We start from the raw sequence: 110,000 nt of genomic DNA, 5'->3' as shown, positions 1-110,000 counted from the left end.
ATACTGGTGCTTTGATGAAAATGCAACGTTAGCGTGCGCTGATCATGCTATTTTGACTACCACCAAATCGTCACCGAAACGCTTAGCTATCGCATTTGAGAAATGGGTGACGAAGCGAAATCTATTCTTTATGGATAAATTTGAAATTTCACCACATATGCAGAAAGTCAGCGTGTGGCAGAGATTGATTCAGAAAGTGCGCAGTGTATCAAGTCCAACACCAGCCATCGATGATATGGATCGATCCTATCATAAGTTCTTTGATCGCGTTCAATCTATTCGTATATCCGACACCAAAAAACACTACATAGAATATGTGAAATATCTTTTGCTCGAATTCTGCAAAAGTTATTCTTCTTCTACGTTAATGAATGTCAATGGTCTGTTTTTGAAAAAGAATTTTTATCATAGTGCCCAATATGGCTACGTACCACCAAAGAACGGTTTCACTATCTGCAGTGATGGCGGTGTCAGCGGTGGCCCAAAACAAAAAAAAGCAGCGACAGCAACATTACCAGCAGCAGCTAGTATGTCCAAATTCGTCCTGCGCAAACCTGATATTCCAGCACCACCTCTTCCTCTTTCTCTTCCATCACCACAGCCTGCAGCATCCACATCTGCACCACAGCCACAACCAAAGCCAAAAAAGGCACAAGAGCAGACCGTAGTTATACCATCACCCGACCTTATTTGTTTCATTTGTGGACAGCACGAATTTCCTAAAGAAAAATGGGACGCGTTTGATTTTGACCCAGGCTATGTCGATCATTTAGAAGCAACGGCGTACCAAAGAAAGGTTGGCCACACAGGTTCTGGTAATTCTTGGGATCCACGCGTCTTTATTCAGTGTGCCGAGTGTAACCTCAAAGTACATTGCGGGTGTCCTACGCCACCCATTAAAAAATATCCCCAAAAGTAAGTTTTTTTTTTCTTCTTCTCTTTTCTATATGCTGATGCTCACATCTTTATACAGATTTCAATCGTTTGTGTGTATTCAATGTGATACAAAAGGTGAAGACTTATCGCTTAAAAATGATTTTCATCGACGTAGAGGCACTACTGGTATAAACTATAAAGTCTGACCTATTTTTTTAAATCACCGACCCCAAATTTATAAAAATAAAGGAAAGTTCTCCCCAAACCTATTTTTCTTTCCTTTCTAAATAATAATAATAAAAAAAAAGAAACACCTACAGAATGGATATTGGAAATTTACCTATTTACAACAACGATAATAAGCAAAAGTCCAGAACTTTTGGTGAAGCACCCGAACCAAAGAGTGCTTGGGATCAAATTGGTGATTATGAGCAGGGACCTGCTACTACCACGACTACAAACGACGATGATGAAGATGATAAAAGACCAGAACAATTTGATAACCCAGTCAAAACACCCACTGCCAAAGAAAGACAAGAGTCCGATGAGGCTGCATCCAACGCTTCCAAAGCCGCTGTAAAGGAATCTCGCAAAAACCAAGCATTATAAATTCTACACTAGTTTCTCGAGCGGGACAAGACCCGACGATTTTTAGTGTGTAAAAAATGAATTTACTTTTTTTTTTTATATATATATACATATAAATAAACGGTACATATATTGAAGCCTATTAAAAGAAGCGTGTGCGACAAGAGTTATGACCACTGACCCTGAGTCTTTACGTGAGCATGACACAAATCACTCGGTATGTTTGTTTTATAAAGAAAAACGCGTATTGTCATGTTCGAATTCCAAGCACCGAATGATATATTTATTTGTTTGCAGCCTCTTTTTTTTTTTCCCTCCCAACCAAGCCCAATCAAATGATCGGGAATACACAATTATTGTAGACTAGTTAAATTTTAGTTATTTATTTATACGGTATAAAAAAGAAAGAATAGAATGTAATGATGATGTATATGTACAAATGAAAAAAAAAATAATGAGAGAGAGAGAGAGAGAGTTTTAAAGATTATAATGAGAAATCGGCGCGATGTAATTGGACAAAATTATTTAAAGTCTGGTCGTCCACCCAACAGTTGTATTGAATAAGTTTAAGGAAAGCGCGTTCTAATTGACACACATCCTCCAGCGAGAATAGTCCACCGCAGATTTCATAAATGCGTCTGTTGGATAGTGTATTTGTGGTGGTGGTCCAGGCACTGTTTTTGAGGAATTTAGATGCTAACAGTAAAGCACCGAGAAACATGCGGTGATTGGTGTCATCACCTCCCGCTGCTCGTTTAGGCAAGTTGGATTTGGCTCGTTGTAAATAAATAAGTGCCACTAATAAAGTGCGTGCATTGATTTGTGCTAAATGTGTGATCTTTTGAACAAAGAATACTAATTCTGGTAATGAACGGCGGCGTGTCACTGGGCGAGCTGGCATTAAGTCACACAGTGTCATTGCTGTAAAATCTGATGAGGATATATATATTTAGTTTATTGCTTGTTATGCCAATATGTACTCTTTTGTTTTTACCTATTAAAATGGATGGTAATGTGGCTGTGTGTAATTTGGTTTGTGTAGGTACATTATGTGAACGAGTGACAGTGAAATTATAGGACGGGGTTGGCTGTTGAATCATTTTTTAATATAAGAGAGAGAGAGAGAGTGAGGTGAAAAAAAGGCAAGGTAAAAGTGTGAAATTCCAATGGGTCTTTTTATATGAAAAAAGAATCCCCATGTGTTACTATCAAGCCCCTTTTTTCTTTGTTCTCCTTTGTTATTCTTTTACACCAAACAAAACAATTCCCCTCTCTCCCTCCTATATTTGTATTAACACTCTTTTTTTTTTCTGTCTGTCTATCCTCCTTTGTCCTTTAGGCATGTATATTGACAACATTAATATCTCCTTATTATCGTCTCAACCATCAAGAAGAAAAGAAACAAGCCATTGACATGTTTCAAGAAGAGTTCGGAATGCCCTAATTAATGATTCTCGTGAAACCCTCGCAAGGAAAGCATGAGGTTTTGTTTTGATGTTTTTTAATTATACTCTTTTGTACCGATTATTTCTTTACTCCATTTAGTTCACCCGAAAAGCCCTACGTTAAGAAATAAATTAATTTTGCTACATTTAGATTTTGTTGTCGCCATTGTTATTAAACTCTCCCTTGAGGTGAAAGGACGTTTTTCTTTTTTTTTTCACAATTAATGCGTGTTACTCAGATTTACTTTTTATCTGAATTATTTAAAATATCCTGTCCAGAACAAGCCTCACCTGTCAATGATTAACCGGATTTGCCAAAGCGGGAAATATTTTACATGCACTGAGGTCGGATCAAAAAAAAAAAAACCTTTGGGCTCTTATCAAATTATATATATATTCAATGCATGCAATTGCATCAAAATAAAGAAGCATAGTATGGTTGAACAATGCTGTTTAAACAAAAAGGTCATGCATATTGATAAGTGACGGACAAAAAAAAAAGATTTTTTTTACTCTTTTTTGTTCCGATCTTTAGGTGACACCATGACAATCGGCCATATTGCTTCCGAAGGTACTAATAATGACGCTTTTCATCACAAATGGATTACGCTTTCATTACAAAGTATTACAGATAGTTCAGTCAAACACTATCAGCAAAGAATTTATGTTCATCAGCAGACACTATCTCCTCCTTCAAAGAGATGGACAGTTTGGGTGTCAGCATGCTTCTTTTCAAGAAAAAAGCTTGATAAATTCAGGTGTAAGTGCATTCCTAAAGAGTTTTTTTTTTTTTTTTTTTTTTTTTGCTCTCCCTAAATTTTTATTGTTGAGGGGAATCATTAGAGTACCTCAAAAATCCCAAGGCATGCGGCTTTCTTGGTTATCAATCTCAAGATGCCTAGCTTATTGTTTACAACTTTTTAAACCATGACCTAGAAATGTGTTTGCAAGCAGAAACACACAAAGGGAACAGAAGATATACTAACGTTATTTACTATGGTCACCAATTAAATCCGTAAACCAGCAATTTCTGTTATGGGTAAAAAGCCTTGACAACCAAAGGATCAGCAAAGATTAGGAGGGCAAGCAAACACAAGCAAACACACCCAATTAGAACACTTGGGTGATATCATAATTACATTTCTCATCCATAGTCCCAGAGATCACACGAGTATTTAACGGGCTATCACAAGAGATTGTAACTGTTAAAAAAAAAAGTTCTATTTGTATAACTGCAATTCTTGAAACGCTATCTCCAGAAAAGAAAAACAGCTATTAGCAAGAGAAAGAAAAAAAGATACTTCAATTCCTTAACATGTGTCATTTAAACATCAGAAAGAGCTCGTGTTATATCATGTATAGTTTACTTTTGCTTGGATCCAAATCGTGGATCTAATTGGTCACTTTCCAAAATCAGTAGCTTTCTGCGACTGCACTTCCCTTTGTCTCATTTCTTGGAAAAAAATATAGTGTCACACGGCCTCAGTAGTGAGTTTCACTTGCTTAAGAAAAATATAGCTCTAGACTCCGGGTTAAATTATATAACCGTATAGGCTTGAGAGAATAAAACTCATTGTTCAAGAGGACTAGAAAGGCCAGCCCATATGAACAAGATCCCAAACCTGCAAGTTACATAACCCATCACTATGAGGCTCTTTTTGTGTCAATCACACCGAGAAGAGTGAACCAAATAAAATCAGATTATAGCGGCGAGGGGAGCAATAACAATAGCAGATGTTAATAGCTTATTTTTTTTGCAAAAGACAAAAGACCAAACAATGCAATCAACAATAAATATGATCCTGCGGATCTTTTTTTTTGCGCAGTTTGTGCGTTTTTTAAGATACATGATTAAGTATCTTATTTATTAATAAGGAATACCGTTGGTAACCTTTTGAAAGTAATCATATAGCACCGTTCTCTGGTTTTCAAAAGATTCTTTTACTCTTTGAATCATAAAATCAGCAGCAATTCTATCTGATTTATCAGTTTGGAAACGAGTTCGCATTCGTTTGATCGTTTCTCCTCTAAAGCAAGGCAGACCAGACTGGAGCATGAGTGTCACCAGTTGCATGATTAACTCGGCATAAGGACGACATGCCAAATAACCCTTGATGACCAGCTCCGAAAACTGTTTGAAAGCTTGTCCTTCTGAATTACCTCCCATGACTTGGACCATTTCTGTCGTTAATTTGAAGGGCGAACTTTCAAATCCAATACCACCAGGTGCGATATCAAAAATAAAGCCAAAATCGATATGAATAATGTGGCCATCATCGTCCAGCATAATGTTACCGTTATGACGATCTTTAAACTGAAGGAGATAGGAAATAAGAGAGTAAGCAGCTACACTTTGCACGAAATTTGTTCTCGCTCTTTGGAAATCAATTGAGCTGGGACCACCGTATTTGGCCACAAAATAATCATACATGCTATTCACTTTCTCGCGGCCTAATTGATCACGAGAAATGGATCTGGGAATCACATCAATCACACCGCGTCCTGGAGCAGTAGCAACAACACGGTAGGGGTACACATACAAATCGAGACCAATACTGGTAAAGATGTTCTTGAAGACGGCAATCAACTGAAGCGCAAGTACATCCTGTCGGCAATCATCACCTACTTTAAAAATAGCGCTTTGCCAAAGCGTCATAACCGATGTATCTTCATCAGATCCTTGAATGATATTTTCATCAGCCATATCGTCTTCTTCCTTTTCTTTTTCGATCTTGAAGGTGGCCATAAATGGTGCTTTGGCGTGACTTTGAAGAGGTCGGCCTGAAGTTCGATTGATATCAACAACGTGGCCATCGGGATTACTAGGAAGATACACACCAACGTCAACTTTAATTTTAGCCAGCTCTTCATCAAGACGTTTCTAAAGTAAAACATTTCGTTAAATAATAATAACAATAATAAAAAAAAAAAAGCTTAAATGTTTATGTATTTACCTTTTGCATTGGTTTCTTCTCGGTTTGACCATATTTGATGTATTCCTTTAAATACCCAGAAATAGCAGTAACATCACCAAAGAATTTAAACTCTCTCTCGTAAAACTCCCGATCAGCCCCAGTAAATGAGGCAACAAGGTTGTCGATAATTTTTTCAAGAAGAGGCTTCAATGGATCAGGCTATATGCATAAAGAAAATAAAGATAGTTAATATTCACATCTTATATTATACAACTCCCACCCAAAGGTATGTGTATTACCTTGATGCAGTCTTTATCTGCATCTACAAAAAAGTTTGCTTGCATGTTCCAGATAAGTTGATGGGCAAACAATTGCGATACTTGACCAGCTTCCATAATGTACCTCTCCACATATCCATACTCATCATAGCGGAGCGCTTGTACAATCTGCGGAATATAAAAAAACACGGTATCGACAGGATAATATTCCAAACTTCTCATTGCATATTGCAGAATGAGAGGATGATTACCGTATTCTGGCATAAAATAATTAGCTGCGGTGATAGCAGGCACAGGAGCCCAATATTTCAAATAGCGAAGATCCAATTTGGCATTGGGTTGAACTTTATCACCCAACAATATTTCCAACGCCTCTGGTACATCTACCACATCCAGTGTATTATTAGCAATGAGTGTATGGAGCTCTCTTTGGACTGCAGGCTGAACAAATCGAGCAGCCATTTGAACTGCCACCTTGGGCGAGGTTTCCCAAGCAAAACGAACCATTTCCTTCCAATTTTCATCAGTCGTTAAAGATTTTTCGGTGTTACCGATATAATTAGCAGGATAACCTGGTCCCAACGCATTCAAAGGGTTACACCAAACGGAAAGACGTGATAATTCGCTATCCATCAATAATAGAAGTAACCGCTTCGTCAATTTTTGATCACGCATAACATCGTCCTTTGTCTTGTTGTGCAAAAACATGTAGAGCCCAGAAGCAATCTTGGAGCTCGAGTTGCGAATCGATGAACTCGTAACAAGGTCTGTTAAACGAGGTATATCATTAATCACCACCGTGTAAAAATCAGTCAAAATCTTTTGTTCAACAAGCGCATAACTTTTGCGGGAGCCATAATGCCACTTGGGAGGCAAAGAGAACCAATTGAAAGCAGAAGTGTATATGAGAGATCTGAACCGATATTCAGCAAGCACTTCCATTTGTGCCGAGTGAAGGATTTTCATGCCCAAAAATAAGAGCTGAAATCTTGGAAGACGAGCAAATGAGTGAGAACTCATCAGATGAGAATTTTGGAAAGTGCACTGTAGAAGACGAATCAGCATGTTGATCAAGTGTTTGCTACGATGGCGAATCGCATAAAAACGGCTTGTCAAGAACTTGATCCAAGTGACGTGGGGGGTAAACAAGCGGGTCATGCGTTCATTGTTTTTGTCAATAATAGCTCTTTCGGAAGGCGCATAGGTCATCTTGCTGACAAAAGGATGCTTTGCATTTAATTTGGGAGAGAACAGGCCTTTTCTATAACGTTGGGCCCAACTCCACATATTCAAAATTTCAACCATCAGACGTTTTTCGATATCAGGACGCTCAACAAGAACCCAGTTCCAGACATCTGTACCAATTTCCAGTGACTCCGGCGTAAATATGTGAACAGGAATACGGACAATGAGAGTGACTAGATCAGGATGTATTGTGGGTAGAGATATAATAAAACTAGCTGCCTGTAACATGGTACGACGCAATCTATCTACTGGTACAATCCTTTTTTGTTTCACGTCGTCGAGTAACGCATGCAAAGTTGTTATGACAATCGGCACTTGTTCACTTAAACCAGCTCCAGTATGACTATCGGGTAATTTATCTGCTCCATGACGCATGCCTGCCAAAAATTCAATCCCACTGACTTCACCAATATAGTAACGTCTTGATGTAAATCCGTCCACAAAATCCGACGAGTCATCCAATTGAATCCCCCGAATACGGGGTACAAAATCAACCGTCATTTCATTCTTGGCTGCAGATTTTCCGACATCCAAAGCCAACGTTCTGCCTAAATGTGCTACGTCAATGGGCGCACCAGACTCAAATTTTTTATATTCTGCCAAATAGTCTTGTAAAAGACCATTGATCTCCATAGGTGCACGGTCCATCGATATCTGAAGCCATTTTTTGCCATTTTCATACATGTGAGCACAGATTTCCTGACGATACGTAAATGAATCCCCGAGCTCGATCGTGACATCAATTCTGGGAGAAAAGAATTTGAAGGTAGGGCAGTATTCTTCTCTGTATTCCGCTTCACAACTTAACCAGAGCAATTGCACGAGTTCCAAAAGCAGTGTGATGAGGGATTTCTCTGCAAAAACTTGAGGAAACGAAGTGACAATACGTTCTGTCATCTTGACGGCTAAAGTGTGTACCTTGACGAGACGATGACAACACAGTTTGAGCAGATTGGTCATCTGTTCTCTCAGTTCCCCGTCTAAATTTTGAGAAGCGGCTTTATACGAAGCATCCTTGATGTAAGTTGTCACGACACGATCCGCAATGGTTTCGAGACAATTGGACATGGTGCTATTACTTACACCATCATTCATAAAATAGCGTAGGATAAAGCTACAATCCCCTGTTTTACTTCTCATCATTTCAATGTGATATACGGTTAAAGCAAAAATGATTTGTGCAAACGAGAAATTTTTAGTATCGTATGCAAGGTTGGGTAGGAACGTTATTAACTTTTGTCTCATCAAGCCGATATCACGATCCATATTATTTCCACCACGAAGTACTGAGTTGTATTCCAAATCACTTTCCAAATAATTGGTGGCACTTTCGATCACTAGAACTGGGGTTTTCTTAGCAATGAGTAACATGGAATCATACCATTCACGGATCCAAATAGATTCAGTCACATAGCCAAATAAGACACAATGGAACCAAGTATTTCGGAAATGAGAAACGGTATCTTCACTAGGATTTAAATGTGGGTTGAAATCGTCATGTTCCAGAAGAGTACGAATCACGGGCAAAAGTTTTCCTAACTTTGAGATCCAAGGAAGTTCGGATTCCTTCTTGTTTTTAGACATCATGCGCTGAATCGTATTTCCGTTCTCGACAAAGAGGGATAGTAAATTGCTCAGATATTGGTCGTAATATTCAGGTCGGGCCGATAATCTTTGAGCCAGCAAGGTCTGTGCATTCAAGATAGAGGTGGTTAATTGCTTATTATCGACCATCAAGGATTCTCGGCTCAAAATAGCAAACAAATTGATGATGTCCCTGAAAACCGTGGATGGGCTGACAAGTGCTAAGTCCACAAAACTATTGGTCAAAGTGGCAATGGCTGAAATTGAAAAGGACTTTCGGCGTAAAGATAACATGGAATAAGCTTGAACAATGATCTGATAAATCAGATTTTGTCAATTTTCTATAGTTTTCATGCACTCTTCCCCCCCCCCAAAAAAAAAAAAAAAAAGTGATACAACTTACAGTTTCATCAGCTAGATACACAGCGACATTGACAATAGCCGAAAGCGCATTTACACACACTTGCTCCTTTTGTGATTCATTTAATAGTTCAGCACTTGGGACACCAATGATACTATTCGGATCCACAAATGCAGATGGCTGATCTTGGGTTTCATCATCAGAGTATCGAGTGATTTCATTCAAGAGGGCATACAATGTCGAAACAGCTGCTTGGCGCATTTGAGTCACAGGCTTAGTCTATAAAAACACCCGCACATGTTTTTTTTAGCTCTTGCAAGTTACGTGTGAATCCATATCCTTCTTACCTGGACACACTGCGCTAAGCGCACAATTGCAAACTTTTGCATGGTGACAGTCTCATGTTCTTGCTCTACCTTCAATTCAAATACAGGCGAAGGTGTTGCTAAAAATCGACATATAGCGTTGGTCATTCTATTATTCAAACTTGGAAAACTAAAGCAAAAATAGGGTTAAGTGGCTTAAATTGAATTGGGTGGATTAAACTTACTTGATTGCTAATAATACAGCAGTGTCCAGGGAAGCCACATGTACCCAAGGGTCCGTATAATGCGAACTTTCAAAAACACATTGATGGATGTAATTAATCAAAACATCGTCTACTTCATGGAGATAGACAGATGATAAACCTGCCACTTGCTAAAAAAAAAAAAAAAAAAAAAAAGTTCGTATACACATAAAAACAAAAAACAAAAAATATAAAACTGCTATAAAAGATGGTTCTCACTTACCAAGCTAGTGCCCATAATTTCCTTCATGTAAGAATCCAAAGCCCACCTTTTACCCTCGTTCTCTCTTTTTTCAGCGTACTTTCGAATATCATCGAAATAGCCAAGACTCATGACATAAACACCTCTCAAATGTTTGCTGAGTTTTTTATCCATCTCGCTCAGCTCTTGATCCACGGGTGTCACACCCTCCGCTACTTTTTTCATCAAAATGGACCAAGCATCTTCGATATTCGTAGTCAAATGCAATTTCTTCAGTTCGTTTTGGTTGATATGTTCCGCTGAATTTGATGGTGTAGACAACGCAATGACTCTGGCGGTCACATTTCGCAAGATGATGAGTAAATCATGAATAATCCGATTTGAGCTCAAGGGCATCCCAGTTTCCCAATAATTTGCTAATACACGTCTACTGTACGATTCTTCATCATCTGTTTGAAGACATGCAGCGATTGCATTCCTGATTGTATCCAGAGTTTCATCAACAATCAGTGGTTGCATATTTTCACATATCGTTTGAAGTTGTGCTGGTTTGAAAAGATAAGGTGATACTTGTAAAGCTCGAGCAAGACCAGCTAATGAGGGTAAAATAAACGATACAGTGTAATCGGCTTTTTTTTTGGGGGGGGGGGTTTAAACGGTTAGATACCCTCTCTCTCTTTCTCTTTTTTTCTTTTAACATTAAGTTGTGTGTTTTAGCGCTTACTATTGCTGGTATTTATCAAATCTATGATACACCGTCCATAATTCCACAAGGTTTTATAAATGATTTCTTCTAATTCCGGTTGCTGAAAAGCCAAGTCTAAAAGACCAGAAATCAAAGTGTAGGTAGTACTATCTGGCGTTGTGTAGCCTACTTCAATGTGTTAAAATATAGATCACTGTTTTGTAAAAAAAAACACACACACGGAACCTTTAGGTAAAATAATATCGTCCCATTCATAGACGGGTAAATGTTTTAGATAACTTAAAATACGTGGAACAAGCTCAACTTGTTTTGAATCTTCAGCATGCACTGTATACTTGACTAATGCATCTAACGTTTGTTGATAACGGTAGGTCTATGAAATAGTTTGAAGATTAAAATAAAATACTTTTGTGTTACCACCGTCGGTTACATTACCATACGGCCTATGCTAACTTCGGAGGAAGTGAATACGGTAATATCTTCCATTGGTACTATAGGAACAGTGATACATTTTGAAATAAGCCTTTCAACTTCATCCACAGTTGTTTTTGCTCGTGAATCAGCTAAAACACCAGCAAGGCTTACGAGAATGCGTGAATGGAGGTCATAATCAAGCCTATGACAGAGGGAATGAATTTCGTGTTTCTTTATTTCACTTTAACTTGCTCCCATATAAACCGCAATAGAAAAATTTACCCTTTCATTTTAGTTGATAATAAGAGAGAGAGAGAGAGTAAAAAAAAGGGATACAAAATATATATATATAAAAAAAAAAAAATAACCCTGAGTTGGTGTTTTTATGCTTATGACGTTTTGGGTGTTTTCCATTAAAGCGGCGCATAAATGATTTAAAGGAACTCTTCAGGCAATGGAGCCAAATCCAATCTTTCAAACCTTCCATTATCAAAAAATGACGCCGTTACTATCCTACCACCAAAGAATCGACCGTTCAAATCTGTAATAGCTCTTCTAGCTGCCTCAATCTCTGAGAATTTGACAAATATACGCACTGCTTTATCAGCATGAATTTTACCTCTGGGCACCTATTATTTTCCATTTTTTAATTAAAAAAGCATTGACTCCCCCCCCCACGCAAAAAAAAAGCCTTTTCTTTTTTTTTTTTGCATAATTTACCTCAAAAATAAGACATCGCTCTACTTTCCCATATTTAGAACATTCATCTGCTGTTTCTTCCTGTAACATATCGTCCACTTCTCCAGGACCCACCATATTTGTCAGTAAAATCACGGGTGAAGGATTTTCTGTCACTTCGACAGGTTTTTGTTCCATCATGATGTTGTTACCACGATGGATGGGTGGAGAATAAACTGGTTCATTCATCTCTTCGCGTCCTTCCTGTAAGTTATACTTGGCAAGTATTTTTGCTGCAATATCTAATGCTGGATTCGCCTCTTCAATTCTGCGTGAAAAGAAATGATTACCACATTATATATACATGCGTGCTCTCCCCCCCAAAAAAATAATAATAATTCATATGAGTATTTACCTTGAATTAGGTTGTTCAACGGGTTTTTGTTGACTCATCATTATTCTACGATGATAAGCTTCTTCTGCCGATTCTCTAACATTAATTTTAGGAGGTTCATTTCTAACTGATGGACGTATAGCTTTATATGAAAATATATTTTTTCAGTACTTTCTCATAATAAAAAGCATATAGACGAAGGTTTACTTACGTTCAGGGCTTGGAGAACGTGAATAATAAGAATAAGGTGAGCGCGAACGCGAACGCGAACGTGAATACGAACGTGATCTCGATCTTGATCTAGATCTAGATCTCGATCTGGATGGCGATTGCTGCTGACGTTTTTCCCATTCTCTCTTTTTTCGTTGTTGTTCACGTAATTCCCTGCGTTCCTCTTTGTATTGTTCGTAATCGTTGGGTCTATGAGGATCGTAGTCTTCCAGCATGTTGAATACGGTAGGTAAAGGCTGCGTATTTGTTGCGAGTTTTCCTTTTTTTCCCTTCTTCTATACGCAATGTAAGTAAAAAACCAGTTTCTGATTTTTTTTTTTTTTTTTTTTTTCGCTTCATATACGATTATACCTTGGACTTTTGGTTTGCTCGAAAACCATTGACGTCGTCCGCTGTCGTTAGAAACGGAATGGCACCAAGGTCAAGATTGTCTTTAGGTTCAGTTGGTTTTGTAGTGGAGAATTTGGAGTCCTGGACTGATTGTTCATTGGCTTTTTCTTCTCGTGTGATGGTTTTCGTAGAGACGATGGTTGCACCTGCTGGAATGAAGGGTTTATTTAATTTGGGTTTTGCCTGAATAGTGGGTCGACGTATAACAGGCCTGAATTTATTGAATGCGGACCAGCCTAAATAAGAGGAAAGGAAGACATTAGAAGTGAGAAGAAGATAATAGCACCTTCTATACCTGTTGGTTGAGCCGGTGTTGGTGCTGGTGCTGCTGGTGTTTCTATAACTGGAGTTTTCTCATTGACGTCTTTTTGAAAAGTAGTTGATCCTGAATCAGGTGCAGGTAATGAGGAGTAGAGACCACTTATATTGGTTGATGTTGGTGTGGTATTGGTTGCATGAGAATCTACTTTCTCTGAATCTTTTCCTGTCTTAGATGGAGGGAGCGTTCCATATAAGGAGAATGACATTATAAGAAGAAGCGGTTTGAAAGAAAAAGCTAAAAAAAAAAAAAAACTTTGCCTATTTGAACAGCGGCTACACAAATTGTTTGTGTATGTACGTTTAGATTCAGCTATGCAATAAACAATCGCATCAAGATCAATGCATAGTCTACGAAATAGACGAAAGAAATAAGCATCAATTACATGGATTTGCTGTTGAAAAAAAGGCTGAACCCCATCGTCAAAGTCTCTTTATCAAAAAGACTTACCCGCTCGAACTTGCTCTCAAAATTTAGACAAAACTATTCGACTTGATTTAAACCAGATTATTATTGTCTTCCTTTTTTACCTCGTATATCACAGACAAGACTTGCAACAAAGCTGATATCATCTTTATCTATCTATAGGGGGGATTATAATAGCCCATTATATTAATTCTTGTTTACACCCTGGTTGTGATGGGCCATTATGAGTATATTAAGTACCTCTGCCTCGTCACCGAAAAAGCGTCTATCTACAACAAAAATATAAAAGAGAAAGCAATATCTGAAAGACAAAGGAAATAGATGTATAAGACTTCCTTCCTATTTACTTGACACCTTTATAAGACGGTCTGATGATTTCTTCTACCTAACCCAACCCCCCAAAGATGACTAACAACCAAAAGATAAAAAACGCCCAGACAAGTAACATGTATAGTTAAAATTGTTAATACTCTTGAAATAAAGCTTTACTTCATTATAGTTTTTTAACCATGTGTGTAGAATTTACATGATGATCCGTTTGTTTTTTCATAAAATACGATTTAATATTGGTACTTTATCATGCTACTTCTGAAACACTGATAGATAATTGCCAAGTCCCAGCATTCATGTGAAAATTTCCATTATGAGTAAAGGCTCAAACATAAAATATTTGATTAAATAAACAATTATCTCATCCTGACATAAGCCAGCTCTCCTTCATCCTCCTCGTTATAAATAGAAGCTGTTCACCCGTTTTTCTTTTTTCTTCTTTTAAACGTTCTTTATTGAAAAGTCAAGTTCAAGTAAAAGGTTAGTTATACAAAAAAAGTTTCTATCAGGCAGATACCAAAATATGACAAAGCTCGGAACTATTAAAGCTATTCCATAGCTTACACGCAAACAAACGGGCGCTCAAAAATATTCTTGCGTTGTATGCAATAAGGAGGACCTGAAACTAATAAGCAACAATGTCAACATTCTAAAAAACTGCACAGACAAAGGCAAAAACATGGTTTGATAATTATCACGTAAGTTTAACTAATCTCGTATAACGGGGGAGATACAATAACATACATTTAAATCGTAGAAGATATGCAAGACCTGTAGCACAAGTTTAAACCCCCCCCCCCCTCAAGTACCAGTATTGTACGCCCGCATTTAATTACGTGTATTATTGAAAACTTTATTAATTTACCTTTTGATTTCTTTGGTAGTTCAACACTGATACTGCTAATCAAATCACTATAAACCAGAACGTTGAACAAGGCCCTTCTTATTCAGGTACAGAGTTAATGGCTTGTGCTCTCAGCGCGTAAATAGTACTAACTTTTAAGATTAGATGTTCGTAATAAAAAAAAGGAGACTTGATGAAGTAGGTTTCAACAACAATATGGTTACTTAAATACTAACTCATTCCCTTGTTTTTTTTTAAAATAATAGACTGCAGTGCTGGAACTATAACAAAAAGTATCTGCTACTGTTGTGGAGCCATCACACAGTATCGTATACCCAAAGTTATATCAAACTTGGTAAAAAAAATACAAAACTTGCGGCACCAAACACATCGATCATGTTACAATTATGCTCCAATCATGTTAAAAAAAAGTGATGAAATCACTCTGATTCTATCAACATTTCAAATTTTATCAATTCCAAAATCTTCCGTCTCTTTTGGGTAACAGCTCTGCTTTGTCTATGTACAGTCATATATTGGCTTTCTCGTCTGTTCTTTCACAGAACCCACATCAATGCCGTGCTAAAATTCTCGAATGTTATGCCGTTGAAGAGTTAAAGAATTCTGAGGCACAATGTTCTTTCTAAATTGGCTGGTACAGACTATGAGGATATTGAATTTGATCAAGATATTTTCATCCAAGTCCGTAAAATCATTAAGGTAGTAATATCAATCATATTATTTCAGTTTACTTATATTCTCTCAAGGTATTCACCGCTACCAAAGCCCTGGCACTATTGCTGGATTTAAACCATAAATTCGAGTCCAAAATAATTTATCAATAAATAAATTGTTTAATAAATAAATCATGAAATAAAGACATTCTTTAAAAAGGAATAAATCAGCATGCACACGTATACTGCTATACGACTTCTCACACTGCGAGGACATCGGTCTAGACAAAATATTGCATGATTAGCTAATGGAATCATATCACTGCTGAGTTTATGTCTTGATTCACCCTGAAACTTTTTACCAGTCTTAACATATTTTCGACCGACACCGTCTGTCCTTTTAAGAAATTTTACCTAAACCGATTTTTAAAAAAATGAAAACCACTGCAAAATCAAGATTTGTAGTTCAAAAACATATGTTACAATATCTATATAACTTATATGATCAAAAAAAAATTATTAAGTTAATACGGTGAACGTAACAGGAGGTCCAAAAAGTGTATCTTGTTCTATTATAAATTGGTTGTTGGTTTAAAGTGGTTTAAGTAGGAGTTTGTAAAGTTTATAGTGAGCACCAAATCAAGTTATTAGGTTTGATTACGCCTTTTTATGTGTAGTAGATTAAAGTAGACTTTAGGAAAGTAGTAATACTGTTTGAACTTTTACGTCAAATTGAGTATGAGTATAAGAAATCAATAGTTTTGATTTAGGAGGATAGATAAATTATGTCTTCAAAAGTAGAAGAATAATATATAAGAGTTAAGGGATGGTTTACTTAGACTGTTTGAAGTATGTATGTTTCTTTTTTCAGATGTCTACTATACAAGGTCTAATAATTTATAGAACGTTTCTTTTGACAGAGGTTTTCTTATAAATTAGAATAAACAAAATAGATGGGGGAACTTAATCTCGACTGTTTAAAGTATGTAGGTTTCTTATTACAGAGGTTTACTATACAAGATCGTGCTATATATTGAAGGTTTCTTGTTAAAGATGTTTTCTAATATATAAATAAAAGAGAAGAAAAAAAGAAGAAAATAAAAAAAGGAAAAGAATATAAAAAAATAAAGAGCGATAAACGACTCTGAAGGAAATAAGTATTAAATTGAGATAAGAGAAGTCTGAGGATTTATTTATGAAAAAAGTAAGGGATATTTATATTGGTAGGAAGGACTTGTGTCACCACATGGTTGAAATAGATAAGGGTTGTTGCTGTGGCACGAGACCGCAGGCTGGATCTTTACAGTTCATAAAGCGTTTGGTGTTACACGATTAGGCTTTTTTTGTATCGTGCTTTCAATTGACTTTTTTTTTTTTTTTACAACGGCAATAAACTTCAATTCTTTGCTGGTTTTAACAGATGAATGACTATCAAAAATATGCAATTTTTGAATTTCTTTATGACAAAGTATTAAAAGTTTTATTAACATATTTATATTACAAATAAAATGTTTTCAGTACTAAAGAATTTTTAAAATTTCACTAAACTTTTCGTTATTTTTGTGTCACCACTTCCATTTTAATCACTTGTCGTGTAACAAAATAAAAAGCATTACGAAATTATTGTTCAATAAATTCGCAATTAGTGTATTTATCAATTTCGACCCATAATATTGTCCTTTCTTTTTTATTCTTCTAAACATTTTAAATGAACTCAAAGAAAGAAGCCAATAACAACAAAAACAATCAAGTAACACTCTCCTTTGTTGATGCCGACCCAAAAAAAGAAACACAGACGGCAGAAAACGTAGAAGAACAGAAGGAAAGAAAGAACAGGAAGAGGATAAAAAATAAATCTCTGATAAAGGAACAAAGAAGAGAGGGATATGGACCAAAAAACGTGAAATGGCCGTTTTGACATCATATGTAACCCATAGGCCATTTGCTGTTCCGTATATAACCAGAGGATTATATTGGGAACGAATTTTGAAAGAGGTCAATGAACAGGATGAAAGTGAAACTCCTTTGAAAAGAGTGGCAATGATTGGCAAACTCCATGATTTACTTAACCAGTATAAGCATTTGTTTTCAGAGAATGTAGTTAATGGATGACTTCCAAAATGCAAAATAGAATTAAATAGAATAGACTTAATTTTTTGGGTTGTGTAACGTGGAATTAACCTTAAATTTCACTGCTTAAATTTTTGAAGTTAATTCGACCCCCCTACCCCCCCGAATTAAAATAGAATTAACTCCAAAAAAAAAAAAAAAAACATTTCTATTAAATACTTTGTTTCTGATAAACGCTAATAATATGCAGATAATAGATATGAGATGTATGGATAATATTTGTCAAAAACGTTTATTTATTCGGCTCTTTTACGCTTCTGGGAACGGGTGCCTTTGCCCTTTTCAGAAGTAGGAATAGGTTGCTAATGTGCATATAAAGATTATGGTTTTTAGTACGAATAAAAAAAACATGATTTATAATAGTTAAACTACCTTAGCTACCGATGTCTTGATATATTCAAACATCGCTGACATCTGATAATGTAGTCGGTTAGATAGAGTTTATATATATGATACGAATCAACATATTGATTAAATTTACCGTCTCCTTCAACTCGTTGAACTCCTTTTTGACATCATTGAGTTCACTTTTGAGGCCATTTTTCACACCATCCAGGCGAATGTTGACCTCCTCAAATTGATTGTCAACAGCTCCAAGACGATTTTCAATCATTTCCAAATTGACATCGGTCACGTTGGTCATTTCGGAACGTGTGGTTGGGACCGATGGTTTTGGTTCATTTTCTCCCCGAAGAGACAACGCAATTGCCTCAGCCAGGACACCAAAATGGTTGTTGAAGTCCTCCATATGCTGGTGGGTATTTTTGGACTTCTTTGGCATTGGCACCGTTCTACCAACTGCACGAGGAGATGCCTCACTCTTGTCACTGTCTGTTAAACTCTGCTCTACCAGATCATCAATTGAGCGAAAGCCGCTACCTCCATGATGCATGCGGCTTGCTTTCTCTTCATCCTCGGAATCCGTGTGACCATGAAGCTGTGATAAGCAGCCTTTGATTGCAATTTGGTCCTCAATTGTTTTTGCATCAGTAATCAAAGTAGTTGGGGTTGAGTTGCCTAATAGATTTTTTTTGTTTGTATCATTGTTAGCAAGATTTCTTTCATTACACCTCGAATTATATGATAATTTACCTGTTGGTGCTTTTGCCGTTCTCAATGTACGATAAGCCGCCTTCAAAGAGTTGCCGCTACGCTCATAGGCAACCTTCGTTCCCTTGGTTCCTGTTTCCAACCTGATGGCCTCGTTTTCTTGTTCGACAATTTTTTTTTGTCCAGCCATATATATTTGGCTTACACGGGACCATTCGTCCGCTCCACTTGGCAAAACCTTCTTTACTATTTTCAGTAAATAGGTTTTTTCATCTTTAGTCATTCTGACAGATCCTGTTACGTTGCCCATTGTTATTTTTATTAAGTTATATGAAAAGAAAGAAAAAAGGCTTTTTTAAAAAGCGAAAATTATGGTTTTTATAACACGTTGTTTAATAAAGCACGCTATTATGTCAGACTTGTTTGAATCAATCATCTTGTTGGGATAATATGGCGTGACTTATGAGATTCGATGTTGTGGAACCCAATTGTTGTCACTTTTGTATTGGTAACGAAATACAAGTTAATCTCTCTTTTATCATCCATTTCCTTTTTCTTTATCCCCTTTATATTTTTGATACAAAATGCCCCCTATAACAAAGCGTAAATTAGCATTATTATCGCATATTACTTTGCTTTCTGCTGCTGCCTATCAGTACATGAATTATCTTGAATCTCAACGCCGTATTTCTAAACGATTCTACACAACGTCAAAAAGTCTGCATTCACCTACTAAATCGGCTGCTAAAAGGTTGCTTGATGGTCGTCAGGATGATGCCTTTATGTGTCATTTTGGTTTGACGACTGGAGCATTCGATCAATTACACGAAGAATTCCAAAAAGAATATCCAACCGAATGCACGGCTGGACGTAAAAGAGTACTTGACACGGTGATGACACTTGCTTTGGTTCTGATGTGGTTGCATAACACCATGAAGCAGGAGACACTCTGTATAATATTTGGTGTCCCTGCTGCAACACTCAGTAGATTTAAAACTATGGGTATTCAAACCCTCTTAAACGTTTTTGAAAAAAACAAAAAAGACCCTCGTTGGAAAATTGGTTGGCCCACTACAGATGAAATGACAACGTTTAACGATATGGTGCTTACGAACACCACAAATGACTTTGAGAAACAGGTGTTAGAAGGAGTGTTTGGCTTTGTTGACGGTCTTAACCTTAGAATACAACATCCTGAAGACCCATTCGAGCAAAATGCGTACTATAACGGATGGAAAGGTGATTGCTATGCCTCACAAGTTTTAGTATATACCCCGGATGGCTGTATCGCCTATGTGAGGTAGGATTGACATACTTGTTTGATTCTCTAAACAAACAAAACTAAATTGACTCTTTTTCTTATAGATATAACTGTCCTGGTTCTTGGCATGATGCCGAAATAGCAATTCCACTTTACGAAAGGTTTCTTGCTTACAAATGTCCAAGCCCTTTCAAGCTTCTTGCGGATTCTGCTTTCCCTTGTAAGCGAGAGTTTGAAAACAAAGTGCTAAGTGTACCAAGAGAAAACGCAATTGGCATTGAAAGAGCCAACGTGCAGACACAAAAGAAACATGCTATCATTACCAAGCATAGACAGGCAGTGGAATGGGGTATGAGAGCCATACAAGGGTCTTTTGGAAGACTTCATACCAAGCTTCCTTCGGATAAAATTAAGCGTTATGAAATCTTGACCCTTGTATGGAGACTACACAACTTCAGTGTAAGAACGGTTGGCGTCAACCAAATTAATACTGTTTACTATGCTAATTGGAAGGCGAGAGAGCAAGAAATTTTGAATTATGAAAATTAATAAAATTTATTGAAAGTTAATTCTATTTTATGGTTTTGGAACAAAAAAAAATTAACTCGGAAAATCAAATTCCCGGAGTTAATTCTATTCTATTTAATTCTATTTTGCATTTTGGAAGTCATCCAATAAGTCGTCTGGAATCAATCGTTTTAATTCGGATATCGAGCGAGCTGCTTATAGTGCTTGGAATCAGGTATTTATCTTTACTGAATTACTGATCAGTGATATGACATATTAATAATTTACCTTGTAAAACCAAGAAGATATCAAGTGTTCTGCCGACGAGAAAATAAAGAAACGAGAGGTTATAGAGAAAACGGAAAAAAGGGATAAACGTATGCAAGGACTGGCAAAGGAAGGCAAATATTTTCATAAGAACAGTGGGAAGGAGAGAGACGATGGCCCTTCTACTGCCATAACAGGATCAGCAACTAATCCTGTAGAAGCAACCACTACTGTAGAACCTATTCGAATGATAGAAGACGAACCGGAGTCTATACTCGAAAGATCAAATGGTCTCCGTAGTAAAGAGCATTCAGAAATAATGAGTGCTCTTCAAACATTGCATGAGGATAATCAAAAGCTTCAACAAATGTTTATGATGTTTTTAAAAAAATAACCTTTTAATTATTCAACAATATCAAATTGGCTTCTTTCTCTCATCAATCCTTGTATGTATTCCTCGAGAGATAGAAGTTGTAAATCAAACATCGAAGATACAGTAGATCCATTTATTTACAGATGTGAAAATTCTTGAAAACTGTACTGAGCATATACTTTGTCGCTGGTCCTGTCTGCGAAACAATATTTCCATGCTTCCATTTGCATGCTTTAAACAACTGAGAGACTTTGCCGAATTCCATCTCAATTGCTACTCGAACTTTTGACATGGAAAGATTCACTTCGCCTTCGAACTCATTTCTTAGTGGGTTACGATACGGTTGGGTGACATGCATTGTGGACCAGTAAGCCTCGTCTCCATAAATCCAATACTCGTATTCCGAAGAAATATGCCCAAAGTGCGCTTGAAGACGTTGAAGCATTTGACTTTCGTTCAACATACCTCTGTCATTTCGTCGACCAACGTAAGGACCGGATAAACTGCTGGTAATTCCGTCAGGGGTAGAGATTGCTTGGAACTTGATACAGTGTGGATGCTTCCAACCATTAAATAATGCCGTTTGGTCTTCGTTGATTTTTGGACGGCATGTTTGTTGCATGTTTCCATCGATAAAACCAACAATGTTTGGATAATATACCCGTTTCTCTAGAATAGCTCTTGAAAACTTTTCGCAATTGGATTTGGAAAACTGTCTCTCGTCAAACTCGAGGCCATACCTGAACTTCTGAAGTAAAATATCTGACAGTCCATTGACAGTTCTTCCAATGTTATCTTCAGCCATACCAAAGATGTCAACCATATCTGATAAGCGACGTGGAAATGAGAGTCGATAAAGAAGCAGAGCCATAGCAAACTCCCTGGTTACCTTGATGCTATTAAATCTTAATTTATTATCCAAACCGGTGATGTGGCGAATTTGACAAATCTCTTTGTAGGTAAAACGAAACATTTTATAGCACTTTTCTTCTGTCCATGACTTTAAATCAGGTCGCTGATACTTTTCTCTGGTTTTTCTACTGTTGCGCTCCTCAATACGTCGTCTATTAAACATGTACATAGCTATATCATCCATAAAAGTACGAGAGTTCATTTTTAAAGTTTACAAAGAACAGATAAATAATTTGGAGTAGCAAAAAAGGACTTAAGGTCGTTATTCTTGTTATGCATTTATGAAATACTAACCAAAAAAATATTGCAGTAAAAAAAAAAAAATTCAGACTGACGTAAATATATGCATATATTCAGATAGAATAAGAAAAAAATTTAGAGAAATCCTCAATCGATCTAAGTATCTACCTTCGCTATGACAAAATTGAATATGAGAAGATTACTTATAAATTATTCGTTTCAAACCGGTTTTTTTCTTCTGTTTATTTTATTTTACGATCATACACGAGTAAGAATCTTGAACCAGAGGGCTGAAAACAAAGATAGTTTGTTGTTAACAAGCTTTAAACATACTGTCACATTATTAATCTTATAAAGCATCAATTTTAGATCATGTTTTAATGCCCAGTCTTTCCAAAATAAAAGTTGTCTACTATTTACAAACACTTTGACCCAATTTTTGGTCAAAACAATTATGACTCTTTTATTCAAGTATCTAGGGAAGATATTTATGGAACACTGTAAATGTTCAATAGGAACATCTCTACTTCTTTCATTACAGTCAACAAAATTAGATTGCGCCAATAAAAAAAAATTGCAGGACACAAACACAAATGTGGGAATAATACCAAACAGATTCAAAGGTGAGTTGTTTTTAGTGATGTAGGTCAGCATCGCAATTTAAAATTTCTATCAGGTTTAAGCTTTGTGGCACGTTGTTTTGAACTTGATTGAAAAAAGTTGTCTTGAACTCTTTTTACTTCTTTTTCAATTAACTAATGTCACGTACACCTATTTACACCGAGGTGGAGAAATTAATTATCCTCCAGAAATGTGTAAAGCTGGAAAAGGTCAAATCTGATAGTGCAAAAGAAAGCTCAACCACTCAAACCCCTACGAGGACATGTAAGAGAAAAGAAAAACTTTATACATTTCCAAGGTATCACAAGCTAATTTTTGTATATAAAGCTACCAAGAGAAAAGACTCTCCTAATGTAATAATAGCAAAAAAGAGTACAAAGAGAAGTCGCCAAGTTAGCACTTCAGCAGCATCATACTCCCGCAGTAAATGTAGCTCCTACCAAGAGGAGGGGGATGATTCTGCGAGAAGTCGTCAATGTAAAAATATAATCTTAAGCTAAATCATAACTTTTACAAATCAAACTTAGACCAAACTATCAAAGAAATACTCTGTCTGTCCCATTTGACACTTTCGTTCAAAGCCCATCTATTTGTTAACTTTTTTTCTGAAACACCCAACCAAGTTGACAAATGACTTCTTTGAAGGGTCGTATTGAAAATTCGAAGACAGAATGGGAATCAGTAGCAACGGGAACTATAGCAAGTTGGCTGAAGAAAATAATGGATTCAGCAGGGATAGATACGGAGAAGTACACAGTTCATTCTATTCGTGCAGCAGCAAGTACACAGGCAGTAGATCTAGGGATGTCTTTCGAAGCAGTCAAGGACCATGCAAATTGGAGTTAAAACTCTTCAACTTTTGAAAATTACTACTATAGACCAAGAGACCAACATGCTCAAGGCAGGGAAATTACACAGAAACTTTTTGGCGACGTTACCGAGAACAGAACCACATCTGGAGTCGGAGTCGAGCCAACCAAGATTGTCATAATAGGCACGATTGACAATAGTACTGTTGGTGAGACAGAGATAACAGATGTGGTGGACACCCACCCATGGTTACCTCAATGGCTTCACATTCCCTCCCTTTTGTCCACAAGTCGCAAAAAGATATAACATTACACGCCTCAAAAGGTATAAAGAGATAGGATTATATTTTTTATTATTATTTACATATTACTGAGAATAAAAGCGCGGCATGAAGGCCTATAACCACATCTGTTATCTCCGTCTCACCAACAGTACTAATTTAAAGAGAACCTGTATATACCACCTGAGCTATACTATATACCAGCTGCCGGATTATACCCGGACAATCGGTGCACGGTAGGTGGTAGATAGCCCATTATACGTGTAGATATGGATTAATAAAATGGCATTTTTTAGGCTCATAACGTTAATTACCACCTGCCCCCTCCCCCTTTTTTTAAGGTGTAGAGCTGGATCAATAAATTATTATTTTTTGGCTTACGGTAAACGTAAATAGATAATAGGAACACATTAACACTTATAAGCATGGATATGCTCGTAAGACTACTATTGAGATCGTTGAAGAAAAAGAGAACAAACGATCAAGCTGAAAGAATAAATATCCAATCCAATTAAAAATTAAGCATTGAAAGCTTGTACGGTTACAAGCATTAGACCAAACTGTTAAGATTAAGCAAGAACACTTGCACGGCCATTTCTTGTTTACGGAAAGTATGAAGGAAAAGACGTTACTAGACAGAGTACTGTTGATCTTGTAAAGAAATGGTGGTAGGAGGGTTCTGCCTATTTAACACCTGCCAGACTTCACATAACAGACAGGTGGTAATTGACTATATGAGCCTAAAAAATGCCGTTTTATTAATATATATCTACACGTATAATGGGCTATCTACCACCTACCGGGCACCGATTGTCCGGGTATAATCCGGCAGGTGGTATATAGTATAGCTCAGGTGGTATATACATATTTTCAATTTAAAGTGTGAAGGCCCGAGTGCCCCACCCAGGCCAAGTAAATCAATAACAGCCACATGTGTACGTCATTCTTGAAATAAAATCAATTATTTTCTTCAATTCTTTCTACAGATGCGGAAACATTTTGAAAAGAAAAGAAAGCGTAACAGCGTATTGATTGGTTACGCTTGATAAATAAAACCTTTGTACGTGTCAAGAAAGGTACCCGAAACTCATTTCATTGTCAACAGCAATATGTTATTCATAATTGTTAAATTCCTAGTTTATTAAAGCATCTCAAGCAACAAGAGGCACATAATTAATACCAATTATCTGAAACTACTTGTGTCTAAAGTACGTCGTGGTGTGTTATCCTTTGACAGCTGACCGCTCCATATTGTTTGGACTATAGTTGTTGAATATCGTCTTTTAAGAGATGACCAACTAGTAAATGGTTTACGTGATGCATTTCTGGTGTTAGTCATGGGCTGTATCATCCGAGGCACTGAGTTTAGCTTTTGATGAATGGTAACCACTGTCTCGTAGCCGGCCGCATCGTCACTTGTTGAAAAGAACGGCCACCGATGAGTTGAATGTACCCTTATCGGCATACTATACCTTGAGATCAGTGTATAAGGGAGATGCGTACTTTTAGGGAATCAACTTGTCTTTTCAGATAATTGGAACTTGGTTCGAAACTACCAAACATTTAGGGTAAGATTGTTTTGTTAATTGTCAAATGACGAACTCAATCGTTTCTGTTTTTTTTTGTTTAGTTCGGCTTGGTTTGCTTGATGGAAGAACACAATTTATTGACCTGATTCCAAGGGAAGTACCGGCTTATCAACAGGCTTGTGTACGGCATACAACCGAATACCAATTATCTGAAACTACTTGTGTCTAAAGTGCGTCGTGGTGTGTTATCCTTTGACAGCTGACCGCTCCATATTGTTTGGACTATAGTTGTTGAATGTCGTCTTTTAATAGACGACCAACTAGTAAATGGTTTACGTGATGCATTTCTGGTGTTAATCATGGGCTGTATCATCCGAGGCACTGAGTTTAGCTTTTGATGAATGGTAACCACTGTCTCGTAGCCGGCCGCATCGTCACTTGTTGAAAAGAACGGCCACCGATGGGTTGAATATACCCTTATCGGCATACTATACCTTGAGATCAGTGTATAAGGGAGATGCGTACTTTTAGGGAATCAACTTGTCTTTTCAGATTTTTGGAACTTTGGTTGGATTGTACAATTTAGAATAGTTGAGAAGGAAGGTTAATTGGGATCCAAGAATTTATGGAAATAACGCAGTATTGGGCAAGATCAATAACAAGCGTACTGGTTTCAAGCAAAAAAAAATCACTCAACTCCATATGCCAGCGCAAGAAGAACGTCAAGATAAATATATTTGCTCGCCTTTTCCGAAGACTGCAATGGAGACAACGGTGCAATTGTATCGCTTGACAAGGATTGCGGAAAAAGTTATTTCGGTATATGCCACTTGACTGGATAAAAAAAGATCTCCAGGAGCTCCGATGATTTGTGATAACCAATCTTTCACTTATAATATCCCAACCCTTCTTGTTTTAAAATTTCTGACTCCAAGAAAATTGAGCGATTCCCTTTAACAAATGAAGCAATCTATCACTGAAGGTGGTTTGGCTGTAATCAATCCTTGGTGTCAATACCAAGCCTTACAGCTTCACTGGTCGATTCATTCCATTGGTTACATGTACGGGTAGCGGTACATCATCATCAAGTCTCGCGATTTCATTATCTTGGATACAGTAGAACATTATTCAGATAGTAGATAACTCAAACTGTTAGCTCGATCTTCATTCAGCCTTGACATCGCCCACATAACAACAGAAGATCTTGATTGTTTGTCAGATTTTTCACCAATTTGCGCGATCATGATGTACATCGCCATATTGCCGGATCTACCTACCGATATGACCTTTGCGGTTACACTCGAATTTTCCCTGCTTTTCGACTGGATCAGAAGGATACTCCATTTAAGACAGGTCGTACACTGCCCTGCAAGTAAAAGACATTTTTCAATATGAACAGACGTCTCAAAGCTTGGTTTTTCGACCGTCAAATGATCCAACTTGTCAATTTCCACTATTACGTACACGATTTCAAACATCGAGTGCTATTGGCTCCATCAAAATAGAATATTGTACGATGGTTTTATGCTTATTGTTTGTGCCCCCCCCCCTCTTCCCAGAGCACTCCCACCCTCAAACAAACATCGGTCCCCATTTTTACACACACACACATTTCAACTTGGATGAAAACAATAGGGGTCCTCAGTCGTCGAAGTTTTAAAAAAATATTATTTTCGAATAAAAATTGGCCAATCATAATTTTTTACTTTGCATTAAATTCATGCCTGAGTGACATTTTCCCTATAAAATACCGGCTAAACAATTGTCCGATTATTACAACATTTTCCCCCACCACCGAAAGACATCAAGGCGCCCCGCTCCCTTACAAAATAAAATCCATCTACTAAAATAAGCATGCCCCCTATTCATTGACATGGGACAATTTTAATTGAAATTGTAGTATTTGATGCCTGTAGGACAATAATTTCAAGCAAATATAAAATAATCCTTTATTAAATGCTTAATTTGCTGTTGTATATATATTACAGACGTTCTTGTGTGCTAAGTCAGTGATTCTATACGTTTTGTATTGACATTAAAGTTGTTGTTACTATGGTGGGACAGTCTTGTGATACAAAGGAAATCGATTCAAACGAGCAAATTTTATTCAACAAAAGTCGGGAGACAGTGTATATATTCACTTCAAAACAAGAAGGGTTGGGATGTTATAAGTGAAAGATCGGTTTTCACAAAACATCGGAGCTCCCGGAGATCTTTTTTTATCCAGTGAAGTGGGATATACCGAAATGATTTTTTCCGCAATCCTTGTCATGCGATACAATTGCACCGTTGTCTCCATTGCAGTCTTTGGAAAAGGCGAGCAAATATATTTATCTTGACGTTCTTCTTGCGTTGGGCATATGGAGTTGAGTGATTTTTTTTTGCTTGAAACCAGTACGCTTGTTATTGATCTTGCCCAATACTGCGTTATTTCCATAAATTCTTGGATCCCAATTAACCTTCCTTCTCAACTATTCTAAATTGTACAATCCAACCAAAGTTCCAAAAATCTGAAAATACAAGCTGATTCCCTAAAAGTACGCATCTCCCTTATACACTGATCTCAAGGTATAGTATGCCGATAAGGGTATATTCAACTCATCGGTGGCCGTTCTTTTCAACAAGTGACGATGCGGCCGACTACGAGACAGTGGTTACCATTCATCAAAAGCTAAACTCAGTGCCTCGGATGATACAGCCCATGACTAACACCAGAAATGCATCACATAAACCATTTACTAGTTGGTCGTCTATAAAAAGACGATATTCAACAACTATAGTCCAATCAATATGGAGTGGCCAGCTGTCAAAGGATAACACACCACGACGCACTTTAGACACAAGTAGTTTCAGATAATTGAAGTCGTTGGCCCATTTTTCCAGCCACGTTTAACAGATTGAGTTTGTACTATGCTTGTTAAAAGGTATTCAAGTTACCAACGAAGAAAACCTAAACAATGGAAAAAATCGTTCATGAGTATCGAATATTAAATATTAACGCATGAAGCTTATTCAGAAGTTCGTATACGACAATCCAACCAAAGTTCCAAAAATCTGAGAGGCATGATTTCTCTGAAAGTGCGCATCTCCCTTATACACTGATCTCAAGGTATAGTATGCCGATAAGGGTATATTCAACTCATCGGTGGCCGTTCTTTTCAACAAGTGACGATGCGGCCGGCTACGAGACAGTGGTTACCATTCATCAAAAGCTAAACTCAGTGCCTCGGATGATACAGCCCGTGATTAACACCAGAAATGCAATACGTAAACCATTTACTAGTTGGTCGTCTATTAAAAGACGATATTCAACAACTATAGTCCAAACAATATGGAGCGGTCAGCTGTCAAAGGATAACACACCACGACGCACTTTAGACACAAGTAGTTTCAGATAATTGGTATTCGGTTGTATGCCGTACACAAGCTTGTTGATAAGCTGGTACTTCCCTTGGAATCAGGTCAATAAATTGTGTTCTTCCATAAAGCAAACCCAAGCCGAACTAAACAAAAAAAAAAAAAAAAAAAAAAAAACAGAAACGATTGAGTTCGTCAGTTGACAATTCACAAAACAATCTTACCCTAAATGTTTGGTAGTTTCGAACCAAGTTCCAATTATCTGAAAAGACAAGCTGATTCCCTAAAAGTACGCATCTCCCTTATACACTGATCTCAAGGTATAGTATGCCGATAAGGGTATATTCAACTCATCGGTGGCCGTTCTTTTCAACAAGTGACGATGCGGCCGACTATGAGACAGTAGTTACCATTCATCAAAAGCTAAACTCAGTGCCTCGGATGATACAGCCCATGATTAACACCAGAAATGCATCACGTAAACCATTTACTAGTTGGTCGTCTATAAAAAGACGATATTCAACAACTATAGTCCAAACAATATGGAGCGGTCAGCTGTCAAAGGATAACACACCACGACGCACTTTAGACACAAGTATTTTCAGATAATTGGTATTAATTATGTGCCTCTTGTTGCTTGAGATGCTTTAATAAACTAGGAATTTAACAATTATTAATATTAGATTGCTGTTGACAATAAAATTAGTTTCGGGTACCTTTCTTGACACACACGTACAAAGGTTTTATTTATCAAGCATAACCATTCAATACACTGTTATGCTTTCTTTTCTTTTCAAAGTGTTTCCGCATCTTAGAACAAGGTATGAAACCGGGGAATTCGGATGTAATTTATTTAGGGTGTAATTGTCGGTTAAATAAATATTCCCTGGGGTGTGACTTGCCGAATTTCAATTTTTTGCTTTTTTCTATAATACAATTTCCTCGAGAATGTGCAAAGGAGACGTCAAAAGTTCACTTCAATGCGTCCACAAACTTGTTTCAAGACTTTGACTTAATTTTCTGGTCCTTGGCAACTGAAAACTCGTATAAGCCCAACTAAGGAAGACTTTCTAAGCTAATGACATATGACGATCACGAACATGACCGCCGTATTGTAAAGTCATGCTTGGGAACTACTGAATGTCCTAAAAGCAGTTGTCCATATTATGGAAGGGTAACTAGACCTCGTACCAGAGAGACTGCTATAAGACAAAGTAAATGTCACCACTGAGAGACGCTTTTGAACTGGATTAAATGTGAGGTAAAAGTAGAGTATGTCTTTAAAATAAAAGCCAGAACTTGTACCATCTATGATGTATATTACAAATAAGAATTGCAGAATAAGACACACCCATGGTTTATACAACTCTAAGCATCTTTTACGACAGAAAAGTGAGAACTCGATAACATTATGCAAAAGAATCCTATCATGACGCCTACTACTGCAGTTGCCAGTCGTCAAGACATCAAATCTATTCACAGCATTAATCTAATTTTTAGAAATAAAGAACGTGCTAAGATGGAGCTGAAAAGTTAAAAATCAGACAGGGACTTGAAAGCTACTTTTACGAAGAGTTTAATAAAATCGAAAATGACTTCCCTAACTTTATCAACCATGGATAGGTGTTGAGTTCTGAATTTGGCATTATCTTTTGCTCTCCTGAAATGACAAAATATAATTTGCCCTTTGACAAGCACCCCATTATCACGGATGCTACTTACAAAGCGGCGTCCTCCAGTTATTATCTGGTCTCATCCGTTATCTACGTTGAAGAAATGAAAAAGTATATGGTGTTTTTTCAAGCTGTCATCAAGCACCAAACTGCCGAACAGTTTGCCTTCTACTTCAAGCGTTACTTAAGAAGTATGCGATTAATTCAAAGTTTTTTCTTGGTATACTTTTAGATTTTTTAAAGCTGACCAACGAGGTTTTCAACAAGCCTGCGAAAAGCACTTCAATATGGACGATAAATCATCTTTCTCATTAATTACAGGATGTTATTTTCATTGTCCAAAGAATTATCAAAATCCAGAGAATTGTTCCTGCCGGTAATTCTAAAGAATTTATTTTTCTTGCTAACATGTTCTTGCTAACATGTTGCAAAAAACAACCAGGGAAGAAGTCTTTTATGAAACAGGAAGGTGTCTTTTAAAGACGTTTCCTGATTGCCGTAGCCGGTTGCAATGGTGGTTGGATGACCATGTTTGACCTACTATTTTCAACTACGATTCGAATATGGTGTGATGTTTGAGATATGAAAATAAATGAAAAATAGAATAAAAAGAAGTACATAATAAGAAATGAGTCTCTATTAATCCTTTATTAAAGTTATCGAGAGAAATTCATCGCAAAAGGGAGGACGCTTTTTATGTCAAACATCTGGGAGATTGAATCTGGTAAGGAATAAGCAGTGGTTTGTTTCTATCTTCTGAAAAATGGCAATTAGAATTACATGGTCTTAAGTCAATCAATACTTTCTTCTATTGATTGGCCCAAATTATTAAGTGAAAAATTCTCATTAGCTAATACTTCAGTAACAGATTAATGAGAGTCAAAAACAACCAATAATAATATAATTCCCAATATATATAATCTGTAACAAGATTATACTGATAATATGAGAGTACCACTCGAATATTATAATTTACCCACATTGAAGGTCATTCTATACTGTATTTATTGGAGGAAATACGACATATGGAACGGGAATGACAAGAGCATGAATCCAAAACTACCAACGGAATTGAGTCTTTCCACAAAAACTTATACCGTTTTGTGAGGCCTAGGCTTTCCTTGGGAAATGTCCTCCGTCAGGTTATGGAAGTTTCGCAGGTTTATGGAAACGAATTGTCCAACTACTACGAAAATGGAGTCAGTCCTGTTTACGGGTCTAAGAAAAGGAAGTCTCAAAGCCAAAGACTCATCAAAACTTTGTACGAAGCATTTGATAGTAGACCACTTATCTAAAAATAATAATGCCATTTACGGTAATAAATCCAGTAGAAATATCAAAAAAAGAAGTTTGGACAGTACTGTTGAAGAAAGCACCAACTTGCACGATATTTTTGGTATAGATAAAAAGGCAAATAATCACCGTATTGAAGAGAAAAACAAGATGGAAAATGGTATCACGGCTTTATTTTCGACATATGACGATGATCTTCCCTATGATTTGAATAATCTTCAACATAACGGCGACTACAAAGTCACATCCGATGAATATTATAACTTTACCGGACAACTCAATGCTGATTTAAAAAACAGAATGTTTGGAGGTTTCGTTGTGGAGAAACACTTGAATTTGTATCTGATTATTGCAGTGGCCCATTATCCGACGAAAATCCCAAAAAAAGACGATGATAGCAGCTCTGTGTGCTCGATGGACTCATTAAACATTCAGCATACTCTTGATGAAGGCTGGATTGGTGCTGAGGAAATGAAGTCTAAGTTTACTACCTCTCCAAATCTGGCCACGTTACGCGGATGACTGCTTAGTTTTTGAAGATGAAACGATTGTTGTGAACACTACCAATAAAAGTAATGACCTGGTCAATGGCATAAACAAAAGGCAGTTCAAAAGAGGGCCTTCTTCCGTGACTAAGCCTTGATTAGAGCCTGTAACCAAGCAAAAAAATCTGAATGTCAAAGCATTTAACTATGATGCATCCATATTGCAAGCCGATCTCATTTCTTCCAGGATTACTTTCTTTGATCATATCTACTGCTGCAAATACATCCGCCTCGTGATTTATTGATGCTACGTTTGAATTGCTGTGGAACAATGTTTTTCCTTCTGTTAACTAATTTCATTAAGTTGGAAGGTAGCAAAGACATATATGGCAGCACGTTTATGAGCACCTATGACAAGTATTGCGCATACAAAAATGTCAAAACTACGGCAAAAAAGGTTGCTCTCATCAATGAGGCATTGGCTATCACAAGATTTTTTTTTTTTTTGATTCTTGGAGAAGTTCGACGGATCTAATTAATATCCTAAAGGTGTATATGTTGATTGCTTCGAGGTCTTAAACGTTATTATGGGTAGGTTATCAGAGAATTTTCATGCAGCCATCTCAAATTTCCCTGGATGCTCAACACTTAGATCGCACTTTTGTTCGGTTAATGCTGAACATAGTTTCGTTGATCCTAACGCGGAAACGCTACCAGTAATCGAAGTAGGACTTGAATTGAGAACGGCATTTTCCGCTGAACGCAAGTATGCTTCTCGTCAAAGTCTGGACAATGAGCTTAGCGCTGTGTTCAAGTATGAACACATTGTCCGAGACAAAAAACATGCATGTCGATTCGAAGGGTATGCAGGCATAGTCATTTCCCAGAATACTGTAAGCTCACAAGAATTCCTGCACTTTCTGTTCTTGGAAAACACAAGAGGCTCTAGTATTGCATCGGAAATGATTTACTTCCCAAGTGTTTTAAATGTATCTGAAAAAATAAAGTATGAAATACAAGGCCGTGTTTACTCGTCTTTATATAATGGTTCCCACTTTTACACAATTTGTTTAAAAACTATCGGATGCATCCCTTATCTCGTAAGAATTGTCAATTCTAAAAAAAAAAAATCTAGTCAGCATCACCGCAGATAAGCAAAAAGGCAGAGACATCCTCAAAAATTATAAAAACACTGTTTTTGCTTGCTACAAAAAGCTTTAAAATCATACAAAAAACCACAAGACCTTTTATAATAAACACAACATAAAAAAAATGGTTTACTTCGCAAGATTTTGTATTCTTTTTATTTGTCAGTTTGTTGTTTAATTAGAGACATAGCATCCATAATGTTATAGTTAAAGTTTTTATTGAACTTAATAGTCTGAAAAACAATAATTGAAGTCCTGTTAGCTATAATTTTAGCTGTGGCCGCTGTAAAGTCAGCAAGTTTTCCGACTAGCAAAAGGAGTGAGCTCCATGCTATAAGGCGCCAACCCGAGTATATTAATACATTATAAGTAAATCTTAGCTAAAGAACAGACTGTGGTTTATTAAATGAGATAAATACAAGTATTTATAGTAAAGGAACGTTGGAATAAGGTTGGCTGTTGATCTTGTATCACCCCAAGACCAGGTCGTTACACTGTTAAGCATTTTTTATTTCGGAAACACTATTATACCGAGAATTACACCCCAAATGCATTACCCACACACTGAAGAAAAAAAACAAAATTTCCTATAAGCAAAACCGATGGTTATTTTTATTTTAAGAATGGCGTATTTGTTGTGAGATTATTTAATTCGCGCAGATTTAATTTTTTTTTACGCCGTTTTTTTATCACTTCTCGTATCTTCTAAAATGTTGTCATATTTTTCGACTACGCCAGCAAACGAATGGGTATTCCAGGATGTCTTTGAGTTATATAAGATCAAGTATAGGGACAATACAACAGCAGCAACAAACTTAAAAGAAGACCTGAAGATCATAAACAAGAATGTTAACATTCTAAAAACCGCTCAAACAAAGGCAAAGACATGGCTGGATAATTATCACGTAAGTTCAACTTATCTCGTATAACGGAGGAGATACAATAACATAGTTTCAAATCGTAGAAGCTTTGCAAGACCTGTAGAACAAGTAGTATAAACCCCCCCTCAAATACCAGTATTGTACGCGCGCATTTAATTACGTGTATTATTGACAACTTTATTAATTTACCTTTTGATTTCTTTGGTAGTTTAACACCAATACTGCCAATCAAATCATAATAAACCAAAACGTTGAACAAGGCCCTTCTCATTCAGGTACAGAGTTAATGGCTTGTGCTTTCAGCGCGTAAATAGTACTAACTTTTAAGATTAGACGCTGGTAATAAAAAAAGGAGACTCGATGAAGTAGGTTTCAACAACAATATGGTTACTTAAATACTAACTCATTCCCTTGTTTTCTTCAAAAAGAGTGAAGTGATGGAGCAGGCACACTCAGTTTTAGATACTGATGCTGACAAGTCTGAGCCCGTGATGCTGAAGGAAGGTGAAATCAAAGCCATTTTGCCAAGCAAGCCGTTCTTTATATCAAGCCAAAACTCCGAGTCAATTAATATTTCTGCCAAATTTTATGAATTCCAAAAATCTGCCATTACATTGGCCAATGAGTCTGGTTTGATTCTGGAGACGCATCCACATCATGTTCTAGCACTTTCGTCAGTTCTTTTGATCAAACCCAGTCAACATCATACGGATCTTCTTAAGTTTTTTAAGATCGAAGAATTGAAATTGCTGAGAAATAATGTTCTTTCTAAATTGGCTGGTAAAGATTATGAAGATATTGAATTTAATCAAGATATTTTCATACAAGTCCGTAAAATCATTAAGGTAGTAGCATCAATCATATTATTTCAGTTTACTTATATTCTCTCAAGGGATTCTTGAAATCCAGCGGCGACAGCATTACCTCAACAAAAGAACTCGCATTATTACTTGATACAAACCATACATTCGAATCTAAAATACTATTAAGCTTAATTATGTAGTAAGTGCCTTATGATTTTTAAATAGCAATTTTTAAGTACTAACATTGAATCTATAAAGTATGAACAGCCTCCCTGAGGTTAAGTTTATCGAGCCGTTAGGCGAAATAGAGGTTTGTATAAACCTACTGCACCCGCTACTTTCCCCATTGTTTTATGATAAAGATAATTCCTTCCTTCGCTGGTAAGATACTCCTTTAAAGAATATGTATATACAGGAAATTACTGAGACAAAATATTTTTCAAATATTTAAGGTGCAATAAGATCACTGAAGAAGCCAAAGAAAGCAGAACAAACGTCAATAAGTCTCGCCGTCCAGATGCCATCATCTCGACCATATTGCAAAATCATGTTGGATGTAACAAAGGGTTCGGTGAGGTTAAGGTCATTGAAGGCCTAAAAAATAAGTACGGTCTCGTGAAAGATCTTGTTCGCCTATCTACCTTCTCAAAAGAATCAATTGATTTGAATAACATGAAATGCAACATATCCTTCCAAGCTATTGGTAAATAACATATTTATGCTGCTTAAGGTAATCATATAAATATTAACAATATGACAATTTAGGGGGCCATATTTTTTTTTATGCTCATACACTTTTGGCTGATGGTCTGTATGCTATGGTAGAATTGTGTGATGTGGTTGCTCCTTCCTGTTCAAGTGATTTGTTATCATTCTTATCTGAACTTGATAAGCTTAAGCTGGTTTACAACATCTTCGTCTCATCCTGTAAGCAGTTGGATACAGTGGAAACATCGTGGAAAAGACACACACTTGATTCACCAACATTTTCACAGTATGTCTCAAAGGACAGCGGAAAACAACCCAGCCATTTATCATTTGATTAAACGTGATTTTTTTTTCTATGCCTACTTTCAAAAACTATCCTTATCGCTAAAAAAAAAAAAAACCTTTGTTTTTTGCTTGCTTCCTACTGCTACAGCTATCTTGTTTTGAATAGGGATGGTGGACATTACTTTGACAGCAAATAAATGAAAAGAAAAAAATCGCAGTGCCACAAAGCAACCCCCCCCAAAAAAAGAAAAAATAGTCTCCGCGGCCAGATTATATATTTTTTGTTCTTCATGTTTCTACGAAATACTTTTTCAAAGCAAAACACCTTTTTAAAAAAGATTCACATGTCAACTGAAAATTCAGCCAAGAAACCTGTTCTTGCACTTCCTTCCACTGCAGACGAAACCGTCTCATTTGATATTAATGATACACACAAACTTACAGAATTAGGACCTGTTGGTAAATTAGAAAACGCATAGTTGCAACATGAAAAAAAAAAAAAAGGACTCATGTTTTCTTTTTTTTATTGTATGTGTAGTTATTAATGAAAACGGTACCATGAGTCGAATCAACAATTGGTTCGAAATGAACGATATCGAAAGAGCCAATGTGAATCGTGTTTTATTAAAGAGAAACCGGGAACGTTTAGCAAAGCTTAAAGCTGCTGCTGATGCTGCTGCTGGCGAAGAAGGAGATAAGGAATAATTATTTTTTTGTAAAACAACCCCTCAGCCTATAATTTCATGACGACCTACATCTATTTGCATTTTTAATAAAAAAAAAGTTTTTATTGATGATTCGTAAAGATTCATCACTAACAAAAAGGAAAAGGGACCCATTGCCTTTTTTAGATAGCACTTTTTTCGTGTAATGATGTATGCATTCATTTTGTGTTTAGACCTCCAAAAAAAAAAAGCTCGCTTCTGTTCACATTGCAGATGAAACAGGTACCGATTCATGGAGGGATGCAAAAACTCACATAGACCCAACTTTTTTGTCATTTTTTTTTTTTTTCACAAAACAAATGAATAGATACCAAACCTAAAATTTGAACGGTTACGAAGGAACAAACGCGAAAAAAAAAAAAGAGAAACCTCGTTGAAATGATTGGTTGCCACCCCTCGTTTGGGGGGAGGGACGATATTAAAAAGATTTGGATTTATTTATTCAGCAGCAACAGTAACAGCATATTGGTCACCTAAACCTTTAACAATTTGAACAATTTCTTTAAACTTTTCCTTTTGTTCATCACTTGCTTTAGTAGAAGATTCTCCTTGAGAACAACCTTCAGGTCCACCTTTTTTTTTTTTTTTTTTTTTAAAAAAAAGAAAGTTAACCTTGTTTGTTTGTATCGTTGTTATGTAAAAAAAAAAAAAGACGAACCATTGGACCATTGGAAATCATCCGAAAAGAAAGATAAAGAAATATCTTGACCATAAATATCCTCACTACCAACAGGATCTTCTGTAGGTAAAGCTTGAAGTTCTTGCTTCAATAAATCCAAAAGGCTGGATAATTGTTCACTACAAAAAATATATGAATATTCCAAAACCTAGGTCTAGATAACAGTTTTTGGGAAACTTACGCAGAAACACCACCGGTTTGAGTATGGTAGTCTGTTTTACTTTGAGGTTTCAAGGTAGCTTGTGTAATTGAAGCACCAGAGTTATCACCTTGAATATCTACCACTTGTCTAACCGTCTTTATATAAGTGATATGCAGATATATATATAAAAAAAAAAGGGGGAAGGACAGCATCAAAAAGAGAAACTTACTTGATGGTGGGTCCAGCAAAACCACCTGTAATACCCTCACGAAGAACAACTTGAAATGCCATCTTATTATTTTGTTGAGAAGAAGAAGAAGAAGAAGGATGAAAGAAAAAGAAATTTCCAGATAACAGAACGAGTAAAAGACTAAGGAAAACGAAGACGGCGATTCGAATTGGGTGTTGCATCATTTAAACGTTAAAAAGAAGTTACCTCAAAGATCATGCGGAGCCTAAGATCCAATTTTTTTTTTTTTTTATCTCTCAGCTCGCATTTTTACACACATGTGATCATTTAAGTCACAATCCAAATCCTCCGAGCTTTTCTTTTTTGTAATAGAGTGTCAGAAGGATAAAGAAGTTTTTAAAAGGGTATAAGAAAGTCTTTTGTATAATCCAGACTCTGTCTATCTGCGTCTGTGTTTCATCATGGCAGCTCAAAACAGTATGCAGTCTGTTTAGTTCGAAATTGCTGCATAATAATACTGTAATAGCAGTTTTTTTTTTTTTTTTTTTTTTTTGGTCTTACAAATGTATCATGTTTGTTATCGTTTGCCACTCCAAATGGAGAGAGACTACCGAGATCGGTTTTTTTTGCAGGATTTATAAATACACGCACAAACACTCATTTTTGGCAGATGACGTGTCCGACCCGGACATGACGTAAAAAGAGGCCGGATATTTAAAATCCGGATGGGGGAGTGTGTATGTGTGATGTAGGATGTGTGGGAGTGAGTGTGAGGGGGGCGGAGGATGGGATATTGTTTGGGAATGTGGGGGATGGCACAGAGAGTTCCTTCTTTTTCCAAAACCATAGGTGAGTGACCTAAAAGGGTTGGAAGGGTGAATAGTAGAGTAGATGATGGATGTGTTGGATTTTAAAAAAAAAAAAAAAAAGAAAAAAATAAAGAGGTGATTGATGCAAAGACTGATTTAAAAGATGATAGATTATCATAATGGCTCAACGTCTCACCTACAGACGCCGCTGTTCTTACAACACCCGCTCCAACCGTGTCAGAGCTGTTAAGACTCCCGGTAAGAATAGAGAATGAAAAAGAGAAAAGAAAATAGGAAGACTTACAGGTTGAATTAGGTGGAAAGCTCGTCTACCAATACGAGAAGAAGCCTGTTAAGGCTCCCCGTTGTGGTGATTGTGGTGAAGCCCTCGCTGGTGTAAGTAATTGAATAAAAGGAAGAAGCATCATGTATTAAGTCATATAAAATATAGATCAAGGCTCTCCGTCCTCGTGAGTTCGCTACTGTCTCCAAGACTAACAAGCATGTCTCTCGTGCCTATGGTGGTTCTCGTTGTGCTCACTGTGTCAGAAACCGTATTGTCCGTGCTTTCTTGATTGAAGAGCAAAAGATTGTCAAGAAGGTCCTCAAGGCCCAAAAATAAAAGACTGGCTATTGTTTTCGTTTCTTTTTTTTTTAGCTTTTTTTTTTTTTTTTTTTTTTTTTTTTCTTTTCTTTTTTTTTTTTTTATATGAGAGAGAACACACACACACACAAATAAAAAATGTACAAAGTGTTTTTTTTTATTCTAAAAATTATTTCTTTTGACGTTTACCGGTGGTATTTTTATCCAAAGTAGACTTACGCTTCACAGAAGCCACCAATTGAGAAAGTGATGATTTAGGTGTAGAACTACTGCTGTCTTGACTACCGTCTTTAGTAGACTTTGATTTCTTTTCCTTCTTCCATTCATCGTTCACAGCCACAGCACCTTCCTTCATCTTTGTCTGTCTAGCATTCATCAACTTTTGCATGCTCTTTGTCTTCTTGAATTGAGGATTAGTAGGATCAATGGCAAAGTGATGGGATTCCTGCACTGCACTGAAACGAGGATCAGCCACATCCAACTCAAAATCATCTTCACCAAGGTCAGCAGCGTGTTTACCCTTCTTTCCTTTTTTACCCTTCTTTTCCATCTTTTCACGTTTAAGCACTTCCTTCATATTAAATCCTTCACTCTTGCCATCATCATCCATAAGCAATTCGAGTTCAGCTCTTTCGCGTGCCTTGGTTTCACGTTCTTCCTTGGAAGCTCTCTTCTTGTTGGCTTTAGCAGCTTTTTTATCCACTTTCTTGGCCACAAATCCTTCATCAGCCATTTCTTCCATTGCCTCCTTAAAGAACGGATCATTTTCAGTCTCGGCATCCATATCAGATTCTTCTTCCTTGTCAGATGTAACAGTGGCAGCTGCAAGTTTCTTGGCCTTTCTCTTTTCCTTTTGTTTACGCATATAAGTCTCAATTGAAGTCTCTTCTTGTTCCACTGTATCCTTGTTTTTAACGGCTGCACCAGCTTTTTCACTTAAACCAGGTGTAAAGGTAATCTCCATATCACCTTCATCTTCACCTTGAGGTTTATCTTCATAAGCAGATTCGGTATGGTTACCACCTAATAATTTACGATACTTTTCACGTAAAGCATCTACATCCTCTTCTTCTTCCTCATCTTCATCGGAAGAAGCGAGATAAGCATCGAAATCAAGACCCTTGATATCATCTTGTGTGAATTCACGACGTGTGACTTGGAAACGATCCACATCATCTTCGTCCCAGGTTAAACTGACTTTGGTACGTTGTAAGGCATCTGTTTTATATTTGGTGGGTGTATAACCTTCAGGTGCTTCTGTAGCGATTTCCTTGGGAGCATCATCAAAGGTCATATCCTCAGGGATATAACGTAAATCAAAGAAATTGGCACTACTTTCATATTCGGTGTTATCACAGGTCTTGTAAATGACTTTAGCAGTTTGAGGGGAATCACATTCGATAACAGCATAATAATATTTAAGACGATCCAATTGATATTTACGTAAAGCTTCTTGATCGAAATCAAGACCATCTCCTTCCTCTAATTGATTCTTGACAATGCTTTCGGCTGTGACTTCTTCATTGTCACTGTCCTCGTTTATCTTTTTGTTACGAAAGATTTCTTGTGGGGGACCTTGGGTATCTTCCAACACAAGACGCTCTTTACCAAACTCGGAAGGGTAAATAGCTACACTCTTAATGATGCCTGTATCGGGTTTAAAACCAGAAAGTACTTTCAAGATATCCACTGCCTTAATTTTATCCCAATCCATATTCACCAGGGCTAAACGACTCGTCTCTTCTCCTTCACCAATATGTTTACTAGCATCAATCTCATCTAATTCCTCTTCACTTTCCACTTCTTCCTCATCACTATCCTCATCAGAAGAAGAGATTTCACCACGTCCACGCATAGGATCAAAACCTGCCTTTGCACTTAATTCCTCATCAGATTCTTCCTCTTCGTTTTGAGATTCCTCATCGAGCAAGTTCTCCTCATCTTCAGCAAGCTCCTTTTCTAATTGTTCTAAACTTTTATCCTCATCGGATTCTTCTTCGTCTTCTTCTTCTTCGAGTTGGTAGAAACGCTTTAATTCCTTTTCGGCTGTGCCTTGGTTTAATCGACGACCATATTTATCCACACGAGCTGTTTGAGAAACATGTTAGTTTTGTTATGTTACAGTGATAAATAAAATATATATATAAAAAAAAAATACTTTACGTCCATCACTGAATTCAGTGGAACTCATCATGCCAGCAAAACGTTTGTCAATGGTGACCTTCATATCCTTCTTCTTGGGTCTCAAGAAACGAGGATCATTATGTACACTGGTAAAACGAGGATCGTTGGTAACAGCAACCTTAGGTTCTCTCTTTTGATAACTCTTCTTGGGTGGCATGGCTAAACGGTTTGATTTTAATAAAAAAAAAAAAAAAAGTGTCAAAAGAAGAAAGAAAAAAAAAAAAAAGTTGGGGGATAATAAGGGTTTGGTGTGGAAATTGGGAAAAAAGAGGGAAAAGACAGTCACAGTAAGCCACCCCCTCCCCCCGCCTCTCTCTCCCACGTTTCCTTTTGGCATGAAAAAAGGCAACAGACATAACAATCGAGATGATTCTTTTACATGATATGCGTGCATAAAAAAAAAAAAAAGGTGAACGGGATCATGTTTTGAATGTCAAATAGAAAATTCAGGGGGGGATGCTAGATATTAACCCGTCTTGTAATGCCTCTGTGCATCATTTATATTTTTTTTTTTTTGCATGACAGTTGGGGGGAGGGGGATGGGGATGGGGGGAGATGAAAGGTGAACGCGAATATTTTTTTTTTTTGTTTTTTTTTTTTGAAACTCATAGGCTCTCTTTTTTGTGTTTTTTTCTATTCTGTAAACAATCATGGTAAGTTGAGAATAATGTAAAGAAGAAAAGTTACTGACAACATGAGAAAAGGGTAACCACACTATTCTTTTATTACAATCGGGCAACAGTCAAAAGTAAGATGTGTCATGGGAGTTAATTTTTTTTTTTTTTTTTTCGTGTGTTCATTTTGAATTAACCAACCCTTTCCTTTTTCTTTTTTGTCATTAGTTCACGCTCATACTTGTAAGTGAAGAGGACAAGAAGGTCCTACCAGATGTATTAATATTTTTTATTTTTCTTTTGGGATAGCGATTTTAACTCGGAAAGTGAAGCCATGGACCGTAAGTGGGAGAAATAATAAAAGAGAGAGAAAAAGGTCACTAATGGGAAAGAGTAGACATTGCTGGTTTGTATGAGACCCGACTTGCCAAAGAGAATCCCAACGCGGGTCAAGTGCAATACAGAGCCGAAGATCTTTTTCGATTCATTGATACATATAAGGAATTTGTAGCACTTGTGTTTGATTCTTCGAAAGCCGTAAGATTAAAATTTTATTAAATTGTATTTCACGCATGATTTTTTTATTATTCTTTACTAAACTAATATAATAGATGTACCAACCTCGTGATATTGCTTGGATTAAGGAAAGTTTAATTGCTCATTTCAGTGGTCAACAATCCGCTACACCTGATGTTCAGCAAAGACACAGACAACCACGTAGATACCGTTAAAAATATATATATATATATTTGTAAACTCAGCAGAATCACCGACCTTTTAACCTTTTTTTTTTTTTTTTAATTTTTTAAATATTTGTTTATTTTCCCCCTCTTTTTTTTTTTCTTTTTTTTTTTTTTAATTCTCTCTTTGCTGAAAAAAAAATAAAATAAATCAGCGCTACATATTTTGATTTTACATACACACATATATATATAACTGCAAGACAAAATAAAAAAGTAAAATGAGCAACTAAAGTTGGGCATGAAGAAACTAACTTTTTCTTTTGTTGTAGATGTCAGTTTATACACCTGTGATTAGGTTGCCTTCCAAACGCAAACCGAGTCTAGCACGAATGAACAGTCAAAGCTTTGAACCGGAAGATTTTCTCGTTTCCGATACCTTGTTCTTGGCTACTTTACCAAAGAAAGTAAGAGAAAGTGATATTCGTACTCTTTTACAGCACTGTATGCCCATCGAGTAAGAATTTTTTTTTTTTTTTTTTTTTTAATATATAAATTCCAAACTCCACTATTAAAATGAAATACATATATATTAGAATCATCATTGATAAAGAACGAGACCTTGGACAATTACGATTTAGTCAACCCAAATATGGTATGTTCTGTGTGTTATTTAAAATGAATGTAGTTGATAGAGAGGACCTTATTAAAAAATAAAGTGGGATTTGTGTTTGTGTGTGTTAGCGGACAGAGCTTACTCGTTGTACAATGGATTTACTTTTACAAACAAGGCAAAGTTACAATTGCAAATGTATCAAGATGCCAGTTTGGATCCCGAGGCAACAGCCGCCTTATTAGAAATTAATGGTTTACCCGATTACTTTGATGACAACAAGTTGTATGATCTCTTTCGTCCTTATGGTCCTTTGAACCTATGCAAATGTGTCATGAAGGAAGGCGCATTTCGAGGTACCGCCTTTGTTCAATTCTTTCATCCTCAGAGCTCTCAAAACGCTGAGGTGAACCTGGTAATAGATATCTCCTCTATTCCATCCTATGTTTGTCTTATTTAACTTTTAACTCTTTATTAGAATGCTCGTTTATTGGATGGTTACCAATTGTAAGGGGATCAGTAACAAAACAAAAAAAAAAACCTATTTAAGGGGATTTTTCTTTCTTTTTAATTCATATTTCTCTCTCTTTCTCTCTTTTTTTTTTTTTTCTAATTTAGATCTGTTATTCCTTTTATGCATGCAGCACAACAAAAAGAGGAGGTAAGTTTTTTTTTTTTTTTTGTTTATTCTCTCTCTTTTTTCTTTTATTCTTTTTTTTTTTTTAACACGTCATATTTTTTTATATTTAAAAACACGAGTAGACTGAAGATAGTGTGGTAGACATAATGAATCTTTACATTAAAAACCTTGAACCCCACATCACCAACAGTGACCTCACACAACTGTTCCGAAAGTTTGGCCGAATCATCTCGGCAAGAGTCATGACGAATCCTCAAACGGGTCAGTCGAAAGGCTATGGATTTGTAAGTTTCGGAAAGACAGAAGAAGCCGCTGCTGCTTTACACGAAATGGACGGTGTCATGTTGGGTAACAGACCATTGGTTGTAGCCTATCATGAACCCCGTAAGCCTAGACCTACTACCAACAACACCAATAACACCACCACTACGACTAATTATCAAGACTCATATTACCACCAAAGACAAAGTAACGTCATCCCCCCCCCCTCTCTCTCTCTTTCCCCTTTTTTTTCCCTCTTCCCACTCTCCTTTACTTTCCCCTTAAAAAAAAAAAGGCTCACCCTCCCCCCTTTTTTTATTTTTTAAAACTCCCTTTACTCATAATTATTTATTTTTTATATAATATAGTGCCACCCGCTACAGCAATTAATGGATTAGGTATTGATAATGTGGAAGAATTAGGCATGAACTTAAAGGACCTATCCATCGGTCATAAACCTTCCATGACAACCATTAATTTACCTCCACGAAAAGATCCCGTGATGACAACAACAACAACAACGGGCAACGGTGGTGGCATGATGAAACTTTCTTCGTCTCCCATGTCAGGTACAACCAGTACAGGACGGTCATTAGCTTCTTTAGCTTCCGGTATGAGTGTTTCTGCTCCACCTCCACATCCCTATCCACAACAACAACAACATCATCATGTGTACACACCTCCACAACCACCACCGGTCGTCAATTTAGGTCATAACGGTAAACCTAGTTTACGTCGAAGAGGATCATTAGAATCCGTCATGACCGAAAGTAGTGCCACTATCCAACGAACAAAATTACACGATGCGGTGAGGACATGTGGTGATTATGGAAAGGCCACAGAAGATATTGTGGATATGCTTTTAACTTTGAAACGAAAGGAACGTTCCCTCTGTTTATTTAATCCCGATTTCCTCAAGGACAAGGTGAATTTGGCTCTGGAAGCTTTAGCTACTTGTAATGAATCAGAGAGTGATGATGAGGATGAGGACGATGAAGACGACGATGATGTGGATGGTCTCGACATGGAATACACCATGAGAAAGTGAGTTTTTTTTTTTTTTTTTAATAATTATTCATTGTTCCTTTTTCTTTTCAAAATAAAAAAGAGACTAACCCCCCTTCCCAATCGCTAGTAGAATGGCCGCTGCTGCCAATATGAAGAAACCACTATCGCCACCTTTATCACAACCAGTTTATTCCACACCTACCACTCCAACCAATATGAAGCGTGAATCTAAAGCTATACCCATCGTCGCTCCACCTACCCCCAAAAAATCATCTCTTCCTGTCGAGCAACAGCAACAACAGCCGGTCAAGAATAAGGATGTGGAGGCCCTCTTGCTTTCATTTGAAGGTAAGCCAGTGCATGAAAAAAAGCAACTCCTCGGCGACAAATTATTCCCGCTTGTCAAGGTAAGATATATATATATATTTACATTTTTTTTTTTTTTTTTTTGGTTTTGAGAGAGAGGAAAGATTACTCATCACAAAAATTCATAGTCCACGGGTACAAGACAAGCTCCCAAAGTCACCATCTATTTACTGGATACCGTGGACTTGCACGATTTAGCAAAAATCATGTTTGATACCCAATTATTAAAAATGCGTGTAGAAGAAGCCTTTCTCTCCTTACAACAATAACCTCTGTCTCTCCTCCCCCTCCTCACAAATCCCACTCTCTCCTCACAAAAAATTATAAAAATAAATCTTTCTCTCTCTCTCTTTTTTTTATTTTATTTTTCAAGAAGGTACGCGGAGAGATTCCGTGGTTTGTTCCGTCATTTCTTTCTCATAATAAATACGAGCACGTTGCAATCCTTCAAAGTATTGTGAAGGAATATGATCCATAAGGAAATAAGGATACATTTTTTCAATAAAATAAATAGGGTTTCCATTCCAATGACGTTGTAATTGAGGTCGATTCATTAACCATTGTGCCCAACGTGGAAGTACAGGTAACGCTGCTGGGGTCGTCATGGGTTTACTACTACTGGTCGTTACCAAGGGCTGGTGGTAATAACCCGTGGAAGAAGAACCCACGGTTTGTGTCACAATATTCACTTGCATCGGTGGTTGATAACTTGACGGAAACGTCTTTAAAGGCTTGGAGTTCCATTTACGTGTGATTTGAATCGCATGGCCTACATGAGAATAATTAAAGAAATCCGATTCTGACACAAAATGGCCTTTTTAAAAAAAAAGAAGAGTTACTATTTTAATCTCTTTCTCACTTTTTTGTTTTATAGGGTGTCTTACCGCAGGTCTTGCTATCGTACCCAGGGGGAAGTCGAGAAAAGATATCAGCATTGTTCACAATGCGCCATAGTGTGGAAGCGCGTGTGACGGGTAGATTACTATGGGATGCAAAGGTGGAAGCAAAATCACTGTCACCTACGGCGGGTGTACCAATCACATAGGCATCACGTAAAACCAAACGACGTGAGAGATCGGCAGGACATTTCAACCACCGGGAAAACAAGAGAGAGCTTAAAGCGGCACCCAAAGAATGACCCGTGATCCATAACTGAATGGGTTCCGTTGTGTTTAATTGTTCCTGTAATTGGGCTGCTTTGGATTGCACAGCGGCCAAGATAGCACCATAAGGATCACGAATATCTTCCTTTCCAAACCCTTGTGTACTGAAAAGTGATTCATAAAAACCTTCATGGACACAACCAAACAAAAACGAACGTGCATCCGTGCGTTGGAAAGTAGCATCCACCAAGAATTCTTCGTAATTGGTAGGTGTCGTTCCCTTAAATGCGACGACAATAAAAGGCACAGTTTCTGACCAAAAGATGCCTGTGATGTTTTTTGTTTAAAAAAAAAAAAAAAAAAAATGTCAGTCTTGATATGAACTGTCTATTTTCCTTTTTTTTTTTTTTTTTTTTTTTTTTACCACAGAAGGGTCCACCCAGAGATTTAAGCTCTGAAACACCCGCAAAATGAAGCCCCCAACTCTCGGCAATGAGTCGAATACGTGCCTCAGACTCCCAAAGAAGCTCCTTCATTTTACTTTCAACCTGAGCAAAAGCAGCGGGTGAGGTATCGGTGTCCTTGCGTGTGGTAGCGTACAAGTCATAGGCTTCCTTGACTTTGGTAGAATCACGTTCATAGATTAAGGAAGATAACAGAACAAATGTTTGAGCAATGGAAAGATCAAATGTACGACGACGACAACCTGATACGGTGATCGGAATAGAGGGTAAACCCAACGTGGGTAACGTGGATTGAACAAGATGAGCAGATGTATCGGATAAGAGTAGTTCTGGTGCACCTACATTTTTTTTTTTTGTTAGTGTTTCATCAGTTATATATATATTTTTTATGCATCATTCAAAATATTTACCCCAGTTGATAGCACCAAACCCTATCATGAAATTTTTTTTTTTTAAATAGAAAGTTTGTTTGTATATATACACATGATTTTTAACATATGAAAAAAAAAAAGGATTTTTTTAAAAGATACCTTGCCCGAATTTAAGACTGATATAACGTGCAACTTGAGCCCCACCCCATTTCTCCAAAAACACCTTGAGTCCAATCTCAAACAACACAAGGAAAGTCACGGTCGTTGGGTACACCACGATAAACGCCAACGAGCTCAAGGGAGCCGTTAAAATCATGGTCCAATTAAAATAAAATGTCAATACCAAATTCTTGAATCCGTTCATCATGTAACCTAGGTAAGGCCAATTTTTACTTCGGCCAGGTTCAGGAATACCTCCTCCTGTGTTTGGGTAATGAGAGAACAAGCTACGTGAAAATTTGTTACCGGGTTTTTTGGTATCCAAAAAGATGGGTGTGCCTGCTAAATTCGTTTTGGCATGGTGTTGTTGTGGTGGTGGAGACATGTCCTTTTCACTCAGGGTAGGGATGGAAGGCGTCCTTTTGTGGGATGAGGTCACAGAACTGTTGCTATGACTATGCGCATGTTGGTAGGCATGCATGTCCTTTATCGAAGGTTTGTTTGTGACTTTACCATGAGGGTCTATTCCATTAGCATGACCAGCGTCTAAAGACCTTGATCCCTTGACTTAATTGGATAACAAGTTTAGTATATATATCTTTTTTTTTTTACTGTAACAGACATCTCTCTATTTTTTTTTTTTTTTTTTTTTTTTTTTTTTACCGTGATGTAAGTTATGAGAATACATTTGATAAGAAAGAGGAAAAAAGAAAAGAGGGAGAGGTGCAGAAGGGCGTTTTTTTATAGTTGATACAGATTGTTTATTTTCCATTTGTAATGATCATTACCGAACTATTTTTAAAGTTTCAACTATATAAACAAATCCTTTTTTTTTTATAAGAGACGATCTTTGTCCTGAGGTGTCATTTTCAACGTTCTCGCTCTGGATTTATAATCATCCCAAGGGAAATAAGCACCACAGATACGACGATGACCTGTAAAGGCACTACGACCATGTAATACGCGCCAATTATCAAAGGTCACCACACGACCTGGATTCAAGGTATCCCATACTTCGTTTTTAGCACTGGTCAATAACTTATGCCAAAGAAAGAGGGCGTCATAAAACTCATCTAATTGTGCTGTACTCAAATGATCCAAGGTGGACCGATCATCATTATTGTATCGGATCTGATAAAGTTCCCCGCTTGTATCATCGTGGTTCAAGATCGGATGAGCGCGTGGGGTAGGTACGATCAGGACTTGTTCATCACCCGCTGAATGTGTAGGTACGCGTGTATTGGCTAATGTACGATACGCAGTTGGATGCAATCGTTTTAATTCTCTCGCTACATGAAACCCATCTACAAATAAGGAATCTCCACCTTGGCCTTCAAATTCTAATTTGTGAAACATTTGTAAACCCGCAGGTTCCGTAAAATAGGTGTTATCCGTATGCGCTCCTAAAGCCAATTGGGTGTAGGCTGTATCGGCATGAGCTAAATCAGCGGTAAAGGACCAGATACCTTGAGAATAATGTGTCTCTCGTAAGAAACAAAGACGACGTGCCAAGGCTTCGGTCGCTTCCACTGTGGTGGGTACACCCTCGATAAATGAAATACCATAGGTCTCTAATTGATCAAGCCATGCTTTTAAACCTTGTGTGGTTTCCATGACTTCTTCGTGTTGTAAAGCCGGTACGTTGAGGTTAGCGTCCCAGAGGATGGGTCTCTTTGTCTGTAAAGGTTCGTCTGTACGCAAGATGGGACTGTAAGAATGGGTGTGTAACCAGTCCCAACGGTAACGCGATTGATGCCCATCAGGCCAAGTCACGTCCAAGGCATCTTCTGTACTATCCAAGGCGACAGGTTGGATATCACGTGGGATAGAAAAAGTATCGACCAAACGTTGACGAGTCACAGGATGGTAACATTGAGGACAATGACAATGATCTCGTAACCAAAAATTGTTGTAGACACTGGTTTTACGTGCATTCCAGTCAAGGTAAACTTGTTGTGGGTTCGCTAGTCCGGCTTTTTGAGGTATGGTGCCTGTACCTTGGAGTTGCTTTTTAGCGTTTTGTTTATGACTTGCAAAAAGTGAAGAACTGAAGGTACGGCGTGTCGTGACAGCTGCCATCATTCTTTTCGAGAAACACTGCATATTTGTTTACTGTTAAAAAAAAAAGGGGGAGTTTAAAGGGAGAAGAGAAAAAAAAAAGAAAGGGAGTTTAGCTGGGGGGGGAGGGAGGGGGTTATAAAAAAAAATCCGGGGACCTTCTTTTTTTTTTTTTTTTTTGGTTTCTCACACACAAGTTTAAAAAGGATCCTTTCAGTTTTGATTGTGTTTAAAGTTTAGTAGTGTTTCACAGGTACAATGATGTGCAATTTTTCTTATGAAAGGAGTACATCTCATCAAAAAAGGAGAATATCACTTTATCCTAAAGACAATCAAATGAATAAAAAGGGCTAGAAGTAAATCTGGGTAGGGCTAAAAAGAGAATAGGCTAGAAGCAATATTTTTTTTTTTTTTATTGAAATAATATGGGGTAACCTATTATTCTCATCACGGCTTTAAAGAACGGCTTTTTTTCATTAAGCTCATTAGTCAATTTGATAATCTATTTCTGGAAAAACCCAGACGGTGGGGTTTCATTTTTTTTTTTTTTTTTTAATGGTCAGTAACATGCTCAAGCTGCGGGAGAGGGGGGGGGATGGAAACTAAAAAAAGAAAGAGGAGAGACTGTCTTTTGGATACATATACAGATACATCATTGCGATATGTAAAACTAGGATACAGCCTAAAATAATTAAAGGGGGTAATATGTTCATAATACGCGCGCTCAAAAAAAAAAAAGTCTTTTATGAAAGAGAACCCAAGTGTAAAACACAGTCACGCATCACGCGTCATTGGGCTCAGTGCGAAAGTATTTTTTTTTTTTTTTTTTTTTTTTTGCCAGACAAAGCAACATCAAAAAAAAATCTCTTTACACTTTTTCACTGTATAAATAAATAATATTAAAAAAATGTCTTACTACGGTGGAGATAGAGATCGCGGCGATCGTGATAGAACAGATAGAGGAAGTGAAAGAACTGGTGGCGATAGATCAGATAGAGGTGGTGGAGGTGACAGAGGAAGACCTAACCCCTGTAGACTCTATGTTGGTAATGTGGGGACATCCCCCTTATCTCTCTCTTCTATATTGTCATAAATAAATTAACACCTTTTCTGCTATTTTTTTTTCTGTTTCTAGGTAAAGTGAGTCGTTATGTTCGCGAACAAGACTTGAAAGATCTCTTTGCCAGATACGGTCGAATCAGAGATTTAGTCCTCAGAGTAAAAAAAAAAAAAAAAAAAAAATTATTTTCGTTGTTCACATCATGTCAACTTGGTCTAATCTTTTTTTTTTCTTCTTTCTTTATTAGGACTTTTATGCTTTTATTGAATATGATGTATGTATTTGTTGTTTAAATGTTTCGTGTTCTTTCATCTCCATTCTTCTTTTTTTAACCTGTTGCATTTAGAACGTCAGAGGTATTTAATTCATCTTTTTTTTTGTCATTATTGAAAAATTTTCTTTTTCTATTATGATGATGACCTTTTTTTTTTTTTTTCTTCTTTTTTAAAAAAAAAAAAATAATATTCCAACACACCATAAATTTTTTTTCTTTTCTTTCCTATCACCCTTTTTAGATGCTGAAGACGCTGCCAAGGAACTCAATGGTTACAGACTGGAAGATGAAAGATTGATTGTTCAAGTTGCTAACCGTGCTCGTGATCGCTCCGAACGTGATAGTCGTGATCGCGATAGCGGTCGTCGTGATAACCGTGATAGTCGTGACAACCGTGATAGTGGTCGTCGTGATCGCGATTTTGACAGAAATGATAGATCAGCACGAAGAGGTACATCAGACGCTGCTGCTGAACCTGCAAGCGATAGATGTTATAACTGTGGTGAATTCGGTAAGTGTCTCTCTCTCTTTTTTTTGTATTGTTATTCTGCTTCCCCCCATACTTACTCATACATTTTTTTAAAACTAGGTCATATGTAAGGATAATAGAGATACAGCGAGAGTTGAAAGAGGGGGGGAAGAGAGAAACACACGAGAAAGAGAGAGAAAGAGGGAATGCTAATCTACTTTTTTTTTATTTCACGCTTTTTTTTTAAAAAAACAGTGCCAATGAATGGTAAGTCATTATACTTTAATCTTTGCGTGTTTGTTCTAATCATCTTGTCAATATAGTCCTTTGCCCAAGGGTAGCGGTGAACGTGCCATGAGATTCCAAAAGGGTTGTTGTTTGTAAGTACAGTTAATGAGGCAGAAAGAGAGAGAGAAAGAAAGAAAGGAAGGACTGACTGATTTTGTTTTGTTTTTTTTTATTAATTATAGTGAATGTGGTCAATCTGGTCACAGAGCTCGCGATTGCCCGTAAGTACATATTAAAAAGTGACAGAGAAAAAGAGAGGAGAAAACTAACAAAAGAGTGTGTGGGGGGAATTAGTGACAGAGCCGATGGAGGAGGAGCTAGTTCTTCTAGAAGACGTAGATCGCGTTCTCGTAGTCCTGCCAGACGTTCGCGTTCACCTCCTAGACGTTCTCGTGGAGAGAGACGTTCTCGTAGTCCTGCTAGACGTTCTCGTAGTCCCAGAAGATCACCCAGTCCTAAGCGTAGACGTTCCGTCAGTGGATCTCCCAACTCACCCCGTCGTCGTTCCATGACTCCCGGTAGCCCAAAGCGTCGTTCACCCAGTCCTGCCAGACGTTCCAACAGTAAAGATTCGGGTGATGTCAAGATGGATTAAAGAAAAAAAAAAAAAAAGAACTCTTTTGTGTGGTGCGCGCGTTGTTGTTCAAACCTATCACAACCTGAAAAAAAAAAATGACGTGAAATAATAAAAAAAAAAAAAAAGTTGAAATCCCGTTGTGATAAAGAAAATATTTTTTGTTGTTGTTTGGTGCGTTTCGCTTTGCTTCTTGTTGTTGTTTGTTAGATACATAGATAAAAAAAAAAATGCCTATTGTTTACTCTTTTGCTAATGGAGACGCGCTTTCCAGTGGTCTTGACGGGTTTGTTGAAAAAGTGTCTGGTGAGGCGATTGCAAAGCACGGTCATCTTTCCATTGCCATCTCGGGTGGATCCTTACCCAAGATTCTGTCCAAGCAGTTAGCACACAACGCCAACGTTGATTTCTCCAAATGGCATATCTTTTGGGCCGATGAACGCTGTGTAGCTCACGATCATGCGGATTCCAACTATCTCGAGGTCAAAAAATCCCTTCTTGACCATATCCCCCAAATTCCTCAAGAGAATATTCATGCCATCGATAATACTTACGCCACGGCCAAGGATGCTGAAAAGGCCGCTGTAGACTACGAACAACAATTGCTCAAGTTCTTCAAGACAGAAGAAATACCTCGTTTTGATTTGATCTTGTTGGGTATGGGCCCCGATGGTCATTGTTGCTCCCTTTTCCCTGGACATCCCTTGTTGGATGAAAAGAAACGTTTGGTGGCTCCCATCTTTGATTCTCCCAAGCCTCCTCCCGAGAGAATTACCTTGACTTATCCTGTGGTGAATGCGGCTCAATGTATCGTCTTTGTCACGGCGGGTGACGGTAAAAAGGACATGGTACAACAAATCATTGAACAACCCGAGTTGAATTTACCTTGTCAACGTGTCAACCCTACCGATGGTCAAGTCTATTGGTTCATTGATGATGCTGCTGCTGCTAAATTAAGAAAAGAATCTTGTTCAGATTATAAGTTATAAAAAAAAAAAAGAAGGGAAACTCCCTATAATAAAAACAATTCTCCTTTACATGTTGTATAAATTATTCTATCTCTCTCTCTCTCTTTTTTTTTTTTACTATCAAAAGAAGATAGGAGCGCTTTAGCATACAAAATAAAAAAAAAAGAGGGGAGTGTGCATTCAATGTTGTAATCTTTTACTCCTACCTAAGTCATCTTTTCTGCCCCTTATTGACTATTGTCTCTATGGTCTGGATTGATTACATTCTTACTCACCTTTTCTTTTTTTTTTTGAGGGTTAATTACAAGATAAATCACTGGGGGGATAATATAGAAAATAAGGGACTTTTGCTCCCTTCTTTTTTTTTTTTCTTGTTTTTTTTTTGCGTTTTCAAATTTATATAAAAACCCTCAGTTTCGATCTCATCTTTCTAAATTGTTTTCATCGATATCTATTTTATTTATAACAATAATTTACCTTATAGACTCTTTTCTTTAATACAAAAAAAATATAACAATGACTCGTCTTACTCATATCTGTTTAGCTACGCTTGCCTTGATGGTCGCTATGACGGCTGCTGCTCCCTGTGGTCATAACCATGACGGTGGTGTTGGTCATCATGATGGTGGTGGTCATGGTGGTATGGATCATCCCGTTCAAGAAGACCCCGAGGAAGACAATGATGAAGGTCAAGAGGGTGGTGATGATTGGGATAACGATAACGATGATGAAGGTGGACCTGAAGATGATAACGGTCCCGATGATCAAAGCGGTGCTCACGATGACAATGATTCCGGTGATGATACCAATGGTCATCATGGTGGTGGCTCTGGTTCTCATAACGGTGGAGGCAACAATAACAATGGTGGTGACAATGGTAACACCGGTGGTGGTAACGGTAACACGGGTGAAGGCAGTGGTAACAATGACAGCAACAACAATGGTAATAGCAACAGCGGTAACCACAGTAACAATGGACATCATGATGATAACAGCCAATTGAACGGAGGACACCAGGCTGGTAACGATGGTGGTAACAATGGTGGTAATAATGGTAACAACAATGGTGGTCATAACGGCGATCATGCTGGTAGTGTTCATTATGGTGCTCCCAACAGTGGTGGTGGAGGTGGATCTCTCATCAGTACTGGTAATATCGGTACCGGTGATATCAATGCTCCTGCTTTGGCTAAGAATGCTGCTAACTTTGATAAGTTCGCGCTTACTCATGTTCTTGACAGTTTTAAAATTCTCTAAATTTTTTAAATTATTTTTTTTCTTTCAACCTCACTACTTTGTTACTGTAACCCACTTTTTTTTTTCATTTCAGCTACCCCCCTCTCTCTTTTTTCTCACTTTTTGGCATATTTAGCCATCATCGTCATTTGATCATTTTAAACCACATTTAAATAATAAACATATTATTGTCACAAATTTCTATAATTTTTTTTTTTTAAATGTGCATGAAGAGGAGGTAAGTCAATAACATCATAATGAGAAAAAGACATGTCATTTTTTTTTTCTTTCGTGACTAGGTGCATCATATCTGTCTTTTCTCCCACTTTTTTTTTTTTTTTATACCCGTGCTTAAAATTGTAGATCCTGCTTTTTTTTTTTTTTAGGAGATGATTTTTTTTTTATGCGTGTTGTACACAATTTAAAGTTTTGGTGCCTTGCATGAATTTTGTCAATGAGGTACAAGCAAAAACCTGTTTCTTTCTGGAATTTAAAAAGAGTGGCTTTTTTTTTTTTTTACATTGTACAGAAAAAAATAAGGACATCTTACATCAAGCAGAAGTGTTCATCGTCCAACTTTTTTTTTTTTCTTACAGAAGGGGAGAGGGATAGCAATACTAGTAAGTGATAAGGATCTCCCTTCTGTTAGGATGAGTCTGAAGAAATCTCCTAACGCGGGGTCTTCTTGTTTTTTTTTTTTTTTTTTTTTTTTTTTTTGAAAAGAACCCAGGATTTGCTCATTTCCCATTTTTTTTTTTCTCTCTCTTGTTTTTTTTTAAAAAAAAAGAGGAGATAAATCTGTCAATGATTGTCAATCTTCCAAGGGAAAAAAGGGGGAGTCTAAATGTATTCATCTGTCTCCTTTCCCCTCCCATTATAATATTCCCTTTTTCTTCCTCGGAGACCGCTGTGGGTTTATCATCTACGGAGCTAAAAACTATATAGATAATGATTTAGAGAGTGAAGGATAAATGCTCACTGTAGATACCATGTCAGAAAGTGAATTTATTGACCCACTTGTTTGTATGGGAAATATTCTTATTGAGATTCATCTATTATTGACAGGATTATCCTACTACTACTACCTAGTAGGTTAAAAATAATTTAATCATATAATTTAATCTATTTCATCAAATTGATTATTACTTGAGCTTATAGTTACTATTTAATTATCTCTAGCTATACTCCAGGTAAATTGTCTCATATGAATGCTTGAAAGACATGCTTGGTTTTAATTTAATAAAAATGTAAGACACATTAATAGGATCTTTTATAAAGTAATACAAAAGACACGAATTTGGTATCTTCAATTTAACTTGCCAGTAGAAACTATTTACATGGCATAATCAAGTAAGAATAACCTCACTAGAAGACGTCTTGATCCTGAAGTAATTAACTGTACTTCTAAACTCTAAAAAAAAAAAAAAAAAGGAAAACTAACATGCTTCTAAATAGGAAATTGCCTGGGTAAAGAGTCAGACAGAATTATGAGAGTCTAATTAGAAAGAGCTGTACCAAGGTATGCAGCTGTTGCGGTGGACTTTTTTTTCGTAAATACTGCAACACCAAGGCCACCAAAGAAAAACTACGAAATGAGTGGAATTGCGAAGAGAGTATTGTGGAAATGGCTTTTTTTTGGCTCGTAGACAAGAGAACATCTACGTCTTTTTTTTTTTTTTTTTTTTTTCTACGTACTATTTTATGAGCCTGTTTTTTTTTTACGTTCATGAATATTCTTGTTTTCTAGTATATGAAGGCTTAAACACATGGATGATTAAGTAAAAAATTAAATCATCCGGACATAAGCCAGCTCTTGTTTATCAGCTTATAAATTAAACTCGTTCACACGATCTTCTGATTGAATTAACAATTGAATCATCCTGACATAAGCCAGTTCTTGTTTATCAGTCTACAAATAAAACCCATTTAAACATTTTTTTTTTCCTTTCTCCTCTTCTATATAATGAAGATTTTCCCATTACCCGTTGTAGGCATTGTAAGCATGAATTTTACAATACCAACCACGGTGGGTCAGAATATTGAGCAGTAAGCCGTCTTTGATGGTTCCAAAATACATTAAAAAAGAAAAAAGAAATGGATCACGTGACTCTAAAAAAAAAAAGGTAGAAAAATTTACAAAAAGACGTAGGTGTAGACATTGTCCTATTGCTGAGATAAATCATGTTGGGACGGGAAGTGGTATCCGTTAGTGAACATTGTCTCACTTGTTTTTTTTTTCTGAAGCTTCTAGATAAACAGTAAATGGAGGATATCGAAGAGTTAAAGAAACAGCTTGAAGAGAACCTAGACGGCGCATCAAATCAATCGATTAGGGATTATAGGAACAGGAGAAAGAAGGAAAGAGAATATGGAATCGGCAATCCGAATTGTTCCAATCAACCCGTCGATGTCGTCGTATTCGTCGTCGTTGTCGTTGTCGTCGTCGTTGTCGTCGTCGTTGTCGTTGTCGTCGTCGTTGTCGTTGTCGTCGTCGTCGTCGTTCAAATCCTCTTGTCACCCATAATAAAACAACTACCACTACCACGACAGTAACAACTACCACTGTTGTTACAAAAAACACTGCTGCTACAAAGTATACCGATGATACGAAAAGTATCACTGTCATTGAAAAAAAAAAAGGCAATTAACCAAAAAAAAAAAAAAAAAAAAAAAAAAAAAACCACTAACTTACTCATATTGATAAGATAGGATGGGAAAATGCTGTCATCTTTTTATATTATTGTAGCCTGTCAATTATTTCGATGCCTAAAGAGTCTAGATTTATTTCCTTGATTATGCTGAAACTATAAGCGGGGAGGGGGAGGCGATCAAAGAGTAAGAATTATGAAACGGAAGCATTTTTATAGTGTCAAAATGACGTTTTTTTTTATGATGACATCTTTTGTTTGCTTTAATAATGAATCTAAATGACATGGATGGAACACTTATAAGGATGTTTTCAGCCTTTCATGCGTTGATAGCCTTAAATTTTATTAGGAGTTTTCTTAAGTAAATTATCACATGTTTTTTCTTTTTTAAATATGCCTGTGTATTGACGACAAGACATCGGGGGAACCCATTTTTAATCTGATGAGGAATAAACAAAAAGCTTTGGTTACCAAAGCCACTGATACATGCACTCTGGGTATGACAAATATATAATAAATCAGCAAACATTAAACTTGTTTTGGTATGTCACACGTAAAAAAAAAAAAAAAATAAGCATAAGTTTTTTAATGTTTGAGCTTTTTTTCCTTTGTACGCCTCCCCTTCTTTCTTTTAAACTTTTTTTTCTTCTTCTTTTTCTTTGATCGATGCCTTCTTTCACAAGTAGACATCCTTATGTAGAATATAAAATGTTTAGTCATCATGAATCACCCTTGCTTAAAAGACGAAGACGGGATCGTGGTAGAAAGAGCCATCTACCTAAACAACGAGCGGCAGTGAATATGTTTGATGAGCTGATGGCGGAATTGGATTACTCATATGACACACTCGCTACTATTAACGTCATCTTTGACAGCTTGAGATTTACTTATGCTACCAGTAAAAATGATATTGATCGATTAAAGAACAATACCATCTTGGGCGATATGGAAAAGGAATTATTGATCGCCTATGATGATCTAACGCTTCAAATCAATCATCTGGAGAAAAACATTTGTAAAATCGAAAAAAAGATGCTTAAACTGAAGGATGATGAACTCTTTTCTTCTCATAAACATACCCTTTGGTATTCAATACCTTAAATCCCTTTTTTTTTTTTTTATAATATGCCATTTTGTTTTTGTTGTTCTTTAGTAAAAATAAAATAATCGGCTTTTGGGGTGGAAAGCACTCCGATAACTTGATTCCCATTGGCCCCTGATTTTTAAAATGTTTTGATTGCTCAATGCAAAAAATACTACTCTTTGCATCTGGAGCACTAAGAGAGAGTCACAGTTCTACAAGTGAAAGTGTAGACAGGAGTATTGCATCATTGTCTATTATGTCTTCCTCTTCAACCAATGACATTTACTAAATAGTATAAAAGCACTTAATCGCTATAATGATATCTACCTCCATTGTAAACAAGAATTATTTGAGATTCAATTTACCGTTCAACTTGCAGGAAACCAATAGAGAGTTTAGGGGACTCAGATTTTCACTAAGTGTTACACTATAGCATTCACAGTGACTTTTATCACTGTCCTAATACAGACTAGTAGAAGGCCAATAACATGAATTTTAAAAAGTTGGTCTTTAAAATATGGGATATTGACAGAAGCGATTGGCTTACTTCAAGGACAGATTAGTGAAAGCGTTTACACTAATAGTGTAAAAAATGATGGAAAAAAGCACTAATCTGATTTCCAAACAGTATAATTTACTTTTTAGTACAGTGTAAATTAATCCCCTAAAGTCTCTAATATCACTTGACTCACCTTCACCAAGAAAGATTAACGTATTTCAATAAGAATACTCATTGGGGAAAGTACATGATTTTTGCCAAAATAGTAATTTACATTTGCAGCTTCACTTTGGTGAATGTTCGTTTATACGAGAATTATTGTAGACATATCAGCTCATGAATGTAGACCGGTACAGATGCTTTATTAGCCGTATTAAGTGGTCTACCAGACGTGCAAGAAGGGCCAAATCATTGACTATAGTCATAATATGATAATTTATTTTTTTTCGGATGAATTAGATTAAGCTTTTTTTTACAAAAAAAAAAAAAAAAAATAGCGGGGGCAGCGTACAAGGTTGAGGAGGGAAAATCCAGTAATTACCAGCAAACCGGTTAGGCTACTTTAGTGTTTCTCCTGTTGATCCCGGCTAACTGACTGTGTCAATTTTGTGACCTTTTTCTTTGGCCTTGTATTTCCCAAAAAGTTTTTTTTTTCTTTTTTTTTTTTTTCTTTCCTACTCACTTTTTATATAATAATACTCATAAAATGAACCACATGGAAGAACCTCGGGCATTATCACATGCTCTTCATTACGGGTGGGTCTTTTGGTTCATGCATAGATCTCCAGGTGAAAAAATTACAAATTACGAAGCGGCAATGAAAAAAAATCGCAACTTTTAATACGGTAAGAAAGTAATGATAATAATAAAAAAAAAAGAGAGAGAGAGAGAGAGAGAGAGAGACAACTCATCGTTTATTATTATTATTATTATTATTATTGGGTTTAAAGGTAGAAGAATTTTGGGCTGTTTATAGTCACCTTCGCCGCCCAAGCGACTTGCCAAATATCAGCGATTATCATTTATTTAAACAAGGTGTTCGACCTGTTTGGGAGGTAAAAGCGAAAGAGAGAGAGAGAGCTTGTTTTTCGTGTTATTTTATTTATTGATAAGTATACACCTTTATAGGACCAAGTTAATATTAATGGAGGAAAGTGGATTGTTCGAGTTAAAAAAGGATTAGCAAGTAGATATTGGGAATCTTTAGTTTTAGCTATTATTGGGGATCAGTTTGATGTTAATGACGAGATTTGTGGAGCAGTCTTGTCCATTCGAGGTTCGGAAGACATAATTTCTGTTTGGAACAAGACTTCTTCCAATGGCAAAATTAATCTTAAAATAAGGTATGTTGGTTTTAAAGAATAAAAAAAAGCAGAGAGAGAGGGAAAGGAGGGACTGACAAATGTTTGTTATGTAGGGATACCATCAAGAAACACTTGAGTTTACCATCAGAGACAACCATGGAATATAAGACACACAACGATGCACTCAGAGATAATTCAAGTTTCCGTAACACTGACGTATTCCGATGAATCACCCTTCCCTCCCAAACCCCCCATACCATTTATTATTTTTTTTCTTTTTTTTTCTTTTTTTGTTGCTAAAATTTTGTAAATATAAAAAAAAAAGGCTTCATTTTTTTTTTTCTTCTTAATATCTCTTGTCGAATTGAAGTAAGAGTGTATGTGGTGTCATGTCTATCTGAACACCACCTTTGTGGATCGAATCAACCGGAAGTTCAATCAAATACTTTCTTACTGCAGTCATTTATCAAAGAAAAAAAAAAAGAGTCAAAAAATCATTATCTCTTTTTGATTTTTTTCTGTGCAACTTACACATCATAGCCAAAGTCACTCTTTGCTCTGTCATGCTTAGATCCATTCCATCTCCATGACAAAATGGTACAAATGTATATCCATTTTCCTTCTCCATCTGGTCATATTCACCTCCAGGTGCAAATCGCTCGGGATTAAACTTATAAGGTTCCTCCCATAATTGAGGGTCATGATGCAAAGCATGTAGATCAATACTGACACTCGTACCTTGAGGAATAAGTACTTTACCAATGAACGTATCTTGTTCCATTCGGTGGGGACTTGTAAACAATGGCATACCAAATCTACGAAGGCTCTAAATCATGGGTTACATTGAATTTTTAGCCCACGATTTATATATAAGTGTGTGTGTGTGTTGGGCAAGATATTACTTCTTTGATCAGCATGTCTAAATATACCATGGAATTACAATCCTCTACAGTGGGTATAACATCCTTTTTCTCATCTCCGAGAATGCGGATAACTTCCTGGCGTGCTTTGTTTTGAATGATCTGTTTATCTTTCTCTTTAACACAACAAACAATTAGGTTATCAAAATACGTTTTTTACATGTTATACCTTGTCATAAGCGAGATAATACAAACAACAGCCTAAAGCATGAGATGTGGTTTCGTGTCCTAATAGTTATAATTTAGATTCATTTCGTATTTCTCTTTCTCTTTCTCTTGGTTACCGTTTACAAAAACAGAAGCTAAATTACACTATTGAAATAATTTTTCTTTTAGATAGAAAAAAAAAGAACCCTTAGAGTGAGAAAGTACTAGTTACCTTGATCTCTTCGTTTTGAATACACCCTTCTTCTCGTATTTCAGACTCTAGAACCAAAGTCAAAAGATCCTTCTCATTGTCAGGTCTCGGGTCATACTTCTTGCTGTGAATTTCCTGTCTTCTTTTCTCAGTGACGGATAAGAATAACTCATTTAAACGATCGACACTTTTTAAAAATCGTCTTCTTTTGAATGGTACATGTCGAAGAAGCCAGTCGAGTCTCGAACATGAAGTGTCTGTATACATTTGGATCCACTCTATCTTTTTTGGTTTATCCAACGACTCAAAGTCAAAATTGAACACGGTATGACCCAGTGCATCTAGAGTAAGCCTGTACATTAAATCAATTATTTTCACTGTCTGATTCGTTTCTTGTTCAATTACACGAAACACTTTCTGAACGAGTGATCCTAATAATTGAACAGGTGCTATCCTTTCAATTGCTGGATCCATGATCTAAGCGCAATAATGTATCAATAAACGAACTGTTTTTTTTTGGGGTGACCTTTCCCTCCCCTCTCCCCCTTGCTTTTTTTTTTCTCTCCTTTGTATTTACCTTTCTTTGTTCTTTCCGTGCATTTACAGATAAAAGACTGTTCTGGACAAGTAAACGAGAGAGTGGATTGGTTTGCGTATTTAAAGAGAAGGCACTTGTTTTGGACAAGATGGTTTTGACTGCCTCTGGGTCGAGAGTAAAGAGAATCCAGTCTGTCAAAGGTAACCTTGACAAGTAAAATTTATGAATAGTCGACACGTTTTTGGGAAATACAAGACGTTGTGTAGGTTTTTTTTTACGTAAACATGCCAACATCCATTTGAAGTAACCAACAGATCGAAAATGTCTCAAGTGAGGGGGGACACGTAAGAAACGATACAACCATAGAATAAAATAAACCGAAAATAAAAGTCCCAAGTAAGTGTATTTTGTTTTGGAAGATCTTTTAATGAGTAGATTACGTGTAATTTCTTGTACAAGCATTTAATAAAGAGAAAAAGGAGAAAAAGAAGAAGAAAAAAAGCGTCTTATTTATTTACTTATTATCCTGGGTAGTAACAATAAGGGGGGGATCGAGTGCATGTTTTGAAACATAAATTATAAATATTTGTATTATCAGAAATATGTCGTTCAGACTCTGAGGCATAATTTGCTTATCCAGGAACAAATAAAGGGGGGGGGTTATTACTCAGTTGAAGTAGCAAAGACCATAATAGGAAGCTGCATAAATAAATACGCGTGTAACGCTTTGTTGGAGCAACACAACGGTATCCTAAGTAATTATTAATAGTTGCAACGATGTAAATGTTAAATTGTGCATTGAAACTAGATTATTTTTAATCCTAGTTAACAGTAAGCATTTTTCTCTCGTCTTGATCTTACTGAAAAGTATCCTTTGATATACTAAGGAAAAACGAAGCTATCAATGCTGATTATTTAGAATGTGATGTCTGTTACGAATTATAGGGTCCCCTATACTCGAATTGCTTTTTTCACCCAATAAGCACAAACTGATTGTTAAAACTGAAGAAACAGTTAGCGTGATATCCCAGAAGTGAGTTTTAGTGATGGGTCAAACTCTCCTGGTTTTGGAACTAACTTTGGTAAAAAGTGTTATTATCTACCTCATAAAATTGCTTTAAATAAGTTTCTGAGTTGTCCTGAGAGTTGAAACACCGATTTAATAAATTCGGCACGGGCTGATAAAAGATAACGAAGCTGAGCCGATTTTTAAACTGGAGAATAGGCACTTTCTGTACGCCTCTAAAAAATAAAGAAGCAAGGGTACCTCTGGTGTTGTTTGGTTAACCAAGCAATGATTTTGTTAGAAGACACTTAAAAGAAAAGCCTTCAAAAGGAGATGACGGTGTCGATTACGATCAGTTTGGATGGGGAAAGACATAAAAGTCTCACGAATAAAACCAAGGATAAGAGTCCATATAAATACATGTTTTAATATATGTTTTAGGGACTGACTTGGTTAAACATAAAGCCCCTCGTGGATATTTATTTATTGACAATATACTCCAATTGTCAATATTAGCATCTTAGGGTACCGTTATTTGACATTTGAATACCTCTTCTTAAACACTTGTTGACATTGACATCGGATAAATCTGACTAGACTATCTCATTGATTATTATATACTACTTTTTTTTTCTCCAAAACTATCTATCTTGGAAAAAAACTTTTGCGACAGTTATTAATGCCTGATAGATGGACAAGAACAACTCTGATTAAAGTCATGTAATAAAAATTAGTCATGGGTCTACTTGGTATTCTTTGAACATGTATATTTGAATGACGAGAGCAAAATTGCTGGTTTAATCAACCATGCGATTTCCTTTTTCGATTATTCGTGCTAGGTTAATTATCGCCAACACTTGACCTTTTTTTTTATTTTTCCGCAGTACTGAGACAAAAACATTTGGTTTGAAGAAAAAAAGGTTGGTCTTGTTGCAAGTTATCTTATAAAGACAAAACTATTATGCACTTTTACACGCTTTCTATGATTATTATTGTAAAAAAGAAACGGCAGAATACATAGATTTGGTCTTGTTTTATCGAATTCTATTTGCAGATCACGTTCAGCGAACCAAAATTTGCGATCTCCCAAGATAATAAATTTTAGTGGTCCTCTGATATGCCATGCTATAATCTCATCAAGCAATCAGTGCATATACGAAATTATACGTCTATATGGAAATTATAGAAGTTAGTAACAGAACATCACATTATTTTGCTAGAAATCCAAGAAAAAAAAAACTCTCATTTAGGGTTCATTAGAAAGTTTATGCAACTTGGTATTTAAAAAGAGTATAGATTAACTAATAGTAGAGTCTGACGCATTCATCGATTTAATTGTATTAAAATACTACATGCATGTTTGATAATTGTAGTCTGTAAAACCCTGTAGACAGGTAACATTTGGAGACGAACTGGGAAAGTGTCAAGTGACATGCATCCTGTCCTCTTGGGCCAGAAAGAACGGTACCCGTTTCTTAATTTTATAGCCCACCCAAAAAAAAAAAAGTTCTATAAATATAAAAAAATGGTGTTCATAAATTGCAATTTTTCCCCCTTTTTTTTTTTTTTTTTTAACTTAATTTCTCTGTAAAAGAACAGCATTGACTATATGATGGACTTATTATTTGGCCCACGAAAAGACATAGTAGACCCATCTGCTATAGCTACGCTTTCTATCGAATTACTTCCCGAATTTGGATGGTCAATCGGGAAAGATAATCAGAGAGCGTTTGGACCAGGCACAATTTTTCAAGGTTTGCTTTTGCCTACTTTTTATTATTATTAGCCAAAATAATTCACACGGCTAATGTTTAACCCTTATCCATTAGGATTTGTAGTTGTTAAGTGCCACGAATTTTCAGAAAGAGCGTCTTGTCTTCATCTTGTGTTTCAAGGAGTAGAAGTGATGTTGACATTTGATTCAGGACCTGGTATTATTAGGTCTGAGTCAAATCAACTTTTCCGATCAAGTATATTTCTATGGAAACCTACTGCAACATTAAATTCACTAAAGCCAACAAAGACGTACAAATTTAAATTCACTGTACAAATGCCCCTTGTACAATTCCCGCCTTCCATGAATCATGAATATTACCGCTGTACATACAGTCTTATTGCTCGTTTGGATGTACCTTCGGACTATTGCTACGAGCCAGTAATCGCCTTCAGTCATATAAAGTATATCCCACTCACCGAAACTAAGTTACTCAAGGCACCCATTCTTCTGCCGGACCTGAAAAAGAAAAAGAAGGCCAGTTCATTGACCACTTTAACAACTTCAGTTATATTACATTCGGTTGAATATGTATCCGGTAGTACCATCCAAGCCACTGTCAGTTTGAAAGGGCACTTGAACGCAGCACAATCTTCCAACGATGTTAGTATTGTCATGACGTTATATCAAGTCTCCAAATTCAATGTGGATACTGAGCCAATTCTTGTTAATGCTGTTGCAACTCAAACTCATGTGATACGAAATTTGTCCGAATACAGCAGTAACGGGGAAAAGAAGTACCAGCTAACAGTGCCTATTGACGAAACACTACCACCGTCGTTTAAATATGGTATGGTCATGTGCCTATCCTATAAGCTCAAAATTAAAGTCTATATTCAAAAATCCCAACCAGCTGATAAATTAAACACCACAACATTATCAACAGAAATCGGAAAATACAGCGCAGACAACAGTTCATTAAATTCAAACAAGAAGAGGACGAACTTGAGAAAATATTTGGGGCTTTCATGGTCTACGGCTATTGCAGCATTTGAAACACCTATAGTAATTGCAACGTTAGACCGTGGCATTCGTGCAGGAGATGAGTTAAATGATTATTCAATATATCAGACAGACAAAAATTGCATGCCTCGTCCACGTTTTATAAAAAGTGAGGAATATCAAGATGTGTTACCCATCTATGACGACATCAGGCTGCCTTCATACAGCAAAGACGCGTGCCAACTCGGAGACTGCAGTTCTATTGCTCATCCCACTTTATCGACACCCAAATCTAAACCTTTAATTATATATACTCAAGGTGCCGTGTAAATGAGTTGAATGTTGCTCAACATGTATAAATAAACCCAACTTTTTTTTTTAAAAAAAAAAAAAAAATATAACAATGTCAGTAAAACTAAATATAAAATGAGCTGCTACTAGTATTGTTAATAGAATACACGAGAAGAAACCCAAAAAGAGTAATACGGTGTGTCCAATGTACAGACACATGGCACATAATGCTTAGTCCATATTTTATTTTACATTTTTGATAAGTCCAAAGTTTTCGAAAAAAAAAAATATAATGTATGAAACAGTTTGTCATTTTAATGTTGGGCATTTTTCTAGTAGATAAAGGAATGTCATGTGCAAGTAAAATTAAGTATGACACATAGAACAATGAATAGACAGCCGAATGTCAAATATATCAGTAATTTTCTATGTATGATCACTCATCCCCACCCCCCCCCCCCTCTTTTTTTTTTATAAGAGATAGTGAGAATCATGTGGTGTACTCACACTCACGCACTAAAATTATAAAGTTTCTCACATTTAGAAAATGACACTCACCTAATAACTTGTAAAGATCACTGTTGCTATGTATTGGTACGCCATGAGTTTTAAAAGAAATTATGTCATGGCATCGGGACGAGTGTGTGTGTGTGTCAGACAAAAATCGAATTTTCTATTATTATTATTTTTTGGTGACACTTGAATCCAAGAAAAAAAAAAAAACCTGCATTTATTTTCTCATTGGTGTGGGTTTTCTCTGACTTTCCCGCTTTTGCATTTTTTTGTTTTATCATCTGATTTAAAACAAACACGTCTAAAAAAATGATCCGCTAATGTGTTTGCGTGGTGCCATATATATATAAATAAAATTAAAAGGTGGAGAATGTCAAGAAACTGAGGCATATAGTTTTTCTCTTGCAGATGACGCTTAGTTGAATGATCGGTTTTATGATCTATCAGATTCAACCATGACTTTTTTCATTTTAGTCAGAACATGTTTATTATTTGGGGGGGTGGAGGGATGAACCCCACATTCTTGTATTATTTTATCATGATAATTTCAGAAGTTGTGTCAATATATTTGTCATACCACTGTAGTTGGGTTTTCACGAGCCTTTTTTTTTTCATAAAAATAGTAAACAAAGGAAGAAAAAAAAAAAAAAAAAACTTTGCCACACACACACACACTCCGTATCGGAAGCGCACGAACCATAAATTGTGTATGGAGCGGGCTAGTCTTTTTTAAATGAAACATACAAGCCTTTTTTGCGAAAATAAACTTTTTACCATGTACTCATGATGCTGTTCTCACACTGAACAATAAAATGGCAGCATGTATAGAATATGTAATAATGTCGTCTAATAATAATTATCATCATCATGCTATAATGAATATGATTGCGTAGCAACAAAAAAAAAATCTTTTATACAAATCAGGTTAATAATAACTTCTTGGCATTATTTTTGTTTAGTGATGACTTTTTTCGTGTGTGCATAAAAAGTAGGATAGAAAAAAGAATGAGTGGATTCGTGAGAAGGTCACTTTTGTGTAAGAGAAAACAAGGCTTTTTTTTTTTTATGTATACATATTCTTTGTTATAGATCAGAAAACTTAGAAAGTAATTCTCGTGAAATGAATTACACTTGTAATGGATTAGCAAATAATTTAAGTCTAATCATGACATGAAGTATTTGCTTCAACAACTGGCTTTTTACTAGTTGGATCATAATATTCTAGACTTTTTTTACGTTACACTAAATGCAAAAGAAAAAAAAAGAACGGAAAAACACAATGCAACGAAAACTCACATGTAGTCGATTTACGATAAATAAAAATAGAAATAAAGATGACACGACTTTGTCCGATTTAGTTAAATGGGATATTTTTACCGGTTTATAATTGATATAAAGTGACACATCAGCCTCTTTCCTTTTCCTTTTTTTTTTTTTTCTTTATACAAAAACATTTTTCTTTTTCTATAACAACCTTATTAAACAAACACCCTTTTTTTTAAAAACTTTTTTTTACCCATTTGATGACAATTAGCCCATCAAACGATCCCATTATAAGTATATCTATTGAACTTCTTCCAGAATTTGGTTTTACAGTACAAGATGAGCCAGTATACGGACCTGGATCTGTATTCCAAGGTAACAAAAATATATAAAAAAAAAAGAGAGATAAAAACCCTTTCACTTTATAAGCTAACATAACGCTACTTCAAGGTATCGTTCATCTCCGCATGAAAGAATCGCCTGTTGCAGCAGATCGTATAGTAATTGCATTTAAAGGAGCAGAAAATGCTACGGCTGTCCATGACGGAGTCAAATTCTTAGTTCCCTTGTTAAAAAACCCATTTTTCGGTATGCAACAAACTCTTTGGCAGCGTACACGAGAGGACTGTTTATTGACAGAAGACCACTATCAATTCCCTTTCACTATCCAAATGCCAATGATTCAGTTCCCGCCTTCCATGAGCCACGCTTTATATCAGTGCAAGTTTGATTTATCAGCAAAACTCATTCGTACCACGTTCACGTTACCTACCGTAGTCTCACACAGATCCATCAACTACATGCCTTTTATCGAAACTACGCTTTTGAAGCAACCGATTATCGAATTGGGTTCTGATAGCGGATTGGATGCATCCGTTAGACTTCATTCGTTAGCTTATGTACCAGGTGACAGCATTCCCATCACGATTGTGGCCTCGCGTCGTCACACGCACAGCAATAGTAGCAGCAAGCAAAAGGAAGACCAACCTGCTGAAGTGAACTCTATCCTACTTGAGCTCTGTGAAACCGTAGCTCTCGTTCAAAGCAGAGCTGTGACCATGACAAAAGTGGTTGCCTCTCACCTGTACAAACCCAATGCCAAGGGATACAAATATGCGCTTGTGAAGACAGCCAACGGTACTGGCGCTGAGTATCAAGTGAGCTTACCATTACCTGTCGATCTAACTCCTTCCATCAATTACTCGAAAATCGTCAAGGTCTCTTATACCCTTCGTGTCAAGATCAAGAGTAATCACAGTGGATTTTTGATTGGATCTATTTGGAACTCCAATGTCGATATGGAAATGCCATTAATGATTGGCACATTAGGATACGGTATTCGTGCTTCTCAAGATTTGCAGGTGTACTATGTAGATACAGAAGATTCACCAAGGTTTTTACGGTCCTTGGAATACGAGGAATCTTTGCCACTTTACGAATCGGCTAAATTACCTTCTTATCGTGACACGGATGCTCATACATTGATAGAAACCCCAAAATTTTACTGCTTAAACACTTAGATTCATCATTTTTTTTATTATATACAATTTACTTCCACCCAACAATCTTGTACATAGCATTTATATTTATTTTTTCATCTTTTTTATACCTATATTTTTTTAATGCAATATTATTTATACCACACAATAGCTTCTTTGTCTTTTTTTTTGGGTTTTGGTTTTGGTTTGTTTGCTTAGTTTTCATCACCAATCTTGGGAGCCAAATAATATCTAACATAACCCAAGTTGTCGAGCTTGTAATCAACCAAGAGAGGAACCTCTGCTGATAAGTTCAAGGTGACACGAGTTGAGAGAGGTGTGGCTTTTGTGAAGTTGACGAGGTATTTGATGGAGAAGGTCATGGAAACACTTTGTTGAAGTTCAATGATGGTGGCATCATCGTCTTTATCGACAGTGCTGTTGGCCTTCAAAGTGATGGAACCCTTACCAATCTCACCATCAGCAGAGAACTTGATGCCTTCCTTTGTACATTCAATATTAACTATTTTTAAAAAATATGTTTAGTCCTTTTTGTAACTCTCTCTTTACTAACCAAAAAAAAAACTTACCAGAATCACTAAGACCTTGTAAATCACGAACGATTTCTGCGAATCTGACAGATGACATAGAGACAACAGCTTCATAAGAAGTCTCGGGAATACCCAAATGCTCACTATCAATATCCATCAACTTGAGATCATATTCACTAATCTTTTCACTGTCTAATATAAAAAAAAAAAAAAAAAAAAAAAAAAAAAACGCGTGTAAGAAAATAATAAAAAAAAAGACACCAGAAAATAAATTATTTTACCTTTGCTCTCGAAAACCAAGCTCAATACATCACCGTTATCATCAGCCTTGATGGTCAAGATATCATCGTTACGAGCACACTTTAAAATCTTACTCAAACTAGCCAAGTTGATACCCAAGGGTAAGTTACGGTCACAACGGTAAGGATCGAAACCATCGGAACGCAAAAGCATAGCAACCAAGGCAACGTGAGAGTTATCCATGGCTTGAAGTGCAATACCGCTATCATTACATTCAAAATTACATTCTGTCACGAGTTCTCTGACAGCTTCAAGGAGAGACTTGAGAAGTTTGGCTTGTTGGAGACGGGCTTCAAGCATTTTTCTAGAATAAGAAGGATGTCATTAATATAAATCAACTACTTTTTTTTTGTTCATTTACTGAATCCTTACATAGGGTTTGTGAAAAAGGTAAGAAAAGAAAAAGAAAAAAAAAATCTTTTTATTTTTTTAAGCAACGCGTTAATAAAAAAAAAAAAAAAAGTTTGAACTCGCGGCAGGCGCGCCCAAGAAGAATGGTGGCGTCATCATAAGCCTCATAAACTTTGCTTTTATCCCTTCAGTACCTTAAAAAAAAAAACTCAGTAAAATCGTTCTTCTCATTGAAAAATATTTCTTCTTTAAGAACTGTTGTGTCGTTCTCCAAAGATCCATCTGTATAACTGCCACCTATATTTTTATACAGATAAAGTGCGTCCACTCTCAAATCGAATATTTTTTGAACTCAGTGGTACATCTTCTGAAAAACAAATTGGAACATTCACCCAATAAAAATGTAGCAAAATTTGGAGACACTTATCGAAATTAAATAGGAACACAATGTGAATTCAATTTGAACACTTTTTTGGACTTACTATGGAGCTTTTAATTAAATAGGAGCAGTTTTCAAAATGATTTTTAGACTGTTGAGTAATGTTGACAAGCTGAGATAAAGGGACATTATTACATGCTTCAGTCACAGTATTTTCTTCTAAAATTAGACGAGTTCAAAACTTTATTAGACACTTTCAATTTTAGTTTGGACGTTTTTTTTTTTTTCATTAAAGCCGTCAGTTCTCTACTTCTTGAACTTGCTTACTATTTTTGGGACAAAAGGTGCAGAAGTAGTAGAGAGCCAGTTCTCCAGCAGCTTCAGCAACTGCTGATAGCGAAGTAACGAAAGCGAATTCGAACACATTTACTTGAGTTGAGTTTTTGAATTCCATTTTTAATTTTTCAACAACTGCTTGTAAGGGAATCCATGCTTTGCTATCTTTTATAACTGTATCATAAAGAATCATAAATTTTGCCAATTAATCTTCTGTTAGAATATTTGTGTGGCTATAAATATGCACGAGCAAATGCAGCCAGCAATTGCGAAGACAGCATTGTTACTGAGGTTGAGTTTGATCCGTATCCTTTAAAACTTGGTAAGTCGCAAAGTGTAAAGATTGTGGCAGGTGAGCAATGTATGTCAGAGAAATGTTCAAACGAACGTCTCCAGCTGCTGAACGTACTTGCATGGTAAAAAGATGTTGTTACTTGACGAAGTTGGGACATTGATATCTTAGTGTGCAGCTGACTGGTGTCTAAAGCAACAGTTTTCTTAAATTTGGCCACGGCAGCAGATGCCACAAATAACTGGTTGTCGTTTGGGTGAAGTTTGGATATATACCCTGGACCAATCGCGACTTAAGGTTGGTCACTGTTTGCATGGAGAACAAAATTAAAATAAACCAAAAGTGATACTGTTAGAACTTGGATACCACTTTATTATGGACGAGAAAAATAAATTAATTAAAAAATGTATTCAAAATGTATTGATGGTCTATGAGAAAAAACTATGGATATTTATATATAGAACTGGGATAGTTCCAGGGAGAATATTAAGCGCCTTATTGGAGCATGATGTAATAATCTGATGATAGTAAATAATCAACATGTATTTAAATTTAGCCCTTCCATACTGAATAGATAAATATTAGTCAGAGAGATCAACAGTTATAACATCGAATGACAAGAGTCATATTTGTGCTCAGGATCAATTAATATTCCATAACCCAGGCCCATTCGATTGTATTGCTTTTTGCAGAATAAATATTTACTCGCCACAGGGTTGTGCCCTGTGTACAGACTTCAACGGTAGGATGAGAACAAGCGAGGTAATGTGTGATTCATGATTAACTTTTATATTTATTATCCATCCTTAATATGATGTGACAATTAACTTTATTATTATATCTATGATATCCCCAACAGTACATCCCTCACAGATTGCGGAGTAACCACACATACAATCTTAATTTCCGGCTACTAATGGATCATCTTATCAAACTGTATTAAGAATTATGAAAGAGAGGTATCATTTACTTGTCTTTTGCACCAAATAAAACTGTCAGAATTCCTAAATTTATTTTATGTTAAAGCCAGCTGCAATTGCCGGGCGGTTTGGATGTGGAGCTTTGTTCCTGACATTAATTGCTCTTTAAAGCGTTGTTTCAATATCCTGGGTTTCACCGTTTACTTTATAATGCAAAACCGTATCCTGTGGAAGACTTGAGACAACGGGACAGTCTTTTCAAAGTTTAGCTTTTAAAGAGGTCTTTGACAATAACCTTGTCAATAATCATTGCTGCTTGCCTTTGACATTTAAAACTAATTTCTGCGCATTTTGCCATGTTTTGGGTTTGAAAATTTTCAGGCTGGCTTTTGAACAAGTAGCACAAAATACGTAGTCAAACTGAACTTTGGCTCAAGAGCATTATAATAAATAAGCATACTGTTTGAGCATTTCAAATTGTCAGCCCTTTTTTGGCAGCATCTGGTGTAGGAATTTTTTGGCGGAAGTATCATCCAATGACTGCCCCGGATCTATTACTCTATTTGATGACGTCAAAATGTTTTTTATAAAGTTGTTTATTTTCCCACCTAACTACGCCCTTTTTCTTTTCTTTTCTTTATGCACAGTTTCGAGTAAAGCTGCTGTTAGGTGATTCTGGCATGTACGTCTTGCTCGTGGGTGTACCTGCTCTACCTCTACCTACCGTCTAGGCTCTAGGCAGGCGTGGCTATCTTCTGGTTTTTTACACGGTAATGCTTTTAAAAACTGTTGTTGTGTTAATGTCAACAGGCTAATTTTTTCTTTCTTTTTTTCATGTAGCTTGTACGAGGTAGTTTGTGTAGGTTTATGGAGTCGAATATTTGGCATGCTCTTGTACCGCGACAGAGATGCAGACGGTGTTTTCAACAAACATTCGCGTAAATACTAGACATTACAGAGCTGACATGGCGAGTGAGAGATCGAAAGGACACCGTGAAACCGCTAGTACGGACCTTCTTGTGAATCCTAGTTTATCCTCTCATAGTTGGGCGACCTTATCTACGAAAAGGTGTGACATACTTTTTTTGACCACTTTCCAACGATTGTGTCCGTTTTATAATTGTCAACTAAAGCATAAAAAACGGGGTGAGTGCAGACAGAGACTGACTTCCACGCAGTTGCACTTGGGCAATTTTCTTTTTACTGGAAATTGGCGAACAGGTCTCTAAACTTTTATCTTGTTTAAAATAAAGCTTTCTTTTTCTTTTTTTCTTTTTGTCTTCAATTGCCACACCTTTAAAAGACTACACTGTATTAATGTTGAATCGTTTTGTAAAATAGAGATTTGGGTTACGAAAGTATATGTGTGAGCAAATCGTTGCTTATTCTGATCGAGCTGAATCAGCTGGACCAACAGATTAATTAGCAGGTGGTAGTGCTTGACCCGTATCTATAAAAACTTGTTAATCTTAAAATAAACAATGAAAGGTTGGATAGAATATAACAGTACAATTTAATGCTTTAAAGGTTAGGATTACTGATAAAAACTAAAGTTAAATTAAAAGTTACCTGTGAATAAAGATGGTATGGCTTTCAATCACTAATCAGAAACAAGTCTAAGTCAAAATATACTAGCAGTGAACGTATTATATGTATATCTAGACATCTATTGATGTTGATAGCAAAAAATGAAAGCCAATATAATGAGAACTTTTTTTTTTATATACACTGAAAAGGGGATGTGTCTCATTTACTAAGGACGCAAGTAAAACATGCGAAATTAAACAAAGTTATTGAACTCTTTGTTTCAATAAATGCATTCAAAAGATGCATTTGTAAATTGTGAGATTTTTTCTCAGGGTATACCCTCTGTGTTTTGGCCAATTTTAGATGTTTGAAAAATCAAAAAAACCGTACTAGTAGTATGGTAAATATCAAACATTTGGCTATATTATATCACTCTTTGTGGATGATCTACGAGTCGTGTTATGAAAGCGCAAACCTCAAAGACGTTCCCTGTATCAAATAAATCCCCTGCCTAGGGTCTCGACCAACATCAATCAAGACTCGCCTAGCTGCTTATATGCAGTTTTGTCTTTAACAAAAAAAAAAAGCCTGGGAAGACACTCACATGATTTACCGTGCGAAGTACACTAGCGCCACGGTATTTCGGCAGGCTCCGAAACTAAACAAAAAAAAAAAAAAAAAAAGGGCTAGGATCACTATAATCCTCCGCTCAGACGGGGGAATCGATCGTGCATGCCACGATAATTTCTTAGGGCAGTGAGCACCGGCGAAACTAGCCAATAAGAAACAAGATTCACACGGATGTAATTGTTTTAAGATATTTTTATTATATTTTTTTTTATATGTGAGTTTTGTTTTAAAAAAAAGGGATGTGGGGGGGTAATAAATTTATTTGGCAACGTGTTGTTCAAGTTGACCAGCAGATTTGCTTCGTTGAGAGGTAGGATACTTGGGCTTTGAATTGTGAGAGAAACTAGCACCGTTATCACGGAGCCACATGTATTCAGGTTGCTTACGAGAAGGCCAATCATGGTCAGCAATGACGGTGCTTGAACGTCTACGGGCAAGAGCAATAGGAGATGTATCTTCACTATCAGAGGTCATGGAGCTTCGACGGTTGGATGCGTAGACTGCAGCAGCTCCAACTGCTCCTAATGAAAAAATAGTACCGGGACCAGGCATTGTATAATATGTTTCTTTTTCTTTTAAAAAAATGTAAGAGAGTTAAAAAAAGATTTAATTTATTCCTGCTGGTGGGGAGATTTCAAGTGTGTATTTATACAAAAAAAAAAAAAAAAAAAAAAAAAAAAAAAAAACGCCATCCACGTCATGTGTCTACTCATATTTATGCAAAACTTAATCAATGAAACATCTTAACTATTTTTGTAATTTGTATGAGAGTTTTTATATGTGCTGAAATTATGGAAGAGGGAGGGGATATGGTACAATGAAGAAAAAGGAATGAAAGAGATACCTAAAAGAGAGATAAAATGTCTATTTTTTGTGAGCATAAGCATCGGTTGGCATATCTATTTAAAAAAAAAATAGTTAGTTCATATATATTTGTTTGTTTAAAATTAGAGTTACAAACATACATTGCCATTGTTCAATGGAATCCAACAGCCAGGTATCATTCACCGCAATCTTATCAGTTTCCTTTAAGGGTGTATCGCTAATCACGACATTTGCCTCACTCACAGATTCTACAAGGGATGCACCCGATAAGCTAACCATTTGTTTAATTAAATCTAACCCGGTGCTGGAAGAGGCCACATAAATATGCGTTGTAGATGGTAACAATGGTATGCGTTTTCTATCAAGTGCATTACGTGGATACCAATCTATCAATTCGTACTCTAGTTCTGGTTGATATTCGTTCTTTAGTTCACTTTGAATTAGCCTAAAGATAGAAAAAAGAGTTAGATGATCTCGTTATCATCGTCTATTTGTAAAAATATTACCATTCAGGTTTTAACATCCAAGCGCCTCTTAATAATCCGAAAGTTGCCGTCTTTGTTCTTCTTTTGACACCAACTAAAAAAAAATAAAAAAATGTTAGTTAATGCAGATGGAATTGATCCAATAAACACATACTTATGACATGCGTCGTATTTTCCGTCACTCTAATAAATAAAAAAATAAAATAAAAAAAATTACTTATTTGCATGAAAAGAGACAATACCAATCAAAACATAGACTTACTCTGTTGCTAATTCATATTGACCGAGTCTTTTTATGGCATCTTCACATTGTTTACGAACGGAAGCGGACAAACTCGTGAGTACGATTGTTTTAGGTTGGTTGGTAATACTCATATCTTCTATCGATGTACTTGCTGTTTTGGACACACTTGGTCTGGCGACGATCATGTCGTCTGATGATGTGGTTGTTGTCCTAGACAGGTTACCTGTCAATTTCCTTCGTCTCTTTAGAGGTGATGCACCAGTAAAACAGGTGGTGATGGGCGTGGTACCAATTTTGATTGGTGGAGATTCTCTGGTCACAGCACTTCCAATTGAAAATCTAGCCTTAATTTGTTCCTTCTTTTCGGTACTTGGTGCATGAATTGGTGTTGAATTTTGTTTGTTGGCGCTATTATTGTGTTTGTTAGCAATAGATTCGACCGATACAGGTAATGACAGTCTAGGTGGATTTAATTTAATTTCTGCTGCTAATCCATCCAGCGGATCCTCGTCTTCGAAATCTGGCCTTGACGTCTTTCCAAGCCCTCTGGTTCTATCTCTGCTGTTAAAATCTCTCGCTTTCCAACTACATGTTGCAATTGTCTTTCTTCTACTCGAATCGCCATCCTCATTACCTGATCCTTCACTTGATGATGATGCTGTGTGTTATATCGTTAGTTTAAACCCCTTTTCTCTCTCTCTCACACATTCTCTCTCTTCTAATGTGCATATAAAACATACTTGTGGGTTGCATTAATTCGTTCATGGCAAGTGCTCTTACTTTGCCCGGTTCCATTGACTTGCGTCTTTTTTTTCCTGTTGTCACTGATAGACCTTGAGTCTGATCAATCATATATTTGTGTTCTGCTACCTTCTTTCCTTCTCGTTTGCAATTGGAAATCCATAACAAATTGATGATAAAGACGTTTTTGCTAATTGCTCTTCTTAACGTTGCTGGTGATCCATTCTTAAATACTAAATGCGTGACAGAATCTATATACACATATGAGAAATTGAAAAACAGGGTGAATGGGAGGGGGGGGGGGCTGATAGCTCATCCTGTCCCTATATTTGAAATCATCTTACCACTAAAGGTTCTTCGAGTCTATCACAATGAAGAGAAAGACAAGGATTAAAATTACAAAGAACATATATTTAGCTGTGTTTATTGTCATTCTTTACCTTGGCACCCATAGACTGTAAGGCTCGTTCAAAGTTTTGCGATACATCGTCACCATCTTCCGTTCTGGAAAAAAAAAACCCTGAATTAAAATAAACTGCTAAAAAAGAAAGATTTATGAACAAAAATGCTTTACCTCACGTCTAAACAAGCGACAACGCCATTTAATATTTTGTCACTCTGAATAGGCGTACTTGACTGAGATTCAGATAATGGAGGTGCTCTTTGTTTTGTCACAGGTGTTTTATGAGGTGTACGACGAACAGACATTGGCAAAGGATTATTTTGTTTAAGGAAATCACTAATGCCTGACTGTTGCTGGTGTGTTTGAGGTCTGGGTCTGCTATTTCTAGCATTTCGTAAGGCTGTTAAACGAGAGGTTGAGGGTGGTGGTAAGACCATTACGAATAAAAAAAAAATGAAGACACTACGTGTAAAAAAAAAAAAAGAGGACAAGTAAACTTTCCCAGAAGGTTTTTTAAGGGTAAAAAAAAAAAAAAAGCAAGGTCACACGTTATCCGTATGTATTTTTTTTTTAAGGGCAATTATTATATATAGAGTGAGGAAATGTGGGGTGATTCCCCCTAAATCGATAAACACACAGACCAAGTCTAATGGGGATTATTTGTTACAAATGGTTATATTTTTTTTTATTAAGTAAAATGAAATGAAAAAAAAATAAAACAATTTAGAGCTTCTCTTGGATAAGACCATCCTTGAAGAAAGTGAAGTAAGGAGTGACACCATCTTCACGGTAGTTCAACAAAGCGACCATACCATCGGGATCCATGGATTCTCCAATATAGAATTCGTAGTCCTTGAAGTTACCCAAGATCTTCTTGATAAGAGTGGTGGCATTCTTTTCAAAGATGGGAACACGCTCGGGGGACTTCTCGTTCAACTTAGCCTTAAGAGCCTTCATGTAACCCTTGATGTAGGTCATGTAAGACTTCTTATCGAAGCTGGTGGCGGTGAGACGGAAAGAGTAAACAACGTTGTTAACAGTTTGGGCAGTATCCTCAGCAGCCTCTTCGTCACCACCTTCAGCAGAAGGGTTAGCTCCGATATCAACTTCACCATCGGCAACATTGATCATGGCACAATCGACTTCATAGGCAACATCATCAATTTCAGTGATGGGCTATTATTATAAAAAATCACAATACTGCATTAGCCATCATCATCTTTTCTGTAAAATAAAAAAATCTATAAAAAAAAACCTACGTAAGCGTCAGAGAATAACTCATCGCCTAAAATCAAAAAGTCAGTAAATCATGATTCTGCTGATGGATGGATGCATTTGAGTATTTACCGGCAAGAATATCACGGAACAAAAGCATATTTAGTGATGGATGGAAGAATAAAACCAAAGATGAAACAGGCCTAGAAAGAAACCGTGCAATTCATATATATACCCACATCCGTTTCGGTTGAAACACCGCCATTGTCTCTCTCTCTCTCTCTTTCTCTCTCGCTTTCTTGCCTGATTTGGATCTTTTCTTTTTTTTTTTTTTTTTTTTTTTTTTTCTTTGCCACACCTTGAATGTTGTATATAAATATTATATCTGATTATAGGAACTATCCATGTAAACATTTAATGACGGGTTTTGAATACTGTTTAGTCCCATACTAGACCGTTTAATGCAGATGATGTAGAGCCCTTTTTTAAAAAAAAGGAAAAGTCCGGCTGGAAGAAGAGTTGTTTCTAGATAAACTCTTTTGATTTATTGGGTTTAAGATGGAAGACGAATAATAGCTATCAACCTAGCAACCAATCGCATTTTCCTCTTCTTTTGATCAAAAATAAAGGGGAGGGGAGGGGAAGCAAAAGATATCCCCTCTTACCCATAAGAAGCTCCCTTGACTTTCTTCATAGTATGATTGAGTATGTACAAACCTGTAGCCACTGTAAGACCAAGGCTTGGGTAACAATGAGACAGGGAGTATGAGGCACCGCTTAGTTGCAGCATAAAGATTCATTACAAAAGTAAAGTTAGAATATCTTTATCCCTTGGTGTACCTAATTGTAATATAAGATAGCCCTTATTAAATCTCAATTAATCCATCCTATTTCATCAAGAAAGCGCACTACAGAAAAAAAAAAAAGCTCGGTTTTAAACACAAGCCGGATTAAGATAATCGAGTTATTTTTAATTTACAGCAAGCATCAGCCCAATTATTTTAGTATTTTATTTAGCCCTTTTTTTTTTTTTTTTTTTTTTTTTAGCAGAACACACTTTTCTTTTCCCTTTATCTTTACAAAAATATGACCAAAATATTGGCTTGTCTGTTGGCACTTTGTGGCCTGAGTCAGGCCTTATATTTACCTGGTGTTGCACCCAATGACTATGATTTGGGCAATGACGTGCCTTTATTCGTAAACTCACTGACACCAATGTCCAACTTACAAAAGTCCGTTCTATCCTATGATTACTATGACGAACGCTTTCACTTTTGTACACCTGACGGTGGGCCCAAGAAACAAGCAGAGAGCTTAGGTTCAGTGCTATTCGGTGATCGCATCTTTACATCTAAATTCCAGGTATTTTGTCTCTCATATATGCATAAAAAAACTTTCCCCACTAAGAATATAAATCTTACACACAATGATAGCTTTCGTTGGGAAATAAAGAAACCGATAAAGTGTTATGTACATCTACACCTATTCCAAAGGTTGATGTTGATTTCATCAATGAATGTATAAAGAATGAATATGCCATCAATTGGGTGGTGGATGGTCTTCCCGCTGCTCATCTCAGCAAAGATGAGCGTACCAATGAAGAATATTATAGCATCGGGTTCGCTCTTGGCTCGCATGATAACAACAGACCTGCGCTAAACAACCATTACGACATTACTATTGACTACCATCACCGCGAAGATGACAAATATCGCGTTGTAGGTGTACTTGTCACTCCTTCCAGTAGAGTTCAAAAATTGAAGGAAGGTCGTCTTGATATCGTTGGAGGTCCTTTGGTGATTTCTAATAACGAGGAAGTTGTTTATACCTATAGCGTAAACTGGAATGTAAGTAAAAGCATTTTTATTTGTGGGGGGAGGGGCATATGAAAACAACGGTGATATTAAAAAAAACAAAAATAGTTATCAAATAAACCTTGGGCAACACGATGGGATAATTACTTGAATGTATTGGATCCTTCTATTCATTGGTTTTCTCTGGTCAATTCAATTGTGATTGTTCTCTTTTTAACAGGTATGGTTGCTATGATTTTAATCCGTGGTCTTCACAAGGATATCTCTCGATATAATGCCGTTGATGCACAGGTAAGATTGCTAATTTTTTTAAAAGAAAAACAAAGGGGGAAGTAATAATTATGAAATCTGTAGGAGGATGTACAAGAGGATTATGGATGGAAGTTAGTTCATGGGGATGTATTCCGTCCCCCTCAACGTCCTATGCTTCTTTCAGTCTTGGTAGGTTCTGGTGCACAAATTGTGGCTATGACTGGATTGACACTTGTGTTTGCGGCACTTGGTTTCTTATCGCCTTCTAACCGGGGTGCTTTGGGAACTGTCATGATCATCTTTTTTATGGTCTTTAGTTGTATTTCTGGTTATGTTTCTGCACGTATCTACAAGATGAATGGCGGTGAAAATTGGAAGATGAATATTGGTTTGACCGCTACACTTGTACCTGGAGCCATCATGAGTTTCCTTTTTGCCATGAATTTCTTCTTAATTCATTCACACTCATCTGGTGCTGTTCCGTTTGGAACGATGTTTACTTTGTTGGGCCTCTGGCTTCTCATTTCTTTCCCACTCAGTGTAGCCGGTTCTTACTTGGGTTTCCGTAAACCTCGTATTGAACATCCTGTTCGCACAAACCAGATTCCCCGACAAATCCCTGATCAACCTACCTATCTGCGTAGTTTGCCTTCCATCATGATGGGTGGTATTTTACCCTTTGGTGCCATCTTTATCGAATTGTATTTTATCATGAATTCCATTTGGTTCCATCGTGTTTATTACGGTATCGGTTTTATGTTCCTGGTCTTTATTGTTCTTATTTTGACGTGTTCTCAAGTGACGATTTTGATGTGTTATTTCCATTTATGCAGCGAGGATTATCATTGGTCATGGCGCGCTTTCTTGACATCAGGTGCAGCAGGACTCTACGTGTTTATGTATTCCATTTTATACTATTTCACCAAATTGGACATCTCTACATTTACAAGTACTGTGCTTTATATCGGTTATTCAGCCGTCATCAGTATTCTTTTGACCGTTTTTACGGGCGCGGTTGGCTATCTGTCTTGCCTGGTCTTTTTACAAAAGATCTTTGCTAGTATTAAAGTAGATTAGACACTCTTCATTTATCCCCCCCCCCCTTTCTTTTTCTTTTTTTTTTCTTTTTTTTTCTAATAAAATTAATTATACTTAAATAGTGGTCCTTTTAAGCGTGTGTTTGGGTAGTTGTTACCTTTGGGAAAACGTATTCTTTGCTTAATGAAAATCTCATCCTCTGGTATGTAAACACTCGTCTTACAACGACTGTTAGGAGAGGCCTTTTTAAACTCATATTAAATAATTCCAACAAAATGCCAGGTAAAAATCTAGACTTTATTACTCTGCAGACATGACACTGTCGTTGCCCAAGGTAATGTATTTAACATTATTTAATCTCTTAATGTCCTGAGCTTTGGAGATGGCCGGCACACCTTCCGATCCAATAAACATGGGTGCAGTGGTAATAATCAGCCGATCAAATAAATTAGACGAGAGACAAGACTGAATGATTTTCGAACCTCCCTCAATCATTAAAGATTCGATCCCTCGATGCTTTAATTCTTCCAATACTAAAGTTAATGGCAAATGGTCTTTTTTTTTTTTTAAAAAAAAAACCGTGTTAGTTCTATAGGTACGCTTGTTTTTTTTTCCCTCTTGGAAACTGTTTCAATATACCATCATGAGTTGATATTTCGATTATCTTGACACCCAAACCCTCCAATAACTTTTTCTTCTCGGGGTTTTCATTACAGCCTCTGCTAGAGACCATGAGCAGGACCTGTTTACCGATATTGTTTTGATAGTTTTTGATGAGTTTACAGGTTGACGATAGTTTCAAGTAAGGATCAATAATGATGGGTTGTGGTTGCGTGATAGGAATGGTAGAAGAAACATATCTGGCGTTCAATTGAGGATCATCTACAAGAGCAGTACCCACACCAACCATAATACCATCATGAAGTGTGCGTAACCGATGTGTCATTGCCAGACTCTCTTTGCCACTCAATAGAATTTGTTGGCCTGGTTTAGAGATCTTTCCATCTAAACTTTGTGCAAATGTAAGTGTTACAAATGGTTTGTGGTTGTATTGAGGTAAATCTTGATAGAGTGGACCCAGAAACGTCTCTACTTGATCGTATATCCCTTGATCCATCACAGCACAAAAAGAAGGGATTATCTCCCAACACCCCGCGCCCAGCCTATTTTAAAATCTAATTGATGCTCCGCTATTTTTAATGCAATCTTCAAAGTACGTCACGCGAGATTACTAACAAAAAAAAAACGACACGCATTGATGGTGTGTTAAAAAGCGACGACATATTTATTAATGAAAATTGATTATGAAAGAGGGGGGAAGAGTATATTCAAGCGGCAACATTTGGCTTATTGACTCTTACAGTAGGAGCTTTTCTTGCTTTCTTGACGGGTTCGACGTTCTCAGCTGCAACGCGTTTTATGGCCTTCTTGACTGGAGCAGCTTTCTTGACTGGAGTTACTTTTTTAAGGCTCTTCTCATCTGTTACTTTCTTGACAGTAGTAGTTTTCTTTGTAGATGCAGTGGAGGTCTTTTTTTCTGGTTTGACCAACTTGATTGTACCAGAAATGCCTTGATTTGATTTTTTTTTTTTTTTAATTAAGGGCTTCCTGATATTTATAATATATATATATATACATGATTTTACCTTTGGGAATGGCAAATACGCCTTTTTCTACGCCGCGTCGTATGGCTGCAGAGATTTGCGCATCAAAGTGGGTACCCCCAGTCAATCCATAGTTTGCAAGAATGTACTTTTTGATGGCTGGACGAGAGCTACCATTACGTTCCTTTAATGAAGATATGGCACCTATTTTTTTTTTTATAGAATGTTATCAAACCATGAGTGAACATTTTGTGTTTTGGTTTTTTTTTTTTTTTTTTTTTTTTTTTAATTTACCGCTTATCATTTGTTGATACTAAATGTACAGATACAAATATACGATGAATATGAAGATCAATGATAAGAATAATGAAGGTAACTTACAGTAGCATGATTCTTCTTGGGAGTTACTTTTTTTTCAGCCATTTATTATTTAGATAGTTTATTTTTTTAAACAAGAGAGAGAGAGAAAAGGAAAGAAAATGAGAGAGATAGAAAATAATAAGGACCACCATCACTTTATTTTTTCAGGTAATTTTTTTGAGGAAAAACTACCCAATCAAAACAACATGTAAAAAATAATAGTTAAATTAATGTATCGACAGAATCGTTGAAGCAGAATTCGTGTTTCTTCTTCTTCGGTCTTCATTGAGATATTCTTGATACGAAAGCCTTGTGGATGAACTCCAACCTTCAAAAGGCTCTACTTGAACCCTATCTAAATTAGGCATACGTCTAGACTCCAAATCCAGCGCAATGTTCGATCCAGAAGCTATTTTATCAATCCATAGACTTACAGACGCATTGGATTGTGCTTTTATCAGAAGCTGTGGGCCATCCAGAGTAATAATTCGGAATACATGATCCTTCTTGGTATAATCCCAAGCTACTTCGGCCTTTATATTGGCCAAGGAGAGATTATATAATAAACTGTATTTCAACGGCTCATAATAGGATGCTAATGTGGCAAAATAAGGGTATCCACCGGCTGATGGTGTATTCGCTGGTTTGACTTGATATACCTTTAGCATTGTCCCTAATAACTCCAAGTAGACATCTTTCCATTTCCTACGACGAGGTTTGTTTCCTGGTGTTTCATATTCTACCTTTGCTTCTACCTTGCCCATTTTTTGAACAGTACATGTATACTTTGGTAGCTTTTCCTTGACATCATTTACAGATCGAACACAGCCTTCGGTATAGGAATGACGTCTGGGTTTGTCATCAATCGAATCACGATAACTAGGCGGTGATGATGATGAGGGTAAGGAATGACGATGGACTCTTTCGTCATGGTTAGGCTTTTTAATAATTGAATTGGGCCATGCTTGTTCGCCTCCTTCTTCTTCTTCTTCACGGTATCGTAGTGAGTAACCGTAATCGCTACTACTACTACTGATACTGTCACTATCATCAATTAAAGAAGGAGTAGTGATAGACAAGTGAAGACCATCTGACGTAGGTGTTAAAGGTACAATGGGATTCTCTTGTCCAGCTTTAGGATGGATATTTGACGAATATGAGGTGCTGCGCATGGATCTTGCACATACAGAGAGTTTTCGACGATCTTTTTCTTTACAAATACCAAACTGCATAAAATCCTTGTCTTCTGTCATTTGCATAAAACGATCCAAGTCGACTCCTTCCAGATGTGGACTGTATCGTATTAATTTGAGTTGGTCCAGAATTTCATCTTTTTATTTTAAACTGCGTTAAAAGTCATCTAGAGATGGCTATATAAAAAATTAATGAATAGCTTACTAGTTGTAGAGATAGTTCCGTAATTTGTATCTTGGACGAAAATTATAGGGTGATTTTTTTGTGAGCGAAACATTTTTATAAAGAAGAAGAGAAAAAGAGATGCTGATTTTATTTTTACTGCTTAGCTTATATGCGACTAAGCACGCTGGAGATTTTTTTATAAGGGGTTTATGATTGGACAAAATAAGATTTTTTTTTTTTTTTTCTACCACAGAATTCCGTGAAAAACAGTTTTCTTTCCAGAAGGCATGAAATAATATTGCTTTGTGAAACTCTTCTCAGATACCAACATCATAATTGGTTTATTCCTATTCCATGCATTCTTTTTTTGTCTGTGAAGTTTAAAGCCTATAAGCATTTTTTTTTTTCTGCTGGGATGGTGACTAGAGGGTTATTTTAAATTTCCATTACAAAAGGCGTCAGTTGATGGTCAAAAATCTACTAAACGCATAAATCCAAACCAGTTCTTAATAATATTCATTCTTAAAATGCGCCAAAAAGAAGGTGTATGCCATAACATACTTTCTTGTTAACAAAATGCCCAGTGTACCTCCAATTGGTTTTTGAACAAGAGTGTTCCACCCCATGTCATATGATTTCCTAAAAAGGATCGTAGACTCATATAGATATTCCAACAAAGGTCACTACTTCCGGGTGAGCTTATTTAAATGCCTCATCGGCTCCATTGCCCGTTTTTTTTTTCTTTGGTGGTGTAATATTTTAGAGTAAGATAATGAGATCAGCGATAGATTACCACGTAGTCGGTTTTTGAAGTATTAAAAAAATACCAAAGTCTTGGATAAAACAAACTACATGTATCCTTTACACGCAATTTAAGTAACTTTTGTAAGAAAGTCAGTTTTAAAATGATGGCAATCAGCATAACAATTGTTCATCCTTATTGTCCACTATATAAGTGGGGGGGTTAACATATTCAAAAATATCCGTCCAATAGAGTTTGTACTGACAAATGATCCACAGATACCCTCATCTCATTGATATATTACGCTTCTTCTTCCTGCATGCTTTTGTCTCACATTGTTATACTCCATCACAAACGCCACTTAGCTTTAACCCATCCTTGAGTTGCCGCGATATATGCAACCGCCAGACCAAAATTTCCCGGATAAAAAAACATACGGATTAGGCTCACTTGTATGATTATCTTCATCACCCTGCTTCGTTCGTTGTAATAATGGGACTTTAGCGACTGAAAATACGGGTGGATCGGTGGCCACACAACCGCATAAATGACAGATAACACCAGTATCCCCATAAAGAGCCGCACTTGACACATGAATGCATAATATTTCGCTTGATTAGAAAAAACTGATTAAGCCGTTGTTTGACTATAATTAATCTTGCAGTTGATGACTTGGTGTTTTTTTCAAAAGCAAGGCATTCAAATAGGCCTACAAACATGTTAGACACGATTCGGGTATGTCTCTTTATTATTCCTGCTAAACCTGTGCAATTATGTTAGCTAAGACCTGATGCATAAGATGCCCCCCTATTAATAATTCAATAATGTCTACCCTTTCTTTTTTCAGCATTGGTGGTTTATTCAAAAGATGAAAGGTAACGTAATCGACAAAGGTTATTCTTTTGGTTTTACCTATAGTTGCGTCGGACTAGACCGGACCGGACCCAGAAAAGAGCGTATTCCTACACAATTTTTTTCTGATAAAGAAGGCGAGTGTATCTCTCTTTTACTTTTATAACTCAAATCAAACAAATATGAGCAACTTTTCTTTCCGTGGTATTCTTGAAGGTAATAGGAAAAGATATGGACTGGATGTTTAGGGCAGGCTTTTATTAACGCAGTGTAATTTTTTTTTTTTTTTTCTTCAGGACATACTGGCTGGGGTAAAATATAATAGCAAACAAAAGACATAATGGACCTGAATGTTGACATTTTTATATGATTATAAAAAAAAAAAAAAGTTACTGCCATCGTTACTTCTTCCGAAGTTCCTGACATGGTCATTTCTGCCTCTCGTGGTATGTTGTTTAAAGTTTAATTGGGTTGACAGCATGACTAACTCTTGTGACAATAGATAAGTCTATCATTGTTTGGAATATTACAAGGTTTGGGGATAGAGCACAAAAATATATGTATAGATGATACTAATCATGTTTTGACAGGTAAACCATTTATTATAAAAATTTAGATATTTCTTTTCTTGTTGGTTTGATGTTTGAGCTTTTGTGGGGGAACGATAAAAGGGGGGGAATCATTGGCTTTATATCCTTTTTTTTTTTTTGTAAAAAAAAAGAAAGGGGGAGAGAATACATCTACAATAGTTAAAGTGAATGTCGAATTTTATTTGCAAAAATGAAATTATACTCACGATTGCCCGACTAAAATAGGGATGAAATTAACTACGGTGTTCCTCGTAAAAGCTTAATTGGTCACAACCATATTGTTTCTGATTTGGCAGTTTCGTCCGATGGACAATTTGCTTTATCCGCTTCATGGGATCATACTTTACGTCTTTGGGATTTATCAACTGGTAAGACTACACGTCGTTTCGTGGGTCATACAAAGGATGTTTTGTCCGTTGCTTTTTCTGCTGACAACCGTCAAATTGTTTCTGGTTCGCGTGATAAGACCATCAAGTTATGGAACACACTTGGTGAATGTAAATACGATATCACTCAGGATAACCATTCCGATTGGGTTTCATGTGTTCGTTTCTCTCCTAATCCTGCTGATCCTTTGATCGTTTCTGCTGGCTGGGATAAACTTGTCAAGGTTTGGGATTTAGCAAAGATGAAGTTACGCACTAATTTCATTGGTCACAATGGTTATGTGAATACCGTCACCATTTCTCCTGATGGCTCTCTTTGTGCTTCTGCTGGTAAGGACGGTCAAGTCATGTTATGGGATTTGAACGAAGCCAAGCATCTTTACTCTCTTGATGCTGGTAAGGAAGTACATGCCTTAACTTTCTCTCCTAATCGCTACTGGCTTTGTGCTGCTGTCGGTTCTTCCGTCAAAATTTGGGATCTTGAAAACAAAACTCTTTTGGATGTTCTTACACCTGAATTCGTCAAGCTCTCTCAAAAGCAAGTCGATCCTGACTGTCTTTCTCTTGCTTGGTCTGCTGATGGTACCACTCTTTACTCTGGCCATTCTGATCATCTTATCCGTATCTGGCAAATTGTTCGTACTTTGTAATAAATCTATAATTCATTGGGAATCTTCATCTAAGAATTTATTTCATCACTTTGGAAGCAATATTACGACTTATGGGGATAAAGGGATAAAAAGTGAAGGCTAGATATTGGTCTTCCATTTTTATTATTGTGGATCTTGTGTATGTTTTTAAATGGGGGGGTTCTGTCAAAGAAGACACCTGGATAAGGAAATCATGAGGACGAGAAAGAAAAACATGGAAGCATTTTTATTATTTATTGTCATTTGATGGAATAGGCATAGGGAATGGTATATGATGTTAGACATGTTGCCATATTCATGGGTAATGCATGTGTGCAATGTAAGCTGTTGTAATATAAGTTGATGATAGCCACGTTGTATTTAAGCCGGTAGAGAAGAACCTACTATTTTAAAATGACTTTGCGAAGGTATTACACTGGACCATGGTTGAATATATAATGAAAAACAATCAATAACTGGTAGGAGCATTGAACAAAAAGACCATCTATCGCCAAAGTATACACCTGTGTTTAGCACCCGTGCTGACATATGGTCCGTGCACGTTTTGCTGTGTGCGAATGTTTAGCATTTGTCAAGGACGATTAAAAATTACTTTTTAGATGTTTTGGCTTACCTTTTTTTTTTTTTTTTTTGGAAGAATAAGACAGGCGCGTATAATGAACCTTTTTCTATATTTCTCTTAGTTGCTTTTGTAATCAATTTTAGGAATCGAATAAACCATACCAGATCTGTAGTTGGTCTGTCTAGAGGTCGAAAAAAAAAAACGTGTATATAATAGTGTTCGAACTTTTCGAGCTTGCACCGATCTTGCGCCAGTTCGAACGAAGCTCGAACCGAGTTTTTGTACTCGAGCTTGCGCCACTTTTTTTTGGATTCGAGCGAGCTTCGATCGATGCTCGTTCGGCTAAAATGTCGATAGTAGTCACTTTAAAGTTAAGGTCCTTGAAAGACTACAGATGCCATTTCCCCTTGATTTTAATCTTTTCTTCCCTTTACCATTTTTTTTTTTATTTATGCTCTAATAATTCCAATTAAAATGCTTTGGACTTTTATTTAATTGTACAACCAACAAACACATTTACCATAGAAAATGAAAAAGTGTTGCACACTATACCCAACTAAGCCAATTTTTTACAGCAACCATAGTAACATGACGTAGCAGAATTAATTTAAACTTTCATGTTCAAAAATCCAAATGTATTATAATTATAGATGCAGTAATAGTTTGATTTAATTATCCGAATTTGGTGTTAAGGCTGGTGAAAAAAAAAGTTTTTTTTTTTTTCTTTTTCCAACTTCTATTTCAAAATAACAATTTTATTATCATAATTTTCTGTAATTAACATCACTTTGACGTGCACTTTGTGTAATAAAAAGGGCGAGCGAGTTCGAGCTATCGTATTCGCAACCGAGCCGAGCTTAAAAAACTTCGAGCGAGCTCGAGCTGCAAAAAAACGCATCCGAGCGAGCTTCGACTGGAACACTATCGAAGCTCGCTCGAGAGTCTCGATCTTCATTCCGAACACTAGCTCAGAGCTTCTTGGTTTGGTGCAAAGAAGGTCTGTTGTGACAACTCTGACAATGCTGCAGCGTCAAATCAAGAAAAGCTTGGAATTCGTAAGCGTTCACTTTGGTTTCTTATTTTTATGCAAAATAATTAGAAGGTTGGTTGCTTTTGATAAGGGACATGCGCTTAAATTAGCGTCGAAATAAAAAATAGTCCCAAAGTATGTAAAGCTTTCTAAGACTCAAGTATTTATTGAAATGTCATTTTTTTTTCATCAACTCAACTTCCCTATTCAGTTTCTTCTGATATCAATGCCTTTTTTTGTCATCTAGCTTAATAGTTTTATTGTTACTACTTTTACACTTCGCTAATGAACGTTTCTAAATTATACAGTAACTAGTTTTATTCATCCATAGAATGAAGCAGCTTTTCCTTTTTTTTTTTTTCGAAGAATAAGAAAGACAATTGCGAGCATGCATGTAAGTTTTGCTCCATTCCACGCTCATCAAAAAATTAGTATTGCAACCTCACTTACTCATTACTCAATAAGATGCTGCTTTACTCAAAATTGTTGCCTTTTTTTTTTTTACCCCCATGGCACTTGGGTTTTATTTAAAGAACTTTTAGTATTTCAAGCATGTAGAATTGTTTGATTCGCCTCGATCCAAGTGAGCTTTATTTTATTGTATACTGCTTAGTCACGTATCTTATCATATTTTTAATCAAAGCATTTAATGAAAGTACTTTATATAAGCATTATGTTCTTTCCGACCTTGTTAATAAAAAAATAACTTCTATTTAACATATATATTACCATCAGCAGGTCAGTTTCATCGTTTTAAGGTAAGCATTGATACCTAGTTAGGTTTTGAAGTGTTGTCCGATAGAATGATGTCGCACGTATTTTTAATCGCTACATATCTCTGCCTCCGCAATAATTAGCAGCAGAAGGGACATATTTAACCTGAAAGCAATTGAATGTATAATAAAAAATTCACATCACAATAAAGTACTTGTATTAAATGCAATTATATGTATAAGAAAAAAAAAAAAAGAGAGCGCACCATAAAATTGGTAACAATTTAATAATTATCAGTTGTTTTGCGACAAATATACAGGGAAAAAACAATAAAAATTGGTTGTTTAACAACTCTTGTACGTTTAACGATGAAAGTCGGTTAACTAACTGACAATAAACCTGTACTTTTTGCAACAAAAGTTGGCAATTGCATACAACACTTGTACGGTTTACGAACAAACAAGTCAATTTTGACAAGTCTGTACGCAAACTATTGATGCTAGCTATTTTTCAAACAAGTATTGGCTGTAGAATTTGTACATTTTGTCACGAAATTTAGGCACACATATAAATTTTTAATCGTCCAGACTAAGGTCTTTTTTTTTGTTGTTGTCAAAGGCTCCATTTTTCCTAATAGAATAATTAAGAAGTCCATTTTTTTTTTACAACAACGAAAAAAGACCTTAGTTTGAACGTTTAAAAATTTATTTGTGTGCCTGAGAAGTACTTAAACGAAACATTACCTAATTTTCCGCCATAGTGTAAGAGCTCACATCAAACAAGTTTTACACTCATGTGTTTTAAGTAAACAAAAAATATTATATATTTGTCGATTTCGTACACATAAATGCAGTATCACTTGAAGTATGGATGATGTAGTAGCATAGCACTTCAATTGTCCTTGTTGTTCTATCAAACAAGATAGACAGTTTATGAAATGAAGAAAAAGGTAGTTGTGAGATTGGGAAAATTGAATATCGTTTTATTATTGAATTAGAGGATGTTTTATATAGGAATTGACAAAGTCCTTTCGGTACTTGTCAATTAATAGAACAGGCTGAAAGAATGATTTATAATGTGAACATATTGCAGTAAGCATGTGTGGACCATGCGTGCAATGTAAGCTGTGGTATTATTTGAAAGTTGTTTTTTATCATTTTTTAATGCAGATGTTGCGTGTACGCGAGGTGACACAAAATAGCTTTTTCGAGTTTTATCGCTAAAGTAACTCACAAAATAATGCTTGTATACACTACGGGATATTTGTGTATAAAACACTTGTCCTTGTCGGCCTTTTGTTTTTTTTTAAAAAAAATCGAAACAAAACAAAAAAAAGAAAAATGTGAACGCACTGCAAAACTGATCCTTTTACTTCGCACTTGCTTTTTTTATCAATCGCATATTTAAACATACCAACTGTGTTACAGTGGTTCAATATTTGAAGTGAAAAAAAAAAGCAGGTTGTATAACTAATTTATTTTTATTGATAATTTTAGCCCCTTTACTGACACATGGCAGTTACAAAAATTAATACCTTTTGCCAAAGTGTAAAAATGCTGGTAATGTGGATTGTGCCGGATTTATTCTCAGGGACTTTATCTTCATTACTGTTAGTCATGAAAAGGACGTATATGCCTAAAAAAGTATTGATAATAGTAAAATTCATACAACAAGATACTATATGTATTGAGTATGCTAAAAAAAAGCTACATTGTGCAGAAAGTTAGTGATAAACGTAAATAACAAACATATAGGGAAGTAAGTAGTAGACAAAACAGATTTTGTTTGCCTGAGGCTATTCAAATTTTAAAAGTCATGCCAAACCACCCGACAGGGCAAGCTGCATTCCACTCAAAGGGGACCAAAACTGGAAGAAAACCCAGTCGCGCAAGAAGCGACTCTCAAAAGAGTAAAAAAATCAGGGGGCCGGGAAAAGGCTGGATTGCAATGAAAAGAAGGGCAGTAAGGAATAAAAAAAAATCTGAGGGGGGTGGGGGGGGGCAGAAAAAGGCTGGGTTGCAATTACAAGAAGGGCAGTAAAGAGTAAAAGATCTGAGTACAATCTTCAAGCGTTAAAAGGCTGGGTTGCGTAACTCATTTCTCCTAAATAAGCAAGGCTTTACTCGTTGAACAAATTTCTTGAGCTTGTTACCAATTTTATAAGCACTTACTATTTTTTATATGCATATACAAATGCGTTATTGGTATATAATGCTTTCGGTTAGATCACCAATAGCTTTTTTAGCATGTACTCAGACACTCTTTTCATGTCTAGCTGTATGAAGGTAAAATGACCATTTCTCCCTTTAAAATAAGTTCATCATTTACATCAGACTGTCCAACACAGACCCGAAATACTAAAAAGAAAAAATAAGGCACAATGATAGACGCAGGTACAGTGTCGTGATTGAGGCTATTATTACTTAATATATGACTCGATCTACACTTCTTAAATCTTCCATTTGATAATCCTAAATATATCTCTTATCGATACTTTACATTAAATACTGATCATTTGCTTTATGTACAGGCTGGATCTCATATCATCCTTCATACAAGTATAAGGCATACTCATTTAAAAATTAACATTAATATGAAAATATGTGAAGGTTACATTAGCTACAATGAGGTGCCACAGCTACCTTTATTAAGAACTACAATTTCCCCTGAATAGTGTGCTACAAGATATACACAGTTTAAGGATGAATGTTATTGTTATTGACATCTCATTATGGTCTTTCTTTACGGGATCATTACATCGGTTTCCACATACAGCCACTTTTAAAATTTCTGGGTCATTTAGGATAGGGTACCTTTTGGCTATCCCAAAGAGTTGAATTTTTTCAAGAGGCCCTGTTACACGCACTGGAAATATACCAAACACCCTAAAATAAATCAGCGATCAAAATGTTTTTTTTGATCGATATTGGCGATATCGCTCAAAAAATCGAAAATATCGATATCTCCGATATTTTTGATTTTTTGATCGCTGATCGCAAAGCCAAATTTTTAAATCTCTATAAAAACAACTTATACATAAATAAATAGATGTAGCAATACCATGTTAATAGATAAACGTAATTTTTTAAAGAAAAAAAATGTTTATGGGGATGATAGCCAGGGTAAGAAAAAGACAACTTCAGATTACGTAAGTAAAATGAGAAAACGGGACATGTGACTGTGGGTTTTAATGATTTTGTATTTTATTCTCAGCGGAAAACAATGTTTCCAACACTTCCGGCAGTACTACTCATATCGACTTTAAAAGCGTCACCAGTCTTTATAACATATTTGTTATTGGAGCCGTCAACCGCATTCACCAATCCGACAGCAGACAAAAGATCCTCGGCATCAAAGACCACAAATTTTTTTTGCTCAGCCTCATCGTAAGGTTTCACGCGCGGGATAGCCTTTGAGTATGGTGAGACGTCATGATTCTTCATAAGTTCACCAAAAACGAAGTTCGAGCCCGGAGCACCTTCTTGATATGTAAAGTCAAAAAAGAACAAGACTTTACAAACGTACCAGTTTTCGACAGGCCGGAACATCCTAATTACAATAAGTCAGTACACAATAATTTTGATTTGCAAACATCAACTTACCGATTTTTATGAATTGCAGTAAACATAACAAACTCACCACCACGCGAACTTGCTGCGTTCTTCGATTTGCACAAATCAGATATGTATATTTGATTGTTTGTCCAGAGTTTTTGAGAAATGTTGACAAATTGGTGCTGATGGAACGAAGTTATAACAGCCGAAGTATTACCAGTCAGACGAATCAAAAATTGAGAGAGTGCTTTAAGCCAGTCTCTTGCCAGGTAGCCGCCAATGGTATGATTGTGCTTTTCTTTTGCTTGCTTTACAACCTGGCCCAGCTTTACAGTATTTACCCGCCAGTGAAAGGGTGACCACAGCTGAGGCAACAATGGATCGTTGGACGGGTGGGGCAAGAAGTTGTTGACTTTATCCTTCTTCAAATCATAGGCGGAACTATCGATTATACCATCGGATTGCAAAAAAGAGAACATTTCACGAGTTTCCATGACATTACCGGCGTTGACACCAGGATTCAAAGATGAACGGATTCGCTTCTTGTATATGCCAATAGACCTTTCCAATGATCTTGCAGAATAACACCTTAACGGTCTACCAGAGAAATGAAAAATTAGTACAAAAGGGAAGTCTAATAACTATGATGACAATCGATAACTAACCCCATTCGTTTTATCATGTATGGTATATGGTTCAGTTGGTGCATGTTCGATCTGAATACGGTTCTGGAGATAGAGCTGCTATCAAGACAGGTATCGAGGTAATCAAACCAAGTCTTAAAGCATCTATCATAAGCAAATATAATGTTCAAGTAAATATCACTACATAAATTACAACTCAACAATGAATATTTACCTTTCAATTTCCTTCACTTCAGATTCGGATATCGACCATTGCAAACTCAATTGAATACCACGAGACAGGGCAATAAATCCTGTGGTTGCTTCTCTGGCGTGAAAGAGTGGGGCAACAATCGTAGGAATCACATGCACCAACCAGGCGATCCAGTCCACCGAACGATAAATAGATCTAACATTATCCAGATTGACACCAGCAAACGAACCACTGAAATCCGCAGGAATTGCACGAAGGGAGTCATCCATGGCGGTTTTGATGCGAGTAAAATCAGCAGTCTCGAGAGCAAACGGGTACGTGTCTTCGTTACCATCAAACTTGAACCGAGTGTTGAGCTTTGGTGAAAGCATGTCGAAGCAAAGCTTGCTGACATTCGAAAACATATGTAGCTCGTCACACATGAAAAAGTCGATGGAGAGGAAGGTACTCAACTGACCAAAGGGAGAAGCACTTTTAATACCATAGTTGTGGTTGGGACAAGAAGGCTAATAAAGGTAAATCAATTAAAATATGTAAAAAAGGCTACACAAGTTAATACTTACTGCGTCTTTCTCAAGTAATAAAGAAGCTTTGGTTCTGATAGCCGAGTCTCTGCCAAAGAAGTACATACCACCTTTTCCTCCGTCAACTGGGTGACCGCCTTTAACTAAATTTAGAAGGGTCATTTTGTTAGTGTCCACGGTCATAGCTTAGTAACTGACGACTTACCAATACAAAATCTACATCCCCACCAGTTGGTATGACCACTAAACATCAACAACCGCTGGTTGATCTCTATACCATCTGCAATGACACCCAAATTGAAAATTCTAGCCGACGTGACATGAACACCATTCTTGCGAACAACAACAGGTTCACGACTCAAACGATCAAGGCTTTCAATAATTGGACGCAGATACGAGTCAAAGTCTTTCTTAGTGTCACCAAAAAGAATTGCAACTTGAAAAGTATATTCATCGGTGTATCTGCAAATGGTGTTATTACGACGTAAAAAGATTGGATGTATTGTATATAGAGCCAAAATTTACCTGATAGACGGATCAATGCTAGCAATTATAACGTGTACCATCACCATACTTTTTCTTGATACCTTCGAAGTGAACCCATCAACACATAGAACGATGGCTAAATCGTGCTGACCAGTGAAGAGACCTTTAGATTTCATTTCTTTATACGCGGCTCCAGAAAAAAAATCGGTATATGGATCATCGTCTGTCATGGAATCGATTACGTTTCGGTATTTTTCGACTTCATCACGAAACTCGTCACAAGCTAGCATACGACTTAAATGTTCACCAATATCAATCATTTTTACCACAGATTCTTTATGTCTAACAGCGTTACAGTGAGGACAAGCGGTTTTATCGGCATCATCGACAGGATCAAAGAGATAACACCCCTTTCGGGAACAGATTTCATGGCTTTGACTGAAAGAAAGTGGAAGTTTCTTCTTGATCAACGAACGACACTCCTTCAATGCGAGTACTTTTTTCTTTTTATCAAGGCCTAAAAGGTAAACTAAATTAGTAAATAATGATACTTTGTAAATACAAATCATTAACATACTGTTGTTTTGGTTCAAAGTGTTCTCAAAAAATTTCTTCATAACGCGCACAGCTTCTATGGTCATGTTTCTACTAAATGTAAGATAGTTGAACATAATACTACTCAGCTCGCTGGTGCTAAATACGTTAATGGGGACAATGATATCCTTGATGTTGTCCTGTATTGTTACATTATGATCAAGTGACAATGGTTCTAAAAGTGAAAATAATACATCCGGTAAGTTGTCATGATGTCAACAACTCGAGCATCCTTAGTTACCTTCGAAGTTCTCTTCGTCCGTGGATTCATACAAATCCTCGTCTACTTCACCGTCTACAACAAAACCATCATCAGAGGATTCATCTTCAGCATCTACGTCTTGTATGGACATTTGTCCAATTAAGGGAAGAGCGATTTGGTTATCGAGGTCAGCCATATCAACATCATCGTAAAAATCCATTTCTTCGTCATAGTCAAAAGGTGTACGGTTGGTTATTATAGCAGTTGGGAAGCCAGTAGATACTGAAGAGGATACAGCAAAAACAGAAGTGTCAGTTGGGCCAGGTATAATGGAGGCAGCAGTAACGGCCAAGGGTTCATATGTGCCTCTTAAAAGACGTTGGTTAGCGCCGTTTCGAGAAGCTCTAAGGTTCTTGGGTTTTTGAATTTTGGGGTAAACCATTTTGAAAAGTTTTTAAGAATTTTGTTTTTGGTAAGTCGGGAACCGATTTTTGCGCGTAGTTTTATACATGTTGCTACATCTTATTTACAGCTTATTAATAGTCACTGACCGTTCTTAGAACCAATTGGAATTACTCGTGAATTTATCTTATAATTATTAATAGAGAGGATATGGTAATTCTGTGTAGACTATGGATACCTTTCAAAACCACTAGAAATCGTTGTTTGGGACTTCAAGCTTGATCTATTGTTAGATTTTCGTGTAACGAGGTTATTAAGCGAAATTTTTTTTAATTCTGTACCGTGATTGGTGCAAATAAGTTGAACCACTTACATCAAGGTAAATGACAATGAAAAAAAAATGTATCTTTAAAACATCTATATAAGATCCAATACTTACACCTATTTTCTCATTTACATCGATTTTTCACTCTATTTATCACAATGAACGGTACCCAAAACTCAAATTCTCGAGACGAAGTCATTGAAAAACTCGTTAATGTCATTTACGATATGCAAAGAAAGCTTGATGCAATGCCTGCCACAATGAAAGAATATATCTACCTGCCAGTTGGTCAACACTGTGAATGCTGCAGCAAGGTTAAGAAAGTGGTCAAATCCAATGGTACTTCTGCAATTACTTCTCGATCTGGATATATCACTGGTACGTTTTTATTTTATTTTACTTTGTAAGACGAATTAAGTTAATAATTGCCCTATCTTTTCAGCAAGAAATTCCGCTGCTCAACAAATGTACGAATTCGTGGTCAAGGCTGTCGCCTATTACAAGGAGCAAGTTATACCCAATGGTATTCACACCTCTTGCAATTCTCTCGGTGTAAGATCCATCACCGTATGTACTTATACAAAGAAAACCGTTATAGACAAGGTTGCTGCGTACTGGAGATCTTTGGTAGGTACCTATACTGAGGATCAAGCTAAAGAAAGGGCGACAGCAGCTTACAACAATGTCTTCACCATTTGCCAACATTTCTTGAAAGCATTGTACCAAGAACGATTTGGAAAGAATGGTGTCATTTGGAGGGGGATTCCTGCAAACGAGCAGAATGAAGTATTGTATATGTTCGAAAGAATTGTATACTTTTGGAACAAGCGCTCTGGCTTGAACGTTGGTACACCCGTTGAGGCATATCCTGGAGACCTTATCTCTGTCATTGACGCCGAGAATCCTATGCTACCCATGCACCTCGCAGATAAAAACTGGATATCCAAAAATATGATCCAGATAATGTTGAGGAACTCAGCAAGAGTAAGTAAAGTTTAGATATCAAATTAAGAATTTTTAACATTAACATAAACCTCAACTCTAGCCAGATGACATTGCTCATGATACCTCGGGTTCATTTTTGACTGGCCTGGAAAACCTTGGTGTCAATTCGGGTACTGAAGAGAGGTACGAAGACTTGGATATGGGCCTGTTTGAAAATTTATTTTCGATCCCTGATAACAGACCTCTTGTACCATCGTCTTCTTCCGCTTCGGTACAAAATCCTGTTTTGACCTCTCTTCCTCCCTCTGAGATGCCTCCTCTCTCTGACTCGCCTCCTCCCACCTCTGACTCTCCTCCCACCTCTGACTCTCCTCCTCCCACCTCTGACTCTCCTCCTCCCACCTCTGCACCTGCCCTCTCCACCCCAAGTACTACCCGTCCAAAAGGTAAAAGAAAGGCTGATGAAATAGCATCTGGGACCAATAGTCGACCCTCAAGGGCTTTCCAAAAATAGAATTGAGCCTGAATTTTTTTTTTTTCTTATTTAAACTCTGATTTTTTTATTATTTTTTTCTTTTTCTTTCTATTTCTTTCAAATAAAAACTAAACTTAAGGTTTGTATATGTGTATAGTTTGTGAATATATGATTTATCATAACCATTTGTTTACAAATGAAGATATAGTTATGTGACTAAACATTAAACGTGCTGACACTCTCCAAACGGATTAAACCAAGACTCTTTGCTTTAAAAGTAAATTTACTTACTCTTTTTATATGTATTAACACATTTGTATAGCTGAAGCCATCTCTACTTTCACCGCTTGTGAAAAGGTAAATATCTCGACTTTGGTTTATGTGTTCATTATTAGTTAACCCAAATTCCTAAAGCTAGCTACTATCGCTGTTTATTTGAGGCTCGTACATCCCACGGTTTTGTAAAGGTACACATTGCTAAACTTGATAATTTATTCTCTTATTAACGTAAACCATCTTTATGCAGGTAAGTGAATACTGCTGCTCTTCCGAGGTCTTCGTATGGTCATTATCGTAGTTCCTCTCATTATGTCTGTCTCTGGTCATATTTTACTGGTCATTTTCTATATTTGAAGAGGTCTATCATGATCAGATTCGACGTTATTTAGTTTTTTTTTATAAATAAAATTTTTTTTTTTCCAATATATACAAACGTATCAATTTTAAGCCTGTATCCTGATTTAGCAGGGGTGTAAAAGTAATATTATATCGATTATCGATTACCCCATTTTTTTTACCCCATCCAACGATATTTTTTTGTTTTTTTGATTTATGGATCGATATCGTCAATCGCGATATTTTGGAAAGTTTGATCGATATTGCCAATAACGATATTTTAGAAAGTTTGATCGATATCGCCAATCGCGATATTTTGGAAAATTTGATCGATATTGCCAATCGCGATATTTTGGAAAAATTTATCGATATCGCCAATCGCGATATTTTTAAAAAAAAGATCGTTATTTCCGCTCTAATTTGTTTGCGATATTTTTCAATTTTTGATCGCTGATTTATTTTAGGGTGAAATATAAAATTCTTATATGCTACCTGTCGGATTGTGTCAGTCATTCATAGTTGATATAAGTCTTTTAAACTATTTTATCGGACTCATAAAACCCCTCCCCAAAGTTTTGTTCTTTTGGGTTTTGTGATACCTTTAAATTCCTGCTCAATACCCTGTTACGTAGTCAGACGCGACTTTTTTTTGTTTCCATTACTGCTCAAAAGAATATTTTCTGTACTAAGCTCGTAAACATTCATTCTCGATAGGTTGTGTATGAGAACCCCCCCCCCCCCTTCCATTTTCGGCGGTTCTTACTTTAATAAAATAAGGGCAATTGTATTTGGAATTGTCCTTTTGACGTTGACAATTAGTGTCCCAAACTTGTTTTCGAGAGGGAAAGTTTTTAGTAAAATTGGTATTGATTTCTTTGGTGGTATTGGGTGTTCATGCTGGCAAAAGAGCAGACACTTTCAAAAGTTTCAATATTTATTTTGCTTTCTAGAGAAAAGAGTTTGTTTTATTTTTACAGAGTGTAAGGCAATTAAGGGACAGCCACTACAGCATGTGATCTCTTAGGAACAGCCAATAGATTTCCAATCCTAGGCTGTGACTACGCTCACTTTGGCTGTATCTAAAGTGTAAATTCCGGCACAACATCTCCCCGGAGGGAGGGCGTAAAATAAGCCCACTGTTTACTTAGCGAAACACCCCGTTTTTTTTTACTCTTACTACAATAAGGATAACAACACCAGTTAAAATGACGTTCAAAAAAAAATTTTCCCAGCTGTTTTTATAAGAGACTCAGTGTGTTCAGCATAGAAAGTCTACGCGAAACTTCGAAACCTTGACCTTAACATTGGTCAGTCATTGGCGAAGGGAAATTCTATAAAAAGAAAAGAAACTTACAAAAATACGAAAACAATCACCATATCGTAAAGCCTTATGTAGGCGCTATTAAATGCCCTAACTGTTTTTACCAATATGCTTCCTGACCTCTTGTCAGAATTGCTTGTATTAAGAACAGCAACTGTCATAACATTAAGTTATTAGAGCTTTTGTGCTTTCAATTGAAAGATCCCCCTCCCGCCTCAAGCACAGTTTAAGTTAACCAAACAGAGAAAAGAAAACAAACAAATTCTTCGCTCTTTATGTACCGATTTACATCTGTTGCCGTTTTTTTTACAGTACACCCTGTGAGGAAATTTTTAACATAATTCACACTCTCGAGATTACACCATTTTGGCCCATATCCCTTTTATATTCTCCCGCATCAATCCCCCAAACATTTTGAAATAGATTTACAGTAGCCATACCTCTTTATTTTCATCGGTACCTCAAATATTTTTTCAACACCTTATTTTCTTACTTCTTGTTCTCCTCATATCATCAAGCCGAAACATACCTCTATTTTCTTGTATATTACACCCTTATCCACAAAGTATTCCTTATGCGTCGTGATGATCTCCCATCTCGCGTCATACTTCGCATGCTATGCTTGATCTCGTATCCACCTTCTGTTTTTCTGTTCGTGGATTTGCTGTAATTTTGATCTCATCAGTACTTTCTGATCTTGTCTCTCTGGCTCTCGTTTGTCCGATTACACCTATTTTACTACTTATTGCAAATAAAACCCCCGTAAAGTGAAGATCAGCATTCAAATCTTTCATAATCCTCAATAAAATTCAATCATTATCTTCGTCGTCTATAGACAGCCCACAGATTTTGCTTAGAATTCCAAACTGTCGTTTGGCGATCCTTTCCCCAAGATGATGGTATCTAACATGAGAATTTGTCGGCCGTCAGAACTGCAGTTATAAGTTTCCTGATCTCGATTTCCAGTTGCTGGTTTTATTATCACGTTGTTAATCCACTAGTCTAAATCAGCAGGCCGAACATTTATTAAAATGAAGGTCAAATACCTGATAAACGGTATAACATGTTTCCAGCTGGAAAGCTAAAAGCAAAATTAAAACAAAAATAAAAGCGAGCCCTCATGCCTGTATAATTACCTGTTTAACCTGATTTTAAAGGTGGCATAAAAATGGAAAGCTTCCTACACTTTTTCTTGCGAGATTGTGGGGAGAAAAAAAAAAAAAGAGGTGCGGTTTTTTTTTTGTTTTTGGCGTATTAGACGGAGTTTACGAGTCTAGTAGCCTAAGAAATGGATGAAAAAAAAAAAAAAAAGTAAATAAACATTTAAATTACCATATATAGACTCACATATAGTTATCCTGGACACTCGCTTATTCGTAAAGAAAGCTTTATTTTACAATTAAGTGATGTCAATGCAATACTGAGTTATCAAAGGAAAATTTGTTAATACAAATAAAGATGAAACATAGCATTTGTGAAGCCAGATGCGTAAGTTTGTAACAAGCGATTAATTGTTAATTGTTCAAGATGTGCAACGATTCATGTAATGAAGACTTGTAATATGATAAGACTCAAATAAGCATAAAAATGTACTTGTATTTTTCATTATCATTGCGTTTTCTAATGTTTGGTCTAAAAGTTGAAGCTGAAAATGATTTCATTTTAAGAGGGTTTACATTACATAATCATCAAGGCTCCTTCAAATATGATGATGCAATCTTCAAGTTATTTTTATTTTTTTGTTAACGCTATTATGTATCATTGAAAATGTATAAGCTTTGTGCATTCATGCACATACCCAATTGATTTACCCTCCTGGGAACCATGTGTTTTTACCGAAGCGCAAGCGTAGGTGCAAAAATATATGGTCAGGAGGGACTGTCTAATACGCCTTTAAAAAATGGGATCAGCGACCCGAAGGGGAGCCCCATTTTTTTTTTTTTTCAGCTGTTGAAAAATCTTTGTTATACCCAGAAATGTCTAAAGCAGAACGACTTTGCCGCGTTAAGACACCTGGCTGTCTATTATAGAAACGAAAACTGCAAACGTACACTAATGCTGTTCGTAAAAAGATCTGGTACGCCCTCTTGGGGTGATGGTCATTCGCTAACCGTTTTTTGCGCAGTGTACAAAAATAGAAGGAAACACAACGTTCAATTTCTAGCCTTAATATGCTGTGGCAGATAAATACGCATGTCCGACTTGATGACGTGAAATGGCTCCAGCTACACCTCACGTCGTACATTCCACCTTTTCAGTTTTTCGAGAAATTTTTAGGTGCTTATTTTTATTCTTTCACCAAGAAGACATTCAACAAGCGTAAGTCTAACAAAAGGCAAAACCAACAAGGGAAATAAAACGCTCCAATATCTTTTCCGTATCCACAGACAGCGACTTTCACCATTATGTATTGAATCGACACAATTTTTCCCTCTCTTTTGTATTGAACCACCCCACTACGCATGATGGGCAGTGCTTTCAATTTAGTGGATAGGGGAAAAGGAAAATATACACGAGTATTTGGTGGTGAAGTAGTATATGAGAATGGTAAATTAACATAAAAGAACTACAAGGATGTTAATAGTCAAACTATCCGATGTAAACCAATTTGTGTATCACACAAAAAAGAAGAATCATTCGTGACAATGTTAGGAATTCATTTCATTTGACACATGTATTCATCACCGAATACAGAGTTTATTATGTGTATAAATACTGGGGGGAAAGAGAGTGTCGTTGCCTTTACATCGTCTATCTTGTCCTTTGTAAATCAAGCTTTTTTTTTCTTCTTTTTTCTTTACGGTACTATCAGTCTGATTATCAAGAGAAAAAAACAGGGTCTTTAAAGTCCTCTTGTTTTTTGAGTCCTTGATCATTGTATCAGCTACATAAAATACAGCCGAATTGGGTTTCCTTTTTTTTAAAACTTCAACAGCAAACAATCGAGCCTTGTTTATATTTGAATATTATGTTTCTCTATAATTCATGGCTGTCACTAGGCTTAACCTTGATCGATTGCTTTCCAGTGCGGTTACCATGAGAACTTGATGGTTGATTGCTTCATAAAAGAAAAAACCGGGTGCATTCTTTTTCTAAACCCGTGAGTAGTCTTGAGAATTCAGCTACTGAGAGAAAAAGAAAAAAAAAGGAACGCTCTATTCTTGGGTTTTGTGATACTTGCAATGCCCTGTAACATAGTCAGACGCGAGCTTTTTTTTTGTTTCCATTACTGCCAAATATAATATTTTCTGTACTGAACTCGTAAAGGTTCATTCTCGATAGATTGAGTATGAGAACCCCCCCCCCCTCATTTTTGGAGGTTCTTACTTTAATATAATAAGGGCAATTATATTTGCAATTGTCCTTTTGACGTTGACGATTAGTGTCCCAAAATTGTTTTCGAGAGGGAAAGTTTTTAGTAAAATTGGTATTGATTTCTTTGGTGGTATTGGGTGTTCATGCTGGCAAAAGAGCAGACACTTTCAAAAGTTTCAATATTTATTTTGCTTTCTAGAGAAAAGAGTTTGTTTTATTTTTACAGAGTGTAAGGCAATTAAGGGACAGCCACTACAGCATGTGATCTCTTAGGAACAGCCAATAGGTTTCCAATCCTAGGCTGTGACTACGCTCACTTTGGCTGTATCTAAAGTGTAAATTCCGGCACAACATCTCCCCGGAGGGAGGGCGTAAAATAAGCCCACTGTTTACTTAGCGAAACACCCCGTTTTTTTTTACTCTTACTACAATAAGGATAACAACACCAGTTAAAATGACGTTCAAAACAATTTTTTTCCAGCCGTTTTTAGAAGAGACTCAGTGTGTTCAGCATAGAAAGTCTACGCGAAACTTCGAAACCTTGACCTTAACATTGGTCAGTCATTGGCGAAGGGAAATTCTATAAAAGAAAAGAAACTTACAAAAATACGAAAAAAATCACCATATCGTAAAGCCTTATGTAGGCGCTATTAAATGCCCTAACTGTTTTTCCCAATATGCTTCCTGGCCTCTTGTCAAAATTGCTTGTAATAAGAACAGCAACTGTCATAACCTTACGTTATTAGAGCTTTTGTGCTTTCAATTTAAAGATCCCCCTTTCGCCTTAAGCACAGTTTAAGTTAAGCAAACAGAGAAAAGAAAACAAACAAAATCTTCGTTCTTTATGTACAGATTTACATCTGTTGCCATTTTTTTACAGTACACCCTGTGAGGAAACTTTTAACATAATTCACACTCTCGAGATTACACCATTTTGGCCAATATCCTTTTTATATTCTGCCGCATCAATCCCTCAAACTGTTTACAGTAGTCATATATATTATTTTTATTGGCACCTCCATTACTTTTCAGCACCTTATTTTCTTATTTCTTGTAATCCTCATATCATCAAGCCGAAACATACCTCTATTTCCTTGTATATTGCACCCTTATCCACTAAATATTCTTTCTTTATGCGTCGTTTTCATTTGCCCTCTCGTGTTATGCTTCTCGTGTTAATTTGATATCGTATCCACCTTCTGCTTTTCTTTTCGTGGATTTGCTGTTTTTTTGATCTCACCAATACTTTCTAATCTTGTCTCTCTGGTTCTCCTTTGTCCGATTACACCTATTGTACTTCTTGTTGCAAATAAATACCTCGTAAAGTGAAGATCAGGCTTCAATTCTTTCATGATCCTCAATCGCCTGTAGACAACCCACAGAAATTGCTTATAATTCCGAACTATCGTTTGGCGATCCTTTCCCAAAGGTGATGGTAACTATCATGAGAGTTTGTTGACCATCTGTTGCAGTTATAAGTTTTCTGATCTCAAGATCAAATTGCTGGTTTTATTATTACGGTTTTAATCCACTAGTATGATCAACAGGCTAAACATAAATCAGAGTGAAGGCCACATACCTGATAAACGATACAAGATGTTTTAAACTTTAGGAAGCTAAAAACGAAATTAGAAAAAAAAAATAGCGAGCCCCCATGCTTGTATAATTACCTGTTTAACCTGGTTTCAAAGGTAGCGTGACATCGGAAAACTTCCTACACTTTTTCTTGCGAGATTGTGGGAGAAGGTGGGGAAAGACAAAAAAAAAAAAAGACCTGCGTTTTTTTTTTTTTTTTTTTTTTGTTAGCGCTTGAATAGTCAAGTCACAGCAGGACATCCACCAGGCTGTCTTCAAATAATTTTATCAGCGTTTGAAAAACCTCTGTTATGCTCAGAAATGGCTAAAGCAGAAGGACTTTGTCGAGTCAAGACACTTGGCTGTCTACCATAGAAACGAAAACTGCAACCGTACACTAGTGCTGTTTGTAAATAGATCTGGCACGCTCTCTTTGGATGATGGTCATTCCTTAGCCATTCTTTGAGCAGTGTACAAAAATAGAAGAAAACGCAGCGTTGAATTTCTAGCCCATTACTCCTTATGCTGTGGCTGATAAATACGCATGTCCGACTTGATGACGTGAAACAGCTTTAGCTACACCCGCACTTCAGGTGGTATATTCCATCTTTTTAGTATTTGGAGAAAATTCTAGGTGTTCATTTCTAGTCATTCACCAAGAGGACATCCAACAAGCGTAAAATCAACAAAAGGCAAGACCAGCAAGGGAAATAAAACGCACCAATACCTTTTCCGTTCCCATGTATAACGACATTCATCACTCATTATGTGTTAAATCGACGTAATTTTTCCCTCTCCTTTGTATTTATCCACCCCACTACGCATGATGGGTAGTGCTTAAAGAACATAATATCGACACTGGATAAACAGCTACACGACATTAACATAAGCAAGGCAAAGAACGATTTGAAATTCCTGCAAAACTTTGGTCGTAGCACCTCTATGACATATTTATACTTGAATTATGTGTGATCAACAGGCATATACACACTAGTAGGCTGTCAAGATATAAATCATTTGAGGTGAGTTATTCTTTGTGTTAAATGAGATTGTGATACTTACTCTTTAATAAAGCCCTCCTAATTAAAGATCAATCTCAATCCTGGATGTAAACCCTGTAACATGAGAGCTACCCATACATCAATTTATTACTAAATCATGCATATGGCTGAAGCAGAAGACTAGACTTTTATATATACACTCGTGGAAGATGGCATGAATTTATTTTAATATGTTATCTGGCCCGGGGCGGAGCCCCAAGATCTATTTCGTTGGGAAGTTTATTCATCTCTTTAAAGACCACTTGGTGATTATGACCGATGGATTCCGTATTAATTTGCCGTGAAATAAGAACAATAAAAATGGATCGCTTTTAATTTTGTGGATGGGGGAGATGGAAAACATACACGGGAATTTGGTGGTGAAGTAGTAAATGAGAATCGTAAATGACACAACATAAAGGAGGCGCAAGAATGTTAATAGTCAAGCTATCCGGTGTAAGCTAGTTTATGCATCACAAAAAAAAAGCAAAAATCATACGCGACGATGTTCGGAATCCATTTTATTTGACACATGTATTATCACCGAATACAGAGTTTGTTTGGATAAATACTGGGGGGAAAGAGAGTGTCGTTGCCTTTACATCGTCTGCCTTGTCCTTTGTGAATCATGCTTTTTTTTTTTTTTTTTTTTTTTTTTTTTTTTTTTACGGTATTATCAAGAGAGAAAAACAGTGTCTTTAAAGTCTTCTTTTCTTTTACGTCTTTCATCATTGTATCAGCTACATCAAATACAGTTGAGCTGGGTTTCCCCTTTTTTTAATAAAAAACCTCAACAGCAAACAATCGAACCTTGTTTATATTTAAATATTGTGCTTCTCTACAATCCATGGCTGTCACTAGGCTTAACCTTGAACGGTTGCTTTTCAGTGTGGTCACCATGAGAACCTGATGGTTTATTGCTTCATCAAAGAAAAAATCGGGTGCATTCTTTTTTCTAAACCCGGGAGTAGTCTTGAGAATTCAGCTACTGAAAAAAAAAAAAAAAAAAAAAAAAAGAGGAACCCGTGAGCGGGGAAAGAAAAAAGGAATTTCAGAGGTATTTGACCCCGAGTCTCACTGCCTGCTTAATTCATTGAGCACCGGTGGAGAGTCACTGCTTAAGCGCACAAGCTTACTTGCCAGTATAATAAAAAATTGTCCTACTTGCTCCTTTTAGAATGTTTTTTTTTTCTTTTTTTTTTTTTTTCATTAAAATCAACCTCTGTTCGTACATAATAACCCCCCCCCCATAAACTTAAAGCAATAGAACTGTCTGGCCAGAAAAAGAAAAGAGACGATGTATACCTTACACTTAAGTAATTACTGGTTTTTATAAAAGGAGGGACACCAAGATTAAGCAGCTGAATTCAACTCAACGAGACTCTTTTTATCTGGAAAGCAAAACTTAAGTCTTTGCGTTAATTCCTAAAAAGACATGAACAAATTAACTCCAGCTCAAGTATGAATTGGTAAGAAGTGGCTACAGTTGAATCAGGAATAACTAACCCATTTACGTTACTTCGACCACAGTTCATTTACACAACGTAGCTGTTAGCACTCAGTAGACAAGATATATGTCACGAATCGTTTTCGGGACTAAAACTATAAACAAAAAAAGCTCATATATACAAATACCTTGAACAAATAGTAAAGGAGTTTAGCAACCTCTTCTTTGTTTAGAAAATCTTAACTAATCAACCTAACTGCTCATTGTGGATGCTGGATACTGTTCCGATGAAACTGAAATATTATTTAGTTCTTTTATTTGTTAAGTGGCATCAAATAATACATGTCAAATTGCTTTATTTGTCAATGTTAAGCTTTAACCTGAAGAACAAACATTAAAATGTTCAATTTTTAAATAATAAAACAATCTTACTTGATAACCTATTTAATGAAAAGTTTCTTGATACGATATAGAATAACATTTTATCTGAACTATAAGATGATTTGACATTTATTTAAAATCAATCAATTTTATTTAGTTATTTAAATAAAAGGAAGCTCATGTACCTTTGTCTCAGACACATATGTTGGAAGGATTTTAATGTCAGATGGTGGACCAGGTGGGACAAAGGTGGACCAAATAACCTGAGAAGTAAGCCACAATTATTTTTTTTCAGTGCTTGGACGAGAAATTACTTGATTTTGGTGGACCAGGTGGGACAAAGGTGGACCAAATAGCCTGAGAAGTAGACCCACAATTATTTTTTTCAGTGCTTGGACGAGAAATTACTTGATTTTGGTGGACCAACTCCGCTGTCCACCACCTTCCGTGTCCACCATCTGGTCCACTCAGGTTGGTATATTTTCGGAAATTCTTTTTTCCTCTTCAATGGTTTGATATTTTTTTAATAGCTCATATGTTGTAAAATACAGCTTTCACTAAAAGCAAGCTAGTAACCAGGGCAACCCTACATAAGTCTATATTCGATAATCAAAATGATGTCGTAACTTGGGAGGCTAAAGCGAGTGTGTTAAAAAAAATGTTAACGTCAACGTCAAAGATATTTTTTTTTCTTTGGTATCTGTTTGTATTGTTTATTGCAAATCTTTTTCTTCAAGTCGTTTGCTTGCAATTTTTATATATATATATATATATATCAAGTTAAATATGTACCGTATATAAAAAAAAATAAAAAAAACTAAATCTTTCTGGATGGTAGCGGGTACAAAAACAAACTTTTTTAAGGAAGACGTTGCATCCTTCATAAACTTTAAAACAACTTCCTGGATTTCACAATCGTCTTTTATTTATTTTTTTCTGTCTTGAATAAATCCGAATGCTTTTATTTCAATAAACGTCTTGGCTTTTTTTTTCACCCCTCTGTGGTAATTTGGTGCTTACACCATAAAAATTCCACCTAAGAAAAGCTTATAAAAAGTTTCATGCATTTTGTTCTCTAATATCTATCCAATAAGAATTCCACTAAAGAGAAGCATTAAAGACCTTATTTTCCTTTTTGTTTTCTTAAAATACTCTTGGTTTAACTTCCTGTAAAACAACCTAGAACTATATAGCAACTAGATATTTACCCGAGACGATTCTATAAAAATATGATGCTTTACCGCAGCCGGCGAGAATTTCTGTTTGGGCTTAGGCGGAAGTTCATTTACTACCTACAGCCGTGCATGACTCGTTTTCTTAAATGTGGGGTTGCTAATAAGCACATGACAGGTCACTATCAAAACAAACTTTTTTTTTTTTTTCCATTTCTAGGGTAGACTTTTGTCTTTTTTGTTTATGTTCCCTTTTTTCTTTTTTTCTAACACTTTTTTCCCATATTGATATATTTTAATAAGTGGTAGCTTAAAACTGTTTATATACTTTCTTCATTCAAAATAACATTCTTTACTACTCCAGTGTCTAATGCAAACATAGTCTCTGTACGGGAAGCAT

The 110,000-nt window shown here is 36.4% G+C and overlaps 42 protein-coding genes across 42 annotated transcripts in view; 24 read left to right on the top strand and 18 right to left on the bottom strand.

The window, feature by feature from the left end:
- EV154DRAFT_514890 (uncharacterized protein) overlaps window positions 1–1,286 on the top strand; it is a 3,344-nt gene extending 2,058 nt beyond the window's left edge. The window contains exons 4-6 of the mRNA XM_051602192.1: window positions 1–915; window positions 974–1,159; window positions 1,217–1,286. The exon at window positions 1–915 is cut by the window's left edge and continues 293 nt beyond it. Coding sequence (XP_051455782.1) covers window positions 1–915; window positions 974–1,082 — 1,024 coding nt within the window. The 3' untranslated portion in view covers window positions 1,083–1,159; window positions 1,217–1,286. The remainder of the gene's footprint in view (window positions 916–973; window positions 1,160–1,216) is intronic.
- Window positions 1,287–1,948: 662 nt separating this feature from the next.
- On the bottom strand, window positions 1,949–2,564 carry EV154DRAFT_565464 (cyclin domain-containing protein; the record flags this gene model as incomplete). Its single annotated transcript, XM_051605901.1, has 2 exons — window positions 1,949–2,394; window positions 2,459–2,564. 2 exons carry the CDS (start codon window positions 2,562–2,564, stop codon window positions 1,949–1,951), a joined length of 552 nt encoding a protein of 183 aa, XP_051455781.1.
- A 2,212-nt stretch (window positions 2,565–4,776) lies between these two features.
- EV154DRAFT_423997 (uncharacterized protein) lies at window positions 4,777–9,765 on the bottom strand (the record flags this gene model as incomplete). Its single annotated transcript, XM_051596169.1, has 5 exons — window positions 4,777–5,790; window positions 5,864–6,043; window positions 6,124–9,246; window positions 9,335–9,571; window positions 9,640–9,765. The coding sequence occupies 5 exons, from the start codon at window positions 9,763–9,765 to the stop codon at window positions 4,777–4,779; spliced, it is 4,680 nt and encodes a 1,559-aa protein (XP_051455780.1).
- Window positions 9,766–10,678: 913 nt separating this feature from the next.
- Window positions 10,679–11,917, bottom strand: EV154DRAFT_284863 (uncharacterized protein). The gene is made up of 5 exons (XM_051594773.1): window positions 11,903–11,917; window positions 11,465–11,811; window positions 11,204–11,384; window positions 10,994–11,141; window positions 10,679–10,933 (listed from the first exon to the last, which is right to left on the bottom strand). Exons 2-5 carry the CDS (start codon window positions 11,470–11,472, stop codon window positions 10,776–10,778), a joined length of 495 nt encoding a protein of 164 aa, XP_051455779.1. The 5' UTR covers window positions 11,473–11,811; window positions 11,903–11,917; the 3' UTR covers window positions 10,679–10,775.
- On the bottom strand, window positions 11,467–13,448 carry EV154DRAFT_514877 (uncharacterized protein). The gene is made up of 6 exons (XM_051602191.1): window positions 13,171–13,448; window positions 12,837–13,111; window positions 12,466–12,760; window positions 12,276–12,396; window positions 11,903–12,188; window positions 11,467–11,811 (listed from the first exon to the last, which is right to left on the bottom strand). The coding sequence occupies exons 1-6, from the start codon at window positions 13,400–13,402 to the stop codon at window positions 11,617–11,619; spliced, it is 1,404 nt and encodes a 467-aa protein (XP_051455778.1). The 5' UTR covers window positions 13,403–13,448; the 3' UTR covers window positions 11,467–11,616.
- A 9,518-nt stretch (window positions 13,449–22,966) lies between these two features.
- EV154DRAFT_483231 (uncharacterized protein) lies at window positions 22,967–23,463 on the top strand (the record flags this gene model as incomplete). Its single annotated transcript, XM_051598562.1, has 3 exons — window positions 22,967–23,093; window positions 23,193–23,306; window positions 23,357–23,463. 3 exons carry the CDS (start codon window positions 22,967–22,969, stop codon window positions 23,461–23,463), a joined length of 348 nt encoding a protein of 115 aa, XP_051455777.1.
- A 564-nt stretch (window positions 23,464–24,027) lies between these two features.
- Window positions 24,028–24,965, top strand: EV154DRAFT_553127 (uncharacterized protein; the record flags this gene model as incomplete). Its single annotated transcript, XM_051605107.1, has 5 exons — window positions 24,028–24,155; window positions 24,323–24,356; window positions 24,452–24,573; window positions 24,635–24,737; window positions 24,906–24,965. The coding sequence occupies 5 exons, from the start codon at window positions 24,028–24,030 to the stop codon at window positions 24,963–24,965; spliced, it is 447 nt and encodes a 148-aa protein (XP_051455776.1).
- Window positions 24,966–25,653: 688 nt separating this feature from the next.
- Window positions 25,654–27,205, bottom strand: EV154DRAFT_553126 (uncharacterized protein; the record flags this gene model as incomplete). The annotated part of the gene is made up of 3 exons (XM_051605106.1): window positions 26,599–27,205; window positions 26,476–26,554; window positions 25,654–25,942 (listed from the first exon to the last, which is right to left on the bottom strand). The coding sequence occupies exons 1-3, from the start codon at window positions 26,924–26,926 to the stop codon at window positions 25,654–25,656; spliced, it is 696 nt and encodes a 231-aa protein (XP_051455775.1). The 5' UTR covers window positions 26,927–27,205.
- A 1,892-nt stretch (window positions 27,206–29,097) lies between these two features.
- On the top strand, window positions 29,098–30,242 carry EV154DRAFT_553125 (uncharacterized protein). Its single transcript, XM_051605105.1, has 4 exons — window positions 29,098–29,283; window positions 29,512–29,537; window positions 29,605–29,626; window positions 29,753–30,242. The coding sequence occupies exons 1-4, from the start codon at window positions 29,133–29,135 to the stop codon at window positions 29,863–29,865; spliced, it is 312 nt and encodes a 103-aa protein (XP_051455774.1). The 5' UTR covers window positions 29,098–29,132; the 3' UTR covers window positions 29,866–30,242.
- Window positions 29,734–31,057, top strand: EV154DRAFT_553124 (uncharacterized protein; the record flags this gene model as incomplete). The annotated part of the gene is made up of 4 exons (XM_051605104.1): window positions 29,734–30,197; window positions 30,429–30,669; window positions 30,722–30,854; window positions 30,961–31,057. The coding sequence occupies exons 1-4, from the start codon at window positions 30,159–30,161 to the stop codon at window positions 31,055–31,057; spliced, it is 510 nt and encodes a 169-aa protein (XP_051455773.1). The 5' UTR covers window positions 29,734–30,158.
- Window positions 31,058–31,174: 117 nt separating this feature from the next.
- Window positions 31,175–32,293, top strand: EV154DRAFT_483226 (uncharacterized protein; the record flags this gene model as incomplete). Its single annotated transcript, XM_051598561.1, has 3 exons — window positions 31,175–31,202; window positions 31,410–31,581; window positions 31,621–32,293. 3 exons carry the CDS (start codon window positions 31,175–31,177, stop codon window positions 32,291–32,293), a joined length of 873 nt encoding a protein of 290 aa, XP_051455772.1.
- A 550-nt stretch (window positions 32,294–32,843) lies between these two features.
- EV154DRAFT_483225 (uncharacterized protein) lies at window positions 32,844–33,410 on the top strand (the record flags this gene model as incomplete). Its single annotated transcript, XM_051598560.1, has 1 exon — window positions 32,844–33,410. One exon carries the CDS (start codon window positions 32,844–32,846, stop codon window positions 33,408–33,410), a length of 567 nt encoding a protein of 188 aa, XP_051455771.1.
- A 1,271-nt stretch (window positions 33,411–34,681) lies between these two features.
- On the top strand, window positions 34,682–36,368 carry EV154DRAFT_284575 (uncharacterized protein). Its single transcript, XM_051594772.1, has 5 exons — window positions 34,682–35,130; window positions 35,178–35,287; window positions 35,347–35,469; window positions 35,541–35,791; window positions 35,854–36,368. Exons 1-5 carry the CDS (start codon window positions 34,723–34,725, stop codon window positions 36,132–36,134), a joined length of 1,173 nt encoding a protein of 390 aa, XP_051455770.1. The 5' UTR covers window positions 34,682–34,722; the 3' UTR covers window positions 36,135–36,368.
- A 57-nt stretch (window positions 36,369–36,425) lies between these two features.
- On the top strand, window positions 36,426–36,693 carry EV154DRAFT_404238 (uncharacterized protein; the record flags this gene model as incomplete). Its single annotated transcript, XM_051595330.1, has 2 exons — window positions 36,426–36,540; window positions 36,620–36,693. Coding segments are annotated over 2 exons (189 nt in total), but the record flags the coding sequence as incomplete, so codon positions are not given.
- Window positions 36,694–37,170: 477 nt separating this feature from the next.
- On the bottom strand, window positions 37,171–38,065 carry EV154DRAFT_514847 (uncharacterized protein). Its single transcript, XM_051602190.1, has 4 exons — window positions 37,857–38,065; window positions 37,667–37,774; window positions 37,465–37,604; window positions 37,171–37,378 (listed from the first exon to the last, which is right to left on the bottom strand). Exons 1-4 carry the CDS (start codon window positions 38,039–38,041, stop codon window positions 37,245–37,247), a joined length of 567 nt encoding a protein of 188 aa, XP_051455768.1. The 5' UTR covers window positions 38,042–38,065; the 3' UTR covers window positions 37,171–37,244.
- A 626-nt stretch (window positions 38,066–38,691) lies between these two features.
- Window positions 38,692–39,283, top strand: EV154DRAFT_467388 (60S ribosomal protein L34-B). Its single transcript, XM_051597764.1, has 3 exons — window positions 38,692–38,884; window positions 38,943–39,022; window positions 39,078–39,283. Exons 1-3 carry the CDS (start codon window positions 38,806–38,808, stop codon window positions 39,246–39,248), a joined length of 330 nt encoding a protein of 109 aa, XP_051455767.1. The 5' UTR covers window positions 38,692–38,805; the 3' UTR covers window positions 39,249–39,283.
- Window positions 39,284–40,020: 737 nt separating this feature from the next.
- EV154DRAFT_424050 (uncharacterized protein) lies at window positions 40,021–41,571 on the bottom strand (the record flags this gene model as incomplete). Its single annotated transcript, XM_051596170.1, has 2 exons — window positions 40,021–41,318; window positions 41,394–41,571. Coding segments are annotated over 2 exons (1,476 nt in total), but the record flags the coding sequence as incomplete, so codon positions are not given.
- A 459-nt stretch (window positions 41,572–42,030) lies between these two features.
- Window positions 42,031–42,937, top strand: EV154DRAFT_514843 (enhancer of rudimentary). Its single transcript, XM_051602189.1, has 6 exons — window positions 42,031–42,067; window positions 42,119–42,162; window positions 42,257–42,271; window positions 42,338–42,369; window positions 42,426–42,565; window positions 42,640–42,937. Exons 1-6 carry the CDS (start codon window positions 42,065–42,067, stop codon window positions 42,757–42,759), a joined length of 354 nt encoding a protein of 117 aa, XP_051455765.1. The 5' UTR covers window positions 42,031–42,064; the 3' UTR covers window positions 42,760–42,937.
- A 103-nt stretch (window positions 42,938–43,040) lies between these two features.
- On the top strand, window positions 43,041–43,832 carry EV154DRAFT_483218 (uncharacterized protein; the record flags this gene model as incomplete). Its single annotated transcript, XM_051598559.1, has 4 exons — window positions 43,041–43,225; window positions 43,305–43,363; window positions 43,453–43,736; window positions 43,800–43,832. The coding sequence occupies 4 exons, from the start codon at window positions 43,041–43,043 to the stop codon at window positions 43,830–43,832; spliced, it is 561 nt and encodes a 186-aa protein (XP_051455764.1).
- Window positions 43,833–44,024: 192 nt separating this feature from the next.
- Window positions 44,025–45,915, top strand: EV154DRAFT_284373 (uncharacterized protein). Its single transcript, XM_051594770.1, has 4 exons — window positions 44,025–44,429; window positions 44,591–45,266; window positions 45,358–45,637; window positions 45,725–45,915. The coding sequence occupies exons 1-4, from the start codon at window positions 44,108–44,110 to the stop codon at window positions 45,863–45,865; spliced, it is 1,419 nt and encodes a 472-aa protein (XP_051455763.1). The 5' UTR covers window positions 44,025–44,107; the 3' UTR covers window positions 45,866–45,915.
- On the bottom strand, window positions 45,877–48,446 carry EV154DRAFT_514831 (Alpha/Beta hydrolase protein). The gene is made up of 6 exons (XM_051602188.1): window positions 48,357–48,446; window positions 47,694–48,260; window positions 47,574–47,594; window positions 47,124–47,501; window positions 46,481–47,026; window positions 45,877–46,410 (listed from the first exon to the last, which is right to left on the bottom strand). Exons 1-6 carry the CDS (start codon window positions 48,379–48,381, stop codon window positions 45,965–45,967), a joined length of 1,983 nt encoding a protein of 660 aa, XP_051455762.1. The 5' UTR covers window positions 48,382–48,446; the 3' UTR covers window positions 45,877–45,964.
- Window positions 48,430–49,857, bottom strand: EV154DRAFT_514830 (trimethyllysine dioxygenase). Its single transcript, XM_051602187.1, has one exon. It carries the CDS (start codon window positions 49,794–49,796, stop codon window positions 48,528–48,530), a length of 1,269 nt encoding a protein of 422 aa, XP_051455761.1. The 5' UTR covers window positions 49,797–49,857; the 3' UTR covers window positions 48,430–48,527.
- Window positions 49,858–50,593: 736 nt separating this feature from the next.
- On the top strand, window positions 50,594–51,316 carry EV154DRAFT_284322 (uncharacterized protein). The gene is made up of 3 exons (XM_051594769.1): window positions 50,594–50,797; window positions 50,887–50,969; window positions 51,059–51,316. The coding sequence occupies exons 1-3, from the start codon at window positions 50,659–50,661 to the stop codon at window positions 51,155–51,157; spliced, it is 321 nt and encodes a 106-aa protein (XP_051455760.1). The 5' UTR covers window positions 50,594–50,658; the 3' UTR covers window positions 51,158–51,316.
- A 1,184-nt stretch (window positions 51,317–52,500) lies between these two features.
- EV154DRAFT_514824 (6-phosphogluconolactonase) lies at window positions 52,501–53,466 on the top strand. Its single transcript, XM_051602186.1, has one exon. It carries the CDS (start codon window positions 52,647–52,649, stop codon window positions 53,403–53,405), a length of 759 nt encoding a protein of 252 aa, XP_051455759.1. The 5' UTR covers window positions 52,501–52,646; the 3' UTR covers window positions 53,406–53,466.
- A 4,183-nt stretch (window positions 53,467–57,649) lies between these two features.
- Window positions 57,650–58,378, top strand: EV154DRAFT_284235 (uncharacterized protein). Its single transcript, XM_051594768.1, has 2 exons — window positions 57,650–57,810; window positions 57,955–58,378. The coding sequence occupies exon 2, from the start codon at window positions 57,977–57,979 to the stop codon at window positions 58,367–58,369; it is 393 nt and encodes a 130-aa protein (XP_051455758.1). The 5' UTR covers window positions 57,650–57,810; window positions 57,955–57,976; the 3' UTR covers window positions 58,370–58,378.
- A 1,132-nt stretch (window positions 58,379–59,510) lies between these two features.
- On the top strand, window positions 59,511–60,509 carry EV154DRAFT_514818 (translation initiation factor eIF 4e-like domain-containing protein). Its single transcript, XM_051602185.1, has 4 exons — window positions 59,511–59,639; window positions 59,806–59,906; window positions 59,980–60,194; window positions 60,269–60,509. Exons 1-4 carry the CDS (start codon window positions 59,558–59,560, stop codon window positions 60,381–60,383), a joined length of 513 nt encoding a protein of 170 aa, XP_051455757.1. The 5' UTR covers window positions 59,511–59,557; the 3' UTR covers window positions 60,384–60,509.
- Window positions 60,448–62,433, bottom strand: EV154DRAFT_467370 (cytochrome P450; the record flags this gene model as incomplete). Its single annotated transcript, XM_051597763.1, has 7 exons — window positions 60,448–60,608; window positions 60,687–60,981; window positions 61,058–61,177; window positions 61,245–61,303; window positions 61,360–61,387; window positions 61,455–61,910; window positions 62,011–62,433. The coding sequence occupies 7 exons, from the start codon at window positions 62,431–62,433 to the stop codon at window positions 60,502–60,504; spliced, it is 1,488 nt and encodes a 495-aa protein (XP_051455756.1). The 3' UTR covers window positions 60,448–60,501.
- Window positions 62,434–64,532: 2,099 nt separating this feature from the next.
- On the top strand, window positions 64,533–66,086 carry EV154DRAFT_514814 (uncharacterized protein). Its single transcript, XM_051602184.1, has 2 exons — window positions 64,533–64,731; window positions 64,807–66,086. Exons 1-2 carry the CDS (start codon window positions 64,587–64,589, stop codon window positions 66,021–66,023), a joined length of 1,362 nt encoding a protein of 453 aa, XP_051455755.1. The 5' UTR covers window positions 64,533–64,586; the 3' UTR covers window positions 66,024–66,086.
- Window positions 66,087–68,020: 1,934 nt separating this feature from the next.
- On the top strand, window positions 68,021–69,280 carry EV154DRAFT_483207 (uncharacterized protein; the record flags this gene model as incomplete). Its single annotated transcript, XM_051598558.1, has 2 exons — window positions 68,021–68,135; window positions 68,211–69,280. The coding sequence occupies 2 exons, from the start codon at window positions 68,021–68,023 to the stop codon at window positions 69,278–69,280; spliced, it is 1,185 nt and encodes a 394-aa protein (XP_051455754.1).
- Window positions 69,281–69,453: 173 nt separating this feature from the next.
- Window positions 69,454–70,389, bottom strand: EV154DRAFT_565441 (proliferating cell nuclear antigen; the record flags this gene model as incomplete). Its single annotated transcript, XM_051605900.1, has 3 exons — window positions 69,454–69,761; window positions 69,829–69,981; window positions 70,071–70,389. 3 exons carry the CDS (start codon window positions 70,387–70,389, stop codon window positions 69,454–69,456), a joined length of 780 nt encoding a protein of 259 aa, XP_051455753.1.
- A 728-nt stretch (window positions 70,390–71,117) lies between these two features.
- On the bottom strand, window positions 71,118–71,739 carry EV154DRAFT_592269 (uncharacterized protein; the record flags this gene model as incomplete). Its single annotated transcript, XM_051606915.1, has 2 exons — window positions 71,118–71,329; window positions 71,403–71,739. Coding segments are annotated over 2 exons (549 nt in total), but the record flags the coding sequence as incomplete, so codon positions are not given.
- Window positions 71,740–74,698: 2,959 nt separating this feature from the next.
- Window positions 74,699–75,163, bottom strand: EV154DRAFT_446300 (uncharacterized protein). Its single transcript, XM_051597103.1, has one exon. It carries the CDS (start codon window positions 75,074–75,076, stop codon window positions 74,783–74,785), a length of 294 nt encoding a protein of 97 aa, XP_051455751.1. The 5' UTR covers window positions 75,077–75,163; the 3' UTR covers window positions 74,699–74,782.
- A 50-nt stretch (window positions 75,164–75,213) lies between these two features.
- EV154DRAFT_514804 (uncharacterized protein) lies at window positions 75,214–77,758 on the bottom strand. The gene is made up of 9 exons (XM_051602183.1): window positions 77,394–77,758; window positions 77,260–77,323; window positions 77,164–77,182; window positions 76,819–77,070; window positions 76,097–76,736; window positions 75,989–76,017; window positions 75,856–75,928; window positions 75,490–75,794; window positions 75,214–75,423 (listed from the first exon to the last, which is right to left on the bottom strand). Exons 1-9 carry the CDS (start codon window positions 77,657–77,659, stop codon window positions 75,389–75,391), a joined length of 1,683 nt encoding a protein of 560 aa, XP_051455750.1. The 5' UTR covers window positions 77,660–77,758; the 3' UTR covers window positions 75,214–75,388.
- Window positions 77,759–77,878: 120 nt separating this feature from the next.
- Window positions 77,879–78,637, bottom strand: EV154DRAFT_514802 (translationally controlled tumor protein). The gene is made up of 3 exons (XM_051602182.1): window positions 78,570–78,637; window positions 78,482–78,507; window positions 77,879–78,398 (listed from the first exon to the last, which is right to left on the bottom strand). Exons 1-3 carry the CDS (start codon window positions 78,595–78,597, stop codon window positions 77,946–77,948), a joined length of 507 nt encoding a protein of 168 aa, XP_051455749.1. The 5' UTR covers window positions 78,598–78,637; the 3' UTR covers window positions 77,879–77,945.
- A 1,015-nt stretch (window positions 78,638–79,652) lies between these two features.
- On the top strand, window positions 79,653–81,580 carry EV154DRAFT_538893 (uncharacterized protein; the record flags this gene model as incomplete). Its single annotated transcript, XM_051604314.1, has 4 exons — window positions 79,653–79,799; window positions 79,871–80,284; window positions 80,360–80,542; window positions 80,606–81,580. The coding sequence occupies 4 exons, from the start codon at window positions 79,653–79,655 to the stop codon at window positions 81,578–81,580; spliced, it is 1,719 nt and encodes a 572-aa protein (XP_051455748.1).
- Window positions 81,581–81,841: 261 nt separating this feature from the next.
- EV154DRAFT_423989 (riboflavin biosynthesis protein RibD domain-containing protein) lies at window positions 81,842–82,487 on the bottom strand (the record flags this gene model as incomplete). The annotated part of the gene is made up of 2 exons (XM_051596168.1): window positions 81,842–82,095; window positions 82,181–82,487. The coding sequence occupies 2 exons, from the start codon at window positions 82,485–82,487 to the stop codon at window positions 81,842–81,844; spliced, it is 561 nt and encodes a 186-aa protein (XP_051455747.1).
- A 313-nt stretch (window positions 82,488–82,800) lies between these two features.
- Window positions 82,801–83,621, bottom strand: EV154DRAFT_604065 (uncharacterized protein). Its single transcript, XM_051607381.1, has 4 exons — window positions 83,527–83,621; window positions 83,440–83,458; window positions 83,188–83,349; window positions 82,801–83,111 (listed from the first exon to the last, which is right to left on the bottom strand). The coding sequence occupies exons 1-4, from the start codon at window positions 83,566–83,568 to the stop codon at window positions 82,870–82,872; spliced, it is 465 nt and encodes a 154-aa protein (XP_051455746.1). The 5' UTR covers window positions 83,569–83,621; the 3' UTR covers window positions 82,801–82,869.
- A 4-nt stretch (window positions 83,622–83,625) lies between these two features.
- EV154DRAFT_514796 (uncharacterized protein) lies at window positions 83,626–84,997 on the bottom strand. Its single transcript, XM_051602181.1, has one exon. It carries the CDS (start codon window positions 84,762–84,764, stop codon window positions 83,733–83,735), a length of 1,032 nt encoding a protein of 343 aa, XP_051455745.1. The 5' UTR covers window positions 84,765–84,997; the 3' UTR covers window positions 83,626–83,732.
- A 1,643-nt stretch (window positions 84,998–86,640) lies between these two features.
- On the top strand, window positions 86,641–88,084 carry EV154DRAFT_483198 (guanine nucleotide-binding protein subunit beta-2-like 1; the record flags this gene model as incomplete). Its single annotated transcript, XM_051598557.1, has 5 exons — window positions 86,641–86,674; window positions 86,755–86,769; window positions 86,848–86,904; window positions 86,961–86,991; window positions 87,274–88,084. The coding sequence occupies 5 exons, from the start codon at window positions 86,641–86,643 to the stop codon at window positions 88,082–88,084; spliced, it is 948 nt and encodes a 315-aa protein (XP_051455744.1).
- A 12,822-nt stretch (window positions 88,085–100,906) lies between these two features.
- On the top strand, window positions 100,907–101,463 carry EV154DRAFT_514769 (uncharacterized protein). The gene is made up of 2 exons (XM_051602180.1): window positions 100,907–100,981; window positions 101,105–101,463. Exons 1-2 carry the CDS (start codon window positions 100,946–100,948, stop codon window positions 101,294–101,296), a joined length of 228 nt encoding a protein of 75 aa, XP_051455743.1. The 5' UTR covers window positions 100,907–100,945; the 3' UTR covers window positions 101,297–101,463.
- A 2,489-nt stretch (window positions 101,464–103,952) lies between these two features.
- EV154DRAFT_514744 (uncharacterized protein) lies at window positions 103,953–104,184 on the top strand (the record flags this gene model as incomplete). Its single annotated transcript, XM_051602179.1, has 2 exons — window positions 103,953–104,054; window positions 104,077–104,184. Coding segments are annotated over 2 exons (210 nt in total), but the record flags the coding sequence as incomplete, so codon positions are not given.
- A 606-nt stretch (window positions 104,185–104,790) lies between these two features.
- On the top strand, window positions 104,791–105,336 carry EV154DRAFT_514741 (uncharacterized protein). The gene is made up of 2 exons (XM_051602178.1): window positions 104,791–104,873; window positions 104,974–105,336. Exons 1-2 carry the CDS (start codon window positions 104,830–104,832, stop codon window positions 105,167–105,169), a joined length of 240 nt encoding a protein of 79 aa, XP_051455741.1. The 5' UTR covers window positions 104,791–104,829; the 3' UTR covers window positions 105,170–105,336.
- The last annotated feature ends 4,664 nt before the right edge of the window (window positions 105,337–110,000 follow it).

The sequence above is a fragment of the Mucor mucedo genome (genome assembly GCF_025094135.1).
Source record: "Mucor mucedo strain NRRL 3635 chromosome Unknown EV154scaffold_71, whole genome shotgun sequence".
NCBI classification, from domain to species: Eukaryota; Fungi; Mucoromycota; class Mucoromycetes; order Mucorales; family Mucoraceae; genus Mucor; species Mucor mucedo.
The sequence above is the reverse complement of the archived record's forward strand: the minus strand, read 5'-3'. Positions and strand labels throughout refer to the sequence as shown.

Excerpts from the sequence above, each read along its gene's own strand:
- EV154DRAFT_553125 (XM_051605105.1), top strand. The coding sequence starts at position 29,133 with ATGCCGATAAGGGTATATTCAACTCATCGGTGGCCGTTCTTTTCAACA. Across the intron at positions 29,284-29,511 it reads TAACACCAGAAATGCATCAC|TTTCGGGTACCTTTCTTGAC; the intron begins GTAAACCATTTA and ends CAATAAAATTAG. Across the intron at positions 29,627-29,752 it reads TTTCCGCATCTTAGAACAAG|AATGTGCAAAGGAGACGTCA; the intron begins GTATGAAACCGG and ends AATTTCCTCGAG.
- EV154DRAFT_514814 (XM_051602184.1), top strand. The coding sequence starts at position 64,587 with ATGATGGACTTATTATTTGGCCCACGAAAAGACATAGTAGACCCATCT. Across the intron at positions 64,732-64,806 it reads ACCAGGCACAATTTTTCAAG|GATTTGTAGTTGTTAAGTGC; the intron begins GTTTGCTTTTGC and ends CTTATCCATTAG.
- EV154DRAFT_514877 (XM_051602191.1), bottom strand. The coding sequence starts at position 13,402 with ATGTCATTCTCCTTATATGGAACGCTCCCTCCATCTAAGACAGGAAAA. Across the intron at positions 13,112-13,170 it reads AACACCGGCTCAACCAACAG|GCTGGTCCGCATTCAATAAA; the intron begins GTATAGAAGGTG and ends CCTCTTATTTAG. Across the intron at positions 12,397-12,465 it reads ACGTTCTCCAAGCCCTGAAC|CTATACGTCCATCAGTTAGA; the intron begins GTAAGTAAACCT and ends TTTCATATAAAG.
- EV154DRAFT_514831 (XM_051602188.1), bottom strand. The coding sequence starts at position 48,381 with ATGTATTCTCATAACTTACATCACG. Across the intron at positions 47,502-47,573 it reads GTTTGGTGCTATCAACTGGG|GTGCACCAGAACTACTCTTA; the intron begins GTAAATATTTTG and ends AAAAAAATGTAG. Across the intron at positions 47,027-47,123 it reads TCTGGGTGGACCCTTCTGTG|GCATCTTTTGGTCAGAAACT; the intron begins GTAAAAAAAAAA and ends AAAACATCACAG.
- EV154DRAFT_467388 (XM_051597764.1), top strand. The coding sequence starts at position 38,806 with ATGGCTCAACGTCTCACCTACAGACGCCGCTGTTCTTACAACACCCGC. Across the intron at positions 38,885-38,942 it reads CAGAGCTGTTAAGACTCCCG|GTGGAAAGCTCGTCTACCAA; the intron begins GTAAGAATAGAG and ends AGGTTGAATTAG. Across the intron at positions 39,023-39,077 it reads GTGGTGAAGCCCTCGCTGGT|ATCAAGGCTCTCCGTCCTCG; the intron begins GTAAGTAATTGA and ends TATAAAATATAG.
- EV154DRAFT_284863 (XM_051594773.1), bottom strand. Across the intron at positions 11,142-11,203 it reads AAGTTAGCATAGGCCGTATG|ACCTACCGTTATCAACAAAC; the intron begins GTAATGTAACCG and ends ACTATTTCATAG. Across the intron at positions 10,934-10,993 it reads CGATATTATTTTACCTAAAG|GCTACACAACGCCAGATAGT; the intron begins GTTCCGTGTGTG and ends ACATTGAAGTAG.
- EV154DRAFT_284235 (XM_051594768.1), top strand. The coding sequence starts at position 57,977 with ATGTTTAGTCATCATGAATCACCCTTGCTTAAAAGACGAAGACGGGAT.
- EV154DRAFT_284322 (XM_051594769.1), top strand. The coding sequence starts at position 50,659 with ATGTCTTACTACGGTGGAGATAGAGATCGCGGCGATCGTGATAGAACA. Across the intron at positions 50,798-50,886 it reads CCCCTGTAGACTCTATGTTG|GTAAAGTGAGTCGTTATGTT; the intron begins GTAATGTGGGGA and ends TTCTGTTTCTAG. Across the intron at positions 50,970-51,058 it reads TCAGAGATTTAGTCCTCAGA|GACTTTTATGCTTTTATTGA; the intron begins GTAAAAAAAAAA and ends TTTCTTTATTAG.
- EV154DRAFT_514796 (XM_051602181.1), bottom strand. The coding sequence starts at position 84,764 with ATGCAAATGACAGAAGACAAGGATTTTATGCAGTTTGGTATTTGTAAA.
- EV154DRAFT_514741 (XM_051602178.1), top strand. The coding sequence starts at position 104,830 with ATGTACAGATTTACATCTGTTGCCATTTTTTTACAGTACACCCT. Across the intron at positions 104,874-104,973 it reads ATTTTTTTACAGTACACCCT|TAGTCATATATATTATTTTT; the intron begins GTGAGGAAACTT and ends AACTGTTTACAG.
- EV154DRAFT_514769 (XM_051602180.1), top strand. The coding sequence starts at position 100,946 with ATGTACCGATTTACATCTGTTGCCGTTTTTTTTACA. Across the intron at positions 100,982-101,104 it reads CTGTTGCCGTTTTTTTTACA|CCATACCTCTTTATTTTCAT; the intron begins GTACACCCTGTG and ends GATTTACAGTAG.
- EV154DRAFT_514843 (XM_051602189.1), top strand. Across the intron at positions 42,370-42,425 it reads GGAAAGTGAAGCCATGGACC|ACATTGCTGGTTTGTATGAG; the intron begins GTAAGTGGGAGA and ends GGGAAAGAGTAG. Across the intron at positions 42,566-42,639 it reads TGTTTGATTCTTCGAAAGCC|ATGTACCAACCTCGTGATAT; the intron begins GTAAGATTAAAA and ends CTAATATAATAG.
- EV154DRAFT_514804 (XM_051602183.1), bottom strand. The coding sequence starts at position 77,659 with ATGGTCTTACCACCACCCTCAACCTCTCGTTTAACAGCCTTACGAAAT. Across the intron at positions 76,737-76,818 it reads CGAATTAATGCAACCCACAA|CATCATCATCAAGTGAAGGA; the intron begins GTATGTTTTATA and ends TATAACACACAG. Across the intron at positions 75,795-75,855 it reads TGGATGTTAAAACCTGAATG|GCTAATTCAAAGTGAACTAA; the intron begins GTAATATTTTTA and ends TTCTATCTTTAG.
- EV154DRAFT_284575 (XM_051594772.1), top strand. The coding sequence starts at position 34,723 with ATGGAGCAGGCACACTCAGTTTTAGATACTGATGCTGACAAGTCTGAG. Across the intron at positions 35,131-35,177 it reads AAGTCCGTAAAATCATTAAG|GGATTCTTGAAATCCAGCGG; the intron begins GTAGTAGCATCA and ends TATTCTCTCAAG. Across the intron at positions 35,288-35,346 it reads CTATTAAGCTTAATTATGTA|TATGAACAGCCTCCCTGAGG; the intron begins GTAAGTGCCTTA and ends GAATCTATAAAG.
- EV154DRAFT_514818 (XM_051602185.1), top strand. The coding sequence starts at position 59,558 with ATGAACCACATGGAAGAACCTCGGGCATTATCACATGCTCTTCATTAC. Across the intron at positions 59,907-59,979 it reads GTGTTCGACCTGTTTGGGAG|GACCAAGTTAATATTAATGG; the intron begins GTAAAAGCGAAA and ends ACACCTTTATAG. Across the intron at positions 60,195-60,268 it reads AAAATTAATCTTAAAATAAG|GGATACCATCAAGAAACACT; the intron begins GTATGTTGGTTT and ends TTTGTTATGTAG.
- EV154DRAFT_604065 (XM_051607381.1), bottom strand. The coding sequence starts at position 83,568 with ATGGCTGAAAAAAAAGTAACTCCCAAGAAGAATCATGCTACT. Across the intron at positions 83,112-83,187 it reads CGTATTTGCCATTCCCAAAG|GCATTTCTGGTACAATCAAG; the intron begins GTAAAATCATGT and ends AATCAAATCAAG.
- EV154DRAFT_514830 (XM_051602187.1), bottom strand. The coding sequence starts at position 49,796 with ATGCAGTGTTTCTCGAAAAGAATGATGGCAGCTGTCACGACACGCCGT.
- EV154DRAFT_284373 (XM_051594770.1), top strand. The coding sequence starts at position 44,108 with ATGAATCTTTACATTAAAAACCTTGAACCCCACATCACCAACAGTGAC. Across the intron at positions 45,267-45,357 it reads ATGGAATACACCATGAGAAA|TAGAATGGCCGCTGCTGCCA; the intron begins GTGAGTTTTTTT and ends CCCAATCGCTAG. Across the intron at positions 45,638-45,724 it reads AATTATTCCCGCTTGTCAAG|TCCACGGGTACAAGACAAGC; the intron begins GTAAGATATATA and ends AAAAATTCATAG.
- EV154DRAFT_514847 (XM_051602190.1), bottom strand. The coding sequence starts at position 38,041 with ATGATGCAACACCCAATTCGAATCGCCGTCTTCGTTTTCCTTAGTCTT. Across the intron at positions 37,775-37,856 it reads TTTGCTGGACCCACCATCAA|ACAAGTGGTAGATATTCAAG; the intron begins GTAAGTTTCTCT and ends AAAGACGGTTAG. Across the intron at positions 37,605-37,666 it reads CAAACCGGTGGTGTTTCTGC|TGAACAATTATCCAGCCTTT; the intron begins GTAAGTTTCCCA and ends TATTTTTTGTAG.
- EV154DRAFT_514824 (XM_051602186.1), top strand. The coding sequence starts at position 52,647 with ATGCCTATTGTTTACTCTTTTGCTAATGGAGACGCGCTTTCCAGTGGT.
- EV154DRAFT_514802 (XM_051602182.1), bottom strand. The coding sequence starts at position 78,597 with ATGCTTTTGTTCCGTGATATTCTTGCCG. Across the intron at positions 78,508-78,569 it reads GTTCCGTGATATTCTTGCCG|GCGATGAGTTATTCTCTGAC; the intron begins GTAAATACTCAA and ends TTTTGATTTTAG. Across the intron at positions 78,399-78,481 it reads AGTTATTCTCTGACGCTTAC|CCCATCACTGAAATTGATGA; the intron begins GTAGGTTTTTTT and ends TTATAATAATAG.
- EV154DRAFT_446300 (XM_051597103.1), bottom strand. The coding sequence starts at position 75,076 with ATGCCTGGTCCCGGTACTATTTTTTCATTAGGAGCAGTTGGAGCTGCT.